This window comes from Lynx canadensis, chromosome B4 (assembly GCF_007474595.2).
Source record: "Lynx canadensis isolate LIC74 chromosome B4, mLynCan4.pri.v2, whole genome shotgun sequence".
NCBI lineage: Eukaryota > Metazoa > Chordata > Mammalia > Carnivora > Felidae > Lynx > Lynx canadensis.
In genome coordinates, this window is record NC_044309.1 from 4,587,962 (window position 1) to 4,730,384 (window position 142,423).

Sequence of the window (142,423 nt, forward strand, 5' to 3'; positions counted from 1 at the left end):
CAAAAGCCCTGAGCACCCTGAGGCCAAGAGAGGACACAGGAGGACCAGGGCTGTAAGGTAAACACCACAGCTGATGTTGGCACCTGGAAACTACCATCAGCTCAAGAGCAAGACTTTGCAGTATCTAGTTCACCTTCCAACAATTAGGCAGACTAAATATTGTGAATTATAAAAAAAAAAAAAAAGTGGCTGATGGTTTTACTGCATTTATAGCTATATTTTCCATTTGGAGTTATAGCTGGTTTGAAAGTGGGATAATTTAGTACCAAAAATGAATTCCATTACGTGTTTTTTTTTTTTTTTTTTTTTAACTTCAAACTCTTGGGTCATCCTGCCCTCTCCAGTCCCCAGGGCTTCTCATCCAGCAAGTACACAGCGAAGCTCAAGATTATGCATTTTTTCCCCCAAACCTCTCAACTGGGTCTGATGCAGGGCTCTGCCGGCCACACTTGGAGAACATCTCTTCAAGGATGGGGAGCCGAGGGAGCTCACTTTCACCTTCTGACCCACAGGATCACAGATGCAAATGTTTGAAAGACCCGGGGCGCCTGGGTGGCTCAGTGGGTTAAGCCTTTGACTTCGGCTCAGGTCATGATCTCGTGGTTTACGGGTTCAAGCCCTGTGTCGGGCTCTGTGCTGACAGCTCAGACCTGGAGGCTGCTTTGGATTCTGTGTCTCCCCCCTCTCTCTGCCCCTCCCTCCTCACGCTCTGTCTCTCTCCTTCAAAAATAAATCAACGTTAAAAAAAAAATATTTCAAAGACCCAAGAATATTCTTGCTACTGGTTTGTTTGTATAAACAGCAAACTGTGTGACGTTAAGACCCACATTTGGAAGAAAGAAAAGAATGATACTGAAAATATTCATTATTTAATCAACGTACAAAATATAGGCACGGGGGAAATAACAGTAATAATTAACATGTGCTGTTTTACACCTCAGGAAAGGGAAAGCAAGAGCACTGACTTTAGGGGTTCATGGTCTTTTGTTGCAAAATCCAAGAATAGAGCTAGGTTTCCATTATGAGAAAAAAAAAAAAAAAGAAGGAAAGAAACATAGAGGTGATCCAGTAGCTCGAAGGACCCCAAACCTGAAAGGTTCAAGGGAGCCGTGCTGAACTGCACTACAGACAAGGAAATCTGAGCTCATTGTTGGTACCGAGCCATCTCATCTAGTGTGGAACTCAGGGTCTTGCTTGATTCGGTTTCCAGTTTCTTCTAATGGGGACATCTAACCGCGAGGCGTAAATAGTGTCCTGAAAAGAAAGCACGGGCTTTGATGGAGTCTTCATCCTCACCGGCCACATTTGCCTCAGGGACTTTGCCCCACTTCTTCGTAATCCTTCTCCAGGGCTGCCAAGTCTTTCCTGGCCTCTAAGAACTCGCCTTCGTCCATGCCTTCTCCGACGTACCAGTGTAAAAACGCCCTCTTGGCGTACATGAGGTCGAACTTGCGGTCCAGGCGGGCCCAGGCCTCCACGACCGCCGTGGTGTTGCTCAACATGCACACAGCCCGCCGGGCCTTGGCCAGGTCCCCTCCTGGCGTCACCGTGGGTGGCTGGCTGTTGATGCCCACCTTGAAACCGGTTGGACACCAGTCTACGAACTGCACAGAGTTCCTCAGCTTCGTGGCTGCAATGGCTGCATTCACATCTTTAGGGACCACGTCCCCTCTGTAGAGGAGGCAGCAGGCCATGTACTTCCCTAGCCGAGGGTCGCACTTGATCAGCTGATTGGAGAAGTCAAAGCAAGCAGCGGTGATGTCGGACACGGAGAGCTCCTCGTGGTAGGCGCTGTCGGCAGAGACGATGGGGGCAAAGGCTGTCACGGGGAAATGTATTCTCGGATACGGTACGAGGTTGGTCTGGAATTCAGTCAGGTCCACATTCAAGGGCCCTTCAAACCGGAGGGAGGCAGTAATGGAAGAGACCGCCTGACCTATCAGCCTATTAATGTTGGCATAAGAGGGGCGTTCGGCACCGAGTTTGTGGTGGCAGATGTCATGGACGGCCTCGTTGTCCATCATGAAGGTGCAGTCCAAGTGCTCCAGGGTGGAGTGGGTGGTGAGGATGCAGTTGTAAGGTTCTACGACAGCAGTGGAGATCCTGGGGGCCGGATAGACCGAGAACTCCAGCTTCGTCTTCCTGCTATATTCTGCCGCGAGCCTCTCCATTAAGAGAGATGTAAATCCCGATCCAGTCCCTCCTCCAAAGCTCCGGAAAATCAAAAATCCCTGAAGCCCACTGCAGTGCTCCGCCTGGGGAAGTAAAGGAGACGTGAGAATGGGCCCAACGAAGCCAGAAGCAGTGAGAGGGGACACTACAGGCTCCCCCGAACAAACAAAACCTTCACAAAGGACTGGTCAACCGTGATCAACGCCACGGTAACACATGCGAGCGTGTGGAGTAGGGGAAGCGCTTTAGAATTTTACCGTAGGCAAAACCTGAACATCCGCCTGTCGTTAGCTGCCCTCCACGGATTTATCTGCATGTGATCTAAAGCAAGGTCTTTATCAGTAACAAAGACAAGAAAATGACTGGCAAAATACTGCAGCAACAGATCCCTCCCCCTCCGCCAGTAGATGAAGTACTTATCACCTCTATACCCAGTCTACTCTGTGGGTGTAAAAGGCATCGCATTACTTAAGGATTATGTCGAACACCAAAACAGGTCCTAGACAAAGGATTCTCCAGATCCCCGAAGAAGAACTGACTGTTCGTAAGTAGGGTAACTCATCTCCAGGTAGGATGTGCCTCTTGTTAACTTCACAAATAGTGGGATGCTACTGGAAAAGGACGAGTGTCCAGATGCTTTGGACGTCTGTGATAACAAGATAAGCCACGAGTTGGGCAGAAGCAAGAGTGGAAGGGGGCTAATCCTTAAAAAGAAGGACCTCCTGCCATTCGTACGGCACGGATGGATGTTAAGGGCATCCCGCTAAGTGAGGGAAGTCAGACATAGAAAGCCAGATACTGTATCATCCCATTTGTATCATGGATCAAACTCATAAAAAGGGAAAGTAGAACAGTGTCTGCCAGGGGCTGTGGGTGGGGGCAACCGGGAGGCAACGTTTGCAGGGCAGAAAGTTTCAGTTAGAAAGTGAATGAGTTCTGGGGATCTAGCGGGCAGCATGGTGACTCTAGTCCACAATACCGTATTGTATGCTTGAAGGCTGCTAAGAAATGGGGCGCCTGGGTGGCTCAGTCAGTTGAGCGACCGACTTCAGCTCAGGTCACGATCTCCCGCGGTCACGGGTTCAAGCCCCACGTTGGGCTCTGGAGCCTGCTTCAGATTCTGTGTCTCCCTCTCTCTCTGCCCCTCCCTCCCTCGCACTCTCTCTCTCTCAAAAATAAAGAAGCATTAAAAAAACTAAAATAAAAAAAGGAAGTTGCTAATAAGAGAGATCTTAAACGCTCTTACCACACGCACACACGTTAACCATATTCCCGCAATCGCTGTACAGGACAGGTGTATAAAATCATCACACGTACACCTTGAATTTACACAATGTTGCGTGTCAGTTAGACCTCAATAAAGCAGTGGGGGAAAAATAAAACATTTCCCCATAAATCTAGAAAAAAAAACCCAAAAAAGAGCAGATGGGGCTATATATAACAAGGGTAAAGGTCTCTTCGGCCCTTCCTACGGAACAAAGCGTAATCAGGGCCAACATACGGTGGCTTCTCGACTTTGCGCATCCGCAGGAGGCTCCAAGGGGAGAGGCTGGATGCCGTGATGCCTGTGCTAGAAAATGCCGGTCCCTTGGGAGGTGGGGCCCAGGCACCGGGGCACCTGTCTAGGGAGAGGGGAGCCACTTGCCAGCTTTCGGATCCTCTCCAGCACGAGGTCGACGATGCCCACGCCGACAGAGTAGCGGCCTCGGGCGTAGTTGTTTGCCGCATCTTCCTTGCCGCTGACGAGCTGCTCCGGGGGGAAGAGCGAGCGCTGCTGGCCGGCTCGGATCCCATCTGCAGGGGGAGATGAGGTCAGCGCGCTCCCATCTGCAGGGGGAGAGGGGCTCAGCGCGCTCCCATCTGCAGGAGGAGACGAGGTGGACACGCTCCCATCTGCAGGGGGACACGAGGTCAGCGTGCTCCCATGGGCAGGGGGAGACGAGGTCAGCACGCCCTGCTCCGAATTCTTGCACGGCCCAGGACCCCGATTGCTCCGTCCTCCCGTGTGGTGGACAAATGGCTTGAAACCACGGAATCACCCTTCCTTAGTCTAGGGACGGGTATCATTATTCCCAGATAAGCAGAAAGTATGTTTCCCTATCACACACCCTTCATCAGTTCCTTAGAGCTGCCGTGACAAATGACAACAAATTGGGTGGCTTCGGACGAGAGAAATCTGTTCTCTCACAGCTCAGGAAGTCGCATATCAGGGTGTTAGCAGTGCTGGTCCCTTCCGGAGGTGACAGGGAGAGGCTGTTCCATGCCACTCTCCTGGCTTCTGGTGACCTCTGCCAGTTTGCAGAGTTCCTCTGAGTATACCTGCATGACCCCAGTGCCTGCCTCTGTCACACGTGCCATTCCCCCTGCCGTGTCCCCTCTTCTTCCCATAAGGACACAGACCGTGGGATGTAGGGCCGACCCCCATCCAGTGTGACCCCATCTTAACTCAGTACAGCTGCAAAGACCTTATTTCCAAATGAAGTCACATTCTGAGGTTCTAGGTGGACACAGATATTTAAGAGACACTATTCACACCCATCACACACCCTGGGATCACGCTGGCATTTCAAGGCCAAGTACCTCTATCCACAAATGGCCAACTGCGTGCCAGTAAAGCAAGGAAAAGCATACCAATCTAAATCATTAGTAGTATGCAAGGAAAGAGGCTTTAATAAGGAAGCTGTGACCAACTCAAATACTCACACAACTCAAACGCAGTTAGCATAAATGCCTAAAACCGGGAAACGGGTTACGATACTGGCAATCTTCAGTACAACCAAGCGCAACTCCTGCCTACTTTTGTTGCCTTTTAGAAACCTGGGCAGCATGAGGAAATGCCAAGACACATGTGTCCCAGGTCCATGTCCCCCTCCCCAAATTTAGAACCATCCACATAGCGCACTTCCTGAAGAATTATGTTGGAGGGCTAGGCAGGCTCTGGGGACGCTGCCCTGGTTACGGCGGGACACTGCACGGCAGCAAGGGCGTGTGTCCAAGAATCCGGTTCCTGCATTCAGGTTCTCCTTCCCCATTCAGCTACGGGGCAGTCACTTACCATCCCTAAGCCTCCATTGTCGCATCTCACAAACATGGATAATAACGAGACCTGCCCCATTGAACTGTTACAAGGATTAAATGAGATCACAGGGCACAACGCACAACCCACAGGAAACCATTATAAATAATAATGATACAGGGGAGCCTGGGCTCAGTCGGTTGAGCTTCCGACCTCAGCTCAGGTCATGATCTCGCGGTTGACGGGTTCGAGCCTGGCATCGGGCTCTGCGCTGACAGCTCGAAGCCTGGAGCCTGCTTCCGATTCTGTCTCTCCCTCTCTCTCTGCCCCTGCCCCGCTCGTGCTCTGTCTTCTCTCTCTCTCTCAAAAATAAAAACATTAAAAAAAATTTTTTTTTTTAATGATGATACAATTAGCTCAGGACATGTATTTATGCAAATACCACATTGGTCCCGTCACCAGATACCTATAGTTCATTTCAGAAGATCACTGCCTAAGAGGAAATGAGCCAATGTCTGAGAACAAGATGGCTCTCTCAATTCACCTTGCTCCCCTGAACATCACCATGAATTTCTAAACCACAATTTTGTACACCCCCAAATACTTAATTTACCAAAATTTATTTAAATGAGTTTTAACATATGCACACCAAAAAAAATAAACAAAAAACCCAAAGTTAAGGTTTTTAAAAGATACACTTATAAACAAGATAGAAGTGGGCATATAATTCTGGGTGGACTCTGCTTTTCACCTAAAAGTCTAAGGCTGAATTCAGCCTAAGAAGGGAATTTATAGCATTCTGGAAGCCCGGTTCTTCACGATAATGTCCAGTTGAGATTCTGAAGGTAGTTCCACAAATTCTTTCAGTAAAATCGACTTTTCCAGAGATCAGTGATTATAGCACTGCCATTCGTGAGCACACCCAAACTGTCCGCTCCCTTCCTGGCACCTTTCCCACTTTGCTCAGCGACACGAGTGATCTCGCCCAGTGTCTTTACCTAAGCAGCACCCTCAGGAAGTGAAGTGGTTTTTAAAAAGGATGATTTGACATTCCTTGCTTCCTTACTTCCAAAGCTGTTCGGCCCCACTCCACCTGAAATCCTTACAACTGTCTCCCCCAAAATCTTAAAGTTGCCAAAGCCTTTCTCCAACCACACCTCCTAGCCCACGACCCAGCCCGATGGTCTTTCTGTACCACTGCCCCCCAACTCGGCCCCAAGTTCCTGCCACACGAACTCCTGTGACACGTGCAGGTTCCTCCAGGCCTCTGTGAATCTGCCAGTGCTGTTCCCTCGGGAGAAGACGTTGGATGGCTCTCTAGTTACTCGTCCCTTCCTCGGGGATACCTCTGCACCTTGCAGACATTTCTGTTGTTACTAGGTGGCATCGTACAACACTGACATTTTTTAGATAAAAAATAATCAACCGCTGGCAACTTTATATGGTTTGGCTTAACACAGGTGTTTGTATTGCTACCACCATTTACATTGTCTTCTCCACTAGCTTATGCTGTTTCGTTGTTGTTGTTGTTAAAAGAGAATGGCTCTTCAAAGCATAAGAGACTCTTAAAAACTGAGAACAAACTGAGGGTTGATGGGGGGTGGGAGGGAGGGGAAGGTGGGTGATGGGCATTGAGGGGGGCACCCATGAGCACTGGGTGTTGTATGGAAACCAATTTGACAATAAACTTCATATATTGAAAAAAATAAAAATTTAAAAATTAAAAAATTAAAAAATTAAAAAAAAAAGAGAATGGCTCTTATTAGTATGCAAATCTGGGGTCAAACCCAGTTCTACCCTCAAAAGTTCAACGATCTAAGGCAAGTTCCAGAACCTGCCCAAGACTGGGCGGCTTCATCTGTTAACTGAGGATAGCAAGGTTTCCTGACAGAATACTAAAGGGATTATAGGAAAATATCCATGCAGTTCCTCACTGATACATGGTACTGCTATGGACTGAATGTTCGTGTCTCCCCAAGATCTGTCTTGAATAGGTGTTGAAGCCCTCGCCCCTGGCGTGATGGTGTGGGGAGGTCACTGGGCCATGGGGGTGGGGCCCTCGTGAATGGGGTTAGTGCCCTTGTCAGAGGACAGAGAGCGGATCTCTCTGCTATGTGAGGACATGGCAAGAAGGTGGCCATCTGCAAAGCCAGAAGACAGCGCTCATCAGAGACCGACCACGCTGCCACCCTGGTCTTGAACTTCCAGCCTCCACAACAGCGAGAAATAAATTTCCACCGTTTGACCCCTAGTCTACGGTATTTTGTCACAACAGCCTGAACTCACTAGGACGGCAGCAGGGAAGGGATCAATATTCATTCATCCGTCTACTCCCATTACCTAGATGGATGAATGTTCATTGAATTTTGCTAAATTCCTTCTCACCACGACCTTGTGCTCCCGGCAGTTTCTTTTCCCACTCCTCCTCCCTTCGTGTTACTTTCACGGGTCTGCTCACACAGCCTGGCCCTGTGACGGGTGATCAGAGCTGGAGGCTTGCCGCCCGCCCCAAATCCCTCCTCGCCTGGTCCCCACCTCACGGGTACCATCCACCCCAGCTTTGCTCTCGGCCCCTTCAGACTCACACTTGGCACACTCCTCACACGTCACTTGACCCTCTGTCCTCCTCTCCAAACGTGTCTTAAATCTCTACTCCTATCTCCAAGGTCTCACACACCATCACCCCATTATTCCAATCAGAACTCCTCAATGAGCACCTTCCTCCCCGTCACAAAATCCTTGGTCACTACCCCAGAGAAGAGAGGGAAGGAGGAGAAGAACGACCCACCCTCTCAGTCATGGGGCCCCTCACCCACTCTGAACCATCCCTCCCTCCCCTCTTTCCCTTGTTCTCCCTATGAATATCTTTAGTAGAATTCTACTCCACAAACACAACCTAAACTTACCTTTCCTTTATTCAAAACCATTCAGGCTGGCTTTGGAGAACATCAGCCACTTTCACAGCTTTTTAGTACTAACTCTATCGGGTAACTTTTCACTGAACACCTCTGGTTCCCCATCTTCTAAGGGGAAGGGACCAACCTGCAGACCCTTCAAATTCCTCATGCCCAAAACTAGGTCGCCTTCTGGAATTCCTACCTCATTTCTCAACCCCATTATTGAAACAGCGAAATCTGGGAGACACCCCTGAATTCTCTCAAGAACATCCATTGGCAAATGATCCATTCCTGTTTCTTTTTTTATTTTTTTTAAAGTTTACTTACTTATTCTGAGAGAGAGAGAGAGAGAGAGAGAGAGAGAGAGAGAGAGAAAGCGCGCACAAGCAGGGGAGAGGCAGAAAGAAAGAATCCCAAGCAGGCTCTGTGCTGTCAGCACAGAGTCCGACACGGGGCTTGAACCCACGAACCATGAGATCATGACCTGAGCTGAAATTGAGAGAGTGAGATGCTTAACTGATTGAGCCACCAGGCGCCTCAATCCTCTACTGTTAAGACCCCTCTCCAATTGGTATTCTCCATTCCAGTCCATCCAACACAAAAATCTTGTAACTTAATCTACTCTCTTTCTAGATCAGTACTTGGCACAGAGCAGGTGCTAAAGAAATATTGAATACAGGAATGAATACATCTCTGTGATTAATATTACTGAAGTATAGTTCTAAATCTGCCATTCCCTTGCTCTAAGTCTTTTTATTTCCCATCAGATTCATACCACGCATATTATTCAAGGAAATTCCATAGTCTGCCTCCATGCCAGTTTAAGTCTTCTGTGACTCCACTATATCAACGTCCTCTCCATTTTCAAGCAGAGACAATATTCACAGGTATCTGAGTGTGTCTTTGCTCGTGTTTTCCATTCTCTTTCATCTGTGAACTGTTAAAAGTCCTCTTACCCCGTCTTCAAGATTCAGATGGACTGTCACTTTGTCCATCAAGTCTTTTCTGATCTCTTCCAGAGAGGTAAGGCTCCCGCCCTCTCTTCCTTCAGCTCGCCCTCCCTTCAAGGCCTTCCTTGACATTCTTTTAGAAAAAGCACCTCCCACCACTTGGACAACATTCCCTACCCCTACGGCTCTGCCTTATTTTTCCCCAACCACCGATCACCATCAGGCACACTATTTGGTTTTTATAGAACTGCCCGCCACTAGAATATGGGCTCCATGAAGAGTACGACTACATACACCTCCAATGTCAAGGACAGTGCCTCACACGTATGAGGCTCTCTTAGTTGCTGAAGAGAACAAGGAAAATCAGCACCTTCTCCTCCAAGCTGGAGCATACGCCTCTTTGGTTGGGCCAGCTCCGGACCCTCTCTTTATGCTGTATTCCAGAGGACTGGGGAATTTCTTCTGGTTTCTTCCTGCCTCCTAGCTCTTCCCTGACTTGCTCAGCTCCTGATCCCAGGTCTTAAACCTCCAACTGGCCCAGCGTCTTCGGATTGGCACAAGTTAAAATACCTGCTACAATATTCATAATTCTGAGATGTGGCCTCTCGCGTTGCTTCTTTAGTTACATTTACCGCAGTCCTCTGGGGACATATTCCACTCCGTCCGGGTTTCGGGGATACCAGACTGCAACTGAAGCTCATGGCTGCAAAGTCCCACTTGTCAGAAACAAAAATTCAGATATTCTCTTCGGGCACTGATAACTCAGAGTCCAAATACAACGTAACTGCCTCTCTTAGCCTCAGACTAGCTTCGCCTGTTCTTGAAGCCACTGCTATTTCCTTATTTTTAATTCTTTCACGTCTACCAAATACTGAATCTGTCTGCAGGCATCCTGGCTTCAGCGGTTCTCATGTTTCCCTCATAATAACCCTTTCCAGCGTCTGCTTCCCACGGGCACCAATCAACCTTCAGTGTGATACCTGATCTGACATTGTTCTGATCAGGAAATGAACTCTAATCCAGCACGTACAGACTGCATTTTCCAAGGATGGCCACCAGAGTATTTCTCATCTCACGTGTGCTTCTCAAACCTCGCTCTTGGCGCATCAAGAGGTGAGGTCTTATACTCCCTTCCTCGGTGGATCTCTGTTTGTAATGGCCTTGACCCAGCAAATAACAGCAGGTCAACACCCTTCCAAGCCTAGAGTATTAAAATGCCATGGACTTCAGCCTTGTGCTCCTGGGATGCTTGCTCTTGGAACCCCGCTGCCGTGCTGTGAGGAAGTCTCGGCAGCCCGCGGGGAGGCCCGTGGCCCCCACAGCCCTGACCCAGCTCTCAGCCAACCAGCCAGCACCAACTTGCCAGCCATGAGGGTGAAACACTTCCAAAGTGGATCCTCCAGGGGTGCCTGGGTGGCTCGGTCGGTTGAGCATCCGACTTCGGCTCAGGTCATGATCTCACAGTTCGTGAGTTCGAGCCCCGCGTCGGGCTCTGGGCTGATGGCTCGGAGCCTGGAGCCTGCTCCAGATTCTGTGTCTCCCTCTCTCTCTGACCCTCCCCCGCTCTCACTCTGTCTGTCTGTCTGTCTCTCTCTCTCAAAAATAAATAAACATTAAAAAAAATAAATAAAAAAAGAATTCTTCAAAGTGGATCCTCCAGCTCCCACTTGAGCCTCCTTAGGAAACCCTGTAGAGCAGAGCGGAGCACTGCCCTCTGAGCCCCGTCCAAACTGTAGAGTCATGGACAAAATAGTGATCATTATTGTTTCAAACCACTAATTTTGGAGGCAGTTTATTACACAGCAGTAAATAATTGATGCATAATACCAAACCCAAATCCACCTCCTCTCCAGCCTTTCCAAGTCAGTAAGACCCCTTCCTCCCCCCAGCATTTCTGTAGACCCATTTCAAGTGCTTACTCAAGTCTTCCATTAATAATCATAACGTTGTATTCACTTCCCCCACAATTAGAAGATTTATTTGGCTCCTTGCCTCTTTGGAATCATGTTCGGGTCATGCCAAATTTCAGATTCTTTGTCAGAAGCTTCTAGCAACTGGCTTTCCAATCCAGGAAAAGATCTGATCTTCTGCTACAACAGATGTGTGTGGAGAAACTCACAAGGTTTGAATGTGTTTTATCACATAGGAAAAGAGAGCTAAGCTAGTATGCCCTCTGGGTATGTTTCATGCTGACCACCTTACGTGGTCATGAGTGACCTTCTAAATTTAAAAAGGGTCCCTGTGATCCTGTTGAGATAGATCCAGTGTAATCTGATGATCCCAGGCACTCGTACTGGGTTTGTTTGCTGTGGTTGTGGACCTGGTTAAGCACGCTAGAATGCCAGCCCCACATTACCTATAACAGTTGGCTCCAGGTCCGTGAAGAGGGCTCTGGGCACGTGCTTCCCGGCTCTGGTCTCACTGAAGAAGGTATTGCAAGAGGCGCCCATATGCTCCACTTTAGCATTCTCCACCTGATCCTTTTTACTCTCGAGAACAGCGCCGTCTGGCTGGATTCCATGTTCCAGGCAGTAGAGTTCCCAGCAAGCATCCCCAATCTGGATGCCAGCTTGGCCAATGTGAATGGAAAGGCACTCCCTCTGAAATAAGCCATAGTAAGTTAGAACGAAGCAGGCCATCTTAGGTAACACACGCTCTGTCCCTCAGTAATTCTGCTCACAACTGAGAGAAACCAACTAGCTGAAGCCAGCAACAGAAATGTATTATAAAGCTAATGAAAAGAGTCTCACGGAAAGCAAAAACCAGGCTGCAGGTAAGCTTTAGGAACAATTAAACCAAGGACTCCAATTTCACTAAAAGGTTTCTTTCAACAATGTAATTTAAGCGCCTATTGTGCAATGGGGCTAAGAATGAGGTAAGGCTATATACATGTTAAATACCATATATGTATAAAATCAAGCTGCCTCACCCAGAAAAATAGCTGCTAGTTACTGGAAAGGAATAAACCCCGCCCCCTCAAAAATCAATTTATAACCTTGACACGTATTAAGACCCAGTGCACTTTAAAGTGCTACCTTTTCATATCTTGAGATTTTATATTTACTATTCAGATGTGCTCTGAATAAGGAAGGATGTTCTAAGCATAAAAGTAGTGGAAAATTTACCAAGGAAACTTACATGTAAGGGATTTAACAACCCAGAAATGTTTAGACTCAATACTGTAATAAACAAACAAAAATGTTGATGTATGTAAAAATTAACTTACATATAGTCCTTCACATTAAGGGCTATAGATAAGGCAATTTTATATACATTAATTAAAAAAAAAACACTTGTGGGGTGCCTGGCTGGCTCAGTCAGTAGAGCACGTGACTCTCAATCTTGGGGTTGTGAGTTTGAGCCTCACGTGGAAGGTAGAGGTTACTTTAAAATAAAATCTCCTTTTTCCCTAGACTTCAATAGTATTTTATTTTATTTTATTTTATTTTATTTTATTTTATTTTGTTTTGTTTTGTTTTATGTTATATATATTTTACCACAACAAAATTTTTTTTTTTTATATGAAGTTTATTGACAAATTGGTTTCCATACAACACCCAGTGCTCATCCCAAAAGGTGCCTTCCTCAATACCCATCACCCACCCGCCCCTCCCTCCCACCCCCCATCAACCCTCAGTTTGTTCTCAGTTTTTAACAGTCTCTTATGCTTTGGCTCTCTCCCACTCTAACGTCCTTTTTTTTCTTTTTTTTACCTTCCCCTCCCCCATGGGTTCCTGTTAAGTTTCTCAGGATCCACATAAGAGTGAAACCATATGGTATCTGTCTTTCTCTGTATGGCTTATTTCACTTAGCATCACACTCTCCAGTTCCATCCACGTTGCTACAAAAGGCCATATTTCATTTTTTCTCATTGCCACGTAGTATTCCATTGTGTATATAAACCACAATTTCTTTATCCATTCATCAGTTGATGGACATTTAGGCTCTTTCCATAATTTGGCTATACCACAACAAAATTTTAAAAAACACCTCAAAACCCTAGCATAAGGTATACTCCATAAAAGTACTTTTTTTGTTTATACTTCTGGAAATTTCCCACATATACACATACATACTTAAAAACACTCAGAAGCGTAACATACATGTTACTATACATCGGGTTTCTTTTTTACCTATTAATACATGTTGGAGAGCTAAGCATTTGTTTGCATAAAATAGTTTATTTTTATTTGTATGTATTTAATTCTTTTTTTTCTTTAATTTGAGAGAGAGTATGCGCAGAAGTGGGGGAGAGGGTCAGAGGAGGAGGGAGAGAAAATCCCAAGCAGGCTCCACGACGAGCACACAGCCCAATGTAGGGCTCGATCTAATGACCCTGGAATCATGACCTGAGCCAAAATCACGAGTCAGATGCTCAACCAACTGAGCCACCCTGGTGCACCCATCCCCAAAATAAAATCTTCAAAAAAAAAAAAAAAAAAAACCCACTTATGATACCTAGTAGGTAAATAGGCAAATGACATACATAAGTGGATTATTAAGAAAAGAGTCTCAAATACAAAGATTTAGGCACACTGGCACTCACAGCATTATTTAGAAAGTGAAAATCAAGAACCAGTCTACATTCATGTATCATTGGGCATTTTAGAAAGGGTTAAGTAACCCTTGAATATTTTTGACATGGGAAATGCTTATGATAAATTATCAAGTAGAAGGGTATGTAAGTTGTATAGCTGTATACAAAGTATGATATCAAATACATTAGAAAGTAAGCATAGAAAGATATTGTTTTAAGTTTTTAATTTATTTATTTTGAGAGACAGAGAGAGTGCAGGTGGGGGAGGGGCAGAGAGAGAGGAAGAATCCCAAGCAGGATCTGCACTGACAGCACACAGCCAGACACGGGGCTCGAACCCACAAACGGTGAGATCATGACCTAAGCCGAAATCAAGAGTCGAACGCTTTACCGACTGAGCCACCCAGATGCCCCAAAAAAGATCTTTAAAAATGCAAAAAAACCATTAAATCTTAACAGCAGTTGTGTCTGGACAGTGATTATTTTTCTTGTGTAAAGTCTACTGTTTTCTACCACCCTCATTGGCCTCTACTCTCCCTCCTACTTTTAAATCACCATTCACATCTTGTTCTTAAAGGCCACCATCTAACTTTCTTGATAATTTACACGGACACGAATATTTGCTCCTCTGAGAGAAGGAAAGAAAAAGTTACATCCTGAAAACCGCAAGGACAGCAGTTGGGGATTTGCACGTTGTTGGGTTTCGGTGGCTGGTGGGCATGGGACAGGTTGAGACTCAACGACAAAAAGGCCACTCAGTCCAGGGAGGGAGGGAGGCAGCTCTGGCTGATCACAGCCCTGCAGTCAGACTTGGACTCTGTTCCTGTTCCCGCTGCATCAAGCCCGCGTACTTTGTCTCCTTGATTCACAAGGTCTGACACAGCCCTCTCTGCTTTATGAGGGATTCAAGTTCACCGCTTGAATACCTCCTCCCCCTTGTTCCTTCTCTGTGCAGCTACGGGTCTCCCGTGACAAAGGCTGTGAGCTCAATTTAGAAAGCACCTCACTAGGGGCGCCTGGGTGGCTCAGTCAGTGAAGCGTCTGACTTCGGCTCAGGTCACAATCTCGCGGTTCGTGAGTTTGAGCCCTGCGTCCGGCTCTGTGCTGACAGCTCAGAGCCTGGAGCCTGCTTCAGATTCTGGGTCTCCCTCTCTCTGTGTGTGTATGTCTCTCTCTCTGTGTCTGTCTCAAAAATAAATAAACATTAAAAAAAAATTAAGCACCTGACTCAGTACCAACCAATATTCCCACCTCTGTATGGCATATAAAAATCAAACAACATGTTCCATCATAAACCAGCTTCTAAGACTCTTAAAGCACGGCCTCATCCCTCCCGTACCTGCTGGGCTTCCAACGATCTCTGCACATCAGCTACTGTAATCAGATCAAAGCTCCCTAAATTTAGGTAACAGTGTCTTCACAAGGTCTGTTACCCAAGTGATTCAGACATAGGCATGATAATGTCCTTTTGGGACTCGCCAGGAATACTTGGCCCAAGAAGGACCAATCAAGACATAACTGTGTCCCAAAGTACAGAAGGCTATCTATACCTTCTGCTTCTCTTAGCCTTTCCCTCCTTTCGGAGCCTCTGCTAAATATTAGTCACACTATAAAATAAGACTGTAAACTGCCCACCAAATACCAATACTGGTAAGTCACCGCACATTCATAAATGCTGCTACCGTGGCTATTTGAATTACTAGGAAGGCACTATTTTCTGATTCACTTTTTATTTTGAGATAAAGACAAGATGGGGCGCCTGGGTGGCTCAGTCGGTTAAGCGGCCGACTTCAGCTCAGGTCATGATCTCACAGTCCGTGAGTTTGAGCCCCGCGTCGGGCTCTGGGCTGACAGCTCGGAGCCTGGAGCCTGCTTCCGATTCTGTGTCTCCCTCTCTCTGCCCCTTCCCCACTCATGCTCTGTCTCTCTCTGTCTCTCAAAAATGAATAAATGTTAAAAAAAAAAAATTAAAAAAAAAAAGACAAGTTGTAGATTCATACATGGTTGTAAGAAACCATAAAGATCTCGTGTACCCCTTACCCATTTCCCCCAGCAGAAATACCTTGCAAAACTACATATATCGTACAATATCACACCCAGAATATTGAAAGTGATTCAGTCGAGACACAGAACGTTTCTGGGACCACAGGGATCCCCCACGTAGGAAGGCATCATTTCTAAGAACAAAACAACTTAAAACATCCTTAAAATGTTGAAGAGAGAGTCCAAGGGGCTAAGAACATCGAAGATGAATAAGCAGTATGAAAGGCTGCTTCCATTTAAGAATTCAAAATTCTAACATACTAAAAATTACTGAGACTGGCACATAAGATACTAAAAGGCCAGTAGATCTTAAAAGATGATCCCCAGGCAGGAATTATAAGTAACTATGTTCATTGTTGTCCCCCGAGAACTGAAATCAAGAGAGGACAAGGAGATAGATGTCTGTGTACTTTACCCGGCCACGCATTTATGAGCTTAGCAATGGTGACCTGGGTCTGAAGTCCCCAGAAACTCTACAAGCCTACCTAAAAGTGAAGCAATTTGATTTCTACAGAAAACCCAGCATGCCAGGTCTAAAACAAACATGGAACGAAAGGAAGGAGGGCTCCCTGCTTCAGCAGTTCAACTAAGAGCAGTGAACAGGGGCACCTGGGTGGCTCAGTCCAACTTCAGCTCAGGTCATGATCTCACAGTTCATGGGTTCAAGCCCCATGTCAGGCTCTGTGCTGACAGCTCCAAGCCTGGAGCCTGCTTCAGATTCTGCCTCTCTCTCTCTCTTTCAAAATACAAATAAAATTAAAAAAAAAATTAAGGAAAAAAGGAGTGAACAACTGCAAATCAACCAAGCTTCTCCTAAAAGCTGCAAAACTACAGATGCATGGGATGAGAGCTTATCCAAATCTGCCTCAAACACAGTTATTGAAAGAAACAAATGGCCTCCTTAAAAATCTCTTCCTTTGTATTAAGACTTTATCAAGGATGGTTTGGTAGTGAAGTGGGCCAAATATGATGGGTAAAATTTGCTACCACACCGAAGCGACAGTGATAACAAGGTAGGGGACCATAGCCACTTACCATGCTGCTCTGGAGGTGCCCCACTGGCCCACGGTAATGACAGAGGCGCACACCCAGGCGGACTTTATCACAGGGCAGGAAATGACTCCACCTGGGGACTGAGACACCTGCTTCTCTTAAAGGAGTCCAGCCTCCCCTCAGTCTTTCCATTCTCTTTTCTCAAAGGGTCTGTGCGGGACCTGAACACCCTGGGAGAGTCTGTGCACAACTACAGATGACTTAATTGGAGCTTACCCAAATTTGCTTCCAACTCAAGCTTACTTTTGTTCAAAACAACAAATGTCTTCTTAAAAAGATCCTCCTCTCCTATTAAGAATGTATCAAGCATGGATGGGGAAAGATGATGAGTAAAATTTGCTTCAATAGCAATTAGTAAATAGCTAGAAAAATAGCTTTTTCTAGTATATAAGTACTATGTGAATGTCTTCTCCTTAAATAAGATTCAGACAGGGGCATCTGGGTGGCTCTGTCGGTTAAGTGTCCAACTTCGGCTCAGGTCATGATCTTGCAGTTCATGGGCTCAAGATCCACATCAGGCTTTGCACTGGGTCCTGCTGGGGATTCTCCCTCTCTCCTCTCTCTCTGCACCTCCCCCACTTGCACTCTCTCTCAAAATAAATAAATAAACATTAAAAAAAAAAAGATGTGTTAAATTTTTCCATTATGATTGTTGACTTGTCTGTTTTCTGACAATTTTTTGACAATTTTTGCTTTATATATTTTGAGGCTGTGTTATTGAGAGCATGTAAATTTTAAATTGTTATACTTTCTGTGGAATTGAAATGTTTTATCATTTTAAAATGACTATATCTACTAATGATTTTACCTTAAAGTCTTTATTATTGAATATTTTTTAAAAATTTTTTAATGCTTATTTTTGAGAGACAGTGAGTGAGAGAGCATGAGAGCATGAGTGCGGGGGTGGGCAGAGAGAGGGAGACACAGAATCCAAAGCAGGCTCCAGGCTCCGAGCTGTTAGCACAGAACCCGACACAGGGCTAGAACCCACGAGCCGTGAGATCATGACCTGAGCCAAAGTCAGATACTTAACTAACTGAGCCACCCGGATGCCCCTTTATTATTGAATGTTAACATTACTACTTTAATATAGATTTCTTGGTTAGTATCTGAATGATGTCTTTCCCATCTTTTTACATTCTTAAAAATTTAAAAACCTTTCAGTATTGTCATATTTTTATGTGTCTTTTGTAGGCATAATGTAACTGATTTTTTCTATGTATCTTTATTTTATTTATTTTTTTAACGTTTATTTATTTTTGAGACAGAGAGAGACAGAGCATGAACAGGGGAAGGGCAGAGAGAGAGGGAGACACAGAATCGGAAGCAGGCTCCAGGCTCTGAGCGGTCAGCACAGAGCCCGACGCGGGGCTCGAACTCACGGACCGTGAGATCATCACCTGAGCCGAAGTTGGACGCTTAACCGACCGAGCCATCCAGGCGCCCCTCGTTAGACGTTTTTTACGGTGGCTTATACTTCTTAATATCTCCTATTTTCAGTCACTTTGTATCTCTCTGCCACATCATGCTTAATTTCTCCAGCTATCCTCCTGTTCATCCACTGTCTTTCTCTGGCTTTCCCTAATCTTTTTTTTAAGGCCACACACTGAGTTTTCAATTTTAATTATTGTTCTAGAATTTTTTTTTCCAAATCTGCTGCATCCAGCTTTTTTTTGGTAATTAACTATTTTGTGATGATATTTTCCATCTTGTCTTCTATTTGTTTAGACACAGTCACTGTGGATGTTTCCTAATCTGCATGATTATTCGACAAAACAAACATCTTTGCAGGTCTCTTTCCTCTGTCAGTTATATATATATATTTTTTAATGTTTATCTATTTCTGAGAGAGACAGAGCTCGAGAGGGGAAAGGCCAGAGAGAGAGGGAGACACAGAATCTGAAGCAGGCTCCAGGCTCCGAGCCATCAGCACAGAGCCCAATGCGGGGCTTGAACTCACACACCGTGAGATCATGACCTGAACCGAAGTTGGATGCTTAACCGACTGAGCCACCCAGGCGCCCATGTCAGTTATTTTTTCTGATTCTTACCACCAGTGGCCTTTTTTCCTTGTGTGCTTGCTTTTGACTGTGAGCTTCTGGTTTTCTTTGAAAACTTATTTGAAGTCTTTGAGGTCTGGGATGGACACGTTTCTCCAGAGAGGATTTGCATTTCCTTCTTCAAGTCATGTAGGGGGTATCATCTGTTTAAATTGATTCACTCGAGTTTTAGTTTTCAGACTATCCAAGGGAAGCAACTTGGGGTTACTTTGTAATCTAAGGCCAGCTTGTGGCTATAAAATCCGTCCCAATACCCTGCTCTGCTCAACACCAGGGAAAATCACCTTGTCTCTCTTGGGTGTTGAGAAGCTGGGGTGCGTTTACCCTTATTCTAAACGTACTTGGGGAGTTGACCATTATGGAGAAGGGTCTCCTATGAAACGGTCTTGGATTGGGCCCTGGGCATTGGTCGCTCTCCCTCGTGTGCCCATTGAGTCCATGAAGAATGAAGTGTCCCCGTTTGGCAAACACCCGTAACACAAAGGGGATTTCTGGCTTCCACTCACCTCTCTCATTTCGTAAGAAATGGCCTACTAATTCTTTACTATCTCATTCATCGGTGCTTTCAGTACGTTCCTTTGTGCTTTATTTGGGCAAGTTTTCTTTTACTTAGTGGTCAAAGCGGTCACGATAACTTGTCACATCCTGTTACTGGAGCAGGAACTCCAATCGCTTCTTTTTAAACTTGCTGTGGATGCACCTCTTTTAAAAATGGTGAGAGTCTCTGTCTTTCGTTGGGAAAATGTAGCATATTCACATTTCTGTGATTACAATATGCATGGGTATACTCTTGTCTTACTTTATGTTTTCCACTATGTTGTTTATTACTTTCCTCCAATTTGAAAGACTGATTAAATTTTCTTTGTAGCACAAATTTTTCGCTCATGGTTTGTAAGTTGTAACACATTTTCCAGTACTTCTATTACTTTAAAATTTAATATGCAAATTTAATTATATACATTAATGTATATACTTTATTTTAATCTTACATATTTTAGTCTTTTAGAAATAAATTGCCCCCAAAACATGCGCGCGCGCGCACACACACACACACATTTTCAATCTTCCCCCTTTTATTTTTAATATTTTTTAATGTTTATTGAGAGAGAAAGGGAGAGAGAGACAGAGTGTGAACAGGGGAGGGGCAGAGAGAAAAGAGGGAGATACAGAATCTGAAGCAGGCTTCAGGCTCTGAGCTGTCAGCACAGAGCCCAATGTGGGGCTCGAGCTCACAAACCACAAGATCATGACCTAAGCTGAAGTCAGACGCTCAACCGACTGAGCCACCCAGGGACCCCAAATCCTCCCTTTTTAATGCCCATCCTCACCCCCACTGTTTCCAAAATTGATAATATTTGGAATTTTAGCGTCATTAAAATAAATATTTTACATTAGCCATCAACAATTATTCAGGCATAAATAGAAATTGTACTACTGCTTCCTGTATCCCATTTATTCCTTCTTATTGGATTTGTTAGTCATGTTGCTGGATTATACATGCAAGTAATTCTTTCAATTTTGCAAGTGGTACATTTGATAGCTTCTTGCATATCCAAAAATATGTTCATTTTTCCCCACCCTTAAATAACAATTTGTTTGAATATGAGATTTTAGGCTCCAAATTTTATTTCCTCAAAACTCTGAGGATACTGACCATTATTCCTTCTTTCCAATGAAAAATATTGCACTGCTCTCAATCTTTGTTCCTTGGAGATAGCCTATTTTTCTCTGAGAGCTTTTATGATTTTTCTCTTTATTTCTTCTAACATGAACATTTCCATGATGTATCTATATGCAATCTTTAAATCACCTCGTTCCACACCTGGAGGACTCTTCTAATCTTCAGGTCATATTCTTTCTTGGGTCTGAGCTTTTTATTTATTTATTTGTTTTCTCCTCTCCTTATTGCCTGTTCTCTCTCCTGGAACTGTTGTTGGATGTAAGTTGAAATTTTTAATTCTGCCCTTTTGACTTTTGATTTCTTTCATGCTTTCCTTTTCTTGGCTCTCTGCATTATATTCTCGGAAAATTCCTCAGCTACAACTTTTGGCCAGTTAATTTGCTTTTCATCTGTGTTGGTCCTGCTATTGATATGTCTTTTGGTTTACTTTATATTTTAAATGACCAGAATTTTAGTGTGGTTTTTTTTCATGGCTGAATTGGCATCTCACCTTTCCCTCTGAAGTCTTCTTCTGTTTGCTTTATTTACTCTCTTTCCTTGTGTCCTAATTCTTCCCCCTTTCGGATTTTGAGGTCTGTCTCATTGTGAAGGTTTTCCTTAAATCTTTTAACAATCACTGTTTTGTCTTTTACCCAGTTTTGTCTTAGACTTCTGTTTTCCAGCCTGTGCTATTTTCTACAGCCTGCTTCTAGTTATAAAGGGGGAGGGTTGGAATGTACCGCCAGTCGGAGTGGCTTGTATCTCTCTTCTGGTTTAGTGTTCCCCATCCTCCCTGGAATATTCAGCTTCCTGAGGCACTACTCCGTATCTCCAGCTCCTGGATCCCCACTGCATTAGCCTCTGGGCAAGTGTACTCCACATGTAGAGGAGGGGGAAGAGGCCAACTGACACCCCTGCTCCAAATGTACCTCCCCATTTAATCACCCCAACAAATGACTCAAACTCCTTCCATATCTTGTATCTGTTGATTCTGCCTGGGGAGCTCCCTTAATCATGTGCTCTCCAGCAGTTTTCTCCTGAATTTATGAGGTCTACGTGTTACAGAATTTGATCTTTATGAAACCAATCCTGTCTGTCTCTACCTGCCAATAATCCCCCAAATTTTTAGGGTTCTGATCGTTCCATGTAATAAAGACAAAGAGTAAGTCTGTTCCATTTTACAAAATCAGAATCTTGTTTATTTTGTCGCTGTGTCAGATTTCTCCCCTTGGCCCCTGATATTTTTAGTTTGAGACAAGGTAAGGGAAAATCAGAAGATCTGAGTATCTCATTTCTGGCCATTGACACATTCGGTATGTTTAATTTTTTACATTTTTTTTCATTTTTTTAACGTTTATTTATTTTGAGAGAGAAGGAGAGAGAGGGGGGAGGGGGAGAGAGAGAGAGAGAGAGAGAATATGAATGAGTAGGGGAGGGGCAGAGAGAGGGAGACAGAATCCCAAGCAGGCTCCACACTGCCAGTGCAAAGCCCGATGCGGGGCTCGAACCCACAAACTGTGAGATCATAACCTGAACTGAAACCAGGAGTTGGACACCCAAATGACTGAGCCACTCAGGCACCCCTAATTTTTTGTTTTTAATACTCAACCTCACTTAGAGCTATGATTAACTTAAGATTTGCAATTAGAGCAAAATTAGAAAAATCTCGTTTGTAATGTAATTTAAGAAACATATCCTTTTTTTCCCTTTTATTTTAGTAATTCCTTTATTCCTTAGAAGACTAAATCTTAAAAGAATAAAGTTTCTTCAACTAATAATAATTGGAATTTCAAGTCTGGAGAAGTCTTCTGCTGTGATGGTTAGTTTCATGTGTCAACTTGGATAGCCCGTGGTGCTTATTCAATCAATCACCAATCCATGTATTGCTATGAAGTCATTTTGTAGATACCGCTAACACTGACAATCAGTTGACTTTACGTAAATATTACCCTTGATAATGTGGGTGGGTCTCACTTAATCAGTGGAAAGGCCTTAAAAGCAAAACAGCACTATCAGCTCCAGCTCCTACCCAAGAGTTGCCAGCCTGTCAGTCTGCCCCACTAACTTCAGATTTTATAGTGTCCACAATGACATAAACCATTCCATGAAATAGACCTCCACAGATATATAACATGCGACTCCATTACCTCGTATACATATAAACATATACTTAAACCTCTCTCTGTATAAATCTCCGTTTTTCTATAAATATAAACATATACATAAACGTATTTATTACTAGCTCTGTTTCTCTGGTAGAACCCTCACTGACACAGGCGTGGCTGTCCTTCGGTCCTGAGAGAGATTGAAAGAAAACTTGCAAGTATGAAAGTGTATGTTTATGGTTAGGATTTCCTTTCTTTACAAAGTTCCTCCCTTAAGTACTTTTTAATATAGGCCATTTATTTGCTGGCTAAGAAACTGAGAAGAAGAAACCTTCTAAGTGAGAAATTCTTGTTAAACAAAAATTCTTCAGCTCTGAGAAATAATTCCCATTGATACACTGACCTTTCTGAAGTTATCTTTGCTAATTCTCTGTTGGCGGCCCTGGTGGCCACAGCCAAAGTCACTTTCCATTGTCATTCCCTCCCCCGTGGTGCCTACATGCCTACCTTGTTCCCCCTCCATCCTCCTCTCCCATTGCTAACATAATTCAGTATTTTAAAACTTCAGTGGCATGTTCTTAAGATAGTCTAAGCATGAAACAAATTAGCCCCAATCTACTTCTAATTAGTAATGCTTTTCCTGGTTACACATTTTTCCCTCCAAGTTTCATTCTTCTTCTTCTTTTTTTTTAAGTTTATTTATTCATTTAGAGAGAGTAAAAGAGAATGTGAGCAGGGGAGAGGCAGAGAGAGAGAGGAAGAGAGAGAATCCCAAGCAGGCTCCACGCTGTCAGCGCAGAGCCCAACGTGGGGCTTGAGCCCACGAACTGTGAGATCATGACCTGACCTGAAATCGAGAGTCAGATGCCTAACTGACTGAGCCACTCAGGTGCCTCCCAAGTTTCATTCTTCTTAAACCCTCCAGCTAGCACTCCAGTTTCCAATTTTATGGTTTTTCTCATTGACATATCTAAAAGCAAACCAATATAGCAAATGATGACAGATAGATGCAAAAAATGAACAACTTTCACTTCACGTACACACAAGCACACATGATAGATTTTAAGACACAACAAACCTGATTTCAAATAGTCTGCCCCGTTGTGCCAATAAACACTCTTCTGCTGGTCCGGTAAGATTAGCGAAACTTTTCTTCATAAAGCAAGTTTACCATAAAGTAACCTCCTCATTGGCAGTTTAAGAAAGCACAGCCTTAATAGCTTTAAGACACGAGTCTGAGGACTCACTGGAAGAACAGAAGTAAATCCACGGCACAGAGTGGTCAGGCAGACGGTCAGAAGTGACAGGATGAATTCTCGGGATTCTTCCTCTACAACCCCCCTTATATACCAGCTAGTACACACTGTGTGACCCTGCTGGTTGCTGAAACAAGCATGATATGTATCACTTGGTAAGCAGGTTTACAAAAAGAGAGTTTGATTTCTTTAGAGAATATAAGAGAATAGGTTTTAGAATTCTTGATTTGGGTCCTAATTTGTATTAGTATACTAGTCGTTGAAATGATCTGAGAACATCCCACAAGAGAATGTTTGTAAATTGCTGTTTGGGTGGAAACCAGCTACTTCAGCGTGCCTGGCTCGCTCAGTTGGAGGAATGAGGCTCTTGATCTCAGGGTCGTGAGTTCGAGCCCGTTGTTAAGCCCCGCTTAAATAAGCTTTAAAAAAAACAAAGCTCTTTAGACAGCATTTCTGTACTGTTTTACTCTAACTGCTGCAAAGCAATATTTTCTTTTTTAATTTTGGGTAGGGTAGGATAAAGTAAAATATCACAACATGATTCTTATAACACAAGAATTTTTCCTTGTGGTATAAACGTAATTCAAGTTCAGCATCTCGTGATTTAAAAAATTATAAAACACAAGAAAGTAAAAATAATAATAACTTAATACTCATACTCTGAGTACCTAGAGATATCTTAATACATTGATCTCATCTTCCTCCTCCGTTAAATCTCTTATAATTCATGACTCAGGATGTACTGATTATACCTCTATAGTCCATGTTTTTATTTAAAAATTACGGTATACTTATCCTATTATACACTTCATAGTTCATTTTTGTTGACCGAAAATATTTTTTCCACGGGGCACCTGGGTGGCTCAGTCAGTTGAGTGACTAGCTCAGGTCATGATCTCACAGTTCGTGGGATCAAGCCCACGTTGGGCTCTGTGTTGACAGCAGGGAGCTTGCTTGGGATTCTCTCTCTCCTTCTCTCTCTGCCCCTCCCCTGCTCTCTCTCTCTCTCTCTAAATAAATGAGTAAACATTAAAAAAAAAAAACAACAAAATATTCTTTCCAGTGGGTCAATGATAATTAACCATTTCCCCATCATTAGACTACATTTACTTTTTCTGATATTATAAACATCAATGCCATTAATATCTTCACATTGCAGGGAAAACAAAATTTCAATTCTACCCTCTCAGTGTGTCGGGCTGGGCATGAGAGTTAAAATGACAGAACACAGATTAACAGGGGAAAAGCAAATAAATTTTCACATGTACATGGGAGCTCCCCAACCCCAACAGGAAAAAGACGATCCAACGAAATGGCAAAACCTTAGTGCTCATATAGTAGGTCAGATGAAGAGAGGCAATCGTGCAAAAGTAGCTAAAATACATGAGGAGACCAAGGGAAGATAAGAGTTATTCTGATAAGTGCTGTTTGTACAGAATTCTCTGTACACCTGTCCTCCCAATCTCTGATGATAAGAAGATTCCTTTCTTCCTGGCACAGGGACAGCAGCTGCTCACATGGAAGTTTTATCTCCAGTTTTTAGGAAGAAAAGTGGATATCAGAATGTGCTTCTTGTATCTGGTGTTCTTCAAGTGCCCACAGCTCAAAATAATCCTAATGTCATATTCCCAGCTGGCATATTCTACCCTTTCATGTATGTATAATTTTATTCCTTAGGACAGATTCCCAGAAATGGAATCATAGTATCAAAGGAGAAGTTATTTTTAATGTTTATTTTTGAGAGAGAGAGACAGAGACAGAGCACGAGCAGGAGAGGGGCAGAGAGAGTGGGGGACACAGAATCCGAAACAGGCTCCAGGCTCCCAGCTGTCAGCACAGAGCCCCAAGGGGGGCTTGAACTCACTAACCCTGAGATCATGACCTGAGCCGAAGTCCAACGTTTAACGGACTAATCTATAATAACCCGGAAGAAGTTATTTTTTAAAGACTTTGAGACATAAAAAGCAATATTTAAAATCAAAGAATGTGCTATTTTTTGTTTAAGGAGGTCCTTTATTGGATGCTGAGCTTTTTGCCGCCTTCATACACTTAGAGGATGAAGGCACCTTCACTCTCTTTCGCTAAAGAGAAAATGTCTCTCCCTTTTGGGAGACAGGACGGCTCATAATTCGGTCTTAGTGGTCTCCTAGAGACAGCCCTGAGAACACATTTCCATCACCTTTGGCAACTGGGGATTTATCTCACATGAATAATTTAGCGCGTATGCGGCCAATAACGCAACATCAGTTTGGGTCCTTACTCTCGATCCCTCTTCTCCCCCGATACTAAGAAAGATCTAAAGTGCTTCCAATCTGCCCTGGCCTGTGGCTTAAGTCCTAATGAACACTGAAATAGGTAACGGGCCTTGGGGATTTAGAAATTGGGTCTGAACTAAATCCAAGGCCATCCAGGAATCTGCAGGACTGACCCCTTAACCATCCTGCCTGGCCCCGTTCCATTTAAGCGCCAAAAGGGCGGGACTTCACGTTTCCTAGCAACCGCCCGCTGCCCCCCGATTGGCTGGGCGCCGCACGGCCGCCATTTTCAAACCCCGGAAGATGGCGGCGGCGGTGGCGGCGCACTCCTGACAGGAACTGCTCTCCGGGCAGCAGTGGTCGGGCGCGGTGCCCGACCCAGCGGGTCCCCCGGGCACCCGGCCACCGCCCCACCCCCCTCCGCGCCATGGAGCCCGAGCAGGCTGCCCAGAAGCAGCCCCGGCCGCGGAGGCGAAGCCGCCGGGCCTCCGGGCTCAACGCGGACGGCGCCGCGGGACCTTCGGCCGACACCCCCAGGCCGGGGCCCGACGGCCGGTAAGCGCTGGGGGCCGCAGCGACCGGGGACCCGGGCGTCCGGTCGGAGCGCGGGGGGGGGGGAGGGACGCGGAGAGGGGCAGCTGCTCACCCCCCTCCTCCCCCTCCGCGTCCTCCTGGTCCTCAGGCGGGGCGCGCGCTGCTGACCCTCCTCCTCCTCCTCCTCCTCCCCCTGGCGGGGGCGCGGGCTCTTTACTCACCTCCTCTTCCTCCTCCTGGTCCTCAGGCGGGGCGCGGGCTGCAGTCCTCCTCCTGTTGTTGCTGCTCCTCCTCCTCCCCCATCACCCCCCTCCTGCTCCCTCCTCCCTCCTGCCCTTCCTCTGGCCCGGCGCGCGCTGCCCGCTTCCCCCTGCCCCGCCCCTCCCTCCAGGGCGGGGGCGGGGGCGGCGCGGGCCGGCGGAGGAGGTGGGCTCTCCGCGGGCGGGGGGCTGCAGCGGGGGCGGGTGCTGAACGCAAACCGGGAGACCGACCGCCCGGGATCCTGCGGGCCTCGGGAAGGGGGAGGGGCCGTCACCGGAGCCGCGCGACCTGGAACGGACGCGAAACTTGGGCTGAAAGCGAGCGTTCAAGTGAGACGCCTTGCGGGCGCCCGTCCGTGAACCGGGCACAGCCCGCGGCGGCCCCAGCCTCCCGGCGGAACAGGTCCCAGCGGATGGTCGCTGGCTTTGTCTGTCGTCACACGCTCCCCGTTCTGTGTCGTGTGTCTGGAAGGGTGGCCCCTGAGGGCCTCAGAAGGCTGCGTCTGGGAGAGGGGCGGCGTACAGGAGTACTGAAAACCTTGCCCTCCCGCCACGCTGTTGGAGGTGGCAGGTGCCGGTTTCTGGCTGTTGGGCCTTTCGTCTCTAGGCCCACGTCCTCAGCTGTGAAATGGGGATTCAGCTGGGACCCACTTCCCAGAAGTTGTAAAATGTAGCGAGAATGCGCGTAAGAGGCGTGCGCCGCGCCTCTACACCGAGCGCTCTCGATCCGTGTTAACTGCTTGCTGGGTTTTAAAGTAACAATTCCACCTCTGCGCGTCTTTCAAAAGGCCCTGTGGTCCGTCTCACATATTGCTTGGGATAGACCACAGTCCCTTGCGTAATTTACGTTCTACTTACGCCTGAAGGTGCTGCTCCCCGTTTGAGAGATAGGACACCTTTCGTCGACAAGGCATTTATAAACCCATTGGGATGTTTTGTTTTGTTTTTAATTTTTTTTTGACATTTACTTAATTTTGAGAGACAGGGTGCGCGGGATAGGGCCAGAAAGGAGACAGAGGACCTCCAGCAGGCTCTGACACCGTGATTGCAGAGCCCAGCGCGGGGCTCATACCCACAAACCACAAGATCATGAAACCAGCGAGGCTCCTCCAACTGAGCCACCCAGACACCCCTATGAGCCCATCGCTAAGTTACTCTGCAGAGACCTAGGGGTTTTTTCACTAGAAACATTTTTATTGTTTTGTGGTTTAGAGTACTTGTGGTCTCACACCTTCGTGAAATCTCGGTAGTGATTACAGCCTCCATTTAAGGAGCGTTAGAAGAGCAAGAGAAGTCATTTCAGCCTGAGAGATGGAAAGACTAGTTAAGGAACATAGACTTTCGGAAATATCCAACAGAGGCAGTGTTAGATTCATTCTGCATTCATTCATTTATACTGTTGGGCACGTCCAGGTGTTGTAGATACTGTGAATTCTGGTGAATAAAATAGATGAAGTGTCTCCTCTCATGAAGCTTAAATTGGGTGAGAAAGACTATCATCAAATATATACAGTATCAGGTGGTCGTACTGTGAAGAGAATTAAGGCATGGTAAAGGGGATAGAGATCAGGAGAGGGTAGTGTTGCTTTTGTTGTGGTTATTGATTTATTTTTGAGACAGAGAGTGAGTGGGCAGGGGAGGGGCAGAGAGAGGGAGAGAGATTCCCAAGCAGGCTCCGTGCTGTCAGCACAGAGCCTGATGGGGTCTTGAACTCACGAATCCTGAGATCATGACCTGAGCTGAAATCAAGAGCCATACCCTTAACTGACCGCACCACCCAGGCGCCCCAGTGTTGCTCTTTTTAAAAGAGCAAAAGGAAAAGCTCCCATGATGATGACATTTGAGATCTGAAGACATTAAGGAATAAGGCATGTGAGTATTTGGAGGGAGAGACAGCAAGTGCAAAGGCCTTGCGGTAGAATCCCATTTGGTGTGTTTGAGGATCTGCAGAGAAGCCAAGACCCAGTGGAGGAAACAAGGGGAAGAAGCGCAGAGGAAGAGGTCAGAGACGTGGCTGGGGCCAGATCATGCAGTACCTGGGAGACCTACCATTGAAGGGACCTCAAATTTGACTTAGTGAGTTGGGAAGCAGGAACAGATGATGTGATCTATATTTTAAAAGGACCACTCTGACTTACGTGGCGAGAGAAGCCGGGACCTAGAAGCAGAGGGCATTGTAGTTGAGACATCGTATCAAAGTGGGAGACATGAAAAATACTCATATTTGGGATGTGTTTGAAAATAGAGCTGACGGGGGCGCCTGGGTGGCTCAGTCAGTTGAGCGTCCGACTTTGGCTCAGGTCATGATCTCACGGTTCGTGAGTTCGAGCCCCGCGTCGGGCTCTGTGCTGACAGCTCAGAGCCTGGAGCCCGCTTCAGATTCTGTGTCTCCCTCTCTCTCTGCCCCTGTCCCACTCGCGCTCTCTCTCTGCCTCTCAAAAATAAAGAAACGTAATAAAAAGAAATTTAGAAAATAGAGCTGACAGGATTTGCAGATGGATTAACTGTGGCGTTGACAGGAGAAGGCAAGAGTTCATCACAATTTTTTTTTCTCTTTCTTAAATTGAAGTATGATTAACGTACAGTGTTATATTTGTTTCAGGTATACAACACAGTGATTTGATATTCTACTCATTGCTCTCTTTTTTGCTTTTTCTTAACCTTTTATTGAACTATAACTCTTGAATTAAAGAGTGCACAAATGTTAAGCATTTAGCTCGGTGACATTTCATAAAGCAAACCCACCTATGGAACCAGATATAAATTTGAGAGTTGTCAACAAATAGACCTGAAATCATGGAACTGGGAAGTCATCTAGATTGTGAATATAAATAAATAATTTCAAGACTAACTCTTGAGGGCCTCCCAACATTTAAAGGTCAGGGTAAAGAGGATACTGGGGGCAGCTGGTGAAGTAAGAAAAGAACCAAGAACAGTCCCTCAGAGGCCCAGTGAAGAAAGGATTTCAAGGAGGAGGACATGGGATACTATGTCACATATTAGTGATAAGGAAGGATTGGAAAGTTTAAGTTAGATAAGGAACAAAAAGACCATTAAATCTGGTAATGAGAAGAGCATATTATCTTAGATCATTTCCATAGACTAGTTAAAATAATGAATTTACAATGTTTGCAATGGGTTGAGAAGAGAATGAGGTGTGATTTTTCAAGAAACATGTGAATGCCAGACACTAGAAATATGGGTATGGAAAATACTATGCTTACTCAAAAGTTTATAATTTTATAGAAAAGAAAGATAAATTAATAATTGTGATAAAAGTCACTGTAGAGGTCTAACCGGATGCCACAGATGCAGATAAAAGGAACACTTATGAAAAGAACAAGAAATGATTTCCTGTTGCAATCCCTGAGTCTTGAAGGACCAGGTTAGAGAGGTGTAAATGGGTGATTTCATGTAGAGAAGAAGCATGCTGAAAGGCCCTGAGGCAAATGAACAGGAGTTCTAGATATCACGCCTAGCTGGCTCTGACTAGGTGCTAATTGTGTAACCGGGAGGATTTAGGGATAGTGATGAGAGATTATCCTAAAGAACCACATCATGAAGGAGCCTTGTATGCATGAGAGTTTGGGTTTTATCCAAGGTGATGGGGAAATACTGAAAGACAAGCCAAGGACATGATACTTGCATTTTAAAATGTCATTGCATCTTCATTGAGAAAAATAAGTAGCATTTGGGAGTCATAACACTCTTTTAAGTCTTATAAAAACTATTTCTGAAAAGTGCTGGTACACATAAAATTTCAAATTTGTGGTCCCTTTCACCACAACTATGGATACCAAATTAAAAATCTCAGGTACAGATGGTGACTGGTGGGAAGTCAGTCTGCAGTAGCCTAAATGAAAGGTGAGGGGTGTTTGAATCTGATAGCTGGCAATGAGATTGGAAAACAAGAAATCCTGAGTGTGGATTACACTTTGAAGAAATAGGGAGGCAACAGTTTGTGCAGGAGACTCTTTTTTTATTTTTTTATTTTTTTTTTAATTTTTTTTTCAATGTTTATTTATTTTTGGGACAGAGAGAGACAGAGCATGAATGGGGGAGGGGCAGAGAGAGAGGGAGACACAGAATCAGAAACAGGCTCCAGGCTCTGAGCCATCAGCCCAAAGCCTGACGCGGGGCTCGAACTCACGGACCGCGAGATCGTGACCTGGCTGAAGTCGGACGCTTAACCGACTGCGCCACCCAGGCGCCCCATGTGCAGGAGACTCTTAAGGGATAAACGTGTTATCCTTGGGTAGTAGGTAGAGGGAGAAGTGGAAGAGACAGGAGAAAAGAGATGATTAGCCAACGAGGCAGAAAAGGATGGAATTCAAATTAAGGGTAAAGAATTTAGCCTGGCTAAAAGCTACGGGTGGTATACTTTTAGGTAAGTTTGGGGAATGGGGTAGGTTGTGAGCAGGAATTTGAGATCCTTCCCAGCAGGCTTCCATTTTTCCGTGTGAGGGTGGAAATGAGGTCTGAGTAAAGGATGATGGCACAGGCAGCATGAGGATAGGAATGAAGTTAGAAGAGCCTTGGAGAAAAACTAGGGAGTGAAGTAACTAATCCAAATTCCATTTTCCAGAAAGGGTGTAAGACATTTCCAAGAATACGTAAAATATGACAGGGTAATATCAATTAATAGTGGAGCAAGAAACAACTATTTAAGCTGACATCAGATCCAGAAATCCTAAGGAAGAAGACTGATGTATAAGCCTACGTAAATATAAAACTTTCTGTAGGTAAGGTCGCTCTACAGTAATTTGAAAAACAACATACAAGAAAAGTGAAAGTATTACTGGGTTTTTTAAAAACAGTGTTCACATACCATACAATTTTACCCATTTAAAGTGTACAGTGTTTTTCTATGTATTCAGATATGTGTAACCATCACCATAGTCCATTTTAGAACATTTTATTTTAATATCGAAAAGAAACCCCATCTCCTTCCGTTATTATTCCCCTCCCCCAAACTCCTCCCCACTCTGTCCCAAGCTCTGATCTACTTTCGGTCTCTGTATTGCCCTATTTTGGACATTTCATATGAACGGAATCATGTGGCCATTTTTGGTGGCCCATCCTTTGCCCGTTTTTTAGTTGGGTTATTTGTCCTTTTTTTCATTATTGAGTTTTAAGAGTTCTTTACTCTAGGCTCAAGTCCTTTATCAGATATATGATTTGTAAATATTTTCTCTTATTCTGGGGGTTGTCTGTTCAGTTTCCTGATGTCCTTTGAAGAACGAAAGTTTTTAATTTTGATCAAGTCCAATTTATCTATATTTGTTGCTTTTTCTTTTGGCATCACATCTAAGATTCCTTTGCTGAACTTGAGGTTGTGAAGGTTTACCCCTATGTTTTCTAGTTTAAGCTCTGATACTTAGGTCTTTGATCTGTGAGAGTTAATTTTTATATATGGTGTAACGTAGGGGTACTATTTCTTTTTCCTGTGGCTGTCTGGTTGTCCCAGCCTCATTTGTTGAAAACACTGTTCTTTCCCCATCAAATGGGCTTGGCACCTTATGAAAAACCAGTTGACCATAGGTGTCTTCGTTTATTTTTCGACTTTCAATTTTATTCCCTTGACGTGTGTGTATATCCTTCTGCCAGCACCACAACTTATTGATTATCATTACTTTATGGTAAGTTTTGAAATCAAGACATACGAGTCCTACTTTGTTCTTCCTTTTTCATGATTGTTTCAGCTATTCTGGGTCTCTGGTAACTCCATATGAATTTTAGGACAAGCTTGTCAATTTTTGCAAACAAGTCAGCTGAGATTCTGATAGGGATTACATTGAATCTGTAGATCAGTTTTGGGGGGTATTGCCATTTTAGCAATGTTCAGTGTTCCAGTCTATGAACAAGGAATGTTTTCCCAACTATTTAGATCTTTAACTTCTTTCTGGAGTATTTTATAATTTTCAGAGTATAACTTTTGTACTACTTGCTTAATTTATTTGTAAATATATTTTCTTTTGGATGCTATTGTAAATGGAATTTGTTACTTAATTTCAAGTGTATAAAAGTACACTTGATTTTTGTAGGTAGATTTTGTATCCTGCACTGTTCCTGCACGCATTCTAAAAGTTTCTTGGTGAATTCTTTAGGATTTTCTACATACAAGGTTATGTCATCAGCGAATATAAATAGTTATACTTCTTTTTTTCCAACCTGGATACCTTAATTCTTTCTCTTTCCTAATGGCTCTCACTGTAACCTCCAGTACACTGTTGAGCAGAATCACGGAGACTGGAAAAATCCTTATCTAGTTGCTGATCTCAGGGGCAAAGCATGCAGTCTTTCACCTTTAACTAAAATGTTAGCTGTGGGGTTTTGTAGATGCCCTTTATCAGACTGAGGAAGTTCCCTTCTACTCCTAGTTTTTTAAGTGATTTCATCTTGAAAGGGTTTTAGATCTTTGTCAAATGTTCTCTCTCTCTCCCCAACCCCCACTTTGGTCTATTTTTTAATGTATTGATGTGATTTTAGGTGTTAAAACAACTTTGCCTTCCTGGTATAAATCCTATTTGGTCATGGTGTATAATTTTATACTGTTGGATTCAGTACTGTTTTATTAGTTTGCTAATATTTTATTGAGGATTTTTATGTCTATATTCACAAGAGATATTGGTCTGTAGTTTTCTTCTGGTGTCTTTGTCTGGTTTTGGTATCAGGTAATACTGGTCTCATGAGTTGGATGGTGTTCCCTGCTCCTTTTGGAAAAAAACCCTGCAGTTTTTTGGAAAAGTTAGTGAAAAATTGGTATTAATTCTTTAAATGTTTGGTAGGATCCAGGGATAAAGCCATCCGGACCTGGACTTTTCTTTGCGGATTTTTTTTTTTTTTAATTTTTTTAATTGCTAATTCAGTCTCTTCCCTTGTTCTAGATGTACTTCTTCTTAAGTCACTTTCAGTAATTTGTCTTTTAAGAATTTGCTCATTTCATTTACACTATTTAATTTGTTGGCATACAGTTATTTATGATATTCTTTTATAGTCCTTTTTATTTTTGTAAGATAAGTGGTAATGCCTCCTCTTTTATTTCCATTTCTAGTAATTTGAGTCTTCTTATTGTCTTGGTCTGTCTACCTAGAGATTTGTCCATTTTGTTGATCTTTCCAAAGGACCAGCTTTTGGCTTCATTGATTTTTTTCCTACTGTTTTTCTCTTCTCTGTGTCATTAATTTCTACTTTAACCTTTATTATTTCTGTCCCTTTGTTTGCTTTAGGTTTATTCTGCCCCTCTTTATCCAGTGTCTTAAGATGGAAAATTATTTATTTGACACTTTTTTCTTAATATAGATATTTATAACTATAAATTACCCCCTAAGCACTACTTTAATTGGATCCTATAAGTTTTGATATTTTGTGTCTGCATTATTATTAATATGGAATTATTTTGTGATTTCCCATTGCTTTCTTCTTTGACCCATTGATTATTTATGAGTGCACTGTTTAATTTCCACATATTTGTTAGTTTCCCAATTTTTTTCCTGCTGTTGATTGCCAATTTTGTGGTTGAGGACATATTTTTATTATTTATGTCCTTTCAAATATATTTTTATTTTATGCCCTAGAATATAGTCTCTCAAGGAGAATGCTTTTCATGTGGGTTTGAAAATGTATATTCTTTTGGCTGTAGTGTCTAGAGATGGCAGTTAGATCTAGTTGGTTTATAGAGTTGTTCAAGTTTTAGATTTCCCTGTTGATCTTCTAGTTATTCTGCCATTATTGAAGATGAGGTATTGAAGCTATTGTTGAATTGTCTGTTTTTCCCTTCTTTTCAGTCAGTTTTTGCTATCTGTATTTTATTTTGTTATTAGGTGCATATATATTTGTAATGTTATACTTCCCTGATGGATCGATCCTTTTATCATTATAAAATGGCTCCCTTAACTTTGGTAACTGTTTTTTTGTTTTGTTTTAGATTCTATTTTGTCTGATATTAATATAACCAGCCTAGCTTGTGGTTTGCTGTTCGCATAGTTTCTTTTTACTTTCAAGCTATTTGTATCTTTAAAGCTAAAGTATGTCTCCTATGGATGGTACAGTTGATCCTTGAACAATGTGGTTTTGAGCTGCATGGGTCCACTTATAAGTGGATGTTTTACAGTATTGTAAATCTGTTTTCTTTTCCTTATGATTTTCTTAATATTTTCTTTTCCCAAGCTTATTTTATAGTAAGAATACAGTATATACTCCATATAACATACAAAATATGTGCTGACCTACTATTTATGTTATACTTAAGGCTTCTGGTCAACAAAACGCTATTAGTAAAGTTTTGCAGGAGTCAAAAGTTATAGATGGATTTTTGACCACATTGGGGGGTGGTTCATGATGTGCTCCTAACCCCCACATTGTTCAAGAGTCAATGTATATAGTTGGATTATATTTATTTCTTTTAAATCCAGGCTAACAATCTCTGTCTTACTATTGAGAGATTTACTCCACTCACATTTAATGTTCTCTATTAATATAGTTTGATTTATGCCTGCTATTTTGCATTTTGTTTTATGTCTGACCTTGGTTTCTCTATTTGGCCTTTATTGCTTTCTTTCGCATTAAGTGAATGTTTTCTAATTAATGGCATTTTAATTTATTTACTGATTTTTTTTTTTTTCATTTAGACTGATTTTATTTGTGCTCTTTGTCTTTTTGGGTAGACTCAAATGACCATCTAGACTCACTTGCTTTTAGCCTGAATACTTCCTTTTAGTATGTAAGACAGGTCTACAGACAACAAATTTTCTCAGTTTTTGTTTATCTAGATAATGTCTTAATTTCACCTTCATATTTGAAAGCTAGTTTTGATGGAATTGGGATTCTTTGTTGATAGTCTTTCTCTTTGAGCACTTTGAATATGACGTCTCACTGCTTTCTGGTTTCTATGGTTTCTGCTGATAGGTCAGCCATTAATCTTGCTGGGATTCCCTTGTAAGTAGCAAGTCATTTTTCTCTTGCTCCTTTCAAGATTTTCTCCTATGTTTGACCATTTTTATTGTGATTTTATCTGTGGGTCTCTTTGAATGTATCTTCCTTGGAGTTCACTGCGTTTTCTGGATGTGTAGGTTATTGTTTTTCAGTAAATTTGAGAAGTTTTCAGTCATTTCTTCAAATATTTTTTCTGCTCCTTTCTCCTCCTGGTACTCCCATTACATGTATGTTGGACAAGAAATTTAGCAGATACAACAAAACTTTAATAGTGCATATATTTAAACCGAGAATTATACATACAGGAATTTATCTTAAAGTTATTGTACCGTATATGTGGGTGTATGTGTAAAAAAGTACGTCACAACACATCTTTATGGTAAAAAATTGAGATAGGAATTTAATTGATCAAAATTTAATTGATAGGAAGTTAAATACATTATGATACTTTTACACAATGAAATATCATTAACTATAATCGCTTTAAGTCTCTTTCCATAATTCAGACAGAGTTTTATGTGTTATCTCATATAAGATACGTGTTTCTTTTTCGGGTATGCATTTCCTTTCTGTACCTGTGCAGGTTTTTTCTAGGGCAGCCATTCTCATTCTTGTGGCATTAGGACTTCTGTACTTTCTTTAAAATTATTGATACCAGAGAGCTTTTGTTGATGTGGATTATATTTATTAAAAATTATTACTTTGTTAAATGTTTTAAAACAGATCCATTATGTTTGCATAAACAACATATTTTTTAAAGGAAAGAGTTTCAAAAACAATATTAGTGAGAAGTGTCGAGTTTTTTTTATAAGTTTCATAAATTTCTAGTATCAAGCTTAACAAAAGAGCAGGATTCTTATATCTGCTGCTTGCAATATATAAAGATGAAGTATATAGAGAATGAAGTATATGAGTATATAAAGAAAATCTGCCCTGACACAGGTTTTTAGTTCAAAAATGCACAAATCCTTTAATAGCCTTTTCAGACAGTTATGGGTATTCTTCTTTGATAATACACCAAAACTTGACAAGTGGCAGTGTCTTAATGTTTGGCTGCAGTTTGAATCTGAAATTGTATCAATGAACTTTTCATTCTGTTATATTAAAATCCACTGTCTTTAGATCTGTTTACTCAGCCATGATTTTGAGACATTATGTGTTTGTCGTTTGGAAAATACTGGTGTACTGAGTTAAGCAGATCTTCCAAAGGTTGATACATACTGACATACTGTCACATGCTATCAAAAAGTCATAGTCATTTATATAATCACTGGTCTCACCTGAAAAGCTTTTAAGGGTTGAGATGTCATGTTCACAACGATGGATACAGTTTTCAAAAATTCTGATTTTCATTTGAAAGCACAACTTTTTATCATTGGCAGCAATACTTCATTGTAGAGTTAATGCCTGCAAAATACCCAAGTCCAAATGATGGTAGTTTATCTGTTAGTGGGTCCCTCAAGTGAAAATATTGCTCTCTGAAAATGAATAGCTAATTCAATTCACAAATCCATTCATTACACTACTGCTTTTCCTCAAGACAACATCATTACACTGCCTATGTTCTCTTATTCAGAAAGGATCTTCCTCTGGCAATTTTTATCTTCAGATTGTTACATTGTACCTATTTACATTTCATAATTAATTGTTTTTTTGGAATGGATGTGTTTTGTCTCTGGCTGCTTTTCAGAGTAGAGAAGAGCAGATATAACCCAGTGTATAAATGGAGGGTTTGGAATTAGTTAATACAGCTTATACATTGTATCAAAAGAGAAGAAAAAGTTTATGGTGTGTTGGTAAATTGGACAGTGTAAGTGTGCAGGATATAATATTATACGATGCAGAGTCAGAGTCCTAAGCTGAAAGTGAGATGGGGGTGAGGAGGGAGTATTGGAAGAGTGAAGAGGGAAAGGTTTGAAGTAGTTCTTTCCAAGAGTAGGAGAGGAAGTGACAAGGGAAATGTAATTGTAAAGACCTACATGAAATGTGTGGTCAGGAATTTAAAGTGAAACTCGTCACCACGGGTTGGGGGTGGGGGTGAGTGTGCGTGTGCGTGTGTTGGCACACGTGTACACATGGGTGAACACTGCTGTTGACGGGGCCCACCTTTAATCAGCCCACAGGCCTGGAGCTCATTTCCAGCCACACCTATTGCTAATTATTAATGGTAGCCCACCAACCGAGAAACACGTAGATTAGAGGATGCCCTGGGCGATAGAAATGGCTCAGATGCACAGAACCTAGGAGAAATGGACGGCTGCTGGTTTTAAGTCTGTGCCGCGTTAAATAAAGGATCATGAAGATGATTTGCCCTGCTAAATATTACTTCTGGGGGAACATATCATATGTGTGATGACTGCTATAAGCCATGGCAGGGGAGAGATGATTAGGAGGAAGAAAGAGTAGAAACAGCTGGAATCCAGTAGGGTGTAAGCTTCTGTGCAGGTTTTTCAGCGGGCCTCTCAAATCCTTCCTCCCCTTACATCCTCTCTTTGCTCTGGGTAGCAGGAAAGGGTCTTGTGCACGGGCAGCCCTGGGCCCTGCCATAGAATTCAGAGCGTGGAAGACGGCCTGCTTTCTTGATCTAGTTTCCCTGACGCCGAGTCTGTTTTGGCTTCACATTTGATTCGATTCAGCATTTCCTCTGGGAATGTACATTCTTTTAGACTGAGGCCCACAACCAAATAAAATTTTAGTTTTTAAAGAGTTGAGGCTTTATAGTAAGGCATTTTCCTGGTTCAGACTCCGGCTCTTGAGAACTTAATCTCTTTAAATCTTACTTCATAGTATCTGTCTCATAGGGTTGTGAAAATCCTATGACATAACTCATGTCAAGCATTAGAACGTACCTAGACCTAGCAAATATTCCAAGAATATTAGGTATCATTTTTTGTATTTTTTGCAGGAAACACCAGAACTATCACTTATTTACTGTGTATCAAAGAGTATTTAGCAGTTAGCTCTGTTGTCAGCTCTCGTAGGGGCGGTGTAGTATGGTTTTTCACGGCGAGGTAGAGCTGGACTAACTGCATGCAGGTAAATCCTGGTTCTGCCGCTGACCACTTGGAGGCCTTGGCCCGTTTCATCGATACATGCCGTCGGCCTCTTCATCTGTAAAGTGGAAGTAGAAATAGGACCTGCCTTATAGAGTTGCTCTAAGGGTTGAGTCAATGCACAGAACTCATATAAACTTCTATGTTTATATGTACATAATAAGCATTCGGTAAATTTCTTGCTGCTGTTATCAAAACAAACAAGCAAACAAAACTGACTCCCATTTTAGTACTGAAAGAGAGAGCCTTAGCATTTAGCACAACTTCTTTTATACATGAGACGTGTGAAGCTCTGTGAAATTTCACAGCTAGATACTGGAAAAAGTTTGTCCTGTATTTGCTAACTCCTAATTTAATGTTGTTTCTCACGCTTCCTCCACAGAATATCTCTAAAGAGACGTATTAGTAACATCAACCAACAAAATAATTATCACTCATGTAACCACGTTTAAGGAGCTCTTCTTTGCAAATGCTGCAATTATTGGATATAAATAACATTTAAATAATTCTATTGCCGCTCTTTGGGGCCTTGGGAGAATCTACTGAACACTGTACATCACTTGTATGGCAGGAATGTAAATCCATATGATCCTTTTAAGGATTTTATAACATTTTCCTTTTAACAGATGTGAAGTCATGCTCTCCATTGGTAGAAAGATAATACCATGCCTATGATCTACCAGGAGTGATGGGACTTACCCTTTAAATTGTGTTTGTCCAGTAAAATTGATGAATTTGTAGAATGATATCCAGGGCTAAAGGTACAGTCTTAAGCCAGGCCAGCCATTGTACAAACTCAGATCTAAGGATTCCTGCTCCCTTTAAGGAGATTTAACTCTTTGGATAGACTGTTTTTCCAAACATGTTTTAAACTAAATTAGGACATATAAACAAGTAGTTGAGCCAGTTCTTTATAATCTAGGATTGTCATTATTACTGTTTATGTAGTTGCTAAAAATAAAAGGATACCCACAATAGCTCCTAAGGCTATTTGCTCCCACATCAAATGACCACTTTTTTTCTTAAAAAATGTTTTACGTTTATTTTTAAGAGGCAGAGAGAGACAGAGTGTGAGCAGGGGAGGGGCAGAGAGAGAGGGAGACACAGAATCTGAAGCAGGCTCCAGGCTCCGCGCTGTCAGCACAGAGCCCGACGTGGCGCTGGAACCCACGAACTGTGAGATCATGACCTGAGCTGAAGTTGGACGCTGAACTGACTGAGCCACCCAGGCGCCCCTGTGTTTAACTTTTTAAGAAATTGCCAAACTGTTTTCCAAAGTCCTAGATTTCTAAATATGTATGCTTTTAGAGATTGCTCTCTTCCCTCACCGTTACTTGCCGCTGTTATCCCCTGTGCCCTCTCCCCTGAATTCCCTGCTATGGGCAAGGCAACCTGATAAGGATATTGGAATTGAATCTTATAAAGACACTATGTGATAGTTTGAGTATTGGGGTAGGACGTTTTGATACCTGGAATGTGTGTGTGCTGGCTTCTAGATGCTCAGTGTTGTTCTAGACTAGAGAGGATCCAAGGTGTATCTATTATTTGGGGCTCAACAGGTAACAAAGTTGAGAAAACCCCAGTAGGGTAAGGGATATGGTCTACTTAAGTTTCAGCTCCTGCAGCACCTTTATGAAGCGAAAGAGATCATTTCCTAATAGCGAAGATGCGAAGCAGTCCAAACAGTCCAGTACATCAGATCATTGACCCAAATAAATGAATTGTTTTAATAATATCTGTCATTATGTCTTTGCCTAATTTGCTGAGTAGTTCAGCATCCGAAACATCAACAAATGTTAACTACAGAGAATGGTTTTCATCATTCTTTCTACATCCATGGTACCCTTGGCATTCATTAATAGATTCAAATTTTAAATTTCAGGAGTTTGTAAGTAGTCTGTAACTAGGCTGAGTCATTTACTGATGTTGCCCTGCTGTGTGTGGGACCAATGTCCTTCAGAACTGCTGCATTCTTTTCTTGTTTTACCTACCACATGGGGGCTAATTTTCCGTAGCAGCTTCGGGGGCATCACAAACAGTTTTCAGTTACACTTTTTCATATTTTAGGTGCCCCAGGCCTCAAGTCTTATTGCTAATGTCAGTGACCTAGTCGGCTATATTCCTATCTTTAGTCCTTCTATTTTGCTAGCTTTTTAAAAACATTACTTTGCTAACTCATTTTGGTTGTTTTTCATTGTAAACCCCTAAATATCTACCTTATTATAAATAAACCAGTATCTTTACATTTTTGTGGTTTTCCCCTTTAATTGGAAGAATTATCTCACTTATGTTGTCCGGTACATTTTATGAAAATGTTCATTGAGCTACCTTTCCACTCCTTATAATTCAACTTAGCTCTTAATTACGTGCCATGATAGAGGAGGGCAATGACACAAATCATAATCTTTGAAAACATAATTTGGTTTAAGAGTGAATTAACGAACTTTTTCTCTTTTTGAACATCAACTTTATAATTGTAGTTATGTTTTGTTTAGACCAAAACTAGTTCAGTGTAAAAATAATTTACATTGTTCACAACCACACCAAAAGGTAGGAAAGGAAGTGCAGATGTTAGAGGCCAAGGAATAATCCCAATGGGATTAATAGAAAACATAGTTTAATACACCAAGCTTGTTCCTTCATGTTTATTTTATGTTTTAAGCATTGTAATTGTTTGGATGTGTAGAAAAGGGATCGGACACAAATTACTAAGAAGATGGAGTTCTCATTTCAGCTGTTAGTACCTTTTCAAATGGACTGTACTTAGTATTTTCTGAAAAGGCCACTTATAACCTTTTTGTTTCATGAAATCAAACATTTTTTCCCACAAGGATCTAAAATAGCTATTACATTTGGAGTCTGACCCCTGTGAAAGATGACTGCATGTCTTTCCAAGATTTTTAAAAGTTGGCACTGGCTTACATGATTTCTGGGCACAATTTGTTTATTGGGTTCTTTTTTTCCATGAGTATTCAAAACAAATAGGTGCTTGTTATTGACTTGGGAAAAAATAGCATTACTGTAAAACTGATTACAGCCTGTACTGGAAAGAATCTTGCCATATGATTGGAAGAAGTATTTTTCCAGTTGACCTATTTAAAATTCCTAAGAGCTATTTTTCTTTCCAGCTTTCAAACATCAAATTCATTCTGGGGTCAGTTTGGTTGATTCTAGAGAAATGAGTAACTTTGGTTTTGTGCTCTCCTCAACACTTGTCTTAAGGAAGTACTTACTGAGTATTTTAAGTGCCACCGTGATTACTACTTTGTAATGAATATTTGCATTCGATTAAAAATAATCTTCTGAGAAATCCTAATTGCTGCTTCTCAGCACAGTTCCCCACTGATGATCTTACAAACCACGTAGTATCTGACAGAACTGAGAGCAGTGTTTTTAGAAAGTGTGATCAATGGATACATATGGTATGAAGGTCCCGTTTTTCCCTATGAAACCTTATAAAACCTTATAAACCTGTGCGACTTGTTTAGTCGTATGGATTATAATTATTTCAGATGTCAGTTGGTTTAACCTAAATACAGTACCTCTTCTAGTGGTTTATCAAGAATCATACCATTGTCTTCATTGTTACTTTTTCTGCAGTGACAAGGAAAAGTAGTTCTTAAGTTATCTAGCTCCTCTAAAGAGGCTGTCAGGGAAAAAAAAAAAAAAAACAGCTTTGAGAGTAATAAAAGGCTTACTGTGTTTTAATCTTTCACAAATAATTTTTTAGGAAATATTTGCTTTAAATGCCTTAAGATCTTTCAGCATCTATTTCTAATTATTATTAGTGGAATCGAATTTTCCCAATGTCGGCAACCTTGGTAGACACTGAACTGAACCGGCATAGGGAGGAAGAGGAACAGTCTACCGGTTTCGTCATTGAACCCTCTTTCTAATCTGCTTCTAACTTCGCTGCTATTGCGTTAGCCCCTTACCATCTATTGGAAGCAGTAGTGGAGCTTCCTCCTAACTGGTCTTTCTGACCAGTCTTGAGTTCTTCCAGTTCATCCTTCTTGTTACTTAGAATTCCATCGCTGACAGCTGCCACCTTACGTATTCAAGATCAAGTCCATTCTCTTTTAAGGGTTGTTCCGGAAGGCCCTTCCTTATTTCTTTTGATACGCAAACATAAGGGACTATTGTACCTACAGTTTCTCCAATATAATTCGTTTCACTCCCCCTTAACATGTGCTGTTCCCTTTGCCCAAAAAGCCCCAAAAAGCTCTTGTATGCTTTGCTAATTGCTGTTTCTCAGATTCAGCCTTAGTATTACTCAAGTGTCGATTCTTCTGTGAAGCCTTTTTGATACCCTCTTTCTCCCTGTAGCCATTTTCCCTTGTGTTCCTTGTCAAAATACAAACAAACTTCTGCTTTATATTTAGCTTAGAAAACTACCAAAGCCCTCGTATTTGATTTAAGCTTGCAAATTCTTGTGGGTGTAGTAGCCATCTGTGGTATTTCTGTAACTTATAGTGAACAAAGACCAGTGAGGATCAAGGGTGAGAAGTGGAATGAATATACAAGTGGAGAATGGCCTTAGAATCCGGAAAGCTGAGCAATAACTTTGTAACAGTCAACCCACAGTGGCCAGGCTTCATCAGTAACTGTCAGATTCCCTAATTTTTCTCCTTCCAACTTTGAACCAATCAGAACAAGCCCAATGTGCATTCCCAGGCAATCGCAGAGGAAGCACACTCACCTCAGCTTCCGGGCCCATAGCGTCCCATCTGGGCACACCTGAAGCCTTCCCTTTTCTCCACCGCGAAGACTTCCCACTCTCGCCTGCCTTTGGGTCTGCCTTTGGGTCAGTGATGGTGGGGGACTCCCTCGCCTCTAGCAAGCTCTAAATAAAGACCCTTTGCTTTTCTCCTTTAATTTTCATTTATTTCGATATGAGGGAAAACCTATTTTATATTTATTTAAATCTGAAGTGGTTAATGGTAAGTATAGTTTATAAACTGTATTTCCTGTGCGAGGTATGTTTTGTGATTTTCTACGTGTTTCACAAACAGAGGTTTATATTTTATAATGGTGAAGACAGCTTTTGTTATAAGGATTTTCTTACTTAATTCCTTACATTGAATGGAAAAATAACACAGAAGAAAAATGTCACTTAATGGTAACAGACAAAATCCTAGTCAAATTTTAATCTTGCTTGACATCTTTGTCTTGCATATAGTTATTCAGAGTTCTTCCCCCCCCCCCTTTGGTTAATTAAACCATAATTTTTCAAAAAAATCAGTACATGGAAGAGATGTAAACAAATGCAAATTAATTGCATTTGGGTTTTATTTATTATGTTGAGCATCCTTTTATTCTTGTTCTTAAGATATTAGGTGTGCATGTTGAATTTTATTAGACAACTTTTGCATCATTTATTGCTTCTCATTTATCCTATTAGTTTAATATGCTGTATAAGTAGATTACTTACTACTGAATCATGTATATGTTTCTAAAATAACCCTGCTTGGTTTGGTGAATTATTTTTAATTTGTCTATTAATTTTATCAAGGCCCTTTCATTTTTATAAAGATTCTAAAAGTGACCAGAACTTACACCCCGATTTTTTTTTTGCATTCCCTCATTTTTATTTTTACAATTGACTGATTAATAAAGCTGCTTTAAACACTTTTGAACCTATGAAAAAGGTAGCTTTTTATGTGTCTACTGCTTTATGTTACTGAAGTTACTCTCAATTTATTTATTGCTTGAATTTTCTTTTTACAGACATTCCCTTCGGAGAGGTAGCTCCTTCACATTTTTAACACCTGGCCCCCATTGGGACTTCACTTTGGTGAGTAGCAAACTAGGTTTTTTATTTTAAGACACTGATAGGATTAATTCTTAGGTTGTCTTTCAGTCTGGTGTACCGTTCACTTGTCTGTACTTATCTGAGTATCTTGAGGTCTTGAGTTACTGTTAACATCTTTGTTACATCTTTGTATGTAAATGTAACTGTTACAAAGTTACATCTTTGGTGGCCTGATGTAATTCTTTTCTGCTAACAAGGTAAAAATTTATTTCAATTAAATACAAAATATATCTTGAAAAGTACCAGATCTATTTATTTTTAGCCTTATGCAGTCCTTCCTCTTAGTCCTACCAGTGTGAAAATTAAGAGAATATATTATGAAACATGAAGTTGTTTTTATGTACATAGTCTTACAGCTTTTTTTCTTGGTTGAAAAGTATAAAAATGATTGCAGATAGTATATATGATGAATGAATTATTTTCTGTTATTAATCATCCTAGTATAGAGGGACCGTTTCATTATTTTTAGAATGAGATTTACAGAGGCATCTAACTGTCCAAACTCACACCAGAAAATTGATTTTTTATAATTAAAAATTCATTACCTTATAATTCTATAAATAACATGTACAAATACAGCATGATTTTTACGTTTCCTTATTTGGGGGAAATAGCAAAAATCATTCTGTTTCTAGTTTGCAAAGCTTTACTTGATCGTGTGCTGTTGGGTTCGGCAATACATATTCATTTGTATTCTGTTCTTTTGTATTTAATTTATATTTCTGTTGGGGACTTCTTTTAAGATTTCTGTACTCTTATACAAATTACGTGTATTGCTGGTCAGTAAAGCATTCATAGCAAGAGTTTCCTGACTTTAATACAATTCTATATCGTCCCTGAAACTTTTTTCATCTTGGTTTCTTTCCCTTACGAGATGACAAGTCTAAACTCAAACAGAAAAACTTTAGTAGAGAAATATCTCCAAACTTGATCTTGCAAAAATCACAGTAAGACAGGAGAACAAGTGCTGTTCACATTAGAAAGGAGGAGACACAAGGATGTCATTACTTACGGACAAGATGACTGTTTACATAGAATATCCAAGAGAGACAGTAGGATGTCTTTACTTAAGGACACTATGACCGTCTACACAGAATATCCAAGAGAATATTAATAGCAGCTGTTAGAACTAATAAGAGTTCAAGCAAGATTACTGGCTATACAATTTATAAAAAGAATTCAACAGAAGGTATATACACTTGCAATATTCAATTAAATGTAATTTATAAAGATGCTCCTATTGAAACAAAAGCAGTTTTTAAAATTGAATAAATCTATGAAAAGATCTGTGAGATTTTTATGGGAAAAATTGGAAAGCATTAATAAAGAATATAGACACCAAATTAAATGGAGAGATAGTCAAGCAAGGAGAGACTCAATAAGATTAAAATGTCAGGACACCTCATATTTATAAATTCAGTGCAGTTCTGATAGAAAACCCACTCGAGTGTTAGAGCTCTCGTTCTACAATTCAGGAAGAAAAGTAGAAGGCCCAGAACAGCATGTGAAAGTCGGGGAATGTCTTCCTTCGTGTGGGCTGTTAAGACTTCCTCCACAGGTACGGTAACTGTGGGCACGTGACGTGGGTGCGGGTGTAGTGGGTAGACCTGCGGTGAGAAAGAGAGCCCGGGACGTGGCGTGCAGGTGAGAGCTGACCGAGGAGCCGTGCTTACGGCACGTGGTAGTGGGGGAGAGGCAGCTAGCTGTGCCACTTCACACCGGGTACCCACAAATTCCAGGTGGATGGAATATATCCATGTGAAAAGCTCAACTTCAAAATATTTGAAAGAAAACACAGTAGAATGTTTTAAAATCTGTTAAATTTCTTTATACATATGCTAACACATGCATATGGTTTTATATAAATGCATAAGTACCGTCACGTATGAGAGTTTTCCCTCAGTACACTTCTTTTTGCCCGGCAGTTTCCTGCTCCTGTCCTTCCTCTCCCGTCAGTCCTTCTACCCCAGCACCTCCACTCTAAGCCGAGTCAGCGATACCTTATCAGTCCCTTTGTGTTGCTGATACGATTATTTTTGTTTTAAAGTTTACTTATTTATTTTGAGAGAGAGAGGGAGGGGCAGAGAGAGAGAAAGAATTTCAAGCAGGCTCCACACTGTCAGCATAGAACCCGATGTGGGGCTCGAACCCACCAACTGTGAGATCATGACCTGAGCCGAAATCGAGAGTTGGACGCTCAAGCAGCTGAGCCACCCAGGAGCCCCCTTTTTTAAAAATTTTTTTTGCTCATACAATTATTTACAAACACACACAGCCTCACATATAAGATACACACATGCAGGGTTTTTGCTTAGTTTGCTTTTCAAAATTAGGATCGTATTCACAGTTTTTCCAGATCTTCTGGATATGACCTTAGGATCAATTAAGATTTCTTGTCCCTTCATTTTTTTTAGTGTTTCCCAATCCTGATTTATATATATTGTTCTCTCATGTCTTCTTCCATTTTCTTAATGTCTTTTAGCTAAATTTGGAATAGTATGTCATAGTTTCGCTCTGCTTTTTTGAGCATTTCCTTCTGAGGTGTTTTCATTCCCTGTAGGGATGTTATTCTTGCCCTTTTCTCTTTTTTCTTGGAGTTACTTTGTGTAGGATTTGACTCAGAATTTTCTGTTCATTTTAATGTGGATTTAGTTTTTCTGAAAACTTTACAAAGAGGCTTGGTTCAGATAACTTTTCTGACTTCACAGAGCTCCCTTTCTTCTTGTTTTTGTGGTGCCTTCTGAGATTTCCAGGCTCCATCAGTTTTCCCCACCTCCATCTGGACTTTATCTTTCCTTTGTCCTGTTGTCCCTATCCTGCTCGATTTTGATTCCGTTCCCCCCAGTTTCTCCTTGGGGTGGAGCCAGGTCCTGGAAGGGAGCCCTGGCCGGTCAGTTTTGAGAATTCCAAGAGCTAGGCTGTGTCACTGGTGATCTGAAAAGTTATTTTGAGGTGTGGGTGGGTGATGTGTTACTGAGGCATTGTTCAATAGTGAGAGAAGACAGAAATTAAAGATTGTGCACAGTTTTGCCGCTACAGGCACCAGCAGGCCAAGTGAGGACAACGACTAATAACTAGGAGCGTGTTGGCCTTAGCTTATAAATCCTGCTTCAGGCAACAAGTCTTCATTACTTTGGGCCATGAGAAAAGGGTATTTTTTTTCCTAGTGAAGACCTTCCTCCCTCTATAGGATAAATAATACGTGTTCCTTTTTTTAAAAAATTGGTGCCTTTGTGTTTAAAACATATTTTACTTTTTCTCTAACAAGTACAGACAGCCCTCGACTTACATATAAGAGTTCTGTTCTGAAAAAACTTTACCTAAGGGTTTTTAATGGAATGGAAATTCGCAGCATGAGATGATTCAGTCAAGGGGGCTATTTAAACAGTATATATGCTAGAAGTGATTTGGCATCCCTCATAGAAATAATTTCCTTATGAGTACAGCTTCACTTTTTTAACGTGATTTTTCCGGTTTTATGGAGTCTGTTTAATGAAGTAACATGCATTCCTTCTGTATAAGAATGAAATCTTTTTTTTCATACAGAAAAGAAAGCGGAGAGAGAAAGATGATGATGTCATAAGCCTTAACAGCCTTGATCTGAAGGTAAGCCTTACTGCCCTGAAAGAATTTAAAAATTTAAAAACACTTTAAAAAATTTTTAAAGTATTTAAAAATATGCAGATAGTGTTTCTTCTTGTGCTGTAAGAATAACAAATGCTAACGTTTTAAAAATTTTTAAGTGCAAAAAAAAAAAGTGCAAAACCGAGTAATACTGGCTTTTACAGATACTGTCTTTTTTGTGTCCACTTCTTTGTTAAAAATGAGGTGAAAGCTTCCCTCGGAACATTGTGGGGCTTCAGCCAGTGATCTCCCACTCACCTGCCTAAAGGGGCCCGGCCCTACCTGCCCTACAGGGAAGGTAGGGACTGTGGTGAAAAAGAGGAGTGTGCCCTCCTGGAAGCACCACCTGCTCCTGTGCTCTCTCCCGGTGCTGCTTGTAGGACGGTCGAATCCGGATTGTTACGTGCAATCTCCGGGTCTTTAGGTGTTAGACTGTGCAAGCCCAACAGCTCGTCTGCAGGTCAGACGTGGCTGCGCACTCCCAATGTGTGACCTATCACAAACTAACCTCCAGGGCACACTTGAGAAGAATTGTGTATCCCTTTATGTAAAACTGTAGTTAAGTCCCCAAACCTGGTATCCCCGGAATCACTTAGTCCACTTTTGTCGGTTGCCAAATTTTACAGAATCATCTCAGTTTTAAGAACCTTTTTTAAAGATTGTTATGTAAAGGTTATACATTTTTTAAGTGAGATTTTTTAAATGTTTGGCATCATGTTTAGTGATGGCAGCTGCTACTTGTTTTTAAAGACAAGGTGTTTTATAGGTCTGCCCATCAACATTTTACCAGATCCAGCAAGGCCTGTGTGTGTGTGTGTGTGTGTGTGCGTGCGCGCACACATAGGCGCGAACACATACGTAATGTCTTTATGGAAGAATTGTGTGTTTTAAGTGTTAGACTTTTTGCAAAACAGTTTCAGTTACATTTAAAAATCTTGTATTCAAAGAGAAAAAAAAAGGATGAAATGGCAACCCTTTTTCGGTAGGCTTCAAATCAGACCACGTACAGAAATGGGACAGTATTTCATAGTTTGCCGCAGTAAAATCCATGGTCAAATCTACTTAAACATGATCCTCCTTTTGTTTACCCCAACTTCAGCAGTTACCATCGTACGATCAAATGACAGTCATTTCTCTGTCTACTCGGCTACTCGCCCCTGGATTATTTTGAAGCAAATCCTTTAGGTTGTATCGTTTTCTCTGTATCATCAGATTTGGTGCTCACACTGCCTTGATTTATCTGACACCTTTTTCTGTTTTGGATTTGTTCATTTTGTCTGGAGTTGAAATTCATAATAAAGTCTATACGTTGTGATTATATGTCTCTTGATAGGTTCTGTGGGTTTAATATGTAGGTTCTCTCTCTAGCTTTTTGCTTTCTTGCAGTTTTTTGTTGTCGAAAAGGAAATGATGTGTAGAGCTTTTCATAGCTCCATGGTATTTCTTTTGTCCCTCTCTTTCCTTTATTTCTGTTAAACGGATAGATTGAGATTGATTTGGGCTGCGTACTTCCCTCGAGAGGTATATAATAATCATTTTGTGCTATTATCAAAATGAGTTAATTATCGTTGCCTAGATTTATTTATTCATTGAAGGTTGCTAAGTGGACACCATGCCTTGATCAGTCATCTTTATTAATGCGAACACTTCCATAAAAAGAAAGCTCCCCTCAGCAACCATTTGGTTACTGTGAGGTACTTACCTGCACTAAAGGAGGGTACGTGCTTGATTCCTTTACCCGTTTTCAAAAGAAATGAGTTTTATTCATTAAAACTCTCTAAACGTAATTAATGATTTTTTGTATGACTATGAACTTAGGGATGTGTGCACATTTGTTGTGCTTTGGTCCATTTCAGTTACTGCTCTTACAAGTGCGTAAATTGTCCCATCTTTGGCCACTGGATGCTGCTTCAGGATGGCTTCTGTGTCCCCTTTTCCCCCAGTTTTAAGATATAATTGACATACAGCATAATGTAAATTTAAGGGATGCAGTGTATTGATTTCCTGTATCCTTTTGACATGACCCTCACCTCATATCTAGACACTTAAGCCTAGCCTCCTTTTCCCCCAGGATGACAAGCTATTCCAGGCCCACTTGTACATTTTGCTGTTGTTGTTTCTTAATGTTTATTTGTTTTTGAGAGAGAGAGAGACAGAGTGTGAGCAGGGGAGGGGCAGAGAGAGGAGGAGACACAGAATCTGAAGCAGGCTCCAGGCTCCGAGCTGTCAGCACCAAGCCCCACGTGGGGCTGAACTCATAAACCACGAGATCATGACCAGAGCTGAAGTTGGATACTTGCTTAACCAACTGAGCCACCCAGGTGCCCCTTGTTGTTGTTGTTGTCGTTGTTGTTGTTTCTGCTCCATACCCGGTGTCAGTGGTCATTTCTAAAAACCCTGGTTTCCTTAGGAAATGGTAGAGGCTTAGACCAGGGCATTCTGAACACTCCTTGCTGCTTTATTCATTCTTGTTTCTGTGCCTTTTTAATGCACGGAGATAGGAAACAGAAGTCATTTTTTCAGATAAAGAAATAAATTATGAGTTTATACTGATATTTCAAATTCAAGGCTAAAGTATTTTTACTAATTTGCATCAATATTACTATCTAGAGCTCTCAGCCACACCAAAAATCTCAGTCTTAGGGACACTGACATAATTACTCACCTGATTTACTCACAGTTCAAAGTAGTCTACATTACTGCAAATCACTACCGCATTACACAAATGAGACAATTACTGAAAACATTTTATGTTTTATTTTTCAGATTTTTTGATTTTTACTTAAAAGGTATAGTAAGTATACACAAATTACTGTGTTTTTAAATTGTTGAACTGAGACTTTTCTATGTGTAATTATGCCAGAAACCTACTTGTTCCTTTTTATTTTCAATTTTTAAGAACTACTACTTCTTAAATTTGATTTTTCTTCGGGGTGCCTGGGTAGCTCAGTCAGTTGGGCATCTGACTTCGGCTCAGGTCATGATCTCACAGTCCGTGAGTTCAAGCCCCACATCAGGCTCTGTGCTGACAGCTCGGAGCCTGGAGCCTGCTTCAGATTCATATTCTCTCTCTCTCTCTCTCTGCCCCTCCCCTGTTCACACTCTGTCTCTCTGTCAAAAATAAAATAAAAACATTAAAAAAATTTTTTTAACTTAATTTTTCTTCTTAATCATGTAATAAAATTGTATGGAATTTTAAAGTCAGCTCCACAAGATTCTTGTTTCTATTCCTGGATCTTCTACCCTACATTTTTCTTTCATACAAAATCCTTTTTTCTTTTTCAAATATTATGGTTTATTCTTTCACTTTTTAAAAATATAAGCAATTGCATATATGTTCCATATACTTCACTTTTCTGGCTAAACAGCATGCTGTCTTTCATCATGTGTTCTTTTTTATTTCCTTGTTTGTTTTGCTTGTGTGTTTTTGCTGTGATATGTCTTTATATAGCAAGGTTCATGTTTTCGTTCTCTTGGTTATTTTTGCCTTCAGTTTCCCCTTTTTAGCTCTTGTAAATTGGTTTATTCCTATGAGCATATTTTAATCAACTAACACCTCTTCTCCCTCCTCTCCTTCTCTCCTGTTAATAAAATTAAGTAATATCTCTTTATTCTACATTGGTACATTTAAAATATTGAGTGCTTATTTTACTTTCCAAGTACATTCACCATTCTCCATTTCTTAAAAATACTTTTACCGTATCTAGAAGAACAGAGCACGTACGCATCACAAACTGTGCCGTGTACCCTGATAACCATTACTTAGACTTTAGCTCTGCAGTAAATCTGCGCGAGTGCTCAGCACCTTGTGTCCGTGCCTTCCTAGGTTGTGGATTGTCTGAAGCTCATTCCCTAGCAGAGGGGTCAGCAAACTCTAGTCCACAAACTGTATCCGACCTGCTCAGTGATTCACATATGTTGTTAATGGCTACTTTTTAAAACACTGCAGTGGCAGAGGTTGAGTGGCAGTGACAGAGACCATCTGACCTACCAAGACTGAAATATTTGCTCTTTGGCTTTCTACAGAGTTTGCTGACCCCTGCTCTAGAGGTGAGTAAATGGCAGAGGACTCGTTAATGGGAACAGGATTACATGAGTTACTGAATGTCCGTGTCGGTTTGTTTGCAGTCGTTGTACTTGAAGGCTAGTTCAGATGGATTGAAATCCATGACTCACGTTTTCTTCCTTGGATAAGCAAATATTTCACTCCATTGTTTTCTGCATAAAGTGCCACTGTTGAAAAGTTTCACTAAATATATACTTTTGAGTCCTCTTTTATTTTAGGAACATCTTTTCTTACCATTTTTGTCATTTTTTTTCTATTCCACTGTTTTGTCTTCCCTCCCTGCCCTTTATACTTAGCATGTATTTTAAAAATCTTTTATATTTACTACTTCGTCTCAAAATATTTATCTCTTTATATATCTTTTTTATTTTTTTTTTTTAATTTTTTTTTTTTCTTTTTCAACGTTTTTATTTATTTTTGGGACAGAGAGAGACAGAGCATGAACGGGGGAGGGGCAGAGAGAGAGGGAGACACAGAATCGGAAACAGGCTCCAGGCTCCGAGCCATCAGCCCAGAGCCTGATGCGGGGCTCGAACTCACGGACCGCGAGATCGTGACCTGGCTGAAGTCGGACGCTTAACCGACTGCGCCACCCAGGCGCCCCTATATCTTTTTTATTTTTAAACTTGTCTTCCTTTTTGTCTTTTTCTCTTAATGCAGTAGACTGATTTTTTTTTGTTCTGAAATAATTTTTCTTTTCTTTTTTTTTTTTTTTAGTTCTCTCCCCTCATTTCACATCTTCCGTTCTCTACCCACCTAATTTTTGAGTTTGATGTTCTTTCATAGCTTCTATAATCTCCTTTTTGATTTTATGCTATAGACAAATTATTCTACTTCACATTTTCTGCCTTCTTATAATAGCTTTAAAGGGGATTTATGATTTTCTGTTGCTCTTTTGTTAAGTACAGTCAGTTCTCCTGTGGTCAGGGGAGGAGGAGTGGGCCCTGGCAGCCCTTGTTCGGCTTCATCGCTCCAGAGCTCCCTCTTCTGATGTCTTCAGGAGGTGGTTTTGGTTTGGGGGTTTTTTTTAGTTTATTTAAAAAAAATTATTTTAAGGTTTATTTATTTTTGAGAGAGAGAGAGAGACAGTGCAAGGGAAGGGCAGAGAGAGAGGGAGACACAGAATCCGAAGGAGGCTTCAGGCTCTGAGCTGTCAGCACGGAGCCCAACGCGGGGCTCGAACCCACGAACCTTGAGATTGTGACCTGAGCCGAAGTCGGACGCTTAACCCCCCGAGCCACCCAAGCGCCCCTAAAGTTTATTTTTGAGAGAGAGCACGAACAGGGGAGGGGCAGAGAGACAGAATCCCAAGCAGGCCCCGTATTGCCAGTACAGAGCCCGATGGGGATGCGGAGCTCAAACTCCGGAACTGAGAGATCATGGCCTGAGCTGAAATACAAGCCTGAGCTTAACCGACTGAGCCACCCAGTGGTTTGTCACAGGAGAGCCTCATGTTTTCTGAGACCTTTCTTTTCTGCTCCCTCCTTTTTCTGTCTGAGCTTTTTCTGGTCTTTGCCTCTATTGCCCTATTCACTGCTTGGACCCTCCTCCTCGCAGTTCTCAGAGTGCTGTGAGTTCCAGAGTTTAAATGGCCCAGACTGCTAACCTTATTGCTTGGGAGGGTCCCTGCCCTCAGCCTGAGAGTTTGATCCCGGGACCCTTCTCAGGTTAGACTACTGGGTGCCAGAGAGTGGCTCCCCTGTTCTCAGGGCCATCGGAGAAGCCCAGTCGCCTTCCCTCCGCTCCTTTGTGCACAGAGGCTGATACCATGGGGGTCTCATAGCCCTCCGCTTCGTCACTTTCTGACAGACAAAAGGTTTGTGGGGAAACACTGCCTCTTCCTTTCACTGTAGTCTGTGTTTTCTGTTGGCTGTGCTAGGTGCTCCAGCTGCTTTTTTTCTTTTTTTTTTTTTTTTCTGTTTACTTTAAAGAGAGAAGACCGGTCAACGATTTAATTAACATATTAATGAACCAACAGAATGGTAAAGCCAATCAAAGGACTATAGGAAACACTGAAGTCTTCCAGTTACTGAAAGAAAGAATGGTGGAATGAGATTGCTAAATTAAATTAGATGCAGAACAGATTAATGTCCTCATCTCCGTCTCTACCTACAAAATGTATTTGCATTGCTGTCGGTATTCAGCTCACATCTACCCTGACAGAGTTGCAGGAAACCTAATCAGTAACAGATAGTAAATCAGACAAAAGGTACATGGCCCTAGAAAACGAGATAATCCATTGAAAGGACATTCAGGAATTCCTTTTGTCTGATTTCACGTTTTGGATATTTTCTTTTATTTTTAATTCTTTCCTCGATTTTGCCACCTTTCTAATTCTGAGGTCGGCTCTTTTATAGCTAATTTTGGAATATTAGAGTTTTTTGTGAGCATGTTTTTCTTCCATGCTTTTATTTTTTGTAGGGGTATTATTTTTTTCCCTTATACTTTTTTTCTGACGAAAACTTCATATGGGATTTGACTGTTCCTTTTCTATTGGTCATTATTATGTGAAAATAGTTTTCGAAAGGAAGAATGAGTCCAGAGAGCTTTTCTAGCTTTCAGACTCTAAAGCTTCCTCTTCTCTTGTCTTTAAGAAATGATAAATACAGATACACTCTGAGTTCTTCAGGACCTGTTTTCCTCCTCAACTTTTATCTAAACTTGCTCTTTCCCGTATATCTGTCACCTCTGTTCCACTCTACTTGAAATCTCTTCCCAGAACTTGCACCATAGTGTAGGGTTTTGTCTTGGAAGGGAGCTTTGAGGGTTTCTAAGCTCACGTGTTCCAGCCATGAACCCATTACTGCCACCCTTGAGTAGATGAAACCCTTTCCGGTTTCAGTTACTGTGCTCAAAATGGCCTGCCTCGCTTTGCAGTGAGTAGCTATTGATAGTTTGGGGATTCTTCTGTACTCAAACATGACAGATGCTGTTTTTCTCTGCTGATACTATATAGGTTATCATACAGTTAGTTGTTACTAGTTTATCCACATTAACTTGTATGTTTGGATTCATGGGGGTGTGTACCTTATTACATGGTGCTGTACGTTTTGACTTTGGGGTTTGGTTTTGTTGTCCTTGTTCTGTATGTTTTTATGGAAGGATTTGGAAAAATTGTAAAACTATGTCACTAACACCACCTTAGTCACAGAGTTATGTCTCCCGATGTGGTGAAAGGCAAATTCGGCTTTCCTCTAAACCTAATACAATTTTAGCAGATTTTATTGACATTGAATTTACTAGAATTACTTGAATTGCTATAATTTTTAGGATAGATCTTATATTATGAACCGATACTAATACTCATCAACTAGCCAAAAGATAAGCTTTTATTGTCGTTCAAAATTTATCAAGTTTAGGACAATAGTTACATATTTGCATATACTACTGTTAACTTCTTCAGATTGAGGAATTATATTCAAGAAAGAAGTCCTTATAAAAGTTTGGTCACATTAACCAGTCCCAACTGCATCCTATGCTTTGTAGTCTCTATTTGTTCCAAACCTAAGGAATCATGTATAACTGTGATAAGAAAAGAATGAATTTGAAATAATTTATTGAATAACAACCTCTTTGTATCCTCAAAACTTCACTAGGGTTTGGTCTAAATTCTTTCTTTTATTCTTTTTTTTTTTTTTTTTAATTCCACAAACATTTATGGAGCGCCCACAATGTTCAGTTCCTATACTTAAACTTACAGATAAGACTACATACAGACGGGAAACAAGAGCCTCTGACAAAACCCTATCTGCATAGATTACAGAAGTATGATGGTGTTAGGAGGAGGAATGGGAGAGAGAAATAGAAGATTTGGGGAGGTTTTAATTTAGAGCTGGATTTTTATGAACGCCAACACGAACTGGGGAAAACCAACCGCAGAGAGAGAAGAAGCGTCTATAAATGTCAAGAATTAAAATCAGTTATGTGTAAGGAACGATAAACAAATTATTTTGAAAGAGCCAAAGAAAAATATGAGGCATGGGGTGCCTTGGTGGCTCAGTCAGTTGAGTGGCCGACTTGGGCTCAGGTCATGACCTCGGGGTTAGTGCGTTCAAGCCCCCTGTGGGGCTCTGTGCTGACAGCTGGGAGCCTGGAGCCTGCTTGGGATTCTGGGTCTCCCCCTCTCTCTGCCCGTCCTCCACTTGTGCTCTGTCTCACTCTCTCGAAAAAGTAAACATTAAAGAAAATTTTAAGAAATATATGAGGAAGAACTAAGACATGAAGTAGTATAGAGGGTTCATTGGTCCCTTAATTTGAAGGCTTAAGATGACCGGCTGGAGTTCATTCATCTGAAAATCAACGGGGATGACATTGTGGAGTCTTGAACTGATCTTCCACAGCATGGTCCCTCCATCTGTGTAGAAAGTGCCAGTCCATGAGGGCCTGGCACCGGGCATGGAGGCCTGGAGCAAGAGTGGGGCTGTGGAGATGAGAAGAGCAGACAGGTTCTGTCTTCATCGCTTGTCTCTTCTTACGTATGATCTTTCTTTGGAGAGCTCACTCACTCGCCAGATTCACCGTCTGTAACGGATGACCCCCTGATCTGAATCTTTAAGCCAGAACACAGTCCTGTTTTTCGGATCCTTTTATCCAATTGCTTCCAAAATATAGCCTTCTAACTGGCCTCCCTGCCTGTAGCCTCTTTCTGATGCCTTATTGATCTTTCTTTGGTCTTTTCAGTACCTTGCTTAAATTCTTTCAGTAGCCACTCATTGCTTTAAAGACAGAACCCAAATGTCTTGTGTAACATGTAATCCCCACTATGATGGGTTCCGCTACTCTGTCTCTCCAAAATTTCTCTTATCATACTTCCTGTTTCCTTTCCCTTGTACGTCCTTATTCCTTTTCTTTGCCTGGAGAATGCCTGCCTAGCCCCACGAGGTCATTATCTCCAGGAGCCCTTCCCAGAGTCTTACCCCTCTCCCTGTATCCCACCCCCACCAACCTGGGCTGGTTGAACCATGAACGCCCTAGGTAGGGAGAAATGAATAGAGGAGTAAATGAGATTTCTTGAGAAGGAAAGAGGGTCAGCAATAAAGTTCTGATCATCACAGAAGCATTAAGCTGTATTTACACCTTGAAAATAACGACTCAGTGCAGGCCAGAGTCACCTGGGGAGCTTTTGGGGGAGGAGGGGGCTGCGAAGCCCTGTCCCAGACACCCTGAGTGTGGGGGCAGGAGAGTAAGGATGGGTGACGTTGGGACCTGAGAACATCTAGGTTTTGTGTTTGTTTTTGAAGATGTCTGGGTGATTCTGCGGTATGGCCACGGCTGAAAACTGAAAATGTGACTTTTTTTTAATGTTTATTTATTGAGAGAGAGAGAGAGACAGAGCGTAAGCGGTGGAGGGGCAGAGAGGGAGACACAGAATCAGAAGCAGGTTCCAGGCTCTGAGTTGTCAGCACAGAGCTCGTCGCGGGCTTGAACCCAAGAACCGTGAGATCACGACCTGAGCCAAAGTCGGACCCTTAACCGACGGAGCCACCCACCCAGCCGCCCCTAGAATGTGACATTCTTAAAGTTGTCTCTCTCCCCAGAAACACACCATGAAACAGATACTCTGCCAGCTCCCCCAGCCCTGTTTTCTGCCTGGCCTTTCCTCTAAATACAGCAGTTTTATTATGTAATAAGCTAAATATATAATCAGTTTGTATAATCTTTTGATGCCTGTTGCTGGGAACCATTACTTTCTTTACCTCTATACTCCAGTCACCTTAGCCACATGGCCTGACACATAATAGATGCTTGGTAAATATTTAGTGAACGAACAGATAAAGTAGTATAGGTCAAATAAGTGAAATAAGACTTTGGACTTAGATAAGCATGTAACATGAGCATCGTGTTATATATTTTGATTTTGGATCTCTCACACTAACAATTTAATACCGATGTTAACAGATTGTCATGTAGTAGATCATTGGCTGTTTGTTGAAATTGTGGTTGCTTATCAAATTTGTCTCTAAGTAAAATTTTAGAACTATCTTTTATCAGTTTGCCTTACTACTATGTTATGTAGAAAATTATTTTTAAAAAGGAACACAGTATTTGTTTTCCAAAGGTGTTTCTCAGCTGTTTGTTAGCAACCATAACCTTGCCCTTTTCTTTTGATAGGAAGAGTCCAAAGTGACCTTTTACTTTATTAATGTAAAGTAATACTGGGATGAGTAATACTGTGTCATATTTTATGACTAAAGTTCTTTAACTCTGATCGTCAGTGATCAAAAAACAAACCGGAATACTTCAAAAGAATGTTCTAAAATACATAAATGGTTTGTTCTTTTTCAGAATGGCCAGATTTAGGGATCTCATTTCTTATAAGTTAAATAGTATACCAAAGGGTTATACTTTGAGTATTGGTATACTCTGTAAATTTTAGGTTAAACATAATAATGAGTTATGTATATTATTCCTAATAAATTATTTTAAAAGCATTTGCGTTTGTTTAGAATTATAATTGTCTTTTGTCAATTCCTGGTTTAATATAGTCTTACTTTTGAGAAACCCACCTCTTAGAACCATGACTGGTAATTGGCAGTTATTCTGAGGCACAGATTTGAGTAGTTTGAGGCTAGCTGGCAGGCTAAAGCCTAGTGGCTTCATTTATGAATAGCTTACTGCCCTCCATCTTGCATTTTGATGTAACTTACGATCTCTACTGGCCGCCCTGTAAGATAACACAATAAAACATGATTTCTCTTTCGACAGAGGTCCAAAAAATAAAGCCAGCTGCTAGTATAGGTGATGAAAGTGAAGAGGAACAGAAGATAGATATAGGAAAATGGTTCTTAGCCAAAAACACAAAAGTAAAATGTAAAACAATTATTCCTGATAATGCTCTGAGAAGCCATTGAAGTATCCAGAGCTGTTTATCCTTAAGCTTAATTGTTCCTAGACCACTGTAAATCATTCCTGGACTGATATGTGCATTTAAATGCTTGTGTCCTTTTTTAATTACAAAAGTAATACAAGAATGCACTGTCCTTGTTCAAAATGTAAAAAAAAAAAAAATTTTTTTTTAAGTTTCCTTGTATCACCTTCATCCTCTGAAGTAACCAGTTACTATTTGATGTGTCCCGGGTTCTTTTCTGTTTATTTACGTACTTTCACACAATGTGTATAATGGTGACCTATAGATTGTCATGTACATGTGCTACAGCTTGCTTTTTCTCTTTGTCTCTTGTCGTTACTATATAAGGCTGCCTTATTCTTTTTTGGTTGCCATATTGTATTCCATAGTCTAGAGTATGATAATCTACTTAACCAATCCTTTAGCAGTGGTACTTTAGTATATTTTCCAGTTCTTCTATATTAAAAATAATGCTGCAGTGTATCTTCTCCTTGTGCACAAAGGAGGAACTGTTGCTATGTCTCTAATACAGATGTCAAGAAGTGGAAATGCTGGGTTGCAAGTTTCAGTTTTGATAATATTGTTCACTTGCCTTCCAATAATTTGACAAATTTAAACTTCTCTATCAGTGTATGATAATAAACATATCTCTACACTCTTCTCAATCCTGGGCTTTCTTAATCTTTTAAATTTTTGCCAATTGTGATAGACAACCAGACAGAAAATTAATAAGGAAATACAGCACTTGAACATAAACCAGTTGGACCTAAAAGACATATACAGAAGAACTCTCTATCCATTAAGAGCAGAGTCTACATTTTTCTCAAGTACCCACAGAACATTCTTTAGATAAACTGTATGTTAGGCCACAAAATAAGCCTTAATAAATTTGAAAAGACTGAAATTATACAAAATATTTTTGCAATTACAATGGAATGAAACTAGAAATAACAGAAGGTAAACTGGGAAATTCACAAGTATGTAGAAATTAAACAACACACTATTGAACAACCAATGGATCAAAGAAGAAATCACAAAGAAAATTAGAAAATACTTTGAGACAAATGAAAACGAAAACACAACATAACAAACTAGTGGGATACAGCAAAAGCAGTGCTAAGAGGGAAATGTATAGCTATAAACTCTTACATTAAAAAGGGAAAGATCTCAAATCAGCAATCTAGCTTCACACTTTAAGAAACTAGCAAAAGACGAACAAGCGAAGTTCAAAGCTAGCAGAAGCAAGGAAATAATAAAGATTAGAGGGGGCATTACATAAATTAGGGAATAGAACAATAGAGAAAAATCTATGAAATTAAAATATGGTTCTTTGAAAAGATCGACAAATTGACAAATCTTTAGGTGACTTAATAAAGAGAGAAGACTCAGATACCTAAAATCAGAAATGAAAGTGGAGACATTACTACCAATTTACAGAAATAAAAAGGATTATAAGAGAGAACTGTGAACAATTTTACACTACCAGATTGCATAACCTAAGCGAAGAGGACAAATTCCTAGAAACACATAACCTACCAAGACTGAATCATAGAGATAGTCTGAATAGATCTGTATATTAAAGAGCCTGAATAAGTAACCAAAATACCTCCCAACAAAGAAAAGCCACTGACCAGATGGATTCACTAGTGAATTCTACCGAACATTTAAAGTAGAATTCACACCAATCCTTCTCAAATTCTTCCAAAATATTGAAGAGGAGGGAACAATTATTAACTCACTCTTTGAGGCCAGCAATACCTTGATACCAAAGCCAAAGATACTACAAGAAAAGAAAACTATAGACCAATACCCCTTATGAGTGTCGATGTGGAAATCTTCAAGAAAATACTAGCAAAGTGGACTCAGCATATTAATAGAATTATACACTAAGACCAAGTGAGATTTATTCCTGCCACACAAGGATGGTTCAACAAATGAAAACCAATCAATGTAATAATCCCACTGTAACGGAATTAAGGAGGAGAAAGCCTGGTGATCATTTCAATGGATGCAGAAAAAGCATTAGACAAAATCCAACACCCTTTCATGATTTAAAAAAAATAAAACACCCAACAAACTAGGAATAAAAAGAAATTTCCTCTGGATAAATGAGATGTGGTATATACATACAGTGGAATATTGAGCTTTAAAGAGGAATTCTGATACATGCTATAATATGGATGAACCCTGAAAACATGCTAAACGAAATAAACCAGACACAAAAGGACAAATGTATGATATTGCTTATATGAAGTACCTAGAATAGTCAAATTCATAGAGGTAAAAAATATAAGTTGTTATCTGGGGCTGGGGAAAGGGGAAATGGTAGTTAAAGTTTAATGTATACAGTTTCCATTTGGGAAGTTGACAGAAGGAGATGATGGTGGTGATGGTTGCACAACAATGTGAATGTGCTTAATGCCTCTGAACTCTCCCTACTGTACTGTGCCCTTAAAAGTGGTTAAAGTGGTAAATTTTATGTACATTTCATCACGGTTTTTTTTTTTTTTTTAATGTGAGAAAAAAGGGAAAAAAGTAATTTGAGTTCTTTATGTCATATGGATATTTACCTCTGGTTTATTATGTATGTTGCAGTTTCGTTTTTTAGTCTCTTGTTTTTGTCTCTTGGTGGGATCATTTATTTAATATTTTTACAGTTTGAGAGTTTTAGTTAAATTTTATTTTCATCCTATGTGGCATTTTTCAGAGCCTCTAATTGTAAAGAATTATATTTATTTCAGAAATGCCTTGTGAAATTTTCTTGTTTTTAGATTATTTTCATCCTCTCACTGTCTAGTCTTTGCTTCTAGAACTCAGGAAGATTTTAGAAAATCTGGAATTATGTTTATTAACTCTTTTTTGTTGTTTCCATCTCGTTAATCTTGTATGCTCTTCTCTGGGAGAATTCCTCAGCTTCATTTTCTAGCTTGCTAATGCCTCACTAGTGTCTATTCTACTAGTTAGCCAAACTATTGACATTTCTATTTTGGCAATAGATAAAATTTTGACAATTTTTAAAAATATTTCCAAGATCTTTAATTTTTTTGTTTTGTTTTCCCATAGTAGTATTTATTTTCCTTGATGTATTGCCCTCTGTTACCTTTCTAGAGGTATTATTTATATTGCTTTTAACCTGTCCTTCTGTTTCCTCTGTTAACTAATATAAAATAAGCCATAAATCAAATGAAGTTATTCTAAGGCCAATAAAGATTGTTTAGAAGTTGCAAACTTGTGAACTTAACCAGTTGTTACTACTTATGTGATTTTGTGTAAATTATGTAACCATTCTAAACCTCTGTTTTCTGTATTTAACGATAAAACTTTAATCTCAAATTTGATTCATAGCTCTTCTCCACTCTTCAGCACATTTGGCTGGCTGCCTGCCTCCCTCCCCTCCTCCTTTTCCCTCCCCTCCCCTCCCCTCTCATCCCTCCCCTCCCCTCCCCTCTTGTCCCCTCCCCTCCCTTCCCCTCCCATCCCTTTCCTTCCTTCCTTCCTTCCTTCCTTCCTTCCTTCCTTCCTTCCTTCCTTCCTTCCTTTATTATTGAGCTCCTACTAAGTGTTAGACACAGAGAACAAAACAGTCTTTGCCCTCATGAAGCTTACATTCCAGTGGAGGCATAGATTGTATCTGTCAGTGACCCTAGAAATGTGTAGAGGAGACAGAGAGACTGCTCATCGCATATGTCTCCACTTTTTTGAAACCCAGCCTCCTCCAAGATGTTAGGCAAGGAGAGGGGAGCAGAAATAAAGTCTCTTTGCCTTACTGGATGAGATTACGTGAGCAATGGCTCCATCAAATGTTGATAACCATTCCTGTGAACCCTCCCTAAATATCGATAGTCTCTTGCAAGAGTAGCCACATCTTTTGGACAACCTCTAGCAAGTAGCATACCGTGCACTCTTCCAATACATGCTGGTTTTTGCCCACCCACATGCAGTCATCCCAGCAAGACCATATCTTCAATCTCACCTCTGGGCTTTGTACTAGAGGAACCAGAAATTCATGTAGGGTGAGTGCCATCTTGGCCCACTCTCCTTCTGAGAGTTCCTAACGGAAGGAAGGCTTGCAGAGTGGAAAGAGTAGTCTCATTTCATAGAACGACAGGCCCCCAACACCAACAGCTTTATTTCTCAGTTCTTTTCTGATAAAGTGGGGGTGGCTGTAGGGGGTGTGGATGGTGCATCCCTGATCGGCCTCTAATAAGTAAGTCCTGCAAGGAAGTCATGATGAAAACACATTGTCTTACTCCTCCACTGCCCGTGATAGATTTCTCTCACCCTCCGCTGATGGCTGGTGCCGCTTGCTGATGCCTCCTCAGATTAAAAATATGGGGGTCTTAATCTTGGTTTCTCCCAGAAAGTAGAACCTGAGGCAAAGCTTGTATGCTGATATTTTGGGGGGAAATAAGGGACTGGGAAAAGGAGGAAACGCCAATACCAGGGTGAGTTATTGACTTGGCACATGGGTCCACGTTGCCCCATAGGGTATATACACCCTCGTATTTGCAGGTTGCACGTTCGTGATGCACTCGAGAAGCCCTAGAACAGAACATGCGATTGATACATATGCAACTGATTAAGGGGTAGGGTTAGGGGGTGTGAGGAGGAGGATACTGTGAGCTCCTTGTACTGTTCAGATGTGCTCACGCACCCCTTTAAGTCCAGTCTGTCACAGAGACTTCTGGGTCGTGACGTGCCACCATCTCTGCAGAAGTTTTCGTACACGGGAGCAAGTTACAGTCTCTGCTGCTACATAAAGGCGTGATTCAGGAACACCTTACTCCCCTGCTGCCATAACAGGTCTCCCTCAGCCTTGGCCAGCACGTCGGTGGGTCCAAGTTGCTTGCCCCACTTCATCCTCGAGGGTCTGAGCCCCTAGTTTGTTTATCTCTGTTGAGCCTTGGTGGCTCCAGAGCCAGGCTGTGACTGGGAAACACCACATCTGGGAGTGGCGGTGAGAGGGACCAATTCTGCTTCCACCCCCTGATTCCTAGGACCAAGTGTGACGGCTGTGGAGGACATAGCACCATATATAGGCCGTTTCACGTGTATCACACTCTGAAGGCCAGTGCTCCAACACTGCAGAATTTTAACCCTGAGCTGCTAGAATAGCTAACACTTCAATAGACAATCCCATCGTTCTGTTAAGCTGTCTGCTTCTGGACAGCGGGGTATATGGAAGAACCGGTGGATCGGGTGATTGATTACCTTTCTGTTGTTGTAACTCCTTTGCTATGAAACGGGCCCGTAAGTCTGAGGTAGCAGTGTTGGGTAGGGTCTCGTGGAAGTAAAGCAGGCACTGTACAAGCCCTGAAAGGACGGTGCTGGCAGAGGTCCTGAGGATAGAGGAGGAAATCCAGCGTCCAGTGGAGATGTCAGTTCCAGCTGGGCCGAATCTTGCCCACCGTAGTAGCAGGGTCCGACGTAGTCGACTAGCTGCCACGTCTGCTCAGGGAACGGTCCCGATTTCATCGTCCCTTTTCAACTGCTGGCAGGGTGGACACTCAGCAGTGCCAGTGGTTCCCTCGCCTCGGTGAAAGGGAGTCCCTGCTGGTGGACCCGTACATATCCTTCAGACCCGCGCTGTCGCCCCTCTTTCCATGGGCCTCTTCCGGAAGCACCGCGATGGCCCAGGAGAGACACTTGTTGATATGCACAGGATAAATCATTGTGTTTATCTAGTGCCTCTGAGGCACTAACATAAGCATTGACATAAGACAGAGATCCCCCCACATTGTGCACACTTCCTAGGCCCATTTATATGCCTCTTTTCCAAAATTTCTTCTCTCAGCATTTTTAATCTTGCCCTTCCGAGCCCCTAAGCAATTAGCCAGGCCATTCACTACTTCTCAGGAGCCTGTGTCTGTCTGTACTTCATGCCCTTTCTCCCTCCGTTTAAGTAGACGGCCAAGTAAACTGCCTACAGCTCTGCCTGCTGGAATTGTTTCCCTTTACTGCTCTGCCTCAGGATTGTCCTTAATCAAGCACCACCCTCAGCTACCCACCCTCCCCCCACCACCACCAAATGAGGAATCGAAGGGGTAATATTGGTGTGATGTACCAGGACCGTCAGGGACATCTGTGTAATTTACCTACGCCCTCTGGTCTTGTTCAGGCCTGGTTCCAAACAGACCGTTCCATCACATAATAGGTTGCCACCGTACCTGCCCAACCTTGTGACTTGGTAGACTTGACCCTTTTCATTTTGGACATGTCTGATTGCATCAGTCTCTTGATGTCCCGTGGGCAGGTCCTCCGTCTTTACTAGGGCTGCTAGCACACCAGGAGCACACGTGGTTCCCTGCCATGGAGGGCATAGCCTCGCTTCAGTGCCCTAGGGCTCTGTGTTGCAGTTCTTTTCCTGCCTTTGTCTCCCATGGAGACCCCCGGTTCCATCAGACGTGCTGGGTCACATGGCCTGTGCAGCAGGGCAGCTCGCACCACAGCCTGGACCCCGCAACCGAGGCTTCTTTTGCCCTGGATTCCACTCAAAACTGAGCATTGAGATTATTCCATTAACAGGTCAGAGCAGAATTTCCAGATGCAGCAGATGTTTCCTCCAACAGATAGAATCCTACCTGTTGCTTTGCCCCTTCTTAGTGCCAGGGAATGCAAGGTACAGCAACTTGTTCTTTACCGTAGAGGGGACATCCCAGAGAGCCTCAGTCCATCGGACCTATTACAACTTTTCGAATGTGGCTGACCCAGAATTTTCATGGCATACATTTGACTTCCCAGGGTGTCCAGAATACTTGCCATTTTCTGTTCACCAAATCTTATTTGTATGATGTCATCAGTTTACTACACTAACATGATGTTCTGTGGATAGCAAGTCCTTTTGGACTCTGGGACAGAACAGAAAAGTTAACAGCCTCAGGACATGAAATACAAGCTGCTGTCCTTCCCACCATAAAACCCAGTTACATTTTATCCTCCTTACTAATGGGAATTGAAAAGAACACATTGCGGGGGAGGGGGGAGAGAAGAACCCTCAGACCAGATCAATAGCCATATGCCAAATGCTAGAGGATGTGTTGATCTGTTCCAGTCAAGGACCTACATCTTGCACGACAGCTAAGGTTAAAGCTACCACTCGAGTTAAGTTTACGGTAGTTCACTGTTGGCTGTCTCGATCCATCTCACTGAAGAAGGCCCATAGATTCGATTCGTTGAATGCAAATGTAGTGGAAACTATCCCTCCTGCCTGCTGTAATTTTGATGACTACCTCTGCATTTTCCCTTGGTGTGCAGCATTGTTTCTATTTATTATCTTGTCCCAGGGGTAGGGGATAGAATTGTCAGGGGCTCCCACTTGGCCCTTCCCACCATAATGGTTCTGAGAAGATTTTGGAGGTCACCAGCTGCTTTGTCAAAGCTCTGAAAGCAAGTAACAGAAGCCAGCAGACTCTACAATCTTTACCGTTGCCCCCGATGTAATAGTTCGTGTTCCACCACTGCTTCACCACCCCATCTCTACCAATCAAAGGCTGTAGTCCTTCTCGCCATTTTACTAATGAGGGACCCCGTTGCAGAATCTCATTCTGTGTGTCTAATCTCTAGGGCCAGTCTCAGTATTGTGTCCTAGCCGGGGTTACCTCCAGAAATCGGCCTGAGACGTGAGCTCATTGACCGTCTATTTTGAGGTGTGGTCCCAGGGAACAGAAGGAGGCAGTTAATGCCAAGTGTCTATAATTAAGCTGGTCACCACTGTGGGCAACTGAGGCTTGACTGTGCTAGAACCTTCTGAAGAGCCATGTACGATACACTGCAAAATTGTCTTGTCAAGGGACTGAAGGGGGAGCTTTTACTCACCAGCTCCTGTGCTCCATTAGTCACTGGATTAAGTGGGGTGTTAATTTCTCACACGTAAATGCCACACACCCCAGCATCCAGGAAGCCCACAGTGGGAAGTAGGAGCTGCCTGGCGCAGCTGGTTGCTGTAATAACGAAGTAAAAGTGGGCCGAGGGGACAGGGGCCTGGGCACAGGACATGGTACCATTTGTCTTTAGGTTTTGGCTTTGCTGAGTTTCAGGGGGCAATGAGAAAAATCCCACTCAACATCCTGTTACACAAGCATAAGTGATCTTACATTATACTGGAAGTTGTTTGTTATCCTGTGTACTTGAGATCAAAGTCACCAGTAACAGCACCAATACCTCATTTTATTTGCTGTTTGTATTGTTACTGCAAAAAAGAACCATGGTTTTGGTAATAGCAAACTCCTTAGCCTGAGATTCTGTTTATAGTCTTTCTAATAGGATAAAGAGCTGAATTGGTCTTTTTCTGAACCAAGTTCTTAGTAAAGCTTGGATACAGTTAAATTTTTAATCCAAATGATTTTTTAAAACTCAAATCTACATATAAATATATTGCTAATTTCTTTCATGCTCATCTAGTCCAAATGGAACTGCCTTTTTTGTTATTTTTGGCTGGTTACTAAATATTTTGGAACTCTTGTTTTTTAGAAGTTCCATTTCATATTTGAATCAATGCTTCCTTTTTTAGTAAGATTTAAGGTTCTATTTTTAACTGAGCTATTTTTAGTGAGATACTAGTAAGTAGCTATTTGTAATGTTGAATTCTAGAGTTTTAGAGTGGAACATAGTTTTTTCTGTTTCATTTTTTTAATGTTTATTTTTGAGAGAAAGTGAGTGCGCGCATGAGTGAGCAGGAGTGGGGGAGGGGCAGAGAGCGAGGGAGACACCGAATCTGAAGCGGGCTCCAGGCTCTGAGCTGTCAGCACAGAGCCCGATGCGGGGCTCGAACCCACAGACCTCGAAATCAGTACCTGAGCCAAAGTTGGATGCTTAACTGACTGAGCCACCAAGGTGCCCCTAAAGTGAAACATAGTTTTCTTATATTTAGAAAAAGCCCTTAAAATATTTCTTGTGAACTGTGGAAACTTTTCATACACTTAAATGACTTTTAAACGCGTTTAATTTAGTAACATAAAACATGAGAGCTACGGGCTGAAGAAACAAATTGTACTGTTAACCGTATTTATTTACAGATTTATTTACAGATAAGATTGTTTATGTAGTCATCTATAGAAGGTGTTTACAAACATAATTAAAAAGCTGAAAAAAAAAGTGGGTTGGCAATTGCATTTCATGATATCCCATGCAGAGGGCAGCAGAGAGCTTAGCTATTGTTTTCTCTTTCCCATAATATGGCTTTCCTGGCCTAATTTCCAATTGCTGGTTATTATTCCAGACAAAAGTAAGTGAAAACAAATAATATCTAGACCCAAAAAAAGTAATGATTATTCTTCAGCTGTAATTAATCTAAATTCCAGAATTCTGATTTCACATGAAAAGGAGGGAAAAAAGTAAGTAGCCTTTTTCTATACAAGGGAAGCAATGTTATCTTTCTCTTTACCTTCTTCATATTTTAGGAAAGAAAGCATTGAAGGCTGCCTACAGGCAGGAGAACAGAGCTTATAATTATAACTGGTCTGTAGAAACCTGTATTCTCATTAAAAACTGATATCTGTTACAAAGCTGCATTATTATTTCTAGAAAACTCAGTTTTTAAGTTTATAAATTCTAGATTTTCCACACAAAGAAAAGACACTTAACCAATCTGTGCTTCAGATATGTGATATGTAGTATTTATAAATCATACTTTGGGTGCCTGGGTGGCTCAGTCGGTTAAGCATCCGACTTCAGCTCAGGTCATGATCTCACAGTCCATGAGTTCGAGCCCTGCATCGGGCTCTGTGCTGAAAGCTCGGAGCCTGGAGCCTGCTTCGGATTCTGTGTCTCCCTTTCTCTGACCCTCCCCCATGCATGCTCTGTCTCTCTCTGTCTCAAAAATAAACATTTAAAAAAATTTTTTTTAAATCATACTTTAATAAGATCCTAATAACATTATGAAACAGTTGAAATAGGATCTCTTCTAAAACTTAAGCAACTGGAACTATTTTGCTGTCTTTTTACTTGCCTGCCTTGTTATAAAAAGGCTCTAAGGCAAATAATGTCTCAATTGTTTTATGATTTCCTTCTCTGTAAAATGTTGACATTTATATCACAAACATCGCCTGGGACTAGTTGCCCAGCTCCCAGAGGACGACCAGTTCCGGCCTCACATGCAGCGTGTACCACACGTGTGCTCGTGGCAGGACATTTCCAGTCTCACCTGGAAAGTGGGTGACAGGAGCTGCGAGACCAGTTTCAAGCCTGTCCAGCCATTGATTAACTCTGCAACTTTGGGCAAGTTTCAAAACTGTCAGAGTCCCGGCTTCCTCCATCTGTAAAATGGTGCTCATAACACATACTTCATAAAGCTGGCGAGGTAAGATTGTGCAGGAAACTCCTGGCACGGAGTAAGGACACAAGTTTCCCTTCTCTTTTTTCACTGCCGTTCTGCAGTTTCCTCCTAAGAAAACTGAGGAGGGTGAGTCAATGATCTCAAAGGACCTCTTCAGCCCTCTGATTTCGGGGAGCATTGTTAGAGTCCAGAGTCTCTCTGGCTCATCACTTGGCGCGAGTCGAACATCCCGTGTTCATTGTTGCTTTTTTAGATGCTATCTACAGTTGTCTAAGTTATATTTAGATCACAACCCTGAACATTCGAAATGAAACAAAGATTTTAGAGTTGGTGAGCTGGGATTTTTGTGCTGTGACTGTCACCGTTAACTCCCATTTGGCTCCTGTAGGCTTTCTATTTTTACATTTATGAGACTTCTCCCTTTATATCTTGGGTCCTCAGCTGCAGGAGAGAAATGAGAGGAATCTCTTCTCATTATCTTGGCCTTACCTCTGTCAGAACTAGACAGAAAAACAGTGGAGAGAGATGTCAGGGAAGAGACCATGAGATCACCCTTGCAGCTTCTTTCCTAACTGTCAGCTGTGTGCAAGCCCCGCATCCCCTTATGAGGCTCAGTGACCATCAGGTTTTGGCCTCGCTTGCATCATTTTTGGGCCAGCGTAGCCAACGAAACCAGACTGCTGGGTTCTAGCCCGGCCCCTCTCCAGCTCTGAGAGCTCGAGCAGGTGCGTGTTGCCCACGATCGCTCGGTGTTCCACTCTCATGCCGCGTGGTGCTGTCTGCACAGCCGCTCCCGAGGCCAGCTACGTCACCCATACGCGTGATCAGGGGGTCAGGTAACGAAGGGTAGGCGGCGAAATATTCGCAGTCACCATTACTTTTTTAAAAAGGCTCAGAGCCAAAAGATGAATTACCATCATCTTGAACACAAATTACATTGGTGTTTGCAGAGAGAAAAGCAGCACCGATGCCTCCTGCAGCCCTTCGTGGGTTGTTTTCTGCAGATTGTCATCATACGTGGTCTGTGCCGACTATTTCTTCTGCTCTCTTCACTCTTCAGTCTCTGTAATTGATCTCCTGTCCTCAGCCCACTGAACCAGCACACTCGAGGTCCTCATTAAACACGTCAGTACCAAATCCATGAGTCTTTTCTTACCCTTCTTAACCTCTTTGCTCAATGAACACCTTTTCGTCTGCTGGCATCTGGTTACGTTTCTTTTCTGCCGACTTTTCCTTTTGCAAAAGTCTTCTTCCCTTGGCGTTTCTCCAAAGTTGGATCCTTGGTCCCTTGTTCTTTTTGTCCAGATTTTTTCTCCCAAGCATCTCATTCACCCATAGCTTCCACTCTGATCCCTGTGTATGTGACTCCCCAGGCTAAATCTGCCCTCTGGCCTCTTCCAAGTCCTTGTCCAGCAGTTCCAAGTCCTAGCTCAGTTTTTTCATTTCTTGCCCCACCTCAGACTCAGATCTAAAATGAAAGTCTGAATTCTCTTTCAGAGCTCATTCTTCCTCATTTCTTTATATGCATTAACTGTTACCCCTCCTAACTTTAAAATTGTAGGCACCTCTGACTTGTGCGACATACCCTTTTCCTTTCCCACTGTCCCTGCCTTAGCGCCAAGTTCTTGATACTGGATTGTGCTTTTTGCATTATGTGTCCAGTCACCTTTCAAAGCCTCTGAAACGCCAGCTTACAATTTAACTTTCAGTATCTGTCACCTACTCAGTAAAATCCTCTGCTCATCCCTGTTTACCCACAGCCCGTGACCACAGTCTGGGTGCTCACTCCTTCATGCTCTTTTGGGAAAGCCTTGCACTTTTCCCTTACCTGGACCTGGGAAGAACATAACACGGCCTTCCAGGTACCACTCAAATAACATCTTACAGCCTCTCCTGTAGCATCTTTCCCAGCCCCCTCTCCCCCCGGAAAACTGCCAGAAGTGGTTCTCCTGAACTCCTGTGGCACTCACCAGCTAACTGTACCACTTCGGAATTTTCGCAAGCTTTTATTATCTCTTTGTGTAGGCGAGTTTTACATAATGGTCTGCTAGTACTTTAGAGCAGATGTGAAACCTACTTTTTGTATCCCCCACATAATCTAAAATAGTGCCTTCCACATAGATTTCTCAGACTTCTCTCGTCCTAATAAATCCTAAGAATAGAATTTTTTTTTTTGCAAATCACTGGCATCATCTTCATAGTAGCATCTAGTTAAGATAAAATCCTACCTTTCAAGATAGAATACAGTGCTTTCTGTTGAGGAAGAAAATCTTCTTAGCACACCTACCAAACCATCATAAGCAGTGCTTTTCCCCAGAGGAAAGGATTTTGACTACAAAGTTGGAGACTGTCACTGGCACGTGACTTAGGGCAAGTTAATTCACCTCTGCGAACCTCCTTGCTCTGTCTGTAAGGTGCAAGACATTTTAAGTAGCTCTCGTGAGTTTTTTTAAATTTCTTTAAATGTTTATTTCTGAGAAAGAGAAAGACAGAGTGTGAGCAGGGGAGGGGCAGAGAGAGAGGGAGACACAGAATCTGAAGCAGGATCCAGGCTCTGAGGTGCCAGCACAGAGCCCAACGCGGGGCTCGAACTCATGAACCAGGAGAACATGACCTGAGCCGAAGTCTGACGCTTAACCCCTGAGCCACCCAGGTTCCCCAGTCTTGTGATTCTTTTAGGACTATATCAAGATCAGTTAATTCAGAATAGAGAAGGACCCTGCTATTAGAACGAAATCACCTTTTTTTTGTATTTATGTTAGAAAACATGTTACACAGATACAAAGTTTTTAAAACATAACAGAAAAAAAATATCTGCCTCCAAGTCTGAGAAATGCTGAACTTTAACATCTTAGGTGGCCCAGTTCTTTACCCATCGCCCTGTGGAAGAGTTACGTTAGGAACGGAAGGAACTGAAGTGTGCTCACTGCCAGTCTTAACAAAAAATGGTGGCAACTGGTGGAAAAGCTTAATCTCACAGTTTTGAATATGCTTGCACTAAAAGGACCCTGAATAGTCAGGCTTTTCTTTGGTATATGCACTTAACTCTGAATTACAGTTTTCTTACTTGAAGTCGTCAAGTTGTCCATACTGAATTCCTTTCTAGGAAATAGGGTTTACAGGAAAAGTATCCCTGTCTGTGGCTAAGTCCTAGAGTAGGTAACGTAGATCAGCAATTAGTTGCCCTTCCGGAATGCTTTTTAAATCAGGAAAAGCCTTCCATTAACCCAGTTTCCTTGAACCTTCCCGTCTTACTGGAGAAATTCCCAACCTCTTAGAAAGCTCTCTCCTGCGCAGAGAAAAGGGAGAAGCCTAGGTGCGCCCAGCAGTCAGTTAACTGGGGTCACGTGGCCGTAGGTGCCCGCCCACCGGAGCCGGTCCGCGGTGGGCCCCGCCCCCGGAGCCTGGAGGTCCGGGCGCCTGCTCGGTGCCGCTGGCAGAAGCGGTCGTCTCCACCGCCGAGACGGGCCTGGGCAGATGGCTGCCTGGGGGTGCCGAGCACTCGGAGGACCAGCCTGTGTGCCGGAGTAGGGCTTCGCTGTAGGGCTCGCTCGCATGTGGATTAACTCCAGAGGTTTTAGGGGATACTTGGGAAAGCATGGTGGCTCATGATGAGATTGGAGGTCTCCTGCCTATTAAAAGGACTATCCGAGTCCTGGATGTTAATAATCAGTCCTTCAGAGAACAAGAGGTAAGACCGAAAGAAAACTTGAGCCAGAGGAATGTTTTCTGATTCCACGGAACTTTTAAGATTTTTAACGATATGATTTTAAACTTAACTTTTGATCTGAGTGTTGAAATACGTGATTTTTATGCAAGTGGGAAACGCGTCTGGCTCTATGGCTTAAGTTTAGAAACTACTGTGCGGATAGGTTTAGATGCAGCACAGCTTGAGTGTGCACAAATTTCTACAGAAAGAAAAAGATTGTGAGTGTGCACGCTGCTAAATTTGGTTAAATTGGTCGCTTTTCTGATGCTTAACACATTGTTCTTTTTAACTTGCAGTTAGATTACCTAGTCTGAGGAACTGCTTTATAGGGTAAAAGGAAAATAAGAATCCCTTCCTTGCAAGTTCACACTCGTGAACAAATTGCAACCAAAATGCTATCAGACCTAGTGCTTATTTTTATTTTTCCTTCCACATCTAATAAATTTGTTGTGTGCAGTTTTTTGTTTTGTTTTTTGGTGTTGTTTTTTAGAAAGAAAAATACGTTAGAACATTTAGACCATTGAATCATTACTTAGGTACTTCTCCCCTCTTAGCTTTAATCGTCTAAAGTCACTGCGGTTTTTAAAAGTCTTTATGAATATTTATCAAAATAAATCATGATTTTCGTGCCATTTTATTTAATTTTGACAACTGATTTAATCTTACATGGATATTCTATTTATACTGGTTACTACAATATATATACTGTATGGTATATATACTGTCTTCTCACTTACGTGATAGAAATAGTGTTCCTGGGGGCGCCTGGGTGGCTCAGTCGGTTGGCGGTCGTACTCTTGATCTCAGCTCAGGGCTTGCTCTCAGGGTGATGAGTTCAAGGCTAGCTTTGGACTCCACACTGGGTGTGGAGCCTACTTTAAAAAAAAAAAAAAAAGAAAGAAAGAAAAGAAATACTGTTCCTGTACTCAATTAACTATATACTACTTTTTTTTTTTTTTTTAATGAGCAGCAAGCAAAAGTTTATTCTAGCCTAAGATAAGATCACAAAGTAAGAATAGTATGAAAGCTCTCTTTACAGAGAGGGGGCATTCCAAAGCGATGCCCCAGTTGACTATATACTTCTTGTCTCAATTGTGGTGATAGTTTGTGGCTGTGTACTTCTATCAGAACTTACCAAATTATACATTTTAAAAATGTGCAGTTTATTGTGTACCTCAGTAAAGCTGTGTCTCATGCATACACCTTGTGGTAAAATAGCTGCCCACTTCAGGAATTGTGCTTTTGTTTGGTGTACTTTCAGCTTTGGTGTTTGTTATGGTTTTGGTTTTCGCTTTTATGTTTCAGTTTTCTCAAAATGTGTAAGCATTTCCTTTGAGAAGAGCAAGTCCTACAGGGTCATCAGTGTAAATACTGAAACTGATCGTATTTGGGACCATCAAGAACTAGCCTTTTTTGTTGGTATCAGACACTGGCCATGTTACTGGCACACCTTTATTCCAAAGATGAAAAACAACAGGAGTGTTGTCAGGTTTTTAGTACTAGCAGTAACAGCCTTAAATAAATGATTAAATTTGACTAAAAAAAATTTCTATTACTAAGTAGAAAGGGAAGAAATCCTATGTGATCATAACTCTTTTATCTTTTTATAAATAATTTTTTCTTTTCAGTTTTCTTATTTTAAAGCTCTTGCCAAATAGAGGAAAAGGTTATTCATCCAATAAACCAAACAAATAAACCCAGGTTTAACACTTTTTTTTTCTTTTTAACTATGGTTTTGTTTTTTTGTTTTTTTTAAGTAAGTGCGCCCAGTGTGGGGCTGGAACTCACAACCCCAAGATCAAGAGTCACACGCTCTACCGACTGAGCCAGCCAGGCGCCCCATACTGTATTTTTTTTTAAGTGCCTTGATTTGGTTGACGGTGGAAGAGACCTTTCTATCCTATCCTCTTTTGTGACATCATTAGTAGAAAAAAACCTTTCTCCAAAAAAAAAAAAAAAGACTGAGTTCACAACAGAATTTTTCTATGTTTTTGCTTTTATATGCAAGATACATCTCAGTAAGAGACTTCAAATCCATCTTAACAATTTTCTGTTTACAACTGGGTTATTAAAATAAATTGATTAAAAACTCAGTGTAAGAGTAGATATCCTAAAATAAAAGAATGCGTGCAATTGCCTGGCTAAACTAGATAGTCTGGTTAAAACCTAACCTAAATAAACAACATAAATTTATGTTCCAGGGTATTGGGGTATTTTTCCATTTCAGTGAACTTTGGCCCTGGTGAGAGGTTGGCTCCAGTAGAAAGCTCTTGAGTGTATAAAACTTGTTGGTATTCTTTGTTTATTCGCGTAGATTTTCAGATTGTCTTTGGAGGAGGGTGCATAGTTTCCCCATCTGCACTCATTCTTAAGCTTTTTGTATTCACTGTAACACTGTTAACAAACAGCACTCCAGAACAAAAATAACAGCAGTAACGAAACCGTTATGTAAGCCTTATTTTGAGCGATGGTAAGAAAGGTAAGACCCTACCCTCTCTTCCTTCATCACCTCCGAACACTGGGCCTGCTTTCTGTGTGCGCAGAGCGGCGCACGTGGGTGTAATACCAGTTCTCGAAAAACTTGGTCTTTGAAATAGTTTTGTGACAGTGCACATGTTTAGGTTCTTAATAACCAAGCCAAGATCATTAAAATGGTTCATCTGGACCTCTAAAGAAAAACTCCTTTTGGTTATAGCTTACATAGGCCAAATCCTATGTTTCTGAAAGGGAGGTTTTTGTCCAAGCCTTCAGGGTGACCCTATAACATAATAGAGGAAGGTCTAATCCATATCACTTTTCCACAAAAGTTTTCTGTATATTTTTCTCAAATACTGTATGTGTATCCTAGAACCAGAAGTGAGCCATATTCAGCGTTACGACTTTACGTTTCAGCTACACTTTATAAGTTACTAAAATTTTTCATACTCTTGAAATACGTATGTTAAAAGTTTGTGTTGTGTCTCCTAAATATTTATCATCTATGTCCTTTTAGTAAGGCAGTAAGGCCTTTACTTTTGGATCCCCAGAAACGTGTGAAAAGTACAGAGGTGTCCTCCCCTCCCCGCCCCCCACACCCCAACCCATATTTCCTGATTTAGTGCCGTACTTACAGGGACGTTTGAAGAGTCTCCTACTTGAGTGACTGAGCTAGCCTGCACTCTTACCAAGACATTTTAGATGAGGTAAACTCAGGAGACTACCATATCCTCTGAAGATGTCACATCGATGGCCTTCTGAAGGGCTGCAGAACATACTTAACCAGCACATACTGCTTCTGCGCATTAATAACTTGCCACCCTAAATAGACCACGTAAACAAAATCTATATCAATTTCAGAAAGATGCTTTAGATATATCTACATTTAATTATCTGAATCTAAATTCTGTAGTTTAAACCTTAAATACCACATAATTTTGAGTTCCTAGGAAATTAACAGTTGAACATAACTGATCCTATAAAGAAAAGGATTTTTTATCATTACCTTGATGTTGTGTAATAAAATAGATACCAAAAATCTTTTCCTCCCATCCGAACTAACTCTTCTTTTCAAATTCATTGGGAAGAGCACCTTCCAAAGACGCTTTAAATTGAAATTAAATATTTTGTGACTTAGCAGAAAGTCAACTTTGTTCTGCTTTAAACGGGGAAGAGGAATTAACCTCTGTTTCCAAGAAGGAACAGAACTTTCTGACAGCTGCTTTGTTTCTAGTTACCATTGGCCTGTCTTACTTTGTGAGGAGGTAATTATATCTCTGTTCAAACAGAAGACTCTTTGTGCCGTCTTCACTAAATGGAAAGGAATGCCTCGTGCAGGACCTTCTGTCGTGCATGTGTCACTTGAGTCTTGCACAGATGTGCGTTGGAAAGGCGTTCGCACATGTCCTTGGCCTCACAGTGCGTCTGTCATTTTCCTACATATCTCGAAGGTTTCTTTTTTAGTGCATTTAACATTTGCACGTGAGTGGTTTTGTATTCAAAGTTTTACTTTAGGATTAATCCTTTTGGTGGGGGAGGGTCGGTTTACAACACTACCTCTTACGTCCTTCAAAGACCTGCTCTGATTCTCTCCACAGCCTCCTCACTCCGTAAGTCACGCTCCCTTCTGGTACGTGTGTACCTGTGCGTGTGTAGCTGCGGGTGTATACCTGCGGGAGCTGGCTCAGGTCTCCTTGCCTCACTGAATATTCAAATCATTGAAGCTTCTTTCTGGAGGATTTTGACTCTTTCTGCCATTTTGTTCTTCATTTATGCTAAGGGAATTATTTTTACTCCATTTTCTGACCCCTTACTTTAGTCATATCAAAGAATTTTTAGAAAGAATTTTCATCTGCCCTTTTTAAATGCTAATTTTTAAGTGTCGTCTTTATCTTTAATTTTAATTTTATTTTCAAGTGTGTATTTAATCGTATGTCCTTCTGAACTGTCAGCAGAGTTATTTTGTCAAGTGTGCCACAATTGTCAAAAGCACCAAATACAAACAAATAATTACACCCCTCAGACATGAAAAAGCTAGAGCTGTGGTATGATCTGATGTCCTTTATTTCAGTACCTGTATGAGTCACCTGATGGTATGCCTCCATTTTCCTAGAAGTAAAGTGAGAGTAATACAAGCTGTAAAAAGCCTTGAGATCCTTGAATATCAAGTGATGTTTGCTAACCTATTACAAACAATACATGTAGAACAATAAGTATTTCTTCTAAAATTGTATATATTTTTCCTTTAAGTGAATAAATTGTTTGAGAGCGAACCTAATTATTCCAAAATCCCAGTGTTTGTGTACTAAGTGGAAATATTTCTCAGAATGTTAGTAATAGCAGAAATTTCATATGTTCCAGGCCCCGTTCAAGCCACTTAAACATATCTTACTTACTCTTCATAACAACTCTGGGAGAGAAGTTCTAACATGAGCCCCGTTTTACAGATAAGAGAACCGAGGCCCAGGATATTCCCTAGCAAGGGCCAGAGCAGGCTTTGGACCCAGTCCATCTGCCTCCAGAGCCCGAGTGCCCGCCTAACCACCGTCCTGCCTCTGCTTGAATACAGGGACACTCGGCCTTCAGAGTTGACCCTTCCAGGGCAGAGATGTTTATTTAGAAGCTGATCCCTAACTGAAGTATTTAAGAATGAAGTGATACAGTGTCTGGGATTTGCTGTAAAATAGGTGAAGCAAACTCTTACATCGAAAACTGTCGAAGCTGAGTGATAAGCACGTGGGACCATTATGCTGCTTTTCAGTTTTGTGTATAGTTGAAATTTTTCATAATAATCAGGTACTTTTTAAAAGTGACTGAATGAATTAAACTAAAAAGTTCTATGGGATTCTGGAATCTAATTCATTTTAGTTTTTCTTTTGTTAATGATAATATTCTGTTCTCAAAGTGATACTCACCTGGCCTTTCTCATGCCCTTTATTTTTTTCATAATTGACTGTTACTCATTAGTGTTCTTAGCATTTTAACAATAGAGGACAACATTCAGGACACGCCTGGGTGGCTCAGCCAGTTGAGCGTCCAGCTCTTGATTTCGGCTCAGGTCATGATCCCAGAGTCATGGGATTGAGCCCCACGCAGACTCCACGCGGAGTATGGAGTCTGCTTGAGATTCTGTCTCCCTCTGCCCTTCTCTTATGCACACTCACACACACACGTGCTCTCTCGCGCTCTCTAAAATAAAATAATAAACTTTAAAAGGACTACGTTCATTTCCAGAGTTCCATATTGCTGCGTTTTATAATGTACAAATACTGGTTTTTTGAGAGTGTTCGACTTTGTCCAAACTTGTTGGAAACCATTATACCTGAACACACATTTAGCGTAACCTGTTTTTGTTTTTACAGGAGCCAAGCAATAAAAGAGTTCGACCTCTCGCCCGGGTCACATCCTTGGCAAACTTGATCTCTCCTGTAAGAAATGGAGCAGTCCGACGCTTTGGTCAAACAATTCAGGTAAGCAGGGGTGGGGCTAGGAGGTGAGTAACGTAGGAAGGGGGCTTTTCAGAGAAGCCTAAATTTGTGTTTTCCTTTGAGTCGTACAAACAGTTTTACACTATTCTATTTAAACATACATTTTTTTAACATGCTGATAAGGAATATTTTTACCAGAACAGTATTTACATAACCTCATTATATTAAGTTACATCTTATGTCACAGCAGAGTCTTAAATAGTTTTTATCCCCAAGAGGTAATTCTGACGGATAATATTTTAGAATGATAGATTGAAGCTTGGGCAGATAATTGTTTTATGCATTGAGAAATCTCAGAACTTTGTTTTTAATTTGTCTTTCCAATTTTTTTTTTTTTAAAAAGAAGAGAATAATTACTATCTCCTTTAAATCTTCTCTTTTGTTCACCTCTTTTTTTTTTTGTTTCTTTACTTTTAAGTCATTTACCCTTCGTGGTGACAGCAGATCCCCGGCTTCTGCCCAGAAGTCATCGAGCAGATCAACAGCCCCCACACCTTCCAAAAGGAGAAGCAGTGTGCTGTGGTCCGAGATGCTGGACGTCAGCATGAAGGAGTCTTTAACTACCAAAGAAATCAAACGTCAGGAGGTGAGCTAGCATTCAACTAAGAAATCCGTCTCATACTAAAAAATCGTCTTTTTTTTAAACATAGGTTTTCAGAAGAATAGCAAACTAATGCCTAAGGCAAACTCAGCTTGCATTTTTATATTTGAGTGCTCATTCGTAACACATGCTGAGCAGGAACACCGTAATGGGTGGTGGTCATCAAAGTTAACTCTGATGGGGTCAAAGTTCTAAAGCGTGTGGCAACCACTTAATGGAGATTCCATTCTGAATTCTGGTTTTCAGATTGAGTCCCTTTAAAGAGCGCTATTCATAACTTCAGTTAAATAATTCATGATAAGTATCAATTGTATATAATTTTCCTTTCTCGAAGGAATGACCTACAGTGTTTGCTGGATTTTTTTTTTTTTTTTTAGGCAATATATGAAATGTCCCGAGGTGAACAGGATTTAATTGAGGATCTCAAGCTTGCAAGAAAGGTCAGTAAATAACTTTTTATCATGTGCTCTAGTTTTAAAAAACTTTATTTAACAAATTATAAAGGATAAAACCTTCTTCTATAGTTTCACATCTCTTCAAATATGAATATCAGTAGAGCCTGTTTGAGTATTAACATATACTTTAGTTTCTTTGATGTGTAATAAATGAAATCCACACTAGCTTTTATGTAGTCAGTCATGCTTGTGTTCAAGAAGGTCTCTCATCATGTTTTATTTGCTTGATCGCTTTGCATGACTCACTTTTCCCCCTCTGATAGGCCTACCATGACCCCATGTTAAAGCTGTCTATTATGTCAGAGGAGGAACTCACCCAGATATTTGGTGATTTGGACGCTTACATACCTCTCCATGAAGGTAAGATACGCCATTGAATTCTCATTGGTATCTGAACAGCATTAGCAGAAGTTGTTTTGAATCTGAACTTCTAACTTAGCGTGGAGTTATTTTTTTAAATGAGCGTATTATTGGTATCTCTGCCTTTTTCCACTTCAGATCTGTTGGCAAGAATAGCAGAAGCAACGAAACCTGGTGGAACAGTGGAGCAGATCGGTCACGTTCTTGTGAACTGGGTATGAAGTGAGCTGCTGACACCAGATAGTTTTTACATATATGCCATACTCCTCATCTGTGGCGAATACCAGGTCCATTGGGTCCACTGACTGAATTCAGAAGACAGATATACAAGGCATTAAAATTGAACAAAATTAGATAGCTGTAGGAAGTTAACAGTCTTGGCTTAAAAAGAGACTTCATGACTGATACGGGTTTGTTTGTTTTAAAAATATGATCCTCTTTGGGCACAGATCCCACATTACGTGTTTTACTGTTTCAGTTAACGTTTGAGTGCCTGCCAGATGACAGGTGCTATTGTAGGAGGGACCATGGGGGGTTCTGTGAGGAGAGACATCTCTACACTTACACTCTAGTGAGAGGACAGTCGGGAGCACGAGCAGTCCCAAGGTTGGTGGTGACGGTGGTAGAGGGACCCGCGGTGCCCTGGGAAAATGGAAGACTAGCATCCGGCTGAGGCTGGGAGAAGGCAGAGATCGTCGGTCTCCGGTTGGATTTAGCCAAACTGTAGGGAAATTAGGAAAGGATACTCTGATGTTGGCCCGGGATCCCATCCCACCCCTGTTACATCTGCAGGGAGGGCCTCACCGCTTATTAAAACTTTCAAGAATTAGCCATAAGACTTGTGTTGTTTTCACAGGCTTACTGATGGCCTAAATCACAACAGGAACTTACCATACTGTGTTTTCGCTTCCTCTCCTTCAGTTGCCGGGCCTGAATGCCTACAAAGGCTACTGTAGTAACCAGTTGGCGGCCAAAGTTCTTCTTGATCAGAAGAAACAGGACCCGAGAGTCCAAGACTTCCTCCAGCGGTGTCTTGAGTCTCCCTTCAGTCGAAAACTAGATCTTTGGAGCTTCCTAGATATTCCTCGAAGCCGCCTGGTCAAATACCCTTTGCTATTAAAAGAAATTCTTAGACACACTCCAAAAGACCACCCTGATGTTCAGCTTCTGGAGGAAGCTGTAAGTCCAGTAGAAGATTCTTAACACTTTTCAAGTTTATACGTTAACTTGCCTTGGAAAGGTATATACAGTGGTGCTGTCAGACGTCACGCGTATTGCCACACGGTGAAACGTTCTGCTCTTCTAGGCACCCAGGACGTTAGTACGCTAAGCAATAGAGAGACGTGTAATGCATTTTATAGTTATGTTTCAGGTAAAAGACTGGATTCTAATATCTGAGCCCTCCCACTAGCTAGCTGTGTGACTTTGGGCGGGTCACACAGTTTGGCTGAGGCTGTTTCATCTGTAAAATGCAGGGACTAACTGAATGATCGGATTTCTAGAGGCCATTCGAGCTTTATCCTGTCATTTTAATATGTTTTAGGCCTGTAAGGAAACAGTTAAGTTAATGTGCTGAAAATGCTTCCTTGATTTCTTGATAATTTTTAGATACTGATAATACAAGGAGTTCTCTCTGATATCAACTTGAAGAAAGGCGAATCGGAATGCCAGTATTACATTGACAAACTGGAGTATCTGGACGAAAAGCAGAAAGACCCTAGAATTGAAGCAAGCAAAGTGCTGCTGTGCCACGGGGAACTGAAGAATAAAAGTGGACATGTGAGTGTGTTTGCACGCTAACACGAAGTGAGCGATTACCTTTATCTTCCTGCCGTATTTCATTTCTTCCGTGTAAATTATGAAGCAGGTTTGTAAAATTCATCACACAACGAAAGGTTACTGGTGTTTATTTTACGTTAACAGCTGTGGTAAAGCAGACTTTGGTTTCTGTTGTGACAGACTGACTTCAAATAAATGCCTTGGTGGAGAATGCTTAATAGTTGATTCTTTAGTTCTGAAGCATAAATCAACTTGTTTGCCTAGGGGTTCCTTTGGGAATGAATTACCAGTTTCCTAATAAAAGCGCATGTCCTTCAGAAAAATTTTTGAAGACTTCACAATGATGGAAGGAGCTGTTAGCACTACTGAACAACTTTCTACAGCAGAGGGAATGAAAGCAAACTTATTTTTTAAATATTGATTATAAAAGCGCCTGCTAGAACCAAGGATAAGCCTGGTGTGGTGTTTTTGTTCCGTTACGTGCTTTTCGGAAAGAAGCCCTTTTTTTTTCAGTTTATATTCTGATTCCAGGTAGTCAGCCCGCGGTGTATATCGGCTTCAGGTGCACAGTGCAGTGATTCCACAACTTCCTGCATCACCCGGGGCTCATCACGGGTGCCCTCCTGAATTCCCATCCACCCCACCCCGGGAAGCCCAGTTCATGAGCTGAGGTTCTTTTCAGAAAAAGTCGAAGCCCGACCTGTCTGATTTCTCTCGTGAGGCCTGACTGTTCTTTAAAGGCTTACGGTTGTGCGGGACGAGGTAGAACCACTGGCACTGTCACCGGCTTGCGCTTTCCATCCTCACTTTGTTAGGAAACCGTGGTGCGGGGTACTGGTGTCTCCAGTCACGTTCCTGCCGGTGGGTCTCCGAGGTGCGTGGCGTTTACTCAGCTGCGGCTTAATCTGATGTTACCCGCTGATAAAGATGGGTTCATACCGCGTGAGGTTCGAGCAGCTCTCCGCGTAGGACGTGCAGAGCCTAGCAGGCGCTGTGTTAGGAGGTCATTGGTAGGGCGATGGTAGTCCGTGAATTTGATGAAATTAGTAATGTCGAAGCAAGACATTTTCATAGTGGGTTTCAGGCACTTCAGATCACCGAGTTCCACGTTGAGGAAGTATTCGTTTCTTGTTTCTCCAGAAACTGCACATATTCCTGTTTCAAGACATCTTGGTTTTGACGCGGCCTGTTACACGAAATGAGCGTCACTCTTACCAGGTTTATCGGCAGCCGATCCCCGTCCAAGAGCTGGTCTTGGAAGACCTGCAGGATGGAGACGTGCGAATGGGAGGGTCCTTTCGAGGGGCTTTCGGCAACTCAGACAAAGGTACAGATGCAGAGTCTCAAGCCGTGTAAATACACGTAAGCTCAGAGCCTACGTGAATTGAGTCGTGGTCTCTAAGAATTGTCCCTGCACGAAACGTCTGAAATGAGGCGGATTCCCTTTTCCTGCGCCTGGTCCGCCCTCCGAGCGAGGCGCCGTGCTGCTCCCGCGCCAGCCGGCCCGTCTGAGAAGTCGCGTGCGGGCCTCTCGTGACGTGTCCGCCTGACACACGTGCACCTGACGGAGCCGCTAGCACCCGTGTGAAAACGTATGATTTTATTCGCAGTCAACTTTTTAAAAGTCTTATTTACGTTTCTTATTCTTCCAGCTAAAAATATCTTTCGAGTTCGCTTCCAAGACCCGTGTCCGGGCCAGTCCCACACCCTGCAGGCCAACGACGTGTTCCACAAGCAGCAGTGGTTCAACTGCATCCGCACCGCCATCGCGCCCTTCCAGCCGGCCGCCGGCGCACCCCAGCCGCCCGCAGAAGGTGAGGAGAACACCCCCGCCGCCGCCGGGACCGCCGCGCTCCAGAGAAGGGCGTCCGTGGCCTCCGGTGTGACTCAGGTGGAAGTCGGCGGAGACGCTCCGGAGTGCGGCTCCCCGGGGCGCGCGCCAGATGACACGAAGGGTGCGAGAGCTCAGCAGACACGGTCTGGCTTCCGGAAGGCGAGGGACACAGCCCCGTTCGGTGGCAAACGGAAAGAGACTTTGGTATAAAGGAAGTTCTGTGTATTCACTGGTGGAGAGACTGTTTATTTATAAATGTGTACAGGTTTTTTTCGTGTAATGTGAGCGTGGGAGCGTCGCAGGGCTACTACTTACGACCGGTCCTAGCATTTTCTGTGTTTTCGGTTGGTTTTGGTTGTTGTTCCTTTTTTTTTTTTTTTTTTTTTTTTAATGGCAGCTAAAGATATATGCAGATTACTGTTAAACTGTAGCCCCCCCCCCCCTTTTTTTTAAAGATGTTTTCCTCAGATTATTTAGAACATGCAAGCCTGGTATTTTTAATCAAATGAAATATTTATGAAATGGATTGATTTTCTCTTTATTCTGCATTCATCGTGACTTTCTAATACCAACCAATTGTGATATTTACAATATTTGCTAAAACCTAAAGTTTTGCAAATATGGGATTTTACCAGTGTTTCTTTGATAACCTTTACATGCAACTAAAATCTATGTGGAATATGTTTGTAATATTTCAGAACTTAACACTGAAACATAAATTCCTTGGAAAACAAACCATAAGACTTAATTAAGTTTTCCATTGTATCAACTGGAATGCTTTATATTTGTTTTTCACTGCACATTCCTCATTTTTCATCCATTTAAACTGCCAAATACTTAATTTTTTTTAATTTGTAAAGTAGTTTTTAGTATTTGCTTTGATTTTTTTTTTTTTACTTCAATGCTTTTGCCTGAAATTGGCATGTCTTTAAAGTATTCTTCCTCTTTGATTAAAAATGTGTGTGTATGTGTGTGTGTGTGTGTGTATATATATATATACATATATATATCTTTTTTTTAAATCAGTGACTTTACCAAGTGAAACCAAGCCATACTGTTTTTGAGCCAATTAAGAAAATTGCAGTTTTTTTAAAGTGTAGCATTCAGAGTGGAGACCACACATGAAATGACTCCGTATATACTGAAAGAAAACTGCCATAAGGATTTTGTTAAAAGTTTTAGTGTTGTCTGAAAAGCAAGAGGGAAGGCAACTGACCGGTAATAAGTTTAAAAAAAAAAAAAAGGGTCTAAGAGAGTAGTTTTGTCTTAAAGTAAAAATGTCTGGTTGTTCCAGAACATGAAAGGAGATAGTAAAAGCTAAACTCGAGGGTGTGTAGTAAGTTGTAGAAGGCTTGGGGGAAGTGAATTTAATTTGCCTTGGTTTACGGGTTTGAGAAGAAGCAATGAAATGTGTGAACATTTGACCATATTAGATCAGTTCTGGTGGATTTATTCATAAGAGGGAAAACGACTGATGGATCTTTTACTGTAAAATGTTTCTTGTTCAGATGAGGCCATAGTCTTTAAGCCCTGTGTCATGGCAGATTTCTAATGGTGATCAATTCCAGTAAATGTTGACTATTATGTGAACTATATCTGGCCAGTGGAAATGAAAATTGAAAAAGACTGTAAATAGATAATCCAAATGATGTCTCTGTATAAATGAATTATACAATTAAAAAAAAAAAAGCACACACACAATCACCTTCAAAGGTTTCTTGGCTGGTGGATATTGGGGGATATTTGCCAGGAAATGCTGGTACAGCAAAGAGATAATGGCAAGCCTCACAAAAGTTTCTAAAAATCGTATATAACCAAACCTTTGAAATGCACTGGGGAGTAAGGGAAAGATTGAATTATAAGGTCAAATTTTGTGCATCTTCTTAAACCATTTAGAATGCAGTGTAATCAGAAATAGCTGTTGGATTGAAGATAGGTGGACATCTGGCCACTTTCTGGATATAATAGTAAAGCTAATAGCAAAGCATCCTGATGCATTTCAGATTTTGTCTTTTTTAAAGAATTTTTTTTAAATGTTTATTTTTGAGAGAGATGGTGTGAGCAGGTGAGGGGCAGCGAGGGAGACACAGCTGATTCAGATTTTAATTTAAGCATCTCAGGTTTCTAACTCTGGAAATGCAAAGTCAAAAGTATAGGTTACACCAACAGTCATGATCTAAAAAGTCAGCAAGATTTCGGATCATTTCTAGAGATGTTCTATAGAATATCATTCCTTCCAGAATCACCTTGATCAGCTTCTGAAGTTCTAGAGACAAGTTCAAAGCTGTTAATGGAACGATTTTTTATCAAAAACTGTTATCTCCCTTTGGTTCACTCAAGGGAGAAAATAAGACTCAGAAACTGGAATGAACACTTCAGAAATTACATCTGTATTTGAGACCATTTGATGATCTAGCCCAGTAGTTCTAAAACCAGTTTGGGCATCAGAATCACCCAGGAGTGGTTTTAAAAAATATATAAAGGTAAGTGGACCTATCCCCTAACTCCTCCCTGTACAAATACCCATTTCGCTGACTCAATATCTTGGGGGGGAAAGGGTGGTAAGAGTGAGGGCTGATGACTTATATTTGTAAACATTCCCTCCTAGTAATTCTGATACAGAGAATGCCTTGGGTCAGCACTTAGTAATCACTGATCTAGCCAAAAGATGTTATGTAAATGATATGTAATCAGTATTGGCATATATCAAACTTTTGGTTTGCCTTAAAATATTCAGGGTCTGTTAAGTAAGTGGTATTTCTTTTCTTTCCTAATTTTCTTCAGTTAGTGTGCTTCTATACTTTGAGCAAAGTTAGTCTCTGCCTGGGAAAGTCTTTTTAAACTCGGTGCTCAGTCTCAGGATGTATGCACACAAGGTGGTAAGGGAAACTAAGGCCCCTGAATTGACTCTAGCAGTGCGTGGGAAGCCAGCATCATTAAATCACCCTTGAGTCCGTAAGACTGACGTTTCCTCAACCAAGTCAGGTGACGGGTTACTTTCATGCCAGCGAGATTTCTGTTCAGTGCTTTTCTCTGTGTGCAGATCCAGCACAGTACTTGGTTATTAAATATATAGAGAACCCTCATATTACTCAATTAATTTTACAAACATCAGCAAATGCCTAATTAAGGGTTCCATCTGTCAATCTCGGTAACTGAGATGCAGGAAGACAGAGTAGGCGCGTCTTAAGTTTGTCTTCATCATACTCATCGGTTTAAATTCCCACCTGTCCCTAGAGATGAAACTGGTCTTCGTTGTGTTTCTAAGACCAGGGGGTTCAAAGTAAATGATACCTCAACCTACTTGGGCTTTTCTTAACCAACATTCATGAACACCTACGAAAGAATACTATCCCTTTGTCCACTGAACCTAGTTCCCATGAGACGAGTATCCTATCAAAGAAAGTCTCCCTCAATCCAGAGGACTCTAGAACCTTCTAGATCCAAAGGAGTTTTGATTTTTGCCTGCATATTTGAACAACCCCAGAACCAACCACAAGTCTAAGGATGTCTCAGATACAAGTGATTCCTCGGGTCCAGTGGTACGTGATCTTAGGTCATGAGTACTTTGAGACTCTAATAGAAGCCATGGGCCCTCTCCTACCAAGAAAACATGTACATGTGTATACACACCCACACCAATTAGGGGGGGTTCGGGGATATTCTCGAACCCATCTATTGGCCCCAACTTAAGATTTGCTCAAGTCTGTCCTGACCAGGACCTCTTTAGGGAAGCATGCGATGGAGTCTCAATTTAGAAAATATATAAAAGGAAATAAAATATAAAGGAAAATATTTAAAAAAATTGCCTCAAGAGAATGAGAAGACTCCACAGACTGGGAGAAAATAGCAGACACATCTGATAAAAGACTATTAACCAAAATTTACCAAAAAGCAAAAAACCTTAAAATTTTACAGTAAGAAAATGAACAAACTAGTTAAGAAATGGACAAAAGACCTAAACAGACACCTTACTGAAGAAGATACACAGGTGCCAAGCACAGGCAAAGACAGCCAACATCGTATGTCACTAAGGAAGTGTGTGTTCCAACAAGAATCCACCCCAACCTGTGGTGAGATCCGGGCCATTCAACACGCTGGCCATGACATAGAACAGCAGGGACTCCACTCCTCGCTGGTGGGAGCACAGAACGGCGCGGCCACTTTGGAAGACAGTTTGGCGGTCTCTTACCAAACTACACGCTGCAAAACCCGCCATGTGGTCCGGCAATCATACTCTTTGGTATTTACCCAAAGGGGTTGAAAATTGATGTCCACACACAAAAACTTATACATGGATGCTTACAGCAGCTTTATTCACGATTGCCAAAACTTAGAAACAACCAAGACGCTCTTGGTGATAAACCAATCAGGAACGGTCTTCAGCACTAAAAAGAAATGAGCTCTCAAGCCCTGAAAAGACACAGAGGAATCTTAAATGCGTATGACTTAAGTGAAAGAAGCCAATCTGAAAAGGCTCCATACTGTGTGATTCCAACTTTATGACATTCTGGAAAGGGCAGAGCTAAGGAGACGGTAGAGCTCAGGGGTTGCCGGGGGTCGGCGTGGGAGACGGGACGAACAGGTGAAGCCCAGGGTTTTCAGGGTTATAGTGTGTGTGATACTGTAACGGTGGATACGTGTCACTGTACGTTTGTCCAAACCCACGGGATGGACATCACCAAGAGTGACCTCTAATGTAAGCTATGGACTTGGGGTGACAGTTCACAGACCATCGTCCCGCTCTGGTGGGGGATGTCGATGGTAGGGGAGGCTGAGGGGGAACGGGAGCAGAGGCTGGTGGGAAATCTACACTTTCCACCTGCTTTGTTTGTGCACCTAAAGCTGCACTGAAGAAAGTCTATTCTTGGAAAGAGAAAAGCCATTACCCAGACCCAGGAAAACATGTGCAGCTAGGAAGACACATCTTTTAAGTCCTATCTACAGAGACCAAAATTGGAGTACCACTAGGGGTATCAGACATGGGATGGAAATGCTCAGCCAAGTGAGAAAAGTGACCCGCGTGGATGCGTCTGCGCCACAAGCCGCGCTCTCGAACCATGGCTGCTTAGGGAAACTGCGTCCCGAGGCCAGGGTCTCCGCCTCTGACACCGGCCCCGGCCACTCAGAGCAGCCAGGGCCTAGGGTGTGAGGGTGAGCGAGGCTGGGCCCCCTCCGCTCGCAGGGGGCAGGGGAGGAAGGTAGCAGAGTCAGCAGCCACGCCCCAGCTGGCTGGGGAGGGGACCTCCGAACCTTGTCTGTCCTCCCCAAGGCGAGCCTGGGGTGGGAGCTGGCCTCCTTAGCTGGGGTCCACCAACGCGGGGTAGAGGCTCACCGCCTTGGCACCTCTCTTCCCTCCTCCGCCTCTGCCGGGCAAGGGACGCAGGGCCTGGGTTCCATCTGCACAACCCCACCCAGGGCTGGGCGCTCACCCCAGTAGAGTCGAGGATGAGATCATGGGGAGCCAGGCTGCACTGGGTGATGGGTCCAGGCCCTGCTTCTAGCAGTTCAAGCTCCTGCTGTCAGTTGGACGTGACCTGAGAGGCTGGCGTCAGGCCCCCTCCACGCCTGGAAACTGCTCCAGGGCTGGAAAGGAGTGTAGTCTGACGTCACCACCCTCTGCCAACCCTCAAGCGTAGACCTCGTGTGTCTCCTCCCCGGCCCCCAGCACACCCTGCCCGCGCCTGCCTGCCTGCCTGCCTGTGTTCTCTTCTTCTTGGGTGATTTCCAGGTGTGAGCTCAGCCCTCCACTCCCCACCCAACCGTCGGAGGAATGTGGATCCTGTGATCACAGGGCAGGGGGAGAGGGGAGCGCTCCCTGACGGCCTGTGGAGAGGGAGGAGGGGGAAGATCTGGGGGAGCAAAACTCAGCGTGGAGCCGGAACCCCTGTTTCCTATCCCATCTCCGATGCTTCTGCACAGACCCTCTCTAGGGACAGGACAGGAGGGAGGGGCTGAGCACAAAGTCTGTGCCCCAAAGGAACCGGTGACCTGAGACGCGGGGCAAACCTCACAAGCCACACGTATAAAATAGCCAGCGTGGCACCCTTCCATCCCATCCAAGGTGTAGTGCACCTTACGGGGTGGCGGATGTAGCTGGAAACTCTGCAGACACGGCCTTTAGACTCTGGGGGTCTGGGCACACCTGTGGTCACGAGCGCTCGTCCCCGCGGGTAATGCGCTTTTCCCAAAGGAAATGGCGCACGGGGCGTGCAGATACACACCCCTGCACACCCTATCTGCGAGCAACCACGAAACCACGTTTGCCTACAGGGAAGGCGCATGGAACAATCTTTTCCAGCCATGGAAACTATTTCTGTCTTTCCCTGCTGTTGTAACTCACAGCCAGGTCCTCCAGGCTTGATCTGCCAGAACTTTCCAATGAGCTTCTTTGTTGCGGTAACAGACAAGCACAGCCTTAGCGTCTGTCCGCCCAACAGCCCACGTTCAAAGGATGTGAAGCTTTCCGTTGCTTCTGAGAGGTTCTGAAATCCGAGCACGTGTGAGAAGTGGCACCCTCACCGGGCAGCGTCCAGCATCCCGCGTACCCCCCTCCACCCCAGGCCGCTCAGGTCTGCACGTCTCACACGGCTTCGCCACCTGGAACGCTGTTCCTCTGCCCTCTCTCCCTCCCTCCCTCCCTCTGCCTGGCGACCTCCTACTCGTCCTGCAAGACCTAGCCCGGGACTTACTGCTGCTAGACAGCCTGCTCTGCCCCCCCACCCCCCGACGGGCCCGCACCCGCCCGCTCAGGGATCTGTGGCTGCTGCAACACAACACTTTCCACTTTGAGTATCGCCTGAGCTACCAATCTCTGAGGTACCAAACACAGAGAATGTGTTTACTGAATGAACCACAGAGGCCAAATTATTTCAGCTCCGCATTAGCCAGAATCCAGGCACAGGGAGTTAGCTGGTCGGGGTGCACAGGCTCCCAGACCTGGGCGGGCCTTCCAGATGGCCTCTGATGAGTCCTGCCTCCTGGACGCACACCTTCTCAGGTCCCTTCCCACAATGCTTCATGGCTGGTGCGCGTGGCACAGACGGAGATGGACAAGGCGCCGCCACTTCTGCTTGTAGGTCTCTGGTCACTCACTCTGGAGGAAGCCAGACACATGCCGTCAGGACACCCAAACAGGCTTGCGGAGAGGCCCCAGGAGGCAGAGCCGAGCCTCCTGCCCATGGCCCACAACAGCTTCCCCAGCTTTTGGGGGTCACTTGGGGGCAGAGCCCCCCAACTCGGAATCAGGCCTCACCCACTGCAACCTCATGAAAGGTGCTGAGCCAGAACCCCCAGCTAAGTTGCTCCCAGAAAAACTGAGATAATTCGTTTTATTACAGTTTTAAGCCACGAGGTTTTCGTATCATTTGTTACGCAGCGATAGATAGCTCATACAAGTCCTAAAAGCTCAGCTGGGTTGTTGCTAATGCGGGGAGAATCATGGAGGAGTCCGGCCTGCAGGAACGCATCGGTGCCCTGGGATTTGGACCCAGCCAGAGGGAACAAATAAGAAGTAAATATCAGGACGAGAAACCAAGGCTTGTCTCCCCGGGGCCCAGAACAGAGGCATAGGTCACACAAACACTGAGCAGACATGGCTGTAGTCTGAGCCCTGGGGCCGGCTGCCCTCTCTCCCTGAATCCTGCGTCCCAGCGGACAGAGCAGATGAACTGACCTTAACTGCCCTGGTCTTTCACAATCATACTTGGTTTCACAGCCGGGCACTGACCTGTCGATGCTGTACAGCCGGATCGCAGCCGCAGCACCGAGGGCTGGGCCCCGCTCTCCGGCTCGGGCTTGGTCCGCTTCTGGCGGCACGGCCCTCGCGGATGGAGAAGCGGGTTCTCTCTCATCTTCTCCTCTCCTCCCTCTCTTCCTCCCTCCCCCACCTCTCTCTCCCACATGGATAACATTGCTAGATGCAAAACAACACCACCAGATTTGTCGCTTGTCAGACCCCTAAACATCGCAGTCCAATAACGGGACCACTGAGAATGACCATTTCTTGGGCACCTGCCATGCGTTTATAGCCAGGCCCACCGCTCCTGCCGGCCTCCAGCCTGCAGTCTGTCCCCTGTTCTTCCTGCCCAGCTCTGTCCTGCACAGAGAGGGGCCTCACATGTGCCCAACCCACACATCCGAGCTGTGTCCACACCCACACCCTCTCTCCCCGCTCCTTGGGCCAAGGTGTGCAAATGGCGGTGATCCAGTCCCCGGGTCAGAAGCAAACAGGCCCTGTAAGTGGGTGCAGGGTCACTTGGGAGGGGACTCCACATTTTCCTGCACCAGGAACGTGATCCAGAAGTGGGGCGGGGCTCTGGCTGGCATGACCCCTTGACCCAGAAGAGTCCTGACCTTCTGGGCTCGGCGAGGTGGGGAGACGCCCTAGTGGCCTCCAAAGTGAGGAGCCCAGAGCAGCGGCCCTGATTTCCCAGGCCTGTTGGCAGTGCCTTCCCAGACACTTGAAGCATGACTTCTTGTATTTGCTCCTCATGACGGACAGCGTCTGAAGGTTTGCCCGACGGCAGAGCCGAGGCTCACATGTGGCTCAGTCTGATCGCACAGGAAGCCCCAGGGCCACCTGCTCAGAGACCTGACTCTGAGCCTTCTGGGAGCTAACTGTGTGGTCGAGGCCTGGTCAGCAAACCCGGGTGACAGGTGGAGAGGCCCAGTGACCGACAGGGAGTCGCTGGTGCACCGAGCCCAAGGCCAGAATCCCAGAGGATGGCAGGCAGGGGAGCCCAGGGGGATAGGACAGGGCCCAGCCCGGCAACCCCACCCAGCCTGGCCACGCATCCTGTAGATTCCTGCTCAGGGCGCGGGGAGCAGCCACACCGGGTCTGAGGCCTTCCTCAGGCTCCCTCTGCAGCCCCAGATCACCAGTCTCCCCAGAGGCCTGGAGTCACAGGGGAGCTCCCCGAAAGCGTAGAAGATCATCACCTGGGGCCGTCCTGAGTCCCGCCTGCTGCTGGCCTGGGCTCGGGAGGCCCAGACACAATCACCGCGGGCAGTCGCCAAGCTGGGGAGACCGAGGCACACGACCAGAGCCTTCGATCGTGCGGGGGGCCCCGAATGGCAGCCTCCACCAGCCAGGACACCCTCCTCTTCACGCGCCACGGGACGCGGAGCCGGGTCACCGTGGTGCAGCGGCTGTGAAGCGGGCGCCTTGAGGCCCGTGCTCTGGAAGACCCGCAGATGTTTGGTCCCCATGTCAGGGACGTGATGGTGGCTCCCAGGAGCCCACGGCTGTTGCACTGGTGCCAGTTTGTATCTTGCATGCGCCCCAAATGCCCCAATGCCGTCGCGCCTGCTTCTGCTTCTCAGCCTTATTTTCTTAATGGACTCAAGCTCCTGTCTGCTGCTACATCCCAAGGAAATGGCCAGAGAGGTATTTCCACGGACTGACGGGGTCGGCATTGGCGTGGCCTGATCTAACCCCATGGGCTCCATGTTCTTTTTCTTTTTCCTTTTTTTTTTTCACATTTTAAGCAAGTTCTTTTATTTTATTTTTTCAATTCTATTGTTCTTTTTTTTTTTTAATTGTATTTAACTCCAAGTTAGTTAACATATAGAATAATAATCGTTTCAGGAGTAGAGCCTAGTGATTCATCACTTACATACGACCCCCAGTGCTCATCCCAGCCAGCGCCCTCCTGAATGCCCATCCCCCATTTAGCCCCTCCCCCCACCCACCTCCCCTCCAGCAGCCCTCAGTTTGTTCTCTGGATTTAAGAGTCTCTTACGGTTTGTCACCCTCTCTGTTTTTATCTGATTTTTCCTCCCCTTCCCCTGTGAGTGAAATCATATGATATTTATCTTTCTCTGATTTATTTCACTCAACATAATACCCTGTAGCTCCATGTATGTTGTTGCAAATGGCAAGATTTCATTCTTTTTGATTGCAGAGTAGTATTCCACTGTATACACTATAAGCCCGGTCTTCTTATCCATTCATCAGTTGATGGACATTTGGGCTCTTTTCCATAATTCGACTATTGTCAACAGCGCTGCTATAAACATTGGGATGCACGTGCCCCTTTGAATCAGCATTTTTGTATCCTTTGGATAAATACCTAGTAGTGCAATTGCTGGGTCGTAGGGTAGTTGTATTTTTAATTGCTTTGAGGAGCCTCCATACTTTTTTCCAGAGCTGCTGCACCGGTTTGCATTCCCACCAACCGTGCAAGAGGGTTCCCGTTTCTCTGTGTCCTCGCCAGCATCTGTTGTTGCCCGAGTTGTTCATTTTTTGGGCCCAGTGTTCTTGAAATTTACTGTAGGGAGCATGGCAGCTGCACAGCAGACACTCAAAGAGACTGACAGTGACCCTCGGCAGCTGAGCACCCCCCAAGGGACTGTAATGGGGACACACGTGCTGTACTTGTCAAGATGCCACGGACGGAGATAACAAATGGGGACGTCAAATATCAGCTGCCAATCGGAGTCACGCTCCGGGACAAGCTCAGAGTGGCAGGCGCGGCTCGTTAGTGGAGCCCGTTGGCCGTGGGCAGGACTTCCGCAGAGACAACGTTGGAAGATAATCCAGGAAAATGCCAGGTGGCCATTGCTCCGCAGCCCGGCTTATGAATCTGAACCCAAGAAACAATTGTGGACTGACTGATACATGCCTCGCTCTGCCGACCTCTGCCCAGGAGCTTATCCCTGAACTGCTTCACCGCTGGAGTGTTTGAGGGCCACGGAGCCCACGTGAGCTGGGAGGCCCGGCAAGAGGACGAGATGCAGACAGGACCACCCTGGAGGGTAATCCTGGGGGGCAAAGCACGCCCCCTCGGCACCTGTCTGCACTTCTGTGTACATCAGAAGCTTCCAGAAGCGGTTGGCCCGAGACCCTGGCTTCAGAGCCCATGCATGCATGCCACAGGCCGGTCTGCTGTCACCTGTCCACAAGGGAACACTTCCTGACGTCATCGAAGTGCACCTTCTTTCTCCAACGTTCCTGGATCTGACGGTCAGTAGTGTCCTCCTGTTTCTGAACTTCGGGCCTATCGTGCCAACCCCGCTAATGGTCCCCGCTGCTCTGCCTGCCTGTGGGCTGGGAAGACGAAAGCTACAGGTCACAGAAAAAAAGTGGCCCCACTGCTTTTCTTGATGAGCAAAAACAAAAGTTTTGAGGCCTCACGGAATTTTCCCAAGCCTTTGATGAAATGAATCAGAAGAGCTGGAAGCCGTGACTTTAAAAGGTCTTTAAAAGGTCCCCTCTGTGGTTGCAGCCAGATTGTGGCCTCCAGCTTGAGTCCTGAGACCCTGCTTCTCCCTGGGAGTCTCTGTAGGCGACATTCTCTCCCTGTGTCCCTTGCTGTCTCTCCTCTGTGTCCCCCACTCTCCAGCCTGCCCACACCCAGGCCCATCACCCTGGTGTCCTCAGGGACTCTTGTCAGGCCCATCCCTCTGTGGCCTGGGTCCCTTCCTCCATGTAGGGGACATCTGGTTACCCTGTGTTTCCAGAAGGTCACTCATCTGAGAGTCACTATCTCTATTTTTTTTTTTTTTTGCCCTATTCTCTACTGAATATGTTGTTGTCTACATGTTCTGTATTTCTTTTAAATGACCACCTTATGTCATGATTATTAAGTAGAAAACCAGCTTCCCTTGCTACAAATAGGAGGAAACAGTAACAATCAGTGTTCTGAAAACAAAATTATGTTAGCAAGTCCTGCCTCAATTCTAAAGGGAGGGCTGCCCTCTCCTTTGTCACTTCCGCCATTTTATGTCCTAAAGTCAACCCAGGTACCGTCAGTGGTCAGGTCCCAAAGGTTGGCCACCAGTGAATTCAAAGATCTTTGGGGTCCCTTTTCTCTGTCTCTCCCCCTCCCTACCCCCTGCCCCTCATTCCTTCCCAGCGGTTTTTTGTAACCCCCTGTGATAATCACATGTACGTAACACAATCCTCTGGTCTAAAAGTACATGCCTGAAAAGACTTTTTTTTTTTTTTTTTTTTTTTTTTTTTTTTTTTTGCCAGCCCGCAGAACAAGGGACCAGCATTGTTTTGAGAGAGATAACGGGCTCTGTTTCCACCATTTCTCCCCGCTGGCCCTGAGAGATACCACGGTGGTTCCTGACAGGAAATCCCCTTGTGCCTCATGGAAAACCCAGAGAAGGAAGTGGGGCAGCCCCCTGTGGACGGTTCAGGCTCCTCCCAAAACCGTACAAGCAAAGGAAAGTCCACCAGGCAGGTCTGGGGCCCACGGCCCACAGGCTCTGACCAGCCCCGGCAGGGACACGGAAGCGTGAGGGAAGGCACGTGCACACCACGGCTCACACCGTGTGCGAGCGGCTCCAACGTGGCCTCGACTCTAACAACTTGATAAAATCTGCAGAGCAAGAGGCATCACTACGCCCTCGTTTGCAAACAGAAAAACCAGGGCCAAGAGACTGCCCAAGATCTAACTCAAGGTCAGCACCAAGGTCGGCCTACTCCCTTCCCCGCCACTGCCACCCCACAACACCGTCGGCACGAAGGCTCCCCAGATGTATTGCCTGTTCCTTCTAGAACTCAGAAACTGAGCTCTCCGAGGCCGCTCGTGACGTCGGCCTGAGTGGCTGGAGTGGGGAAAAGGAGGGAAAACACGGAGGTGGCAGAGTCCGGTCTGTTAAAGGCAGGTCTCCTCTGCCTGGAGGCTCCCCGTCCCTCCCGGGCCTCCTGTCCCGGCCACCAGTGGCACACGCCGACCTGCCAGGAGCACGCAGCCCCACAGTGCAGCTGAGTCCCGGTTCCGGAGCTGGGCGCTCGCGGCCGGCACCACCCGGCCCGTCCCAGCCCACCCCTGCGCGGGGAATGCAAGGACCCGACGACGCTGATTGCGGCGCCAGCACTTTCCGGAAGCAGGAAGCCCCACCCCTCGCCCCGCCCCGTCTCGCGGGAAACCGGCAGGTGGAGCTGGGCCCCAGACCCCGCCTGGCCCTGCGGTGGGCCCGCATCCCCGCCCTCCGCCCGGGGCCTCCCTTCTCCCAGAGCCGCCTCACAGCTCCGGGGCTTTTAAGAGCCTCCAGCCGAAGCCCTTTTTACCAAGGACCCTTGCTTCCCAAAGTGTGTTTTTACCAACCAAACTGAAACTGCTGAGCCGCGGTTCTTTCCTTTTCCGGGTGGGTGTGGGGCGCCCCTCGGAACGCGCATGACTGAGCTGCACTGAAGATCCCGTGGGAGCCCGTGCGCCCCTCTCTCTACTCCTCTGTGAGTAGTGACATTGTGTCCCCACCCCCACTCCTGCTGTGACCGGTCAGCCCAAACATGGTGGCCTGAGGGCCGGGAGCTCACTCCCGCCTCTGCCCCACCATTACAAGGTGTCCTTCCGGAGGAGACTACAGAGGTTGTTAGAGTTCTGGGTATGGGGGAGGGCACGCTCATTATTGCCAGTGAGACAAGGATCTTCAGACCCCGCGATGGAAACCAGAGAACCGTTCGTTGAACGTCAGAAATCTGACAGCATCATCAGTGTCCATCCAGCAAGCCCCGCAGGATGGACGAGGCCCTCCCGAATGTCTTCCCAGCCTCAGAACCTGCACCAGCACCTTGAGCAAGTGCGGAGCCCGCGTGGCCCTACTCGAGGAGCCCTGTCCTGAGGAGCCTCCGCTCTGGGCCCCGAATTGTAGCCCTGAGGCCCCACGGAGCAGGTCTGAGTCTGAGGATGTCCCTCAGGTACTCAGCGAGCTCGGTTCAGGCCTCCCCTGCTCTAGCAAGGGACACCCCCCTGCAGCCCGCCGGGGCAAACACCGCGGGGTCTTCTGGATCCTTCTTCTCTGATCTGGTCCCAGCTTGTCTCGACCCGTCGTTGAGAAGGGAGGTGCCCGGAACTGAAAAGGACGGCCGTCTTCATGCTCATCGGTCCTACAGAATGGGACCCAAATGCCAGGCTACGACAAGGAGCGAGACAGACAGACTCCAGCCATCATGAAGCTCCCGTCCTGGTAGAGGGGGCGGGGGATGCGGGGAAACGGACGAGGACAACATCAGATAGTGACGCTCCGCAGAGCGGAAGCAGGTCCGACGACGAGGCATGACCAGAGGTCAGGTGGCCTCTGTGAGGGGCTGACATTCGTGCTGAGATCTGAGTGACGAGAACAGCTGAAGCGAAGTCCCCAGTGCAGCAGCAGACCCCCTTCTCTGCCGCCTTTCGGTAAGCCTCCCCCTGCCCCGCGTCTCTGCCCTCCTGCGCCACCCTGGCCCCTTGCTGGGGCAGCTCAGCAGCGCGGGGCCCGCCCGCCATGGTGGCACTGGGAAGGAGGTCCATTCTCAAAGAGAAAACTTCCAGAATTTCAATGACCTTCAGCAAAGTGAATGGCGTGGCAGTTCGGGGAGCCCATCCCCCTCCCCGCAGGGAAGCATTCTGGGTGGTGGAGGGCCCTTCTCCAGGGCCTGGGTCTGCTTCCAAGAAGAAAGAGCCGGGATCCAAGAGACAGGCAGAGAAGGGGCCTGGAAAGGGGGTGCTGTGCAGTGAACCCAGAGCTCTCCCCTGAGCCCGCAGTGCCCACTGCCCAGTGGTCGGCAAGGCCAGCCAGGTGCTGTGTGGCCCCGCTGAGATGGCCCGTGTTCCCATGGCAGGATCAGTCCCAAGGCCAATGTGGTGACAGCGCCCCCAGTGTCCCTGATGGGCAGTGCTGTGGGGTGGGCACTTACTTGACCACCAACACCGGTGCCTGGAATAATCCTGCTCTGCACGTGTTTGTTGACAGAAGAGGGAGAGGCGGAGGAGGAAGGACTCAGCGAGCCTCTTCCACACCGGTCCCCACAAGAGCGGGCCCCTGGAGTGCTCTCTCCCTCCTCGTGTCCTAGGGCAGGTGGCTGAAGTAGCCCGGCCGGAAGTCCCCTTCCCCACACCTGAGCAGCTGGAATGGAGGTAAGACCCTCTGGCGGCGGGGGGGGGGGGGGGGGGGGGGGGGGGGGGGGGGGGGGGGGGGGTTGCACAGGAAGCCCTGGGGTCACCTCTACCTCTTGGCCCCCACAGTCCTGGCCGGAGGGCGTTCGGAGTTCTCCTCCCTCCATTTCTGGGCCAGGCCATCGGGCACCGGGCAGGCCCCGGGAGCCTTATGAGCCGCACACTCTGCCCTGTTGCCCTCGGAGGCTGAGGCTCTCCGGCTCCCTGCGGTTCTGAGAACTGAACGTGTTTTCCCCATCTGATGTGGCAAGAGACCACTCGTGTCCAGCGGTAGCCGGCCCTCCGACCGCAGCAAGAACAGGGGTAACCCCCTGGGTGGAGCGGACCGGCCGGGGCCCCCCCGAGAGCCAATGACTTCTCCCTCCTGACCCGCCCCCCCCCCCCATTAGCTCGGCTCAGCTCATCAAAGCGGCCTCCTCCTCCAGGCCCCTGGCTCCCTGCTCTGCTTCCTCCTGCATCTCGAAAGAACCTTCCCAGAGCACAGATGGGACCGTGCACCTCCTCTGATTTAAAACCTCCCTTTGATCTTCTGGGGAAAAAAAAACGGTGCACTCAGAACGCACAGATGATACTCCTTATCGAAAACAAGCTGTTCCGGGCACCACTGCCTTAGCAGAGCGCGTAACCGACTTGTCCAAGGTCACAGGGCTGGTGACCGCCTCCACTGGGATTTGAAAAGAATTCCAAACTCATGACAGTCGAGGCCAGCTGTCACGGGGCCCCTCCAGCGTCTCCCCTGCCTCCCAGGGAGTGGGGATGCCCCAAAAGGCAGGGCGCGTCCCGCCATCATGCTTTTAGCCTCTGCCAAGAACGCTTTCTCACCTGTTGGAGGTTTCCCCACCTCCAGTACCCAGCACGAAGCCACCCCTCAGCGTCTCATGACCCTGGAATCCATCGACGACACACCTGCCTCCCACTGTCTTTGCATATGGTTGTTTCTGCCCACCTCTCGTCCCCCTCAGAGGGCAGAGGCTGGTGCGACATTTCCCTCCGTGTCCTCACAGACCCGCGATAAGGTGGTGGCTCCAGGATGGGTGTCCCCACCACCACCGCCGTCTCCACCGTGCTGTCACGACCACGAGGCTCTGGACGCGGGAGAGCACGGCTCCCCCCAGAGCACGGACAGCCCCCTCCCCAACATTTGACTTCCCTCTGGGTCAGAGGTCAAGTAGGCAGAAAGGCAGCAGAAAGCCGAGTTGGGGAAGTGCCTGGCACCAGAGTCTCCGGGTGGCAGAGTGGGTCCTGGGGCTGGCAGGTCACCAAGCAGAGCACCATTTGTTCCCAAACAGAGTGACTCAGACCTGATTCGTGCCCCAGCACCTCCCACCGCGGGGACCCATGACGACCAGTGCCTGCTTCCTGGGATTCCTGTGCACAGGCTGTGCCCGTCTGCCCCGTGGAGCAAAGGAGGGGTTGGGGGTGTGGGCACCTGGAGAGTCACGGTTTCCAGGGACGCCCTGGGGCAGTGCTCCTTACCCTTGGCTTCTCATTCTTGGCCACACGAGCACCTGGGAGTGCAAAACAGGTGGTCAAGCCTGGGCCCCCGGACCGAGTTGGGGGTCAGAACATCAGGGGACCCACGTATGGCCTTTCTCAGCAGCTCTCTGGTGCTTCAGTCATGTGGCTGATACGGGAATCACTGGGCTCCAGGGGCGCCTGGATGCCATCTGATCGATTTTGGCTCGGGTCATGATCTCACAGTTTGTGAATTCAAGCCTCAAGTTGGGCTCCACTCTGACATCGTGGAGCCTGCTTGGGATTCTCTCTCTCTCTCCTTCTCTCTCTCTCTGCCCCTCCCCCATCCCTCTCTCTCACTGTCTCTCTCTCTGTCTCTCAAACAAATACGTTAAAAAAATGAAATAAAATAAAAGGAATCACTGAGTCCCAGCAAAGGGCAGGTGCAGGCTGGAACGGTAGAGGTGAGATAGAAATCGGGTGCCAGTGCCCTGGGCGTGAGGACGGTCTGCAGCGGGGAAGAGGCGAGGGTGCCCCGAGGTGGTAAACAACTGCAGATGGGCAAGAAGGAGCTTGCAGAATGGGGCGCCTGGGCCCTTTCCCAGATATGGTAAAGCCAGAGAGAAGGGTGGAAGGAGCAGGGGAGCTGGCGTGCGGGCTGGGCGGTGGCTGGGAGGCAGGGGCAGGCCTGACTCCGGGGTGCGAGGCTGGGAGAGGCCGGCTCCCCTCCGGCTAGAGGGTCACCGAGCAGTCCCAGTGAGTGAGGGGTATGGCAGCCATACTGTGGACCCTCAAACTCAAAATCGGGACTGGGTTACGGAGGAAATGGGACACGATGTCTTATCTAGATTTTTCCTGAGAATCTGGCCCACGGAGGCCCTGTGCCGGGGTGGCCGAGGGGATGTGCCCTGTGAAGAGCACTGATCTGAAACCCAAAAACTGGTACAATGGCATCAATGTCCCTGTCTGTCCTGTGACTCACAGGCCCTGGAAACTCCACATTTCTATACCGAGAGCAGGCGAACTTGCGGCCGTTAGGTTTTAGTGTCCACCCGGCTGGACCGAGGGACACCCAGAAAGCTGATGAAACATTCTTTCTGGGTGTGTGTGAGCGGGGTTGATGGGGGGCACTGAGTCCAGCAGGTGGCTCTCCCCAGTGGGGGTGGGGGCACCACCCAGTCCATCTAGGACCCAGATGGAACAAAAAGCCAGAGGAAAAGAGAATTCGATCTCTGTTCTTGAGCTGGGACACGCCTCTTCTCCCCACCTGAGACATGGGCGTTTCTCGTTCTCGCTTTCAGACTCAGAATTTTACCCGAGCCCCTCGATCCTCAGACCCTAAGACTCAGGCTGAATGACACGGCAGATGGTGGGACTTCCGGGCCGGTTCCTATAATAAATGTCCTCTTACGTATCTCTATGCGTCCCATTGGTTCTGTTCGTCCGGGGCAGCCTAATACAGGATCATTGGAGTTTTAAATCTACGCGCACTGTTCTTGTGGTTCGCGGGGGACAGGGCATGAGCGAGGTGTCCTCTCAGTCACATCTCCAGTCTTTCCTTGTTGAGTAGACATTGCAGAGATCCCCTCTACTCCTGCGGGCATCTCTCAGGGGTAGAGGTGATGCCTCGTGGGGGAAGGAGCCCACTCGGTCACCCAGCATCTAGTGCGGATGGGGGGAAGGTTTACACTAGATCAGCCAGAGCCCTGGAGTCCTGCGCTCAAGGAGTTGACAATCTGGTGTGAATGTTGATGAGTCATATTATTATTTGGGGTTCTGAGGAAGGAGACCAGGCCTTGTTCACAAGGCCTCGTAATACAAGATGCACCTTGATGGGAATGGTATAAAGAGGGAGAGATTCATTCACTCCAAGGTGTGTATCTGCCTATCTGGAAAGCTTCCTGGAGGAGGAGGCATTTGATAGGGACCTTAAAAGAAAGGCCTGTCAGGAATAGATATAAACTAGGATTTTCAAAAACCCAGGGGCAATTCAGTGAAAAAAAAAAAATGTGTTATTTAGTATATGGAAATTAAAATATGTTTTGACCAGAAGTTGAATAATTTGTCTGCAATCAATGTACTGATTAGTAAGATCTTGAAGGATTTGAGGGAAACTTTGCTTTAGTTCAGATTAGTTTTGTTTTCACCAAAGCTGTCTCTCCCCAGCTGGTTCCAGTAGATTTATTAGCTCAGTTCTGCTCGGCTAAATGTCAGTTTTATGGATGAATCATGCTTCAGACAGCGAGCCTGTACCAAATACTGCCTGAAACACACACAAAATATCTTCTTGACGGAGACAGTTAATACATCCGTGAGTTCAAAGAAGTACTAAAGCAACAGCCTATATTGAAATTCTATTAGAAGAGACTTAATTTAATCTATAATCCACAAGATCCTTGACATTGGAGACACGTACAGCTACTTAGCCTCGAAATGGCTCAGTTCTCCTTCCCCCACGTGACAGGCCCGATGTACCTAAAGAAAAAGAGGGGGTGGGGAGGGCACCTGGATGGCTCAGTCGGTCGAGTGTCCGACTTCAGCTCAGGTCATGATCTCATGGTTCACGAGTTCGAGCCCCACGTCCAGCTCTGTGCTGACAGCTGGGAGCCTGGAGCCTGCTTCCGATTCTGTGTCTCCCTCTCTGCCCCTCCCCTGCTCACACTCTGTCTCTCTCTCTCTCTCAAAAATAAACGTCAAAAAATTTTTATTAAAAAAATTTACATATGTAAAAAAACAAGAATAAAAAACAGAGAACGTTCATCTTTATCAGATTGTGGTGTGGGGTTCAGGTGAACTGATAAATAATTTCCCGAGCCAGAACACTGAACAAAGCTAAGACTTTAAACTGGATGAGAGAAACTCCAGAGAAATATTCAAAAAGTCGTCAGTCATCTCAGCCCATATGAATCTCTGCCATCCTCACAGAGTGTTTTTACCAATAATTTTTTTTTTTTTTTTTTTTAGTAAATTGGGAAATACCGGCAAGTTGGCCATTTGTGGAACCAGTCTTGGCAAACGGATTTTCACGGAAGTGGCTTTCAGAGAACTGAGTTTCCTGAAGTCACTGAGAACCCTGTGGGCTCTCGGGACACTTCTTGCCTGCTTCCAGGTCTCCCTGGAGTTCTAGGCTGGGGCGGGGCTGCTGCCTGAACCCCGGGGGTGTAACCGGACCCCACCCTCAAAGATCTTCCGGGAGATCGGCAGTCCACGCTCAAGTTGGTTCTGTGTCAGGTGCAACCGGGAAGTCCCTAAAACCCAGAGTGCCGGCTTCCAGAAGATGCTCCCCCACCCCGTGGGTCCCAGCTGACCCTCTCCGCCAGCCCTCCAGCCCCCAGGGGTCAGTCCTCCCCGGGGCCGCCTGGGTCTCTTCTCCGGTGGAAGAAGCTCTGGGTGGGGGGGTAGATGAGACACTGCTGGTGGGGCGGCCCCCGGGGCCCTTGAGGTCGGGGCCGCGGTCTGTCCCTCACCGGAGACCTGAAGAGTCCCTTCCTTTCCCAGACCCTCAGACTCCACGCTTGCTCTCCTGGGGCAACACATAAAGAGGGGTGCCCGCTGCTTTGTTCCCGCCTCGTGGTCCCATCGAGTCCTTTTCAGGAGCACCTCGCCCACCAGGGAGCAGCCCCCTCTCCTAGCTCCCGGGGCTGCCCCTCTACGAGCTCCGGTCTTTCGAGAGCCGTGTGCTCTGTGTTCAGTATCGTGCACCGTAGACGTGCAGAGATCTGGGGAGGGGAAGAGCCAGCGTCCCTGGAGCCACAGCCAGCGTGAGAAACACGACAGCGCGGGCGCCTGGGGGGCCCCGGCCGTTAAGGGTCCGACTCTCGATTTCGGCTCAGGTCGTGATCTCACAGTTCGTGGGTTCAAGCCCCGCGTCGGGCTCTGTGCTGACAGCTTGGAGCCTGGAGCCCTCTTCGGATTCTGTATCTCCTTCTCTCTTTGCCCCTTTCCCGCTCATGCTCTGTCTCTCTCTGTCTCTCAAAAATGAATAAATGTTTAAAAAAAGAAAAGAAAAGAGATTTTACACTCCACCCGCACCAGCAGTGGGCTCTCAGATATTTGGGGCCATGGGACAGTGAAATACCAAAATTAATTTGGGGCACTGATAGGACTTTTCATTTGTCAGAGGAAGAACATGAAAAAAACATCCCACAAAACTATCATCTGCCATCACAGTGGCTTTGTGGGAGAAAGGACATTTAACACCGAAAATACAGAAAGAGCATATTCTCAGAATTTTAAAAACTGAATACACTTAAGCTGGTCAAAAAAGGTCTTCATTTCTCTTGTTTCCATACAGAGCCTGGAAACCTTCATCTCGGACCAGCTTGGTATTTAGGAGTCACTAATCTAGAAACTCAGATTTCTGTGACCTATGTGTCTAAGGGGACGGGGACTTTCTGGAAGGAAGCACACCCAGCCTGACCTCGGGGAGAACCTCTGGCTCCCCACCCCTGACCACACCAGGTCTGGCAGCTGTCTTGGCCCCACCCCCTTATCTCCACATCTTTACCTCCAGGAGATCCCAGCTTCCGTCATCTTGTCCCCCCACCCCCACCCGCTCCTCCCCCACCTCCCTCAGAACCTGGGGGGGGGGGACCTGAAACTCTTTCCCTGTCTCAGAGCCCCCAGCCCATCGGCCAATTCCCAGCCCCCACCCAGGACCTCCCCTGCTGTGTCTGACACCTGCTGTGTTGGGGGGGGGGTGGGGTCTGGGCCATACCTGGGGACTTGTTCTGCACACAGGACTGAGAAGAAGGAGGCAGCAGCGTGTGAGAGTCACAGGAGACGGGAGTGATCCACTGAAGATGTCAAATGGGGGGAAAAAACAAAGAAAAGCATCATCTGTGTACCAGCCCCTCCCATCCGGTGACCTGGCCCTGCCCCTCCCACGGGGGGACAAGCTGGACAGGCTCTGTCACTCACCCACCACCCACCACCCATGCTGGAGTGAGGGGCAGGCGGTAAGGGCGGGCGCCTGTATGTTACAATAACCCCCCAGGTAAGCCGGTTCTGACTGCCCTCCCGCCCCCGCCTGAGCCAGAGCCACAGACCTGCTGCAGCTGAGAGAAGATAAAGTCAGTCATCACCAAAAACCAAAGAAAACCTCGTTTCACGGAGGAGAAAGGAGAAGCCCGCCGTTGAATGACGCCCAGAACGGCGCGGCTGTGTGCAGACAGTGCTGGAAAACATCATGTGCTTCCCGAATCCTGAGTCCCCATGATCCTGACACCCCTGCTGCCCAGCCCCCCGACATCATTCTTTTTTATTTTATTTTATTTTTTAAGTTTATTTATTTTGAGACAGAGCACAAGTAGGGTAGGGGCAGAGAGACAGGGGGAGAGAGAATTCCAAGCAGGATCCGGGCTGTCAGCACAGAGCCCGATGTGAGGCTCGAACTCACGAACCGTGAGATCGTGACCTGAGCCGAGATCAAGAGTTGGATGCTTATCCGACTGAGCCACCCAGGCGCCCCACCCAGATTTCATTCTGAGGCCACCCTGGTCCTGTTTCCTCACGTGCAGGGTGCCCTTGAATGAGCCATCTCTGTGGACCAGGACGAGGGAGCCGTGGGAACTCCAAGCTGAGGCGGGCAGCCTCCAGCAGGTCCGGGTGTGAGGACCACACGGCAAGGCCACGAAGCCCCGTTCGAATGGGGTTGGGGGACGGCAGAGGAGGACGGCTTCTCACGGGAGAGAGAGATGCCGTCAGCCAGGAAACGCCTTCCGCCCTGAGCCGGGCGCCCCAGGACCTGGCCGTCCACCCCCAGGACGTGGCCGGCCCCCGGCCCCACCCCAGGTGCTGCCCCGACACACAGTGTCCCGCCCGGAGCCTCTGGTCCTGCCCTGTGAGGCCCCTCGAGTGAGGTGGGTCTGATCCCCTGGTGTCCCCACCTTTGTTTTTTTCACCTGTAAGACCCTTCCTGCATCTCACGTGTAGGACACACACACACACACACACACACACATACACACACACTTCTTTTTTTTTTTTTTTTTTTTTATTTGAGCCTACAGAACAGTTGGCTAAATGCAAGGAGTGATGACTTTATGGTTTGTGGTGTAGACAGTGTTTCCGTCCCAGGCTCCGGGCTCCAGCCTCCGGCCTCCGGTCCTGACCCAGAAGCTCAGGCAGACCCTTGAACCAAAGAAACGTGCCTCTTCTGTCCCCTCCCAGCCCTACACGGCCGCCCGCACCTGATGTCCTCCTGGGGCATGCGGGGGAGGCCAAGGCAGACCATCTGGCCCACCCAGGTCTGCTCCCCCACTAGGCCCGAGCGCAGGGCGTAGAGGCGCAGAAGAACCCCAGATGCCACCGCTCGGGGCCTTCGATTTTCCAGTTTCCAACCAGACTTGTAAGCACCGCTCTCGGAGTCCAATTGCTTTTATGTCAGCCATCACATTGCTCTGGGGTCCCTCACCGCAGCCCAGTGAGGCAGGGGGCCTCCCCGTTTCTCTACAGGAGCTGCTCCGAGGTCTCACCGGGCAGACGGGGCGGAACCCAGGCCCTCCCTCCAGTAGGTAATCCCCCCCCCCCACCCAGACTTCCCCTTTACATCTGTGCCACGGAAGCAGGGGCCCCGAGAAGGCACGAGGACCAGAATCAGGCAGGAGATGGGCCCCGGGCCGGGCCTCACTTCTGAGAGAGGATGCGCACGAACTCCTCGTAGTTCACCTGCCCGTCCTGGTCCACGTCGGCGCCCTGGATCATGGCGTCCAGCTCCTCCTGGGAAGGATTCTCGCCCAGCTTGGCCATGGCCTGCTTGAGCTCGTTGACGCTGATGTGGCCGTCGCCGTCCAGGTCGAAGGCACGGAAGACTTCCCGCATCTCCGCCTCGCTGCCCGAGGACTTCATGATCTTGGCCATCTCTGCCAGGAACTCGTCGAAGCTGATGCGGCCGTCGCCATCGGCATCCACCCGGGCGATGAGCTGCTTCAGCTCGGCTTCCGACGGGTTCTCGCCCAGGGCCTGCATCACGGCACCCAGCTCCTGGACGTCGATCTTTCCATCCCCGTCCTTGTCAAACCTGGTGAAGGCCTCCTTGAACTCGGCCACCTGTTCTGTAGACAGCTGCTCCGCCATGTCACGTACACCTGTCACAGAGCTTCCGAGCCGGCTGCCACTTGGCTCAAAGGGCTCACGTCGGAGACGGGGACCGGCGGCTGGGACGGGAGGCTGTGTCTGTGTGAGGGCAGAGCTCCCGTGGCAGTCTTGCCAAGGGATGGAACCCCCCTCCTTTTCTGCATTCGGAGCAAAGGGAGGAGGAAGGCTCTCCGCCCTCCCCACGTCCTTGGGCGAAATCCTCCTCCCAGGGAGGGACGCACCAGCTGCAAACCAGAAAGGCCGGAATTTGGAGCGCAGGGCCCGCCCAGGAAAGCCTGGAGGGAACCAGCATGGGGGCCGTTGGAGGCCAGCCAGCCTCTGCTAGCCCCGATGGCAGACCTGCCACTCTAGAAGCTTCTCACCCGCCTGATTCTCGCAGAGACCATGGCTGGGGAGGGAAGGGGAGCCTCCCTCGGTGGACACAGCAGGTCCCGGAGGAGTGGGGGACTGTCTGGCATTTCTAGTCTCTTCTTGGAACTGTTGTCAGCTCTGGCCTAACAGGACGCCCTGGTGGAGGCAGATGGGTGGCAGAAGCGAGTGGAATTCTACCAGGGCGGAACCCTGGGCATCATGAAGTTCCCAGGCCACGGAAGATGCGCCTTGGTGCCCGCAGCTTCAAGACAGCAAGAGGCCCGTGTGCGTGCAGAGCGTGATGCATACGTGCCAACTGTCTATCACGTGGTCGTCCCAAGTGTGATTTCGGGGGTGAGGAAAGGTCTTCCTGTTCCCCCCGGAATACCTCTCCTCCGGCCCCGTGATTCCTCTGATCCCATTCCACTGTTACGTTCAAGCTTCTCTATGAGGGCACGGGGGAGGAATGGGGGGTCTGCTCCGTTCACGGGTGTCCCGCCAGAGAGCCTGGGGGGTGCCGTGCAGCACGGGATCCAGAGCGGGCCGGCCCCTGCAGACGCTAGGGACAGAGGGGTGTGGAAAGGGGTGGCCAAGACGTGGCCTAGCTCGAGGGTTTACTAAGGGTCAGCCCTAAGCACAAAACCCAGTCTGGAAACTTCCCCGGTCCACAGTCTCCTCTGTCTTCTGGAAGGATGTCATCTCTGCCCACTGCTCTGAGTAGCAGATTTTAGACCAAGAGCTCAGCCCTTGGGGACTCTCCCCGGGTCCCTAGCAAGTGACACCCAAGGCCCTCAATTGGACATTTGCACCAGAGTCTCCACGGTGTCTTTCTCGAGCAAATGTCCTCTTGGTCCCTACAGACTCCCAGATCCTCCACCCGCCTGTGCCTTTGTGTGTGACGCACCAACTCCTTCCCTCTCCTGAGAAACTGTATACACCCCAGCCGTCTCCGTTTCAGCCCATCAGACAGACTGCGGCGTCTCTCCTCCCTAGAGGGGCAGCCAGGCAGACGCGTCCCTGGGCACGGCACGGCGCACCCCGAGCCAGGGACCCAGATGTGGAGAGACACATAAAGGGAAGGTTCCAGTTGTCCAACTTCTTGCATAAAGACGTCTTGAGGGGGGCGCCTGGGCAGCTCCGTCGGTTGAGCGTCCGGCTTTGGCTCAGGTCACGATCTCACGGTTTGTGGGTTCGAACCCCGCGTCGGGCTCTGGGCTGACAGCTCGGAGCCTGGAACTTGCTTTGGATTCTGCATCTCCCTCTCTCTCTGCCCCTCCCCCCGCTCGTGCTCTGTCTCTCTCTCTCAAAAATAAATAAACATTATAAAGACGTCTTGAGGAAGAATTGCTGTTTCATCTTCGTGCTGCAATAGTACAGAGACCTCAATAAATATTGAGCAATCAGTTTCTCAGTGAAACCCACAACCAGTATTGGGTGGAGAATGTGGTCCCCCTGGGGCACTGGCACAGGAAGCTACCACATGGTCAGAAGTGACAAGGGACGGGCGGGGCTCCTGACAACAAGGATATCCTTTTAAGAATATTTGAAGATATAAATCTATAGTTTACATTTTATTTTCTTCTTCCTTGATTAGCAGGGCTTGTGATTAAAAATCCAAGATGGTTAACATTTTCTTATTTCCCCCTTGGTATCAAATGATGCGTCGTAACGAGGGAGGAGCTTTTCAGACGCTATCAGGAGATGAAGCTCTTGGTTCTGGCTCCCTTGCTGGTTTGGGAACTTAACTTGGGTCTCGGTATCTACATCTACAAAATAGGATAATACGTCCACCGTCTATGATCGGGGCGCTTAAGATCAAAGATCAAAGTATCTTTGATCATCAGGAAGTGTAATTATTCTATGATGAACCTCATCTTCGGTAGCAAGCTGGTTTGTGTTTGATGTGAACCGACACGCAAGAAAAGGAGGACCTCTCTCTCAATTTTGTCGTTACACCCTTCTGATGGCACTGATAAACTCGTCTGCCGGGAGGGTAGAGTCACGTCACACAGTCCCAGATTCCGACATTAGTCAGCTTTTGGACATCAGCCTTCACCACACAGCTCTACACAGTGCAGACAGATGCTTGTATTTAGAAAGACCATCTAGTGAGTGACCTCATGGGACCGGAAGGTGATAATTATTCGTTGTCGCTCACTGTGCCCATGCACAGATGGAGTCTCAGGTGATAGAGTCCAATGCCCAAGGCCACCCAGAAATTGAGGAGAGAGCCACCCTTCTGGTAAGTCCCTCCCCACCCTTGGCCTGCCATTTTGGACCCTGCTTCCTCTCTAACACGGTGTCTTCTCTTCTTGAGAAGGAATCCATATGAAAGTCACTCCTTTACCCCTTCCCCTCGGCCTCCTGCCTAAGCAGGTGAGCGGTCGGTCAGCCTCATGGGACCAGCATCAGGGATCGCTGCTCCCCAGTGACCAACTCCACAGACTGTCTGACAGCTGAACTCAGTGCTGGGAAGAGCGGGGGAACAAGGCACGTGTCGCCAAAGCCTCATCTAGCTTGGTCCAGCCCCTTTCTTCCTCCAGATCCCGGCCCAGCTCTTTGGAAGGAGCAAGAAGGAACTAGAGATGCCTCACGTCCATGGGAGTCTCCTTACGGGGCTGCACCTCTTGCCGGGTTCCCAGTGTGATGGGACGAGGGCGTCCATCTGGGAGTGAGCCTGAGGCTGGGAGACTGGCACCTGCTGGACGCCCCACCGCGGAGCTCTGGGGCACATAAGAAGTGTGCACAGGAAGACAAGTGAGAAGACCTCCACGTTAGCCCGTGTGGCGTCCCATTCCCCGCCACCCCCACCCCCACTGGGTGTCAGGGAGACAAGAGAGGCTGCCTGCTTGAGTGGAGGACCTACGTGTGCTGAGAAGGAGCCCCTGGGACCAAGCGCAACAGAGAGGCGGAGAGGATATGGTCCGTCAGCACAGAGACCCAGGGGTTCCTGGACAAAACCTCGGGCCCGTGGCCATCACCGGTTGGAGGTCAGCTCTCCCACCCAGACTCATTCCCTCTCCTGCCCCTCTCAGTTTACCTCCTGGCCCTGCTGCCAGGGATGTTGGGACTTCTCCCAGTGACAGTTCTGGAGTCCCCGAGGGCGTCCCTATGGGCAGCAGGCCCCCGCGGCCCAGGGGAGGGGGATCCCCCTCTGGGGGGACACCCCTCTGTGAGTGTGTGCGTGTGTGTGAGTGTGGGTGTTGGGCACAGGGGTGTGGGCTGGCTGTCCTCCTTCCAGGCCTTCAGACCGATGGCTGCAGCCAGCCTGGCTACCCCAGGGACAGACACACTCTGTGGGCTCTGTGGGCCAGGTCTGGTGACAAACGAGTAAGACCGGTTTAGGACCTGGCTCCTCTGACTTGCCGGAACCCACGTGTCCCTCCCCCGCTTAGCACCCCCACACCCTGCCTGCAACTCCTGCGTGGGGATCACCCTGTGCCCACGTGAGCACATCTGCACATGTTGCTGCCGGAGCCCGCCCTCCATCGGGCCACCATGAGCCACATGCTGCCTTCACCGAATGTGCGCCCCCCCCCCCCCCCCCGCCGAGTCCCTGCTGTGTCCCCAACCCTAAACACAGGTCACATTCCCCCACGGAGCAGCGGGTGGTTCCATCCCTGGCCTTGGAACCAGGAAGCTGTGGGGTGTGTCCAGTCACAGGTGGTGCCGCCTGGGGCAGGTGACTTCACCGCAGAGGAGATAACACACACCTGCCTTATCAGGGCTGAGAGTGCGGGCCATTGCTGTCACCCCCTCCCCCGTGGGCCCAGAGCCAGCCCTCCGCCTGGGGCAGCTTCGGCTCGGTTTCCTCCAGGCACCTTCTCGCAGGTCCAAGGACAAACGTCCCTGAAGCGGAGCGGGTGGCTATTCTAAGTTCTCAGAAGGTCTCGGGCCGAGTTAAACACCTGACCCCACTGATGCTGGGGGCCGCGTCTCCCCTTGCTCCCTGCTTCCGCTCCTAGCGCCGCAGAGCAGGTGCTCCGGGCGTCGAGTGAACTTCCATTGGACAGGAAAATGGTCACATGTTGAAGGCGCAGAAGTTGGAGATCATCTTTCTGGTTTAGATCCTGTTCCGAGCAAAGCTGTGATTCTTGGGCCACCAACGTGTCACGTGGAAAAGGGCAGAGGCCCTGCTGTCATGGGATTGTGTTAAAAAAGCAGGGTCTGGGGCGCCTGGGTGGCTCAGTCGGTTGAGCATCTGGCTTCAACGTAGGTCATGGTCTCGCAGTTCGTGGGTTCGAGCCCAGCGTCGGGCTCTATGCCGACGGCTCAGAGCCTGGAGCCCGCTTTGGATTCTGGGTCTCCCTCTCTCTGCCCCTCCCCTGCTCACACTCTGTCTCTCTCTCTCTCTCAAAAATAAATAAACATTAAAAAAAAAAAAAGAGCAGGGTCTGTGTCTGCCCTGCATTCAACACAGCGACCTGGCAGGGGCTGTGGGTAGTCGGTGCCCACAGTTTGCCTAGACTTGCCGGGCACCTGGCAAGGGCCGTCCTTCCCACTCTTCTCGGTCAACGACACACCCGGGAGCTTGGCAGGACGCACATCTCTCTGCATGCGCTGTCCGCACACGTATGCAGCCCCAGTGACAATGGCACTCTAGCTACCCGGCACTTTCTGCAAGAAGGGCTTTGAGTACGGTATGTTTCCGGAGTCCTGAAATGGAGGCCTTCAAACACCGAGCGTGTTAACTGTGGTGGGAACCTTTCCAAGACGAGTCACAGGTTGTATTTCCCATCGCTCGGAACAAGGGAGGAAGACCGTGCTTCCCATAGTTAGAGACGGTCTTGTCATCGTGTGCCACTGCCCACAGGGACGTGAGCAGGTGCCTGGGCCAGGCGCTGGTTTGTCTGGACTTGCTGTAATTCCTCTGGCTGGCCAGTCCCACCTCCTGTCTGTAGTCAACTGTTATATTTCCGTGGGTCCCAGGCTTCGTTTCACAGCGATTACTGACATAACTTAAAGCAGAGCCAAAATTTGCCAGGGGGAAAAAAAAGTTAACCAAACTTGTAAAGCAGCAACTTTAATTTATTAATTAATTAATTTTCAATTTTTTTTTTTTTTAGTTTATTTATTCACTCATTCATGTAGAGACACAAAGAACAGGGGAGGGGGGAGGGAGGGAGAGAGAGAGAGAGGGAGAACCCCAAGCAGGCTCTATGCTGTCAGCGCACAGCCCGACGCAGGGCTCCAACTCGCCCACCATGAGATCATGGCCTGAGCCGAAGTCGGACACTCAGCCGACTGAGCCATCCAGACGCCCCTAGCAACTTTAATTTAAAACCGGTAATAAATCAATTGCTCTGAGGGGGCGCCCGGTGCTTCTACTGTATCTCTGACCTCGGGGCGAGATCCTAAAGCGTCAGGACCGCCTCCACAGCAGCTCAGAGCAGGTGCTCGCCCCACCCCCTCCCCTCTGACCTCTGCTTGGGGCGCTGATGTTCTCCCCATCTGGCAAGAAGTCGGGGAGGGAGCAGACCAGAGGAGTGACTGGGGCACACCCACGCGTCCCGATGCGCTGCTCAGAAAGGGTGAGTTAGGTCACAGTGCTCCCAAAGCAGAGGCCACGGGATCCCGTCCCTACCGGCAAGACTGAGGCCTGTGGCCTGCAGCCCCCAGCGCCCCCGCCCCCCGGGAAGAAGGACCTTTTCTGTTTTCAACAGTTGGATGGCTCCGGCCGCCAGGGGAGAGAGAAAGGAGCTGGGCCGGGAGGCCGGGCACTAGGTCCCGGGAAAGATGGCTGCAAGGCCTCACGCAAGGCCTCAGGCCTCGAAGGCCAGTCCACGGGGCTGCTGGGCACGACAGTGCACACAGGTGAGCGGTCAGGCCCTCTACCCTGCCCTTCCTCCCCAGGAGCTGACAGGCCCGGGCCAGCCGACCACCCGCAGGTGAATCACGCGGAGGCCTTCGTGTTTGCAACCTCCCGATCCGGGGCCTGACCCAGGAGGCTGTTTTTGACACAGAAGGTGTGAGGAAGAGGCTAGTGATTCTTGGATGTGACCGGGGACCAGGGGCGAGAGAAACCTCTGTGGTCCCAGCAGACGGGACCCAGGGCACTGTCAGAGGCTGCAGGACCGCAGTCCTAAGGAAACTGAGGATGGGGACTCCGTCTCCTCTGTGCCTGTCCTGGGAGCACTGACGTGGCAGAGACAGAGGGCGGTGGCTTACACCGGGTCAGAGCGGGGTGATGTGGCCTTCTGTGTGCCCAGCGCCGCACTAAGGGCTGCGATGGGTGACCTCATCCTGGTCACCGGTCACCGGACCTCGTCCGTTGATCCATCCATCCATCCATCCGTCCATCTGTCCATCCATCTGTCCTCTTGTCCTCACTCAACAGTGTATTCCCATCTTACAGATACAGCAAGGGAGGCTTAGAGAAGGCGCGGAACTCGCTCGCGGAGGAGCCACTGGGCTCCCAGTGTCTGCGGACTTCAGCTGTCCTTCCCACGCCACCGAGGACCGCCGCACGCAGCTCAGGCAAGTCGCGGAGCCGGGGACAGCTGGCCGCCCCCTGGGGGGAGAAGGGCAGGAAGGCAGGTGAGGCCACGGAATGCACCAGAAAGAGGTGGAGCTTCGGCGGGTGCCCCGCCCCTCAGCACGGCCTGGCTTCACAGCACATGGACCTGAGTGGGGTCAGTTTCGCCTTTTAAATTGGATAAGTTGGCAAATGTGCTTGGGGCGAAGACGGTCCTCACGCGCTTCCATGAAATCCTTGGAAACGGTTTCTCGAGGAGCCATCATTCGCGGTAAGCCCACGGCATCACCTCCGCGAGCCTGTATTTACCCAGGTCCGCCATTATCCTCCTATCTTCTGGAACATTCTGGGACAAGCTGCCCTGATTCTCACTCAACTTTCTCCCTCGGTAACCTCATCTCCGGCTACACCCATCCCTTCGCTGGGGCTTTAACTCCCCTACTTTTAGTCCAGTCTTCATCTGTGGTTGTTTTCTTTTCTTTTTTTCTTTTCTTTTCTTTTCTTTTCTTTCTTTCTTTTCTTTTCTTTTCTCTTTTCTTTTTTTTTTTTCTTTTCTTTTCTCTTCTTTCTTTTCTTTTCTTTTTTTTTTTTTTTTGAGAAAGAGAACAAGTGGGGGAGGGGCAGAGGGGCAGAGAGACGGGGAGGGAGAGAATCCCAAGTAGGCTCCACACTCACTTGGGGATTGAACTCATGAACCTCAAGATCATGACCTGAGCCGAAATCAAGAGCCAGACGCTCACCTGACTGAGCCACCCAGGCGCCCCCTCGTCTGTGGTTTTTAATGTCCCTGCTCCTCATTAAACATGGGGAAACAATGATTTGTTTTTTAAAGATCTCTAGACTTTAACTCCTTCCCTAAGAGCTTTCTTCACATTTTTAAAAGCATATCTGACTTGGGTGGCTCAGTCAGTTGGGCGTCCCACTTTGGCTCAGGTCATGATCTCACGGTTCGTGGGTTTGAGCCCCGCGTCGGTCTCGGTGCTGACAGCTCAGAGCCTGGAACCTGCTTTGGATTCTGTGTCTGCCTCTCTCTCTCTGCCCCTCCCATGCTCACGCTCTGTCTCTCTCTCTCTCAGAAATAAACATTAATAGTTAAAAAAAAACAAAGCATATCTGACTAGTTTCTAGCATCTTGAAAAGAGGGCACAGCTTTCTCTCCACCCCTGCTCACCCCTCGTACTAAGGTGTTAGTAACTTTCTATTTTCTCACTAGAGCCCTCCTCACGCTCCCCCTGCCCCTCCCAGCACGTGAGCTGCATTCTTCAGCCTGACTAGTCCTGTGCGCCATCAGAGAGAGCAGAAGTTTTGCTTCTACACGTCACTCTCTTTTTTCTGGCGCATAAATGCTGCCATTTATACTGGCTCATTTCCCTTCCTCGCATGTGTTCCAGGCTGTTATTTCCAGTGAAATAAGCTCCTTGTGCAATTGAGGTGTTCTAAACCAGTTCTAAATATTTGGGTTCGTGGTCATTTTTGTGTGTTTGTTTCCTCAAGCTACATAGCATTTTCCCGATGATGCATTTGAAATTTCTTCCTCCAGTTATGATAGATAGATGGATAGACAAATAGATAATAGATGATGGGTAGATGATAGATAGATAGATGCCATAATTTTTCACTTCCCATCCCACCTTGGAGAAGTGTTGCGGTGGGAGGGGCTCAGCACGCAGAGCCCTGCCCAGCCCTGCGCGTCTTGAATGTTCCATCTCCCTTCCTGTATGGAAGCGGCACCCGCCCAGCGCCCCCCTCGAGGGCCCTCCACCCTGTCAAGTCTGGGGGTCGGATGCCGCTCACAGCCTGACTCTGCAGGAAGTCCAAGCTGCCGTTCCAGGCTCCGGGAGGCAGAGGAGGACGGGCTTCCTGGTGCCACCTGGTCGCACAGAGATGGTGTAAATGCTGATCTCCGCCCGTGTCTTCGCAAACATAGCCGTTCCCCTTTTCCCCTCATCTGCCGAGACCTCAGAGCGGGCACGAAGCCGAAGGAAGTGTAGGGCTCGGGGGAGGTGGGGGGTGGGAGGTCGGGCCCATGGGGCAGACCTGATGCTGGGCTCACCCGCCACCCCTGTGTCGGGCCTCTCGTGCCGCCTCCTTTTCCTTTATCCATTGAGTTCCACTCCAGCTGAGCCACCCACGGAGGAAAATCTCTCCCCCGCTGACTGCAGGGGACTTCGCCCTGGGGCTTCCCACTGAGGTCCCTTGGGTCACACCATATCCGCACCCTCCACCCCTTCCTCCTCCTTTCCTCAGTCACCCCTTCTCTGAGTCCCCAAATCTGGCCTCTTCCAGGAAGGCAATGCTTGGTCCTGGGTGAGGTTTTTTTTTGGTCACCTCTGTATCCCTTTAAAGACGAGGTCAGGAGCGGTCTCTTCTCTTCCTCCGACAGACAGAATCGCCACCGGGGTCGACATCAGTGGCGCTGAGTCAGGACTGGACCTCGAGGCTCTTGGGTTCGCTCTGAGACGCTTGACCCCCGTGGTCGGTGACGCCAGCGTCGCGAGCCCCCCTGCCCTGTCCTCCCTGCCCACGGGGCCAGGCCTTCCCGGGAAACCTGCGCTCTGGTCAAAGCCGCCTTGGTCAAAGCCTTCCTCGTCCATTCAGAAGTTTCTCCAGTGCCCGTTCTGAGCTGGGGCTGCGCTGGAATCCCAGAGTCTCCAGTGAACAAAACGCTCTCTCTGCCTTCGAGGCACTTGAGGCTGACCAGAGAGTCCCTTAGTAACTGGCAGTGCCCCTCGGGCCCCGGTCCTCGAAGCTTGAAGAGCCAGGAGACCACCCCCCACGCCCCCACCCCCACCGAGACCCATATCTTGTGGTTCACTAAGTAGTTAACCAGATCCTTCAGTCTGATGGGTTATAACGTCCTTGTCCGGAAACGAAGGGGTTTAGACGGGAGAATAACTTTCACAATCTCATTAGCAGGGGAAGCCCCTTTTCACATGAACTCTTACTTGGATGGTGAATAACAGTTAACCTTTATTAAGCTCTTACTGTCCCAGCCACCCTTCGGAACCCCCTCGTGTAGGAATCTGTAGTGCCCTGTGCTACGGCTGTGCTTCAAGAGCAAGTTTAAAACCGTTGGGTTGGGGCACCTGGGTGGCTCGGTTGGTTAAGCATCCGACTTCGGCTCAGGTCACGATCTCACAGTCCGTGAGTTCAAGCTCCGCGTCGGGCTCTGTGCTGACAGCTCAGAGCCTGGAGCCTGTTTCAGATTCTGTGTCTCCCTCTCTATGACCCTCCCCTGTTCATGCTCTGTCTCTCCCTGTCTCAAAAATAAATAAAAAATTTAAAAAATAAAAAAAAAACCATTGGGTGACAGGACACCTGGGCCGCTCAGTCAGTGAAGCATCTGACTCGGTCACGATCTCACGGTCCGTGGGTTCGAGCCCCACGCTGGGCTCTGTGCTGACAGCTCTGAGCCTGGAGCCTGCTTCGGATTCTGTGTCTCCCTCTCTCTCTGCCCCTCCCCTGCTCTCTCGCTCTCTCTCTCTCAAAAATAAATAAATATTAAAAAAAAAAAAAAAAAGCAACAACACTGGGGGAATGACTTCCAAAGGGAGTTGTGCACTTTGCTAAAGCACTTTGCCTCCTTCGAATCACCTCCCCGGGTACAGAGCCCATGCCCCAAACACTCCTGCTTCCTCCACTCGTCCCGTGCTCCCTGGCAGGCACACATGTGCTCACGTGGACACTTGAGCCCCACGCGCACACAAGCGCGCACACACGCTTTCTGGACTGAATGAAAGGTTTTCATCACAATCGTAAACTTCAAAGGCTTGGAACTTGGAAGAAACACTCTTCCTGCCTCTTAGTGAGTTCCAGACCCCTCGGGGAAGTGCGTGGTTCTCTTGAAGGTAATTACCACACCCTTGTGCTTGGGCGGGGGGGGGGGGGGGTTTAAATCCGCTTAGCCAATTATCAAACGTAGCCGGGTATCAGGGGTATCAGAAGATTTGTTGAATGTAGTTCTAGCCCCTCAGCAACATTACCTCATTTAATGTTTACTGTTGGTCATTTTTTTTTCAAAACATCAAATATCAAAAAAGTAAAAACAACAACAACGAAAAGAAAAAACATCAAATATCAGATTTGAAAGGCCGGTGAGTCATACAAAGGAGCCCTTCCAGAACCAACACACTTTCCTCCCTGCTCTGCTCTCCTCTACCCTGCCTTCCCCAAGGCCAGTCCAGGACGCTTCACCTGCCCTGAAGTTCGTGGTAGGAGAAACCAGTGAGCTTGGTGAGTTACCTGGAGAAAGTCACCAATCCTGGCAGGTGTTTTAAAAAAAAAATCATCCTTGGGGTGCCTGGGTGGCTTAGTTGGTTAAGCATCTGACTTCAGCTCCGGTCATGACCTCACAGCTCGTGGGTTCGAGCCCCACGTCGGGCTCTGTGCTCACAGCTCGGAGCCTGGAGCCTGCTTTGGATTCTGTGTCTCCCTCTCTCTCTGCCCCTCCCCCACTTGCATTCTGTCTCTCTCTCTCTCTCTCTCTCTCTCTCTCTGAAAAATAAACATTAAAAAAAAATCATCCTTCTTGCAGGAAAACAGGAAGTTCGAGAAGACATCTTAACTTGCCTGGTTGCTTTTCTTGTGGGATTTAGGACTAATTTGCTTTCATTTGGGGTGATCATTTAATACTGATTTAATCAAAGTGGCTGTCAGTATACACTTTGTGTCCGTCCTGCTGCCTCTTTGTAAATGCACTGAGTGAGAGGTGCTCAGCGACACCGGAGGCACTGGCCTCAGCAGGTGAGCTGCTAAGGAGCTCGACGGTACCTAAACAGGTGGCCTTGGTGCAGGGTGGGGCACCCGTGGAGGCTGACCTCAGGCGGGCTGCCTGGTAAAAGCAGTGGGAGTGGACATGAGGACCCGTTGACCCAAGGGGATCCAGGCAACTCTCAAAACAGTCTGATTGTTTGTTTCCTCTGCAGTGGACTTCATTCTGCAGGTGAGGCCTCAAATCATAAAAGTGAGCACTCCTGCACTTTATGACCCAGCGGAAGGCCGTGCATGGTGTCTCATGAGCTCTGGGAAATGCGTTCTCACATCGTGCACAAGCCTCCTAAACATGATGTCACCGGTTACTTATCAGATTTCTCAATTAAACAACTCACGCTCTGATCCAGAACCGCCTTCTCTTCCCTGAACTCAAACTCCAGCCCAGCCTAGCCCAGGACAGCCCTGGTCATAAAGACTGACCAAAAGTCACTCCAAGAGTGACTTCAGATTCATGCCCTGAATCTGGAAGCCATCCAGTTTGTCGTATTTTGTTATAGCGACCCAAACACATTACGACAACGTGTTTATATTCATACCGGAGGGCCGGAGGTAGACGAGCAAGGGTTAGGGCTGTTAATCAAGAGAGAGAGAGAGAGAGAAAGAACTCTCATGGCCACACTCAGCCTCACCCATTCTCGAAGGGCACAGAGGTATGAGTGGTTGACGAGACTGGGGAATCCTAATCTATATCTTCATAGCGCTCAGCAAGAGAGGCATATCCACAAGGGTGCTGCATGAATTATTTTTAACAAAAACTATTATAGTGCCAATCCAGAGAGAAGAGAAATACCTTGGGTTATCTACTCTTCAGAGGAAGTTGTTGCAGCAGGCAGTCCCTTGGATGTGTGTCTAGTGAGGTCATCATTAACACCATATTCTGTAGGGTCCACACTGTCCCTGCCAAGATTCCAGCGTCCTCAGTACCTCTTACCTCCAGCCCAGGGAGTCCTACACTCAGTTCAGACACGGTTCTCAACACTCCACCGTTGTGGGCCTCCAAGTGTGTTCCAAGGATCCGTGGGAGGGGAGGGTGTCCCCAGTACCCTTTCTGAGGGTCTGGGAGGCCAAACTATTCTCCTAATAATACCAAGACATTATCTGCTGTGTTCATTGTGTTGACGTCTTGCACTGGGGCCAGAGCAGTGGAGGGCAAAATCCCTAGCCCTTTAGCATGAATCAAGGCTCCTGTATTAGCAATCATCATACACTTCACTGAACTGAAAAAACAAAAAGCCAGTTTCACTTAAGAATGTTCTTGGAGAAGTAGTGACATTATTATTTTATTCAGTTTCAACCCTTGTAGGCACATCTTTAATATGCTGCTAAACACTGACATACAGCATTTGCCATAAGAAAGGTGCCCTTGTGAGCCCATGTGTAATGGGGAAGCTTTTGTCATGGGCCGCCATCTTTATTGGGAAGAACAGCTGATATGACACCATATGGTTGCTCCAGACTTGGTATTTGGCAGACATTTTTTTTCGAAAATGGATGAAGTGAGCTTGTCACTTTAAGAAAAACAATCGATAGTCTTTGTGGTCAATGATAAAATTTGAGCTTTCAAATAAAAATTAGAATTTTGGAAATTCCATACCTGTCACTGTGAGCTTGAGACTTTCTGATACTTTCCTAACAGGATTGTTGGTGACATGAATGAATGTGATTTTTTAAAAAATCTTTAATGTTTATTTATATTTGAGACAGAGAGAGAGAGAGAGAGAGCATGAGTGGGGGAAGGGCAGAGAGAGTGGGAGACACAGAATAAGAAGCAGGCTCCAGGCTCTGAGCTGTCAACACAGAGCCCAATGCAGGGCTCAAACCTGCCAGCCGTGAGATCGTGACCTGAGCCGAAGTCGGACGCTCAACCGACTGAGCCACCCAGGTGCCCCATGAGATTTTTATAATTTTATCTGCAACGGGGCAACATTCAGAAGATCTACAGAACTCAGCGAACCAATATTGTCCAAAGGAACAAAGCAGAGCATGACACAATCACGAAGCCCAAGAGTGACCGATGGATTTTAATGTGACAGTACGAGAAAGATCATTGATGTGGCTTCGGATCCCACACTGCAGCTAACCTTTGAGAAACCACCACTCGTCGAATGTTGATATAGTACCGAAGAAAAATACCTGCCAATACCTGAGTCATTTAGACGTTCTCCGTTTCCAGCTGCGTATCCGTGTGAAGCTGGGTTAGTCGGTACTTCATACCGAAACATCCTCCCACAGACCAGTGCAGCAGAAACAGACATGCTTCTACAAAACCAGATGCACGAAGCGATTTGCGAAGTTGTTTTTATCAGTTTTATTAACAATTGATTAATAAATAATAATTAATAAATAATTTATTAGTTTTATTAATAATTAAAATTATTTTTTTTATTTTAGAAATAGATCTCTCATAAAACTACAGTATATCTGTTAACATGCAATGAGTTTTTTACTTCTATTTTTTTAAGTTACAAATGAATGTAGAAAAATACAGGGGCGCCTGGGTGGCTCAGTCGGTTGAGCAGCTGACTTCGGCTCAGGTCATGATCTCGCGGTCCGTGAGTTCGAGCCCCGCGTCGGGCTCTGTGCTGACGGCTCAGAGCCTGGAGCCTGTTTCGGATTCTGTGTCTCCCTCTCTCTCTGCCCCTCCCCCGCTCATGCTCTGTCTCTCTCTGTCTCAAAAATAAATAAACATAAAAAAGAAAAATATAGCTAGATACTTGAATTTTTTTCCGGTTGTAATTTCAACTCCAGAACATACTGGTTGGTGCAGCCCACATACACAAAGGCCTTTGGGCGTCCTTGATAATTTTAAATGTTTAGATGGGTCCCAGGATCAAAAATGTATTCTCGGGGAAGGCTGCAGGGAGAGGATGGCAGAAAGCCATGGAATAAGAGCGAGTTTCCCAAGCAGTGAGGCCGCCACAGCTTAGCCCATCCCAGCACTGTCCTTTGTGAGTCATGAGTACCTTTGTTTAAAATCCTTACTGAGCTCTCTTTCAACGTGCCTTTTTGAAGAACTCGCTTAGGGCGAGGGCTGGATGTTGGAGCCACAGCACCAGGATCCAGAAACCTGCAGACACCCATCGGCCACTTACCCCCTCGCGGGTGAAGTAGGCAGGAAGCGAGAACGTATGCGTCCATCACGGGGACTGTCTCACGAGCTCTCCCACGATGCTAGCCCTTGGCTCTCCAGGACACCGTGTCGCTTACACGCTTGTGCCCAGTGGTTCCTCGGCCTCCTGCTACTGCCCTCGTGTTATCTCATGACTACATCCCCCTGGGGGTGCGATTTCAGCTTATGAATTCTGGGAAGACATACTCCGACCATAACATCCAGCTCATCAATTCTTCCACGGATCACGCCTTTGGCGTCCTATGTAAACCCAGCCCAGACCCAAACTGGATGAGCTGGGTGTCATTGCCAAGCCCAAGGTCACTCAGACTTTCTATGTCCTCCTCTGGGAGGTTTGTAGTTCTGCATTTCCCATGTGGGTCTGTGATCCATTTTGGGTTACTTTTTGGGAAGGGCGTAAGGTCTGTGTCCAGATTCACTTTTTTTTTTTTTTGCACATGGACGCCCAGCTGTTCCATCACCGCTTGTTGAAAAGACTACCTTGTATTTCCTTTGCTCCTTAGTCGCTTGTGTTCTGCGAGTCTATTTCTGGGCCCTCTGTCCTGTTCCATTAATCTATGTGTCCACTTTTTGGCAGTCCCACGTCATCTTGATTACTGTGGCTTTACAAGGAAGTCTGGTGGTGTCGTCCTCCTTTGCTCGTCTCCCGCCGTATCATGGTGGTTCTCTGGGGGTCTCTCCCAGTTTGGATTTCCGTGAATTCCCGCAGGCAGCGTGGCCCCTTGTCACTAGGTGGGTGGTCATTTCCCCAGGCTCCCTGGGGGCAGGAATGTGTGCTCGGTGAGCATCCCATCTCGCGTTCTTGAGACCGTCTCCTCTTAAAAATACCCCCTTTCTTCTGCTCTTCTCCCCCAAAACCCAGGTCCAGACTTTCAGACATGCCTTTGCCTGTCTTCCCATTCATCAGAGAATAGAACGTGACTCCCCCACGGCATCTGAGGAGGCCTCTGTGTGCCCTTCCTCATGTCCTTCTCTCCCCTCATCCATCAGGCCGCAGCCACACTGGCCGCCTTTCTGTCCCTTGGCCATGCCACGCCCTCTCCCCACCCACCGCGTGGGCTTTGAACCTGCTCAGCCTGCCTGCCGGGAAGGCACCTCCTTCCCTTCAGGTCACCCTCCAGTGCCACCTCTGAGAGAAGCCTTCCCTGAGCACCACCGTGGAGGTGACCTGTCCGTGCTCTCCCCGCCAGTGCCCCTGTGTCTTCCTTCACGGCACCTGTCACAATATCCACGAATCTCATCGCTTGGTTTACTCGCCAGCTAGCTGTCTCTGGGAGGGAAAACAAGCTTCTGGAGGCCTGGGAGTGGCCTGTCTTGTCCCTGGCTCTATTCCCAGCTTCTAGAACAGTACTTGCACACAGTAGGCCCTCGATACATATCGAGGAGTGAACACGTTGGAGGAAAACCTTCTCCGTTCGTGTTTCTTCTGAAGGTGAGAAGACATCTGCTTCCACCTGAAGGAGAAAGCCTTTGTTCGTTCTCTGAAAACCCTCTTGGGAAAGCGAGGGCTTTCAGGCCAAGGGAACCCGGACAAGGAAAGGAGTTCCCTTCAGGCCAAGGCAACCTCTGCCTTTCATCCTGCCCGAACTTTCCCAGAAGGGAAACTGCTTGTTTCACTGAGTGCGGGGTCTGGCGTTGGGGCAGGCGGAGGGGACAGGGAGTCCCCGCGGGGGGTTCCCAACAGCTGCCAGTGGAGCGGGCGGGAGCAGCTCACACACGCGCGCACACACGCACACACACACACACACACACGCGCGCGCGTGCGCGCACACGGGCGCTGGCCGCAGCCCAACCCTCCACCGGCCCGTTCCTGGTGCCGGACTCCTGTTCCAACAGCGCCCGGCCCCGGGCAACCGCGGGGCGGGGAGTCGGGGTGCCAGCGGAGCCCTGCTCCTTCTTAAGCGCCCGCCAGTCAAGCCCGGGCCAGACGGCCAGCCAGCCGGCGCCCCTAGCGCGGCCACCTGTCCCCCGGAGCCCGGCCGCTGCCACCGCTCCCTCCATGGCCGACCAGCTGACAGAGGAACAGGTGGCCGAGTTCAGGGAGGCCTTCTGCCTGTTCGACAAGGACGGGGACGGCGCCATCACCACCCAGGAGCTGGGCACCGTCATGCGGTCCCTGGGCCAGAACCCCACGGAGGCCGAGCTCCGGGACATGGTGGGCGAGATCGACCGTGACGGCAACGGCTCCGTGGACTTCCCCGAGTTCCTGGGCATGATGGCCCGGCAGCTGAGGGGCCGGGACAGCGAGGAGCAGATCCGGGAGGCCTTCCGCGTGTTCGACAAGGACGGCAACGGCCTGGTGAGCGCGGCCGAGCTGCGGCACGTGATGACCAGGCTCGGGGAGAAGCTGAGCGACGACGAGGTGGACGAGATGATCCGGGCCGCCGACGTGGATGGGGACGGCCAGGTCAACTACGAGGAGTTCGTGCACATGCTGGTCTCCAAGTGAGGGGCCGCCCGGCCTGGCCGAGGGCTCTGCCTCCGGCTCGGGCGGGAACCTCGGCCTGCCATCGCTTCCTGCACCCCTCCCGCCCGCCTGGGCTCTGCTTCTCCCCCGCCCGGGTGATTCCACCCCGCTTCCTGCACCCCACTCTGTCCCCTTCTCTGCTGCCGACCCTCCCCCGGCCTCTTCTCAGCCGGAATGACACGGGCCACCCCCGAGCCCAGCAAACGCCAGGTGCGTCTGAAACTCAGGGGTAGCAGTGACGTCACTGCCCTGACGGTGACCTGGGAAGGGCGCAGCGTGGCGTCACAGAGCCCTCTGGGCTGGGACCTGCGGGCTGCTTAGCACTGGGGCCAGGGCAGCGGGAACCCCAGCGCCCGGGGGGGGGGGGGGGGGTTTCAGAGCCTCTGCGGCCGGAAGGCTCCCTCTGCGGGCGGGAGGGGCCCGGCCCGGGGAGAGAGGCTGACGGAGACATTGACACTTGAGCTCCGGCTTCCTGGGAGACACCACCTCTTTCCGCCGGGCGCTTGCTTGTCTGCGATTCATCCTTTGAGGCTCAGTCGTAACATGTTCCTGTTCCGCTTCATAGAGGGAAATGTGGGCGAGAGGGAGAGGGAACCACGGGGGAGAATAAAACGCTTGCGTCCCCGTCGTGGCTCCTTCTGTTCTGGCTCCGCTGAAACGATCCTTGTTGCTATAGTCCAGGGTTTAAATGAGGCGGGGTCTCCATTTTTGTGCGTTCTGGAGAGGCGATGAAACCTAGCAGTGGGCAGCGTAATGAAAAGAGAGAAGCCCAAGGAAGGCAAGCCTTGAATGTGTCTTTCAAGTAAAATGGAGAAGTCAGTAGCAAAGAGCAGTTAAGAGGCAGCACAGAGCCCCGGAGACCCGGGCGGGTTACAGGTGGGAAGGCAGCCTGATGGTGGGTTTCTGTCACCTGCGGTCTCCGGGATGCACCGTGCTCTGACGGTACAGGACGGTGGGGGGGGGGGGGACGCGAACCACCTGTCCAGCCCCTGAGATGGTTATTCCCGCATTTGCTGGCATCCCCCAGAGGCCACACCGGATCACCCCGGGGGTCAGAGGGACCTTGCCCAGGTTGAGGCGGTGTTTGGTACCGTGGATGCTGCCCCGAGGCTCTCATCAGCTCACGCAATGGCTGTCGGCCCTGGGAGGGTCACAAAGCCCCTGGCCCATCTTGCCTTAAGTCCTTTCCCCCAACACCCCGTCCCCACCACGCGTGTTTCCTCGTGTGTACAATGAAGAACACGGGCACCGGGGCCGGACAGACCGGACTCTCCAGGCTTGCGCCCGCAGCTGGCTGCTGACGGCCCGGAGCGCTCTGCTTCTCCGTGAGGCTAGCAGGTGTTCCCGCAGCCCCTCCTGGGCGCTGGGCACCGTCGTGAGCACCCTGCGGGCACAGGAGCCCGCCACCAGCCTGTGCACGAGCTGCGTCAGCAGCCTCCCCGTCTCGCAGACGAGGAAGCTGAGACATGCGGAGCTTGAGAAATCTGCCGGATGCCCCACAGCCGGGAGGCGACGGGGCCGGGATCGCACGCGGGGCTGTGCCCTCGGCCACACTGCGCGGCCTCTCCATTGCCCCTTCGCCTCCGCCGTGACTGAGGACTCTGGTAATGCCTCTCTCGAGCACCTGTGAGCGTTAGCAATCATCTCCTTAACATGCCCGGCATGCGGTAGGCGCTTAATAAATGACAGCTGCTGTTGCCATCGCCTTTAGGAGACCCCTGCAGCTCTAACTCTCCGTGCGGCCCGGCGACTTGGCCTTGGCCTCCACGGAGGAACTTCCGCCCCTGAGTCCAAGGGAAAAGACGAGGCGGGAAGGGGCTGGGGCCGAGAGGACACTGAGGCAGGGGCTGGGGCAGGAATGCCCCAACGCAGTGCAGCTGGGAAGGCCCTCCCGGCGTGGGAGAGGAGGGCGGGCCCGATTGCAGGCCCTTTTGGCTGGGCCGGGGGCTGAGCCTGATGGAGCTGAGCCTCCCCGCAGCCCCCGACCGCCGGGATTGGCAGAACGCCTACAGGTCGTGCACTGGCAACACCTCCACGTGCCGGACGGAGCGTCCAGATGTCAGGGCCACCGCTCCCTCGGGGCGCCCAGCCAGCCGTCACCGCGGCGGTTCAGACGTGCATGATGGTCCCACCTGCCAGGGGGAACGCTGACGTCACCCTCCAGGGACAAAAGGATTCCACCTCCTAAATGCTTCAGGAAGGGAAGGGGCAGGTGAGGGACCGGCTGGCTTCAGAGGTCGTCCTCCACCGCGCTCAGCGTCAACCAGGTCCTGCCGTGGCGCGTGGGCCCGGCTGGAGAGTGGGCATTTAACCCCTGCTTTCCCGCTGTCGGCCCAGCTCAGCCCTCGCGAGCATGGGGGACCTGTGTGCCTGCTGACACACAGCTAGAAGGGGACGAGGCGTCTCTGTGCGCCTGCCACCCAGCCTCCCGCTGATTCAGCCGAAGCAGGTCTTAGAATCACAGGCGTCTTGTGGGAACCGCCCTGCGGGCATTTTAACGGGCTTTGGGGGCTCCCGTGGGGAGTCCGTGGGCCAGCGCAGGAGCGAGCGGTTGTGCAAAGACCTCCTGACGAGCCCCTGACCCTCCTTCAGGTGTTCCCGGAGCCGGGCTGCGGGTGAGGGCCCAGGCAGGCTGGAAAGAAGGTGACAAGCTCCCCACCACCCCCAGAGACCCCCAGAGACCCCAGCCCACCGCCTGCCGTTTCCATCACTTCCGTCATGATGCCAAGCAGCAGGTAGGACACACACCCTCCAGGATCCCTCAGACGCAGATCACTGATATCAATGGGGTTCTCTTCTGTTCATAGGTGGGAAACGGAGGCGGCAAGGTCAAGGTGGGCCAGAGCTGAGAACGTTCCCTCCTCTCCCCTCCCCTTGGTTTTACTCTCCTGAATACACTTTTTGAAACACGTTCACCATCGTCCCTTCTCATTCAAGCAAGGTCATCAGCCGGTTGGGCCACATGGCTCAGCCCCTCTCCCAGCCCGAGGGATTAGGGACAGGGACACCAGCCCGAGGGGACGCGGTTGGGCAGGGGCTCCCTGATTCTGTGGGGTCCCCTGCCTTGGCTGGTGGTCCAAAACCCACCGCGGGCGTGTGAGCCTCTGGCCGTGCCTGGAAGGCACACGGGGCCCTCCCGGCAGCCACCTCCGTGCGGGACATGGCTCTGACTCAGTGCGTCCTGTGTCGCTCCTCAGGCTCGGGCCCCTCAGTACACCCGTGTCTGTCTTCAGCCCCCTCCGCACGTCCCCTCTCTCATCCTTCCTGTTCGTCCTTCCCACACGGCCAGGCCAGGACCTGTCTCGTGTCCCCTGACACCAAGGTGGATATCTGTAAACTGTGGTCCCCATAATATGTAGGTCCCCGGCCTTGCAGGCGGTCAGGCAGGGGGCAACCTGGGCTCTGGAGCACCAGAGAGGAGCCCCCGCAAGGTCCTTGACTAGAGAGAGTCCCGGAGGGTGTGAGGACCCTGTAGACCAGCTTCCTTTGCAGAGTCTCTTCGGAACAGCCATCCCTCCCCCACATTCCCTGTTTTTTTCCAATCACTGAAGAATTGGACCTGACCTCCCTTCATGCCCCCAAAAGGTGCTATCTGACCGCAGTTTCAGAAGAACATTCCATCCAGCCCTGGGGAAGGAATTTATAAATATTACCATAGGCTTCTCATACCAAGCCTCTCATAAATCAGCGCTCGGGCCTCCTGGGCCTCCCAGACTATATAAAACCACTCCTGTGTTTCCAATTTTAAGTCAAACACAGCCCAGCCCTGCTGGCCTCTGTTGATCCTCGCGGACTCCTGGGGCTGATCAAAGGTTCCCCCAGCCAGCCAGCTAAAAAACGACTCTCTGGTGCCCGTTGGAGAATTTCAAATGAAAACGCACGTATGAGGCAGGGACTGCCCCGCGGTGAATGGAAGCAGTGGGGGAGACGGGGTGTGTTTCTCCCCCAAAAGGCAGAGCACAAACAAAGAGAAGATTTCTGAGGAAGATCTGGGCCCCGCCCACCTGCAGACCTCCCACCATCTGCTTTTCTGGTGGTTGTTTCCCTAACAGCCAGGAGCCTGGACCCACCCAGAGGGGGCAAGGGAGTCGGACCCGGAACCGGAAAGGACCCTCCCTGGCCCTCCTGCCAAGTGCTGGGCGCCGGGAGGAAGGGACAGTCGGGGATGCGCCATGGGAGCCAGGCTCGGATGACCTGGGGAGGGCAACACGGTGTCCACACCCCCAGGAGAAAGTACCTACGGGGACGGTCAGCAATGAGGTTCTCGCACAGTCCCCCAAACACCTTCTCTCGGGCCTTCCGTTGCTTTCTAGTGTGTTCCGAATTAGCAGGGAGGGGACAGGAGCCAGGCACTTGGCGCGGAAGCAGGGGATACACCTGAGCTAAATGTGGGGCGGGTGCAGGCTGGCCACCTCGTGCCGCCCTGCAGGGCTGGAGTAACCGAGCATCTGCGCCCCCCGCCCCCGCCCGAAAAACAGCCCGTGCAAGCCTGCCAGCCGCAGGCGGGGCTCGCCCCTCTCCGTCCCCGCTGAGCTGGTCTCGTCTACAGGTCACTACATGCCCCCCAGACTCCAGTTTGGACTGCTTCCCTGTGATAGAGGCATGGCTCACTCTGAGGGAGATGCTTACCCCCCTCCCCCCACCCCGGGACCAGGACCCCGTGAAATGCTGCATGAGCGGCCCTGACTCATTTCCGCCTCAAAACGGGCGGTGTGGCAGCTACGCTTATGAGCCCATTTCAGAGAAGGGAAGACTGAGACCTCGAGCGTTCAAACAACGTCCCCAAAGTCACACATCTAGTACATTCGAGTTCGAAGCTGCGTCTGACTGGCTCCAAGCTCCCCCTTCAGCACCGCCACCAAGAAGCTTCTCTGAGCAAGCAGCCTGAGACCGGGGGTAAGCTGGTCTTACGGAAGCTATGGGAGCTGCAGCGGGGCGGCAAAAGGCGTGGAGCAGGAAAGGCCTCGGAGGGACCACCGCCACTGGGCAGCATTTGGGCAGCCAGCACCTGGAGGAGAGAAAGACCTGGAACAGCGCTGAGGAACCCAGGAGCCAGGAGCCACGAGAGCCGCTGGGTCACAGTTCAGGTGGCCTCAGAGGGGGTGCCGTCAAAAGGTCCTGGGGGCGCCGGGATGGCTTCGTCGGTTGCGCGTCCGATTCCTGGCTTCCGCTCAGGTCACGATCTCACGGTTTCGCGAGTTCGAGCCCCGCAGCGGGCTCTGTGCTGACGGTGCGGAGCCTGCTTGTGATTCTCTCTCTCCCTCTCTCTCTCTCTCTCTCTCAAAGAATCGTTTAAGAAAAGAAAAGAAAAAAAGGCCCCACAACCCAGGGCACCTCTTCGCCCTCCCGCCCCGCTGCTGGCGGTGAACGTGGGCGTGGGCGCTGCTCCTCCTGGGAAGCAGAGGCAGCCACGTCACCGGGACAGAATATGCTCCGGCCGCACCTTTGTGACAGGAGGTGTGCATCAGTACAGAGCTCTGTGCAGGTGTCCCTCTGGCCACAGCTGGGCCCAGGCCTCTGTCACCGTACAGAACAGCTGGGCAACGTCTGGGCCCAGGGAGAGCCCTGCCTCCCACCCAAAGTCACGTCGCAGGGTCCAGGTGACGGGCAATCAGAAAAGACACATGTCCTCTATTACAGGTTGAATGATGTCCTCCCCCCCGCCCCCCCTCCCCCCGCAAATTCAGACCTCAGAATGAGACCTTAGTTGGAGACAGGGTCTGTAGGGAGACAATCGAGTTAAAACAAGGGCGTTAGGGTGGGTCCCCAATCCAATACTCTTGACGTCCTTACAAGAAGGGGACATCTGGAGACAGAGGGACGACCACGTGAGCACGCGGGGAGAAGACGGTGTCTGCGCGCCCGGGAGAGCAGCCCCAGGAGGAGCCAGGGCCGCCCACACCCGGATCTCAGGCTTGCGGCCTCCTGATGTGAGGTGTTTGCGGCCCCCGGGGCCAAGGTGGCTTGTGACAGCAATGCCAGCAGATATGTCCCCAGAGGGAGGCTGGACGTATTCGCAGACCCCTTTCTTCCTCTGAGCCCCAGCACGGCTGCTGGGGGCCCGTGCGGAACTGACTTCCTCCCGGGCTCTGCGGGCAGCTCAGCCAGTCGGACGCCCCTGGCTCTGGAGAAGGTGCGGACAGGGAGGAGGGGGGAGGAACATTCCACACGGTGCAGGGCAAGGCTCTTCCATGCATTCTGCCGCTGCGTCACAGACTCGGGAGCGGCTGTTGGTGTCGGAAGCCTGGCTCAGCACGTCGGGGGGTAGTCAGCGTGACGAGGCCCAGGGAGGCCCGGGGTGCGGCCTCTCCGTCCCTGTGCGCGGACGCACACAGGCCCGAGGTGGGGATAGACACGTCCCCCTGTAGAGCCTTAGATCCGCTCGTCGTCTCAGGTTATCTGGCCTAATCTCCCACCCGGGACCAAAGGCCTCAAAGGGACAGCATCCCGGAAAGGTGGCAACTTCGTACGTCCTCGGAATGCGCCCATCTAGGAGAGCTCGAGGCCAATTGTCCCGCGGTCGGGTAACTTTGATCCTTCGAAAGCGTTTCTTTGTGGGGTCTGGAATGCGCCTCCGTACAACTTCACTCACTGGCCCTTTCTTTCCTTCTGCCTTCGTTCTAGGCAGATTCCAGAGCAGGGGACAGTACGCGTTCCCACATCTCCGGGTGTCCATACTTCAGAGCGCTGTGGATACGATCGCGTCCCCGCCTGCAGCCTCCCCTCATCTCCAGGGTAAGCAGTACTAACTCCCTCAAGAGCTTCTTTGGATGACACGTGCTCAGACCCCCTCACCTCTCGACCCATGTCAGCTTTTCTCAAGCCCTCGTGGTGACGCGTCGCCGGACCCCAGCGGCGTTTGACCGGCGCCCGTGGCGATGGGGCCACACGTCCCCATCCTGAACACGGCACTTCTAAGAATAAAGCTCCGGGTCAAACCACACTCGTGTTCCAACGCTGTGTCACTCCTTCAACCGATGTCATCGAACGCGTGTGTGCGCGTGTGCTAGGCTTCAGGGGACACAGGTGCAGATCAGACAGCATATGATTGCACGAGGGACGGAGAGAGAAGGGGTCTGAGAGCGTAGAGGAGAGGGGGCCTGTAGTGCTGGGCGCGGAGGGGCAGGGACCTGCGGGGAAGAAGGAAGCCACCCAGCCCCGCCGCGGCCGGTCCTGAAGGCGGCCAGGCAGATGGGGAGGGTGGGTGGGGGTGGGTGGGGAGGAGATGGGCAGGCCTGGGTTTGCTGTTCCCCGGCTGAAGGAACAGCGTGGGAGAAGGCACCACGTGCTTCTGCCTCCCCGTTGTGCAACGACCTTCTAGGCGTCCTCACAAACTCGGCTCCGGTGTCTCATCCACTGGGAAGGCTGACTTTCCCATCCCCCACCCTCCTGGTTAGATCAGCGCCTTCTCTCTGTCGTCCAGAGCCCTCGCAGCAGATCTGTGGCCTCTGCGTGTATCTGGTGACATCAGCCTGACCCGTTGGTCTCCCGTGTCCCCGCCGAGCGGCCACCCCTCCGGCTGAATGCCTGGCACAGAGCCCAGCCAGAGTCAGTGTCCACAGCAAGCGAGCCGCGTGGATGCGTGGTGGCCGAGTACAGCCCAGCGAGAGGCGTCAGCACCGTCGTAGGAAGGTGGGCGGTGGAATGAGGTGATGAAAAGCTCCCTCTGTCATTCCGGGGGGCGGGGGGTGTCTGGGCTCGATGCTGTTCGGGTCGGTGCTCTCCTGTCACTACCCCGAAATCTTGAGTGGCTTCTGAATTATTAAGAATGAGGGGCCCATGGGGCGCCTGGGTGGCTCAGTCGGTTGAGCGTCCGACTTCGGCTCGGGTCATGATCTCGCGGTTTGTGAGTTCAAGGCCCGCATCGGGCTCTGTGCTGGCAGCTCGGAACCTGGAGCCTGCCTCGGATTCTGTGTCTCCCTCCCTCTGCCCCTTCCCTGCTCACGCTCTGTGTCTCTCTGTCTTTCAAAAATGAATACATGTTAAGAAAAAATTTAAAAAAAAGAATGAGGGGCCCACATTTTCCTTTTCGGCTGGACCCCGTAAATCACGTAGCTGGTCCTGCGCATCGTGATATCCTTAGCTGGTGGTACAGGGGCCTGTCACGCGGGGGACAGTTCAGCAGGTGCGTGGACTGTCAGGTGCCCACAGAGGGACGGAAAAGTGGTCAGAGGGAAGAAGAGAACCAGGCCCTAGCGGTACGGAGGACTCAGGAGGGGAGGGCTTCGGAGAGAACCCTGTGTGCCCCGCGTTCTGTGGCCTAGGCCGTGGTGAGGGTGCCTGAGTGTTTGTCCCTGGGGCTCAGGGTCCCACCGGTTGAGGCCTAGATCCGCTGAAGGCCTGCTGTCCTCAGCCCGTCTCTGTTGCCCCTCAGCCCCTTCTATTCTCTGATCCTGAAGAGCAAAGCGGGATGTCTACACAGAGGCTGGTGTTGGTTTCCACACAGCCTGCTGGCACATTTGCCTTGTCCTTCCGGCAGCTTCTTTCTCCAGAAAGCACTGCTGGGATTGCCAGATTAGCATCGGGATGGGGAGAGGGCCACTCCTACAATAGCAATCCCCTGTGGACGGAAGAGAGCCGGACATCAAATGATGCCTTACCTTCCAACCCCGAGGCACGCTCCGCCAGGCCAGCCGGCTCGGGCCCCTCCACAGCAGGCTTAGAGCTCTGGAACTTTCCCGGGGCCTTCTCAGCCAAGACAGCAGATCTCCTTGGGGAAGAGGTCCTAATAACTAAGAAAGTGTGATCGGCCTGGCCTGCGATGGTAAATTCTCCCCCACCGACCCCATCTCCGATGGCCATCACCACCACCACCGATGCAGGAAAAGAAAATACTCCACAGTGAGTGGGTTAAGGCCTTTCGGTTCAGACAGGGAGGTTAGGCAGAAGCTGGGAAAGTGTTGGTTCTCTTTTCTTGTTGAGAACTGAACCACAAGAAACGGTCTGAGACGGCCACCGGGAAGATTCTGATTAGTTGTGGCACAGGTTTCGAGATGTCTGCAGAGACGAAACTGGAGTGAACGCAGCCTGTGTGACAGCACTGATCTTTGTGTATATGGTGGTGGGGGCGGGGGTCGTTGTATCCCCGAAGCCCCATCCAGTGCTGGGCCCCGGGGGTGTACGTAAGCAAGTGTCTGAGCTGACGCACGAAAGGTTCTTTCGAATATCCCAAGAGAGACGGGCCCCATTTCCAAGAACCAGGCTATCCAAATAAAAATCCCATCCAAAGTCCACTACCTTGTTTTAAAAGGAAGCCCTCAGTTCTTCAGTCCTGGGTCTTTGTGGCCTTACGTGAAGCCCGGACCCCGCACAGTCACAGCCTAAAAAATACAGCGGTATTTTTACAGGAGATGCTCCCAGAATGGGGCAAGACTCCACTTGTAACACAAAACCCGTGAGGAAACTTTACTTCTCTTGCCAAATAGAGGTTCCCACTCAAAGGGAACCAGAACAGCCAAAGAGGTTTTGCAAGAAGCAAGCCCTCTGTTGAAACCGCTGCGGGGACGTCAGGAAACTCCGAGGAATGGCTGAAAACAGATTTGTTCCACTGAGAACACAGGGACTTGAGCAAGGCGAGTGAGACCGGGTGTGGGAACCTGGGCGTGTCAACATTCTCATTTCTAGCCTTCGTCACCGTGCGGGGCAGGGGACGACAAGAGGACAGACCCCCCACGTGGGACTATGTCCTTGTGTGGTCTCCTTCCCTACCGTGAAGACAAAGCTATACTGATGGCATCTGGAGAATGAACAACCAGGTATTTATTTCAATGCAGCTTGTTCGTTCGTTCGTTCGTTCATTCGTTCATTTGTTCATTCATCCATTTGTTCATTCATTCGTTCATTCATTCATTCGTTCGTTTGTTCGTTCGTTCGTTCATTTGTTCATTCATTCATTCATTCATTCATTCGTTTGTTCATTTGTTCATTAATCCATTTCTTCATTCATTCATTCATTTGTTCGTTTGTTCGTTCATTCGTTCGTTCATTTGTTCATTCATTCATTCATTCGTTCATTCACTCGTTCATTTGTTCGTTCACTGATTCATTCATTCACTCGTGTAAGAGTCTTACAATTAATTACGTGTTGAATGTCTGCCAGGAGCCAGGCGCGAAGCTGTTTGCTGGATACGGAGACACTCCCGTCCTCTGGTAACTAATGCTGAGTGAACCACACACACACCGGGGAGCTGCAGACATCTGGGAACTCAGTGGCTCCAGCACTGAAGCGTCCCCAGGGGAACTGCAAGAGACGCGTGGTGTCCTCAGGACGGTACAGGCTGTGTGACTGCATATTCCCAGTAGGTGAGAGCCTCAGGTTTGATTAGACCTCGACAGAAAGTAAATCCTACGCTTCCTATTTTACATCTGGTGATCGCAAGAATTTCCCCGGCCCAGCTTCTGGCTCTGTCAATCCCAAACCTCATTTCTCTTCTGCTTCAGAGGGCCCCCTTCTCTTCAGAGGGCCCCATCCCTATGGGGCCCTGCATTCATGTTATAGTAGCATCATGGGCTGTGTACCTCCATGTGATCATGCCAGTGGTGGTGGGAGTACTCCTGAAAACTCCTGTCCTAGCAGGACATCTGTGTGCACAGTGGCTGGTCACACAGGGAAGGGACGGTGGACGTGGCCGCACTTAAATAGCTGACCTTTGCAAATTGTACAACATATGGCCCTGGGAACAACTGTAGGGCCCCTCTCAGGCTAGGAAGGGGTCCCGGGAGAGAGGGCCCCTGAAGCAGAAGCTGGAGCTTGCTTTCATCAAGGTAGACACGTAGCCGGGTGAAGGACTGAGCCTTCAATATCCTTGACTCCTCTCGACTTATCCTGCCGAGTGCAAAGACAAGTCGTGATGATGGCCTGGAGGTTGCCTCAGGTCTGCGTCGAGAGGCACAGACACACATTTAAATCAGGCTCTTGATAAATGCCAGTAAAAGGTGTTGTGACACTAGACCCTTGCTTCTTCTGTTAGGTCTGACCTCTTCTCTGCCTCTCCACGGTCCTCCCCCATTTTCCCGACGTGCGGACTTCTCTCTGCCAGACCACTCTTTCCGAGGCTTGCTGCCTTCAGTTCTCTTGGCAAATCTACTCCTGGCTTTCTTTCCATTCTCAACATATGTAGACCTATATTGTTCTGTCTCCTCCCCTCTGCCCTCCTCCTCCCTTCCCCTCTGCCTTCCCCTCTCCCCCTTCCCATCCTCCTTTTCTCCTCTCCCCCTGCCTCCTCCCCTCCCATCCTCTCCCCTCCCTTGCCTCCCTTCCTCTCCAAACACTCCTTCCCACTCTACCCCCAGCCCCCTCCCTTTCTCATCCCCTTCCCTCCCCCCTTTCTCTTCTCTCTTCCTCTCTCTCCTCTCTCTTGCTTTCTTGGTCATCTCTCTATTCCAAGATCTCTGCCCCGCTGTCTCTTTTCCCCTCCTGGCTTTTACTCTAACCTTTCTCTCCATTACTTCTGCCTCTGTGTGTTCAGATCTTTCGCTCTTGGCTCTTTCCCCCAACTTTCCCTGCTGCCTGCCACTTCTTTCCAAATACAACCCAACCTCCACTCTGTCCTAAAATATTTTTTTTTCCTATTTATTCACTACTTGTTTAAGAACTTGATCTGGAGACAGAGCCTTACTGCAGATTGGTTTTCCTTCCTGAGGCATGAGAGCCTTTGAGCAGCCCTTCCCTTCTGGCTACAGCACAGGGAGCAAGGCCAGAAACAGTCGGAGCTTGTCCAGGGCCCTTTGCTGTTGTTTTTTCAGGCATGCCATAGAGGGGAAGGTCTCTCGGTACATCCTGTATCTCAGACGCAGTGGGGAAGCCAAGAAGAGAAGCCCATGGCAGTTGTTTGGGAATCCTTCTCAGCACTTTCTTTTTATTCTGTTTTCTGACTTTCTACAGAAACCTACACCTGTATGTGTATCACTCAGTCAAGTTCTGCTGGAATGCCTTCTGTGAGCTGTGAAGAGCAAAACCAGTCCTTGTCCTCAACAAGCTTATTCTTTAGTGTCTGTGGGCACAAACCTATTACCTGTAAACAGTCAGAGGACATGTAAGTAACAAAATATATGCTGCTGACCATAAATGCACTAACTCAGAGAGAGAGAGAGAGAGAGCCTAGAATCAAAGAAGATTTTAGGAGGGGTGGGGCTGGTGTTGCCCCCGCAGGGGGAGTGGGCTTGGAGTCTGCAGAGGGAGATGTCTGCAGAGGAGGATGTCTTATAGGAGGAACAACAGCACGAGCAAAGCCACACCTCGGGCACTAGCCAGCATCCAAGGAGAGCAGGAGACAGCCTGAAAGAACAGTGATGGTAGATGCAGGGGTGGGTAATGTGGGGCTTCCACAGGGTGGAGACAAGGCATTGGGGACTCTTAGTCTGTCTGAGTGGCTAGAACAAAATACCAAGACTATAGGACATAAGATCAACATATAGAAATCAACTTTATTTCTATGTATACTAGCAGCGACCACCTGGCCACTGAAATTAAAAATAAAATACCATTTACAATTGCTAAGAAAAATAATAACAATACCTAGGTGTAAAACTGACAAAATACACATAGGACTTTTATGATAAAAACTGCTGAAAAAAAATCAGAGAAGATCTAAACAAATGTAAAGACATACCATGTTCATGGATTGGAAGGCTCAACATCTTAAAGATGTCAATTCTCCCCAAACTGACAGACAGGTTTAAAGCAGTTCCTATCAAAATCCCAGCAAGACTTCTGTAGATATGACAAGATTATTCCAAAATTGGTATCGAAAGGCAAAGAAACTACAAGAGCTAAACAATTTTGAACAAGAATCATACAGTGGAGAAACACAACAAACGAACAAAGAAAAAAGTAGGCAAACCAAAAAACTGACTCTTAACTACAGAGAACAAACTGATGGTTACCAGAGGGGAGGTGGGTAGGAGGATGGGTGAAATTAGTGAAGGGGATTAAGAGTACACTTATCATGATGATCACTGAGAAATGAATAGAATTGTTGAATCACTATATTGTACACCTGAAGCTAATATAACACTGTATGATTCCTATACTGGAATTAAATTTTTTTAAATAAAAAATTAAGAATCATAAAGTGGAAGACAACAGTACACCCAATGTCAATACTTACTGTAGAGCTACAGGAATCAAGACAGCAGAGCATTATTGGCCGAGGGACAAACACATGGATCAATGGAACTGAATAGAGAACCCAGAAATGAACCCACATGGAGATACCCGAGTCATATTCCGATTCACTGGAAGGCAGAGAGCCTTTTTAAAGAAATGGTGCCGGTGCGATTGGGTCAGAAAAAAAACTACTTCAACCTAACCTAAGTCACACCTTATACAAAAATTAGCTCAAAATGGAGCACAGACGTAAAAAAAAAAAAAAAAAAAAAAAAAAAAAATCTTTGGGACCTAGGACTAGGCAAAGTGTTTCTGGATTTGATACCAAAAATATGATCAAAAAAAAGGAAAGAGTGATACACCAGACTTCATCAGATTTAAAACCTTATACTCCACAAAACACCCTGTTTAGAGAATGAAAGCACAACCTATAGACTAGGAGAAAACATTTGCAAACCACCTATTTGACAACGGACTACTCACTGTCTAGAATATATAAGGAATTCTCAAAATGCAACAGTAAAAAAAAAAAGAAGAAGAAGAAAGTTCCAATGAGAAAATGACAAGCCAAAGAACCTGAGACATTTCACTGAAGAAGATATACAAACAGAAAATCAACTCAAGAAAAGGTTCTCAACATCATCATTCATTAGGGAAATGCAAAGTAAAACCACAATGAGAGCTCACTGTCTCCAGAATTATTGAAACAAAAAACAATAGCGAAACCAAATGCTGGTGATGAGGTGGGGAACTGGATTACTCATGCATTACTGATGGGGATAGAAAATGGTACAACCACTCTGGAAAGGAGTTTGACATTTTCTTAAACAGACACACACACACACAAACTAAACGTACAGTGATCCAGTAATTACACTCCTAGGCATTTACCCCAGAGAAAGAAAAACTTATAGTCACGTTAAAAAAAAAAATAGTATACAGATGCTTTACAGTTGCTTTATTTGTAATGGCCCCCGGCTGGAAACAATCCAGACATTCTTCTATGGGGGAACCGCAAATGGTGGTTCATCCACACGTGGAAAATTACTCATCACGAAAAAAAAAAAAAGGAACTGCTCATACACACAGTAACCTAGATGAATCTCCAAAGAATTATGCTGAGTGAAAATAATCTAATCCCGAAAGGCCACGTGCCATATGATTCCGTTTAGACAACGTCCTCGAAACGACACAGCTATAGAAATGGAGGACAGATCGGTAGCTGCCAGGAGTTAAGGTAGAAATGGGGGCTAAAGTGGGCGTGGCTGTCAGAGGGCTTCAGGAGGGATCCTGGCAACGATGGAGACATTCTGGACCTTGTGTGCTAATGTCAGTATCTTGGTTGTGATACTGGACTTCAGTTTTTTTTTTTAATTTTTTTTTTTTCAACGTTTATTTATTTTTGGGACAGAGAGAGACAGAGCATGAACGGGGGAGGGGCAGAGAGAGAGGGAGACACAGAATCGGAAACAGCCTCCAGGCTCTGAGCCATCAGCCCAGAGCCTGACGCGGGGCTCGAACTCCCGGACCGCGAGATCGTGACCTGGCTGAAGTCGGACGCTTAACCGACTGCGCCACCCAGGCGCCCCTACTGGACTTCAGTTTTGCAAAATATTACCACGGGGAAAATTGCTGAAGCGTGCACTGAATCCCTCTCCATTATTTCTTAAAGTTACACATGTGCTGCAAACTTGTATATTACGAGCTGAAAGTCTGGGTAGTCAACAGGCTACCAAATTTTACACTCAGGGTGCCGAGAAATTGCTCCCCGAAAGGGAAGCCATTCTTGGGCCAGTTACTTGCAGTCTCAGGCAATGCAGCCACAGACAAACGCACAAATTCTGTCATTTTACAGATGTGCCGGAGGGTGGAGAAGGTGGAGAAGCTTTGAGCGAAGGCATTGAGAAAATCCTCACCCCCCAAATGAAAATAACGAAATAAGAAATGAAATACGATTACTTCTTTGAGATTAAAGACCAGAATGCAATACAGTATCTCAGTACTATTCAGTACAGTAAATCCAGTGAAACCAGGTTTCTTTTTCCTTTTTAAATATTGTTTTTTAATTTTAAAATAAGCTTCATGCCCAACGTGGGGCTCGAACTCACGACCCTTAGATCAAGAGTCACATACTGTACTGGCTGAGCCATCCAGGTGCCCCTAAAGCTGGATTTCTAAGCCTCAACATATGGTCAGTATTTAATGTTAATTTTATGGAGAACTGTGTAAATATCTCCGAAACATGTGTTTTACTAGAATCCAGCTAGGGAGAAATATTAATAAAGTAGTTACTACAAATTTTTTTATTTTTATTTTTTTAAGTTTATTTATTTATTTTGAGAAAGAGAGACAGAGCGTGAGCGGGGGAAGGGCAGAGAGAGAGGGAGACACAGAATCCGAAGCAGGCTCCAGGCTCTGAGCGGTCAGCACAGAGCCCGACACGGGGCTCGAACTCACGAACCACGAGATCATGACCTGAGCCAAAGTCGGATGCTTAACCGGTGGACGCTAAGCCACCCAGGTGCCCCAGGATTTGGATTATTTTAAGTAGTTTATTATTTTTTTTAAATGCTGAGAATAACATCCTGGTGTCCATTTTTTTTGAGACACTAATAATAATAATAATAATAATAATAATAATGCACCCATTTAATGTGTATCCTTTAGGGGTGCCTAGGTGGCTCAGTCGGTTGAGCTTCCAACTCTTGATTTCGGCTCGGGTCATGATTTCAGTTTGTGAGTTCAAACCCCGCCTTGAGCCCTGTGCTGATTGCACGGAGCCTGCTTGCTATTCTCTCTTTCTATTTCTCTTCTATTTCTCTTGCTATTTCTCTCTTTCTAGCCTTCCCTGCTCACATGCATGGGCTCTCTCTTTCAAAATAAATAAATAAACTTTTTTTTTAAGTGTGTCGTTAAAAATAAGCAGTTGCTTAGGAAAAGCACATCTGATCAGAGACTAAAGAGAAAAAAATTAATTAATTAAAGTGTACAGGTTAATGTTTGTTCGTGTGTTCACAGAGCCGTGAAACCATCACCACGATCCGATTTTGGAACGTTTGGCAATCAGTCTCCACCCCACTCACACACCCCTGCGCGCACCCCCAGCCCTAAACAACCACTCACCGATCGGCTTTCTGTTCCTATCAATTTGCCTCCAGAGATGAATTCTGTACATTTCATATCCACGAAATCAGAAACGTGTGGTCTCTTAGGACCGCCTGCTCTCACTTAGCACAACGTTTGCAAGGGTCATCCGTGTGGCAGCGCGTGCTAGGACTTCATTTCTACTTCTTGCTGGATGACGTGCCATCGTGCGGATCTGTCACAGTTCGTTTATCCCCTCGGCACCTGATGGACATTGGGTCGTCTTCGCTTCGCGGCTATTGTAAATAGTGCCGCTAAAAACATTCACGTAATTTGTGTGCGCGTGGATGACGCTTTCATTTTCTTGGGCTCACACCTACGAGTGGACTTTCTGGGTCATGTGGTGGGTAATGCTATGATTAACTTTAACCTGATGCCCCTTGGTGATTATTTAAGATCCTTCCTGTTAGGAAAATAATTGGTCAGAACATACGGACCTCTTTGAGGATTCTGATGCATGGTGACAAATAACACGCCTCAAAATTATACCAGCTTCTGCTGCCTTAACCGTGAAAATGTGGGGTCCAGAGGCTCTTTAGGGCTCAGACCCACAGCCATCCCATCTCTGTTTGGACCTGCAGGGTCTCCCACGGCAGCCCGCTGGACAAGGCTTAGTAGAAGGAGCCAGAAGGTCTGGGTTCCTCTCCCAGGCCTGCTTCTCGCTGCTGGACGGGCCACCCGGAGGAAGTTATCTCTTCCTTGGCGAAAGCAAGAGAATCCCAGGAAGCTCCTCCCTCCCCTGGGATGAAAGGGGCCCTCAGTGCTGCGGCCACGGCCTGTGGGGTTCTCTCTCCTGAATGTCCCCCCACCCCAAGGCAGGTGTCTTCCTGGAGGCCGAGTGGACAGGCCGCCCCACGGGTCCGCCCGGTCGGCCGGCGGTCCACGCGCTAAGGGGCTGAGGGGAGCCCGTGTCTCTGGCCCGGTCCACGGTGCCCGTGCCTGGACGGTGACCGGGGTTCAAAGTCTCTACCGCAAGCCCCGCGGAGCATCTGTCCCAGGGTTTATTGGAGATTGCACCTGCCTTCAGGGTGCTGAGAAAGTTATCAGAGGCCTGGAACCGGGAATCCGGCCTGGGGCCTGGTGTCAAGATTCCATCAGAATGAGACACGCGTCCCAACCCTCGTGTGGGGGCCACAGGGCGGACCGGGTCAAACGGACACACCCCTCGTCCGGAGAGACACCTGTTCCCGCCAGAGGAGACCTGAACGCTAGCTCGATTTCCCTTGCTAGGCACAGAGGGCTTATTCGAGAGACGCAGATACTTAACTAAGATGTGCTGTTAGGTGTAAGCGTCTGCCACGTCCTGGGCACGTGGCACACGTCACTGGTAGTCCTCACAGCAGTCTTGAGGGTAGGCCTTGCGCCTATTTCCCAGGTGAAGAAACTGAGGTTCAGAGAGGTTAAGTAACTTGCCTGGGGCGCT

At 46.8% G+C, this 142,423-nt stretch overlaps 4 protein-coding genes and 2 long non-coding RNA genes across 8 annotated transcripts; 4 read left to right on the forward strand and 2 right to left on the reverse strand.

The window, feature by feature from the left end:
- Nucleotides 1-717: 717 nt before the first annotated feature.
- TUBAL3 (tubulin alpha like 3) lies at nt 718-11,700 on the reverse strand. The gene is made up of 3 exons (XM_030321325.1): nt 11,392-11,700; nt 3,818-3,966; nt 718-2,255 (listed from the first exon to the last, which is right to left on the reverse strand). Exons 1-3 carry the CDS (start codon nt 11,672-11,674, stop codon nt 1,311-1,313), a joined length of 1,377 nt encoding a protein of 458 aa, XP_030177185.1. The 5' UTR covers nt 11,675-11,700; the 3' UTR covers nt 718-1,310.
- Nucleotides 11,701-26,317: 14,617 nt separating this feature from the next.
- Nucleotides 26,318-85,809, forward strand: NET1 (neuroepithelial cell transforming 1). 2 transcript variants are annotated; one of them, XM_030321323.1, is made up of 12 exons: nt 26,318-26,559; nt 44,513-44,579; nt 48,144-48,203; nt 78,954-79,061; nt 79,498-79,665; nt 80,058-80,120; nt 80,399-80,495; nt 80,634-80,710; nt 81,417-81,674; nt 82,104-82,274; nt 83,415-83,601; nt 83,927-85,809. In XM_030321323.1, exons 1-12 carry the CDS (start codon nt 26,432-26,434, stop codon nt 84,316-84,318), a joined length of 1,776 nt encoding a protein of 591 aa, XP_030177183.1. In that variant the 5' UTR covers nt 26,318-26,431; the 3' UTR covers nt 84,319-85,809. The 2 variants fall into 2 exon arrangements, with proteins under 2 accessions (XP_030177183.1, XP_030177184.1); XM_030321324.1 differs by lacking the exons at nt 26,318-26,559; nt 44,513-44,579; nt 48,144-48,203 and adding an exon at nt 72,832-73,098.
- Nucleotides 85,810-97,224: 11,415 nt separating this feature from the next.
- On the forward strand, nt 97,225-103,626 carry LOC115519362. Its single transcript, XR_003970476.1, has 3 exons — nt 97,225-98,240; nt 98,797-98,960; nt 103,419-103,626. It is a non-coding gene; the product is annotated as an uncharacterized LOC115519362 (long non-coding RNA).
- Nucleotides 103,627-106,461: 2,835 nt separating this feature from the next.
- Nucleotides 106,462-107,718, reverse strand: LOC115518360 (calmodulin-like). The gene has a single exon (XM_030321822.2). The coding sequence runs from the start codon at nt 107,529-107,531 to the stop codon at nt 107,082-107,084; it is 450 nt and encodes a 149-aa protein (XP_030177682.1). The 5' UTR covers nt 107,532-107,718; the 3' UTR covers nt 106,462-107,081.
- Nucleotides 107,719-124,154: 16,436 nt separating this feature from the next.
- LOC115518456 (calmodulin-like protein 3) lies at nt 124,155-125,053 on the forward strand. The gene has a single exon (XM_030321936.1). It carries the CDS (start codon nt 124,281-124,283, stop codon nt 124,728-124,730), a length of 450 nt encoding a protein of 149 aa, XP_030177796.1. The 5' UTR covers nt 124,155-124,280; the 3' UTR covers nt 124,731-125,053.
- Nucleotides 125,054-134,214: 9,161 nt separating this feature from the next.
- Nucleotides 134,215-141,418, forward strand: LOC115518457. 2 transcript variants are annotated; one of them, XR_003970270.1, is made up of 4 exons: nt 134,215-134,503; nt 134,848-135,050; nt 136,633-136,783; nt 140,875-141,418. It is a non-coding gene; the product is annotated as an uncharacterized LOC115518457 (long non-coding RNA). The 2 variants fall into 2 exon arrangements; XR_003970271.1 differs by lacking the exon at nt 140,875-141,418 and adding an exon at nt 139,712-140,199.
- Nucleotides 141,419-142,423: the final 1,005 nt, after the last annotated feature.

Coding starts and splice junctions, on each gene's coding strand:
- TUBAL3 (XM_030321325.1), bottom strand. CDS start 11,674: ATGGCCTGCTTCGTTCTAACTTACTATGGCTTATTTCAGAGGGAGTGC. Junction 3,967..11,391: donor CCTGGAGCCAACTGTTATAG/GTAATGTGGGGC, acceptor CTCCCCCTGCAG/ATGGGATCCGAGCCGGCCAG. Junction 2,256..3,817: donor TGGAGAGGATCCGAAAGCTG/GCAAGTGGCTCC, acceptor TTACTTCCCCAG/GCGGAGCACTGCAGTGGGCT.
- NET1 (XM_030321323.1), top strand. CDS start 26,432: ATGGAGCCCGAGCAGGCTGCCCAGAAGCAGCCCCGGCCGCGGAGGCGA. Junction 80,121..80,398: donor ATCTCAAGCTTGCAAGAAAG/GTCAGTAAATAA, acceptor CCCCTCTGATAG/GCCTACCATGACCCCATGTT. Junction 81,675..82,103: donor TTCAGCTTCTGGAGGAAGCT/GTAAGTCCAGTA, acceptor GATAATTTTTAG/ATACTGATAATACAAGGAGT.
- LOC115518360 (XM_030321822.2), bottom strand. CDS start 107,531: ATGGCGGAGCAGCTGTCTACAGAACAGGTGGCCGAGTTCAAGGAGGCC.
- LOC115518456 (XM_030321936.1), top strand. CDS start 124,281: ATGGCCGACCAGCTGACAGAGGAACAGGTGGCCGAGTTCAGGGAGGCC.